Source organism: Ursus americanus, chromosome 21 (genome assembly GCF_024610735.1).
Source record: "Ursus americanus isolate L20-20 chromosome 21, mUrsAme1.1.p, whole genome shotgun sequence".
Taxonomy (NCBI): Eukaryota; Metazoa; Chordata; class Mammalia; order Carnivora; family Ursidae; genus Ursus; species Ursus americanus.
Window position 1 is genome coordinate 2,905,262 of NC_142147.1, and position 143,348 is coordinate 3,048,609.

The 143,348-nt window shown below is 52.0% G+C and overlaps 2 long non-coding RNA genes across 3 annotated transcripts; one reads left to right on the forward strand and one right to left on the reverse strand.

The window, feature by feature from the left end:
* The first annotated feature begins 938 nt into the window (after positions 1–938).
* LOC123776672 (uncharacterized) lies at positions 939–108,795 on the forward strand. The gene is made up of 3 exons (XR_006775439.2): positions 939–1,691; positions 46,094–46,671; positions 108,663–108,795. It is a non-coding gene; the product is annotated as an uncharacterized LOC123776672 (long non-coding RNA).
* On the reverse strand, positions 94,273–111,609 carry LOC148108202 (uncharacterized). Of its 2 annotated transcripts, none has more exons than XR_015727993.1 (4): positions 111,164–111,609; positions 107,104–107,189; positions 97,415–97,648; positions 94,273–95,618 (listed from the first exon to the last, which is right to left on the reverse strand). It is a non-coding gene; the product is annotated as an uncharacterized LOC148108202 (long non-coding RNA). The 2 variants fall into 2 exon arrangements; XR_015727992.1 differs by having other exon boundaries at positions 94,273–95,674.
* Positions 111,610–143,348: the final 31,739 nt, after the last annotated feature.

Below are 143,348 nucleotides of genomic sequence, written 5' to 3' on the forward strand. Positions count from 1 at the left end.
GCTCTGGAGTTTAAGAAAGAGAGAACATGTTTCAGGGCAAAAGGAGGCAAATCTGCCAGCCCCTCCCCATGCTCCTTCCACCTGTCAGGCGAGGGCAGATCCGCTTTCCCCGTCCCACCATTAACGGCGGTGGCCTCCGGCCGGGGGTGCAGCGCGTCCTTACGGCAGAGCCCGGGATCCCGCCGCATGTGGACAGGAATGTTCTGTGATTGCTACTTCTTCCTGCTCGTTGGCACCAGCCAGTAATCTTTCAGTTGTGGTCTCAAAGGCCAAACATGAACCAGGATTTTCCATTATGGTTGCAATTTTGGCTTGTAATTTTATCACTCGAACTAAATCCACTTCAGAAATGCCATAAACTAATTGTCACTGAATAAACTGAAACTTTTGAGGAGTTTATAAAAGTGATTTAATGAAAAAAAAAAAGGAAAATAAAAAACAAATGTTGCCTACAGAACTGTTGGCAAAAAGGTAAAAACTCGCTGTTTCTTTTGAAAGTGTGTCCCCAGCCCGGCCTGAGCCCTGTCTGCCGCGGCCCCAGAGCCCAGCCGAGGGGGTGCTGCTCGTGCTGGAGCCGGTGGGGAGGGGCCAGCCAGGGGCATTGGGGGTGAGGGCGTGAGCTGGGTCAGCCGAAAATCAATGGGCATGGATCAGATCAAATCATCCTCCAGCAGAATGAGTCTTGTTTCCTTGATTAAAAGTACCAATAATAACAGAGCAAATGTCGGGGTTAAGTAAATGTGAGTTAATTACTAGGCTGTGACCATTTTCACAGTTCCTGAAGCTAAACACTCTAACGCAAGCTGTCAGTTTATGTTAGGCAATCGTTTGCACGACTACCGGTTCGCTGTCTCCCTCCCTCGTATTAAGAAACAATACACAAAGGGTATAAAGTGATCAGCTCTGTTTATGCTGGGGAGGAGGGCTGTAATGTCAGCTCACAGGAGCGGGGGCCGAGGGAGAAATTGTTCCTGGCTTTTGATGGGCTTCTGCTGATTGTTTATGAATGAAAATCTTTGGAGAAACTTCTAAACGCTGACAATCTGGGAATGGTCAGACGGAGCAAAGCCCATCAAAGCATTCCCAGCACAGAGCAGGGAGAGAAGAGGGTTTCCTTGGGGGCGTGGCTGGTAGACAAGACAGGGTCTGTGGGACAGACAGGTCCTTCTTGGGTCCAGAGGATCAGGATTTGGGGTCTGTTGAACTCCTGCAAGAAGAATCCAGCTGGGACCCACGAGGTCTGATTCCAGCATTTTCCATGACTGCTGGGGTGGGCTGGTGAGGGCAGTTGTGCATTTCTGAGCTTCCTGTTGGCTGAGGAGAGTGGGGTCAGGATGGGGGTCTCCCTCCCACCATGGCCTCAGAAAAACACAAGAACCTCTTGCCCTGAACCCCAGAAATGGCAGGTCTTCTGTACAAACGAGACATGGAGGTGTCAGACGTCAGCCTGAATTCTAAGAAAGGTGGACGCTGGTGGAGAACAGCAGCAACAGCAAAAACCATGGAGAAATGTTTCCTTTAGTTAGGCCTCCGAGAATGGGAAGTAAGGAGAAGCACCCAGCTGTCCAGTAGCAGATGCACAGACAGAATGTGGCACCGACCGACGATGGAATATTACTCAGCCTTAAACAAGAAGGACATTCTGACACCTGCCACAGCTCGGACGGACCTTGAGGATGCTGCAGAGTGAGGTAAGCCCATCACAACAGGACCAACACCACGAGGTTCCACTCACACGAGGCCCCCGGAGGAGTCAGATCCACAGAGACGGGGGAGATGGCAGGGGTGGGGAGCTGGTGTTTCATGGGGCCGGCGCTCCAGTTAGGGCAGATGAGAAAGTTCTGGAAGTGGATGGTGGTGATGGTTGAATGTACTTCATGTCCCTGAACTGACACTTAAAAATGGCTAAAGTGGCAAATTTTAGGTTATATGTGCTTTACAACAATAAAAGAAAAACAGTATAAAATGGCATGAAGGTGAGATGAAGCAGTGCCTTCAGACACTGTGGGTTTGGTTGGCAAATAGCAAGCACTCGTGTATTTAAATATTCATTATCATCATTATTACCAGCACCCCATGAATTCCTGTGGGTTGCTTTATGAGGGAGAAAGAGGGGGAGGGGCTTACCTTCCGTCACTGATCTAGGGCAGGATGTGTCTCGAGTGGTTCTGAGTAGAAAGATGGCCCCTGTGATTGCCTTTACAGTGTAAGACTGAAGAACCAGGCCTTTAACATGAGCTCAGTCCCAATCCAGTCGTCGCAGCCCCTAAAGTGTTTGTAGGTACATTCTCCGCAGCCCCAGGTTGTGGCCCATGGGACCACGTGTTGCCCGTTAAAGCCCAGGACACGGAGCCTCCCCATGTGTCACCTCTCAACATTTCCAATGAGCTAGACCATCTTCTAAACACTGTGGAAGTTCCACTGTCCCCACGACGCCTTGAGGGACAAGACAGGAACCATTTTAGGGATGAGGGGCAGAGGCAGGCTGGTTCTGGCCTCACCGGGGCTGTCCCCATCTGGAACACCCCAGTCCCACAGTAGAAACCACCTACCATCCGGGTTTCTCTGTCGCCGTGGGGCACAGCCTCTTAATGGCCAGGTGTTTTTAATAAAGGGTCGCCGATTCTGGCTGGTATTGCACAAACACGGGGGAGGAGAGAAAGAATGACTTTGCTCTTTAGATGTCCGTCCCCTGAGCAGTGCTGGTGTCATGGTTGCTGGGAGAAGCCACTACAGACACCTTCTACAGGGACTCACTGCCCCCCGGAACTACACGCGCGTCCCCAGGGACCAGCTGTTGCTCACACCATCTTCCCCTCCTTCCCTTTCCTTTTGCCTGGAAGAATGTTTCGGGTGACTGCCAGGAGAGGGACCCAAGGCTGGGCACCAAGTGCAGCTTGTCCTGCTGGAGAAAGAGCACAGTGTCTTCTTTCTCTCATCAGAATGCACCCACTTTACCTAACGCCCCAAAGAGCATGCAAAGGCCAACTTCCTTCTCCAAGTTCTCAGGAGGCTCCTGAGATGCACGACCTGGGGTGCTAAAGCCCGGGCAGTCCCAGGCCCACAGGCATGAGCTGGTCACCCAGGCCCTCAGGCTGGGCTTCGGGCATCTCAAGCTCTCCTCTGGCTTGAAAACAAATCCCCGTGGCCCGGCTGTGTCTGGACTGTGATTGGAGCCCCGTCTGCGTGAACCCCTAATTGGATGTGTGGCAGTGCACGAGGGCATCTGATCTTACCATCTTCTTCTCTGGCAAGCCTGGCTCCCCCAGAATAACTCGTATCTGGAAAGAAACTAATATAGTTAAAGTCCTGACCATCCAGGGCCGTCTTGGGCGACCTCCGCTCTAATGACTTAATAGGTGTCCTTTGTTAATTACAGGGAGTATTGATCAAGCCAAAGGCATTCTGCTCAAACACAAAGGCACAGATGTATAGCAGTCCTGTAGGATGAAGTGAGTTCACAGGCACCAGGCTTTTTTTGTTTTCTCTTTCTCTATTTGGCTCTAAGATGGCTCCATTCCCCACACCCCACCCCTTCCCGGGGCAGGAAAAGTGCATGCCGCTCGCTCGCAAGTGTCTTGACTGCATTTACGTCACCTAAGAATTTTCTTTTTCTGGCTCGTTCTCTGGCATCGCCCGGCCGAGAGGCTCCAGGAAAATCGTAAACCCCGATGAATGGCACCGCGGTAACAGCCTGTCCCATTGGAACACGTTTGTGCTTTTTGTCTTGTAATGTCAAAACGAACTTGGCCGGGAAGCTGCAGCCGCCAGCTGTGTGCGGGTTTGGCTTTCTGCGATTCTGGGGGTGGGGGGGAACTGAGTGGGGCCCGGCAGTCTCCCTCCACATCCTTGAGAGAGGTACCTCACCTACCTCTTCATCTGTCACATCGGGCTGCTAAGGATCATGGCAGATCCTCGTGGAATTGCCCCAACGGCTCTGCGAATGCTTCCAGAACTCTCTTTTCCACGCTTGGGGCTGAGCATGTCACACAGGAAGTCCTGGATGAAGAGGACCTAAGCCTGGCTCTGCCACTGCATCGCTGTGTGACCTTGGGGGAGGCACTCCACCTCTCTGAGCTTCCACATCTGTGAAATAAGGGAAGACTGGACTAGCCAGGAGTTTCCAGATTTGTCTCATCCTGGGGTCTTATTTTCTATGGAGACCTTCCCAAGATGTGACCTGTGTAAACTGACTGAAAGCTGGGCTCTGTTTGGGGCGGACCAGCAGTAGCTTGGTCCCATCCGCTCAGTGCCTCCTGCCCCCTCCTCCCAGGGCTCTGAGGTCTTCTCACCAGTTAATAAATACACCATGAAACGCTCTCTGCAGGGAGTTTCACGCTGGTGATTCTGTGTTCTGTGACTCGCCAAAGCCAGGGTCAGCCTGTCTGTCTGTCTGCCTGTCTGACTGACTGTCGTCTTTCTCTTTCATTGTCTCTCTCTCTCTCTCTCATCCACACATCTATCCCTGCTTTCTCTCTGGCTTGCTCGAGCTCTCTTGGCTTTATCTTCATTTGTTCGTGAACATGAACTTGCCTGAGAATCCCCTGGGGACGTCGCTCAACCACAGATTCCAGCCTCACAGTCTCTGGTCCTGGGTCTGGGTGGGGTCTGAGTCCTGCCTCTCTAATGAGCTCTGGGTCGTGTTCCGGGACTGCACTTTGGGAGTTCCTCACTCTTCTCCTGCATCTACTGACACAGAGGGTGTCTTCATGTTTGGCTTTAGAAGCTTTTGATGAAAGCCAACGGCGTACAGAACAGACGTGGTACCATGGATTTCCTAGACGCACTGAGTCATGGTGTCCAACCTTGAAATTACTTTCCCACAGTTTGGCCCTGACAGCATGTGCATCATACAATACTTGCATTTATTATTTCTCCCCCTACAGTTGAGGGAAAGTAAAGCTCTGACTAGTTAGTAGACAAGCCAAGTGTTCACGTGCACCAGGAGCCCACCACGCCCCAGCCTGGGTAAGTATCCGGCAGGATACCCACCCAGGTCCGTGCAGGACAAGGACAGAGATGCCCACCCAAGTGTCGTTGATGTTGGTGAGAAGCAGGCATCTATTCCTGGAACAGTGGACAGTACAGCTGGGGTGCCCACCACATGGGCACGGGTTCGGGACAACAGTTTGGGTCCACCCAACACCACAGATAGATCTTAATACTGTGCTCAGGGGGGAAGGTAAAGGAGAATGATGGATTTAACACAGGACCACTGATGCCGACTGTTTGTACACAAAGCCTTGTGCAAGGACACATGGATGCAAGGACACACAGACACAAGGAACCGTTGTGTATGTGGCGAGAGGGGACTGGAGAAATAAAGCAAGGGCGAGGGCGGGGGCGTGGGGTCACTAGGACCAGGGGGAAAATGACACGCCAGCAGCTGATGGCTGTGATGAACTCAGCCGTCTGCACCTGAGTCGAACTGAAAAATCCTCAACAAAGGAATGCAGAAAAAGGGGGGAAAGCAGACATTCCCATGTTGGGTGTGGGCATCCGCAGACCCAGCAGCCTCTGCCCCTCCACCGCTCCCTTGTGTTTCTTCTCTTCCACTCGGAACCCTCTGCCTGCCCCTGCCGGTGCGTACGGGGCCCAAAGATAGAAACGAAGCCACACATCAGGGCTGGTCGTGGTTGCCCTCGTCCCTCGTGGTTCACAGTGGGTGGGACTGGGTTTCTCCGCCGTGTTTTGTGGGCGAACCCAGACCAACAGACCACCAGTCCATGGACCCACACTGTCAGAATCAGCTAAGGCTCGTGACAAAAAAAATCCCTATCTTCCCAGGACCCGTTGCAGACCCAGCTCTCGGGCTGAGGTGAAGGAATCCGGGGATTCTTTTCTGTTTGTAAGTTTTACCTAATTTTTCCGTTGTTTGGGATGAAACCGATTAGAGCACAGAGTGTCTCCCCAACCTGGTCTCCAGGTGCCTGGACTGGACTCCCGTGCGCCCCCTGGTGGCGAGGATGAAGTGCGCTCAGTGTGCCTGGGCAGGTGGCCGTCTGGTGGATGGTGGGGAAGCCGCCCGGCCTGGTGTATTGCCATGGGCACTGCCTCATCTGATCTCATGATCGTTTTCACATGGGCCTGTCCTGAGTCCAGAGGAGTGGCTTTCACGGTGGGCTTTTAGTCGCTGTGGCCAGACATCAGGGAAGTGGTTTGCCAGAGACCTTTTTCTTCCTATTACTCACATCTGCTCAAGTCTATGCACAGGTCAAGTTCCCTGACCCCTGTCGCTGCTCAGAGGCCCATGGAGAGGACATTGGTTTTTACCTACAGTTTATTAAATGGGAAAGGCATTGGCACTGTGTGTGTGAGAGAGACGGGTGAATCGCTATGACTTTGTTGTATCCAGCAAGAACCAACATGACGCAGAACTGTGCTGGGGGCTGGTGTACATCCATGTGTGAAAACATGTGGTGCCTGTGGCCCGGGAACTTGGAGTCAGTCAGGGGGAGTATGGAGTCAAAGAACCACACAAATATGTAATTGAATTTAGAAGGTCTGATGGAATTTAATCTAAGTCCCAAGCAAAAGCCAGACTGAGAGCACTCAGAAGGTGGGAATCGTGCGTGCCAAGGCCCTGTGGCAGGAAAGGACCTCTCATGTTGAGTGGGGCTGCAGAGGGAGGCAGGGTCAGAGCTGCGTGGCTCCGAGTCTGTAGGAAGGGCTGGGGTCAGGTTCTGTGAGTTTCTGTGTCATGGGAGGGTCTTCAGAAAGGGATTGACATAATTCCATTTATGTTTCTGTTTTCCCTGATATAACAAATGCACGTAATTAAGGAGGATCAAATAATCCCAAAAACTTTTTCATGGAAAACACTGACATGCTGCTTTACTCCAACTCATCCCCAGTTCCATTCCCCAGAATTAGCATTTTGGGGCATTTTTGGTTTTATGTGTTTGTCATAAGCTCAATGCTTTTATCCTGCTCGAAACAGTAGAGAACATCAGCCATCACTGAAGGAATAAGTGAGTGAATGAATTCCTACCCCAAATCCACCAGGGCAGACTCAGGAATGATATCTGAGGTTTGGAAGTATTAGAGAAGCCGGCAGCCTCCACCCCGAGCAGATCCGAGCCCAGCCTGTGGGCCCGTTAGAGAGGGCTCCTGCTGTCTAAGGAGGAGTGCTGCCTTCCCTTGGGGGCTGCATGCCAGGAGGGCCAGAGCAGCTGTGGGGGGGGCACAGTCTGAAGGACATGCTCAGCCAGATGGCCCCTACCAGGAGGGGTGATACAGGCTGGCGGGGGTGCAGACAGCGGGGAGGCAGGCTGCATGGGTGGCAAAATGGTAGGAGGACATGATTCTGAAGGCCTGGCTGTGGGGGAGACTCTGGAGGGTGGAGGGGGAATGGGAGAGCAAAAGCCAGGGCTTCATTTTCCAGGACAACCGTCAGGGAAGATTCAACCGCAGCCGTGTGCCCAGGACTTGGTTAGTGTCTCAGTGTTTGTGTGCAGCCAGGCGAGTGGCATCGTAGTACGTACAACAACAGCCAACAGTCCCTGGGCTGGCCCAGTGCCACGCCGAGAGCTTGATGTCACTGTACTGGCTTCATCCTCACCAGGAGCTTATGAAGTGGCATTGCTGTCACCACCCCCCTTGGAGGTGGGAAAATCCCAGGCACCCAGAGGAGAGAGTTTGTCCCAGCCTCACAGCCACACAGGCTCCGGGCCCAGCCTGCCAAACACGGGATGATGGACCCTCGTCAGTGAGCAAAGGGACCCCCACGCAAACATGGCTGGGGGTGGGGGCTTTGTCTCTGCCCGTGACAGACAGACAGGGGTCAGGCGTTGTTCCCGTGGCCTCAGCACATCAACCTGAGGGTGGGTTCGGTGTTTATCATTTCTTTCCCAGCCCTGTCTTCCCATGGGCTCTCTCCCCGCAATGTCAGGATGCTTCCAGAATTCCTAAAAGTTTGCAGAATTAGTTCAGGGCACTGAAGAAGAGGGGCTTCTTCAGACTGTCCAGAAAAGAGATTCAACACTGTGGCCACTTGGAGCCCCCCAGCGTGGTGAAAGTGGGCACCTGGCAGAGCCTGGAGGGTCAGCAGGAGGAGCGAAGGGCAAAACTGTCTTCTGGGGGTAGTTCAGTCAAGTGGGTGGGTGCTAATTGGCTGGCCAGCATGCCCCCTGCCCTCGGCCTATATGACCCCTAGCTTTCTGAGCCTGCTGGGCCCAGGTGGCATCTGCTCTGAAGTCTGCTTTCGTCCCACTTCCCACCCTGGGACTCCCTGGAAGGTATATAGGATTTGTGTGTAGGGATCCCCAGACGACAGCTGGCCCAGCAGGCCAGGTGCATCTCCACGGACAGGGAGAGGCACTGGAGGGATGCAGGGAGTGAGGAGATACCCAGGGAGGGTGGATGGCTCAGCTTCTGGATTCTTCTCCAGTGAATGCTTCGGAGAGCTTCCTACAGTCCATCCTTACTGAAAAAGTCTTTGCAAAGATTCAGCATTTGGCTTGTTTCAGATCAGGAGTGGGTGCAGAAACAGATAAAGTTGTAAAGAATCCTGGGGTGCTGGGCGGCATTTGCTATTCTCAGGTCCTGTGCATGAAGCTGTGTGCTGCAAAGGCCAGCCAGTGTGTGCTGGGGACCTTTTGTCTCAGCGACATTAGCAGCGGGAAACCTGACAGGAAAACACATTTCCCAGGAGAATGCCTATTCACGGTTGTCGGAAGGGGCAGGGACCGGCCCAGAGTGTGAGCTGACAGCAGAGTGGAGGGAGGGAGAGGCAGGAAGAGGATGATTCATCTATCCATCCTTCCATCCCTCCATCCACCCATCCATCCATCCAGCCTTCTATCCATCCATCCATCCATCCATCCATCCATCCACTCACCCACACCCCCACCCAACCATCCACCTATCCATCCATCTATCCATCCATCCATCCTTCCATCCATGTGTCCATCTGTCCGTCTGTTCATCCATCCACATATCCTTCTGTCCATCCATCTGTCCATCCACACATCCATCCTTCCATCCATCCACACATCTATCCATCCACCCATGCATCCATCATCCACACATCCATCCACCCATTCATCCATCCTTCCATCCATCCTTCCATCCATGAGTCCATACGTCCATCTGTCCATCCATCCACATATCCTTCTGTCCATCCATCTATCCATCCATCCACACATCCATCTGTCCATCCATCCATCCATCCATCCATCCATCCATCCATCCATCCATCCACACATCCATCCACACATCCATCCACACATCCATCCATCCATCCATCCATCCATCCATCCATCCATCCATCCACACATCCATCCATCCATCCATCCATCCATCCACCCATCCACGCATCCATCTTTCCATTCATCCATGCATCCATCTGTCCACCCATCCTTCCATGCATCCATCCATGCATCCATCCGCTCATCCACTCATCCATCCATCCGCTCATCCACTCATCCATCCATCCATCAATCCATCCATCCTTCCAGGCATCCATCCATCCATCCATGCACCCATCCATCCACATATCCATCCATCCACACATGCATCCCTCCATCCATGCATCCCTCCATCCACCCACCTACCTATCCGTCCTTCCATGCATTCATTCAACAAATACTTGTGAGCACCTACAGAGTCCCAGGCTCTGCTGTATGCGCTGGAGACGCCATTAAGAACCCTGTCTCTAGGAGGGTTGTATTCCAGTGTGGTAAGACAGACGATAAATGAACACAGGATAAAAGGTACAGCACGCACAGGCATTGGGTGCTCCGAAGTAAAATCAAGCAGCATGAACAGGGTAAGGAGTGTGTATGATTCTAGTTAAATAGGACTGTTCTGTGGGCTCTGATCAGGTGTCATTTGATCGGGAAGGGATGGTCTCTGGTGCCCGGGTCTCTGCACTCCTTGTGAAGAGCAGGTACAGAGATGGCTCCATGGGTGGGGACAGCAAGGAGGCTTGAGTGTAAGGAGAAAGTGTATGTGGGGGGACAGATGGGGCCCGGGAGGGCAAGGGCCAGCTCATGGGGCCAGACCATTTTAAGGAGTTTGGATCGTGCCGAGTGGGGTCTAAAGAATCCGGTTGTCTCTTGTGTGAGAATTCACTGGTGGTGGGCAATGTGCAAGCAGGGAGGCATGTTGAGGGCTGTTGTGATAATCCAGGTGGGGATAGCAGGGTTTGGGGCTCCGCCTGAAGGGAACCAGGGAGGATGTATGGCGCGGGTGGGGGGAGACAGGGAGCCTGAGTGGGAGGAGAGACAAGGAGGAGGGAAGAGAAGAATGACCCAAAGGTTTTTGACCAGAGCATGGAAGAAGATGTTGCCTATCAGCTACAATGGGGAAGACTTGGGAAGAAACAAGTTTAGGGGGCTTAGGGGTCGGGTGAGGGCAGTCGTGGCCTTGGGCTCTCGGGGAACACCTTTCAACCATGGGAACATGAGGGAAGGTCTGGAAGCACAGCCAGGCCTGGGCAGCAGGATTCCTCAGTGCTGTCCCCACAGGTTCCCAACCAGAGGTGCTGATTCCATGTCCCGGCCTGGCCTCCTGCTGGGGATGGGGCGTAGCACCTGGGCTACATGCCCCCCACGGGGCTTTTCCTAACCCCTGTGGCCTGGCTGCAGCTATGAGCTCCTACTGGAAGTCCAGGCCTGAGTCTCCCAGGCCCCCACACCCCATCTTCCTGCTGCATGGGCCACCCACTCCTGACCACCAGTATGAGGGTATGGAGCCCCCAAAGTGTGTGTCCTTTGGCTTCAACCAGGTAAAATTTGCATTTGCAAAAGGATAGGGAGTAGAGGGCAAAATGGACATTTAAAAAAATATATATTATATTTAAATATATTTCTACACAAATACATTTATTTCTATGTTGCACATAAATAAGTAGATATTATGTTATATACAGTATATAAATTAGATATATCAATTATATCATTATTAATTATAAATGTTACATATCCATATTTTAATGGATATAAGTATAATTTTATAGTTATATATTTAATTATTATATTTATAAGTCATAATTACAAATAGACATTGTATATATTTTATAAATATGGTTATCAATACATAATACATGTCTATGTATAATAAACTATATATTACATAAGTTATAAATAACATTTTATTCATAGTTATTTGCTGTAATTCAAATGATTCATAACAAATGTGTATAAAATATACAAATAGAGATCTATAACTTTCAGAGGAGCCCATTCTGTTCCCTCCGTAGAGAGAAAGCTGCGGGAGGGCAGATTTGTGTCTCTTACTTTGCCAGCACTTGACCCCCAGCAAGCCTCTTTTAGTAACTGTTGAATGGATAAAAGCCATTGCTTAGCAGGAGGCTGAGACCTCAGGGGCTGAATTATGTCTGAGCCCAGGCCTGCCTCCTGGTCCCTGGAGGAACCGCATCTCATTCAGTCACAATGCAAAGGTCTTTCCCAGAGTCCCTGTATGAGCTGGTGGGAAAGCACATAAAATGTCCCTCAGGAGGTTTATGAGTTCTCTTCGATTCTGGAGCAAAGCCCCTGAGATAAGAGACTATTAACATGCAAAGGACTCACTCGGGATGTCTCTCTCCCTGCAAAATGCAGCTTCAGGAGAGAAGGGGACCTCTCTGTGTCCCTCCTCCCAGACCCTCCCAGGTCCTGGTTCCCAGGGGCTCTGTGCCCGTTACTGGCAGAGTAGACCTTTACTGAACCCTGCCCTGGGCTGGGAGCCGGCCAGGGCCTGGGAATGCACACAAGAAGATAAGGCACTCCCTGTCCCTTCTTTTGGACCCAGGAGCCTGGCAGACCCACCAAGTGACACCATGTGCCTTTTGCATCTGCTTTGGGAACTGGGGAACTAAGTGTCATGATAGAAGATAACTATGGTAGGAACACTTTAAAACACCCATAAGAAAAGTACATATTGAAATGTCCAGAAAAGCGCACAGATCACAGGTATGCAGCTTGATGAATTTTCCCAAAATAAACAAAGCCCTGGGACCATCCCCTGCTGCCCCCGGAGCCCCCGAGTGCCCCTTCCTGCCGGGCCTCCCACTCTCTTGCCTCCTGATAAGGCTTATCAGGCCTGATACAGTTGGGGAGGTAGAACTACCATGAGTGATGTGAAATAACAGATTTATTACAGGGATTAGACCGAATGTGACTGTGGGAGGGGTTGGGTAGGGTTAGAGACAAGCCCTGCCCAGCCTTCCAGAAGCCTTGGTGCAGTGGACCAATGTGGCTTGTGGGAGAAATTGGGAAAGCGGGCTGGCACATGGGTCGTCAGATGGGAACCCCACACAGGAGTGAGTGGAGGGGGCTATGGAGGAGAGTTACTTCTGTGACTGGTGGTCCAGGGGTCACTGGTGGTCAGCGAGGCTGGCCGGTGGGAAGGGCAGGGAGGAAGCAGAACCGGGTATGACCGGCCAGCAGCTCTGTGCTGGTTCTCAGAGTCCTTCGAGCTGGAGTGCACACCCCACTTCCTGCCAACCCCGAACCATGCAGGGCCAAGTGGCCACAGCTCAGCCACGCGGACACAGCCTCACATCCACACTGCATGAGTGCAGATCCGTGTCACCTGTTGGAACAGGCGTCGATGCTGGCTTCTTTGGCTCCGTGTTATTTTAGCATTATGTTTGTCCTCCATGTTGCTGTGTGCAGCAAGATGTGTTCATTCTTGTGTTTGCACAATATTGTGTCACCAGCCAAAATTGTTCATTCAGCTGTTGAAAGGTATTTAGGCAGTTCTAGTCATTGGCTTTTACAAACCGTGCGGCCTGGCTGTTCCAGCGCATGTCTTGTCGTGGTGGGCGTACACACTCGTTCTCCCTGGGTCTACGCCTGGAGGCGGGCTTCCTGGCGAGGCTTGTGCCCAGCTTCAGTAAGTCCAGCCAGGTGCATTGCTTTATCGTTTGTAGACTTGCACGTCTTTGTTCAGTCTGCGTCTCGAGTTCAGATTTTGACTCTGTTACCTACAAGCCAAGCTCACTCCAGATGCCCCTGGGCACGCACAGGACGAGGAGTGAGGGACCCTGCGCTGTTCGTAAAACACATTGATTTGTTGTGAACTTGTTTATGGCCTGCCTCTCCCCCGCCCCCACCTCCCACCAGACGTGAGCCTTCCGAGACCAGAGAGTGTTAGCGGAATGAAGACCCCTCAGAGACGTTCATGCACTCGTCTCCAGAGCCTGTGAAGATGCACTCCATGCAACAGGGCGGCTAGGGTTGTGTATGGAATTAAGGATGCTTGCTATTCAGCTGACTTTATTTTTTTTTAATTTTAATTTTTTTATTATGTTATGTTAGTCACCATGTAGTACATCATGAGTTTTTAACGTAGTGTTCCATGATTCATTGTTTGCGTATAACACCCAGTGCTCCATGCAATACGTGTATTCAGCTGACTTTAAACTGGGAGATTATGCCAGATTATTTGGTGTGCCTGAGGTAACCACAGGGTCCTTCAAGTGGAAGAAGAGGACAGTTATGGCAGGACAAGGGGGCTGGACCGGCTCTCGCTGAAGGTGGTGGACAGGCCGGGAGCCAGGATGCAGTGCCTCCAGAAGCTGGAGATGGCCAGAAAACAGATTCTCTCCTAGACCCTCCTGAAGGAACCAGCCCTGGAAACACCGTGGTTTTAGCCCGGCAAGACCCAGGCCAGATTTCCAGTCTCCAGACTATAAGAGAATATGTGTATGATTTAAACCACTAAATCCATGGTATTTGTTTCAGCAGCCACAGGAAATGGATCCTGTCTTGTTCCCCCGCTCTGTCCCCAGAACCTGGCCCACAGTAGACTCGTGGTGAGTGTTTGTTGAATGAATCATCATAGGGAAGAGCGCTCTGGCTGTGTACCTACAGTGTGCCAGCTGTGTGGGGTTGCAGGTACAGCCAGGAAAAATGCAGGGTGCCCAGGTAAATTTGAATTTTAGATAAACAAAAAACCAGTTTTTTAAAAAAAGATTTTCCCGTTTTTTATTTGTGGGGGGAAGGGCAGAGGGAGAGGGGGAATATTAAGCAGGTTCTGCTTCCAGTGTGAAGCCTGACGAAGGGCTCGATCTCACGACCCTGAGATCATGACCCGACACTTAACTGACTGAGCCAGCCAGGTGCCCCAGCAAACTGTTTTTATAAAAGTATGTCCCATGCTATACCAAAAAAGACATCCATCGTTTCATTGCAATTCAAATTTACCTGGGTGTCTTGTTTATAGTCAGGAAGCCATATATGCAGTCACTTCCCAGATCGCAAGTGTGCACCCAGTTTACAGCTAGTTAGGGGCTGACACGAGGCTTGAAGGCAGACACCTTCCACCCTGCTGCTCTTTAGAGTGACAGGCGTGAGCCGAAATGGGCCCCTGCACACCACGGGCAGGACACACCCTCTCCCAGCCGGTCCCCACGCACTCTGAGGAGGCAGGTCTAAGGGATGGCTCCGCTGAGCAAAAGCAGATACCATGCAGCTTCTGTGAGTCTGTGAGTCCAGGTCCCATCTGGTCACTGAGGAGGACTGACGAGGGGCTCGCGGCCAGACAGTGGAGGCTCTGAAGACCTTGGCCGTGTGCGTCTTCCTGCCAAGCCGGCATTCCCCGAGCGGGGTCTGAGGAAACCTGCGAAGGAAGCCAGGGGCAAGGCAAGTCCTTCCTTCACGGCCCAGCCAGCGTGCTCTGGAAGGTGAAGCCTCTGGGATGCACATTGGACAGGGTTGTGCCGTTCTATTTCAGGGAGAACAGTACAAAAATAGGGTCCACGTGGAATTGTCTTTCCCCCACAGCACACTGCCCCGACACTCCGCCACCCCAGCTTGCGCGGACACACAAACACCTCCAGGAAACGCCTGGCCAAACACGCTCACGTACGCGCACCGACACCCAAAAATAACCTCGGAGGAGGGCACCCAGCATGGAGCCAGGTTTGCTGTGGCAAGGGCCTTTACATGCATTTTTTCATTGGTGGGGACTCCAGACCACGTCACATTTCTCAAAGGACCTTAAAGACGCCAGAGATCGAGGGGCCTGCCCAAGGTCCTGGAGTACAATAGCCCTTCCCCGGCGCCGCCAGCTTCAGGCCGTGCTGGCCTCCCAGACGAGGCTGGCCTGATGCTAACGAACAGTAGCGCCTCTGAGCTGGTGCGGTAATTCCCCACGGACGCCAGCTTCCGGGGGATTTCAGGTTTGTGAGCTCTACCGCAAATACGATCTTCTTGTACTTGGAGAAGTTAATTTTGAAGTGCTCCCCAAATAGCAAGGGGAAGGGCGTGCATGGTCAGGCTTCTGGGGGGACGGGAATGGTGCCCATCGAGCTGGGAAACGGGAGGGGAGCTGGATGAAAGGACGACTTCTACAGCTGGGGACAGGGCGTGGGGAGGTAGTGAGGAGTGCAGTACTGGAGGGCCGTGGGGTGTCACCACTCAGGGCAGGGGAGCGGGCGCTGGGCCGCGGGAAGCTCTCCTCCTCCATTCAGCCCTCAGCCCGGCTTCCGGGTTGCAGAGCAGGTGGAGAGGCTGGAGCGCCGACCTGCAGGGACCGATGGAGAATATCCACCACAGCAGACACCGTCAGAGACCACAGCCTGTCTGTCCCTGTCCTCAGCGGAGGGAGCCCAGCAGCTGTGCTGTGTCCAGACCCCAGTCCTGCCACAGGACAGGCCGTGGCAGGACTCCACCGTTCTTCCCTGCCTGGCGGCCAGGCTCTCAAACACCATCGTTTCATGGCTCCTACATCCTCCGATGTTTTTTTATTGTTTCTGATGCAGGGAAGTACCTGGTCTCTGTCACTTGATGTTGACCATCAGAGGAAGCTCAGCTTCTGCTGTCACTGCCACTCCCTGTGAAGGACTCCTCTCCACTCTCTTAACTGCCTTCTTGTTCACAAACCTCGTTTGCTCATGACCTTGGCTGCCACGTGTCCCAGCGTGTCCCATCACCATCTCCATGCTCAGCCTTTCAGGCCGCATGCCCACCACCACCTGATTGCCCCTCTGTGTCTCCTACATCATGGCCTCCTGAGAACATCTGATTTCACGGCCTGTGGCCAACCAGCTGTGCCAACAGAGCCTACCCACATGGCCACCTCCACTGACCCTGGGAGGCTGCTTGAGTGGGAGGAAGCATGCGGGCAAAGGGAGATCGAGCTGTGGGTGAAATTGTCACTGAATTAGATGGGACAGAAATGCAGCAGTGCTTGGATCCTGCCCTTCCAAATGACCCCCCCCACCCGCCATCGCTGCCTGTCCGGGAGACTCTTTCCAAATACAAGAGCACATGTGAGCTCAAACACAACCAAGGCCCGATGATCACCACCTCGAATCTCTAAGAAGCCAGCCTTGGGGCTCGCAGCCAGGCCCAAATCCAGGACAGGATCAGATCCCGTGCTCAGGTGCAGATAGGGATGGGGGCATGGCGCACAACCCCCCAATGAGTCGTTAACCCATTGAGAATAAAACAAGAGGAGAGCCTCTTTTCTTGAACAATGCTGGTGAGGTACAGTCAGCCGTGTATCTGCAGGTAAAGGTATGCTCCAATATTCAGTCTCAGATTTAGGCAAATCTGTCTCCCCCATCCCAGGCAGCCCTGGACCAATACGGACCTCCCCTCACAGGGACCTGTCCCTGTAACCCTTCCAGTGTGAAGGATCAGAATGGAATGCCTGCTTCCTGTGCACAGCTTCCTCCCAAGGGAAAGAGGAGGTGGAGGGGCAGGGCTACACATTTCCAGCTCCTTTCTCCAGCTTCACCCACCCTGAAAGGAAGGGCTGGCTGAGAAAGCAGAAAGGCCAGGAGTTTTACATAAACGGGCTCCTTCCATGTGGAAGGAAACATCAGGGTGAGGAGGAGTCATTCTCTTCCACACAGTAGCAGAAGTCACAACTTAAAGGCTTAAACAAGAAGAGAAATTATCTTACACAGGATCTAGTCTCGAGGTGATTGTAGGGGTGGTTAATTATCTCCTCCATTCTGCCCTTCCTTTCTGCCATCTTCAGCCTATTAGATTTGTCCTCGGCTAAGACCCTCATGGTCACAGAGAGGCTGCAGAAGCTTCAGATATTGCAGCCTCACCCAATATCAAGTAGTGGCACCATTTCCACCTGTGTCTCTCTACTGGGGAGGAGATCCTGTCCCTCTAGGCTCCCAGCTGACACCACAGCCTCCCCCCTCAAGTGGCCAGAGTTGTGTCTCATACCCATGAGGAAACCAAGCACTGACAAACTGTGGAATGAGCCTGATTGGGTTAGACCAGCGGGGTGGGAGTGAGGACGCTGGAGAGGGGTCAGATCCTGAACAAAGTCAGGGATCTGTTATCAAAACATCTGAGGGAGGAGGGCACCGAGTGTGGTCATGGGGTGGGGAAGGTAGGGCACGTTAACCAAGAAAACTCACCCCACAGGGGCTGACTTACGACCTTCTCCACCTTTAGAGACGGTCGCAAACCAAATCCTGTAAATCGGATCCTTGTCTGCTGGGGAAAACTGTGAGAAGACCCCGTGTCATAGTGTAAAACTTGATTACGAACAGTAGTAAAATACAGAAGTGCGGTTCATTGGCAAACATCACATGTGTAAACCCAGACGCTTCGGCCAAACCCGTTCTTGCTTTCACTCTATCAGGGGCACCACTCCGCACAGCCGGGCTGTTTCTGAGTGTTTCTGAGGCTTGGAGCTTCCTGAGGGCACAAGCTACCCAAGCTGTGCCCGCCCTGCAGCCCCAGCACATGGCAGGTGCTCCAGGAGTGTGTGCGCACCAGGGAAGGGACGCTGGTGGTGCCTCCGTTTCTGACCAAGCTCCCTGAAGCGGGGAAAGCATCCCTCCGGACTTTCAGGGTCTTCAGACTGGGTTTGAAACACGGCTCCTCTGTCTGGAAATCTTTGTTGCTGATTCGGTGTTCACGAAACACTCAGGAATGTCAGTTCTGAGGGCCGGGGTGGGGGCAGTTCCCATGGCGACACAGCTCTCTGTGTCGTGGGCCTTGCTCCAGGCTTGGCTGAGGCACTGAAACGCAGGTGTCGTGGTCCAGCGGGTGCGAGGTTCCCAGGGGATGAGCGGCCCACCTGGGTTTGGTCCCTATTTCGAAGTTCTCATTCACAGTTACGAGGGCTCTCAAAGCCAGTGTGGGGCATGGGGCGGTTGCAGGTTGACGCGATAAGATGGTGTTTCCCCAGAAGATGGGGTCCCTGGGATTAGATCCTGCCTGCCATGCACATGGCTGTGCGGCCCTGGCAGGGTCAGGCCCCTGGCACCTGTAGGGCTGGTGGGAGCGTTTCCAGAGATGGCTCTCGTAGAAATGTGGGCACTCAGCAAGGGCTGGGCTTGGAGATGTCTCTCCGCTCTTCTCCCAGGATGGAGCTGCCATGACCTTTGATGATAGCCATTATCTGTGAAAATCCCCCGTCTCTTTGTCTCTGCAACATGCCGTCCAGCAAAGATGTGTCATGTGTTCATTTCCATCTTCCCAACCAGCCAAAGAGAAAACAGATGGTAGGAAGGGAGCCAAATGCCGTATGATCTGTTCTTTCCCCCAAAACATTACGGCATCTTCTTTGCAGGGTGATGTAGAGAAGAGGTCTTGCGCCCTCAACATCTCAGCCACCGACTACGCCAGGAATCTGGTCACAGGGGAAACCTCTGGTCTGTTTCCATATGGCTGAGGGACTCTGCCAGGACTCCATGCCTCATGCCAAGGCCGGCCAGTCCTCCAAATCCAATTACCTGAGATCATCAGTGGCTTTGGACATGTCCCTGGGTGACTGTTCAAATAATTTGTTGCTGGAAAGCAGTCCCATCAGTGCATGGCATAGTCGACAGCTCGGGGGCCTGGATCCTTCAGCCCCACCTCAGCCTCACTTTGTCAATGGCTATCACCAGAAATATGGTAACGTAACCAACTACAATGGCCCAATGGCTGTGACACAGACAATTCTCAGGCTCTGACTCATTCGACCAACTTGGTTGACTTCTGTTGTCCGTGGCCCGGTGTCGTTAGGAGAAAGGAATTGAATGAAACACCATGAAGACTGTAGGGCTAAGCTGGGGCAGCCAGCCAAGTATCTGGGGAGCTCCTACTCCCTCCACCCTCATGCATTCAGGGTTCGTGGGTACTTTTGCTTTTGCTTCACGTGAGTTGTGATCACTGTAACCCCCGGAGCGTTGGTATGTGGTAGGAAGCCTGGGCCCCACGGTTTCATCAGGCACCTCATGTGACCCCCACGAGGGCTGTGAGAGTGGGGATGGGCATCCCCACAGACACAGAAGGAAATTGAGGAGAGGCTTTGTGTTCATGGACTCACTCACGCAGAGCCCAGCAGCTAGGAAAGGGAGGGAGCCCCCCCCCCCCGCCCTCGCCGCCCAGGGCTGCAGGTCCGGTTGGACCGTCCAACCCGATTCACTATGGTGCTGCTGCTTCGCTCTTGCTGCAGGTGTGCATCTGTCCATTCGAGATCACTGGCCTGGCCATGCCGATGACCAGAGCCTTTTCAAATCTAGGAATGAGTGTCTGTGTACGCCTTGACCCCCAAAACATGTATGTCCTGGATCCCCCCTCAAGCCGTCGGTCTTGTTGAGCAGGGGCTGAGACACACGGAAGTGGAGTCGCGCCCTGGAAGTGTTGGGCGTCGTCAGGGCCAGAGCGCCCCAGGGACTGGGAGGGGATTGCTAGGGGGCCTCCCAGGGGCGGAGGCCATGGACACACGCATGTAGGCAGCGTGCAAAACCCCTGATTGATGGATGGATGGATGGATGGATGGATTTATAAGCATTTTATTTTTAAATAATTTTGGACCTTCAGATATTTACGAAAGGAGTACAGAAAGTGCTACATATCACAGTGTGTGTTCCCTTGGGACAGGGACGCTGTCTTATGTCAGTACAGGGTAGCTCTCAAAGCGAGGAATCCACCCTGACGTGACACTGTCCTCTACTTCAGAGAGCTTGTTCAGACGTCACCAGTTGTCCCATGAATGCCATTTCAGCCAAAGAAAATAAATTACATATATATAAATACACACTTTTTCTGGGTCAAGATCTAATCCAGGATCACAGGTTACATTCTGTTGTCCTGTCTCTTTGCTCTCCTTTATTCTGAAACATTCTTCAGACTTTTCCAGTCCTTTATGAATGTGACATTTTTGAAGAGGGAAGGCCCGTTATTTTGTTGAATGACTCTCAATTTGCATTTGCCTAATATTTCCTTGTGGTTAGATTCAGTTTATGATTTTTTTGGCAGGAATACCCTGGAGGTGACGTGTCCTCGTCCGGGCCTGATGTCGGGGGCCCATGACATCATCTTTCCCATTACTGGTGACAGTAACTGATCACCTGGGTCAGGGGGAGCCTCTCCTCCATAAACTTACTGTTTCTTTTTATAAATGATCACTATCTTGTAGAAAGATACTTTGAGACCACGCAAAAACCCTTCTACTTACGTATTTCTCCTGCCAGTGTTAGATCGAGGTAATTCTTGCCTGAAATAAGAATCACAAGGGTGGCTTCCAACTGGGGGTTTACTTTTGTATCCCATGCTTCCTTCTAAATTTGTAGGGGAAGTTCTACAAGAAAGATCTTTCCCTTCCCCCCTATTCATGTAGTATATCAACATAGATTTATAAATTCTTATTTTATTCTCTGGGTTATAACCTGTTATTACCAGTACTTATTCTCTTGCTCCAGTTGTCCTAGATTTGGCCAGTGGGAGCCCCTTCTAGTAACGTTGACATGTCCCCATTATTCACGGAGCACTTCCTTGCATCTGTCACAGTGGGATGCTCTAGGCTCATCTTGAACTTTCCCTGGTCCATCTTAGAAGGAGCCCATCTCCCTTTGCAAATTTGACTCTTTTCTCCAGGTATTTCCACCCACCATAACTACTATTTAAATCATCCGATTCATACCCAGGTACTGTTAATATTTTCACGCATCTGCTTGGGTGTAAATGTAAGGCACTCTTCTTAGGAAAAGACCTTTGGGAGTGCCAAAGAATAAGGTGGGTCCAGACAGGCTTCTCGGACTCATGCAGATAATCCAGTGTGTGGTTGGCGGTCTAAGGAACATGCTAGCTACCCAGGGTTCACATTAGCCTGACCAATTATCTGCCTCCAATTTTGCCCCAAGCCTCTGCAAGTAAAGCTCAGCTGACGGACAGTCTTATTCTTGCAAGACAGTCATTTGACTCGGGGACTGGAGGATCAAAACCACCCTGCTCAAAGATGAGGCAAATGCAGCCCTAATGCACTAGGGTAAGAATGCTTAATCTCCAGGGAATGTCCCAAATCCCCAGGACATGCTTTTAATGCTTTGTTTTGCATTTGGAAGCCTTGGTGAACAAAAAGACATAGAAACCACACAAAGATGGGGTTTTGCCAGTGATCTAAGCTGTCTGCCACTAGCCCATACAGTATCTTTGTGCATATTAGGAGAAGGTGCTTTCCCCCTTGGTAAATACAACCCTGAGCCACGTTCAAGTCTTGTGGACTACCCAGTGTGGGCTACCCACTTGCCCCCTTGGTTAGGCACCTTGTGCAGTGAACAACCTGCTCAACTGTACCCAGCAACTCAGAATCAAGAGGGTCCTGGATGTTTTCTTTCTGCCACAAGGAGTTCTACCGACAGCCCACAAAGAATTCAGGGCACCTACATGGTTCAATGTTAGCATTTAGTTGTGTACAAATGTCAACTCCTCGAAATCTTTGCTTTCATGAATTACTTTCATGAATCACAAACTCAACTCTTGTTAAGGGAAAACTAGGTTAAGAGGCCTCTTGTGGGGACCTTTGCTTTTGTTTGTACTTCTGAGGTGGTGGCAGGAGAGCAGATCGCAGTCCAGTCTGCAGCCTGCCCAGCCTGGGGAGGTTATTCCCTGGGAGGTAGCATTTCTGGAGCTGCTGTCATGACCCAGTGGCCAGAGCATTGAGCAGCTGTAACATGGGGAGGCGGGGCCATGCCAGTCAAGGCCATGAGCATCTGAGGAAGTGGGAGGGCACCTTGGAGGGCAGAGCCTGCTGTGAGGAGAGTGTGGAAGGGGAGAAGCAGGGGAGCCTGGAGGCCAGGCCAGAAGGTGGCCCTCTGTCACACGCTTGTCTCCTGCTGGCATTTTCATGTCCATTTCACAGAGGAGACTCAGGAAGGAATACAGCCTCTCACGAGTGTAATCGTGGGACAAAGCTCTGCCAAATTGCAGACTTGATGTTGCTACTCCCGTGGGATGTATTCTTCACTTATGTGACACTACCTCACTTAGCTTCCACAAGATGCCTGCATTTTTGTAGGTGAGGAACATAGGTGTTAGGACTAGGAGCAGGTGCATTTAACCAAAACCCCAAAATAATGGTGGTTGTGACATATAAAGGCTTATTTTTTTCTTTAGTAAAACAAGTGTAAAAATAGGGAGTCCAGGGTCAATATAGTGGCTCCACGGTTGTCAGGATCTGATTTCTTTAATCTTTTGCTCTACCACCCTTAGACCTCATGGTTCAAGGTAGTTGCTGGAGCTCCACCCATCCTCTTGGCGCTCCAGGCGGCAGGGGGAGAAGGGAATGTTCTACGTGTCTGTTTCTTTCTCAAGGATCTTCCCCAGCTGTCCTGCCCAATGAGATTCATTCATGTTTCATTAGCCAACCCTAGCTGTAGGGGAGGCTGGCGAGTTGTAAATTCCTTCAGCGAACACATGACCTCCCTGGGATACACTGTTACCAAGTGCATTAATCCAGGTAGACAAGGTGCTGAAACAAACTCCAAATCTCAGAGACTTCATGAAGTCAGTGTTCTTTTGTGCTCTCCTCATGGTACAGCACAGATTGAGCGGTGGGTGGGGAGCTGCGGGTGTGCCCCACGGAATCAGTCCGATGCCTGGGCTTCTGTGTCGTGGCTCCCCCTCCTCTGGGTGCTTGGAGGCAGCAGGTGGGACAATGGGCATTGGGCGTAGGAAGTTTGGATGGGTCGGGCCAGAGGGTGCACGTACCACCCCCACTTACATGCCATTGGCCAGAACTCAGCCCCGTGGCCACCTAACCTTGAGGAGGCGGGGAAATGTGGTGCACAGAAGGGAGAGGGGCAGGTGGGCCTTGGCAAGTGCCTTGGCCGTTGGGCAGACAGCGAACATTCGGCCGGGCAGTGCAGAGGGAAATCCCAGGCCCGTGCAGAACTGGAATTCAAACCTGGGACCCAAGAAGGCGGAGCCGGCGTTTCCTCAGCAGCAGAGAGCCAGAGCTCAGGGCTTTGTGGGATGACCACAGTTCCAGTGTCCCCTCCCCGGAAGCACGGGGGCAGAGCCAGCCTCCTGTCAAACTTCCTCTGAAGGATACAATTAGTACAGCTCTCCAGACAGGGGCAGAAAAGTGCAGCCTCCCCCCATGACCTGAATGGATCATTTGTGGCTCGAATGACAGACAAATGCAATAATTAGGCCTATTTAGTAAAGAGGAGGTGAAAGGTCAAATAGGAGGCCAACTGTCTCCTATTACCAGCCTGGTGGTGACCACGTCGGGTGATGTTTGCACAACAAAGCAAGGCTGGCCGTCCAGGAGCCTGGTTTCCAGGAGGCCAACGCTGGGCTTGCAGGACCCAGGTTTGGACCATCCTTGTGGGACTGTATCCCTGACAAGCCCCGGGGGGTTGAGATGCCCTCACCGCCGTGATGTTGTGTCACAGTGGGGCTGGGAAACGGACTCGGGTCATCACTGGACAGGGCCACTCCTGCCCTGCACTCTGACTCCCAGCTTCTCTCTTTCTTCTTTTGCCCCCAAAATCTGATTTCACTTTATTTTAACCCAAAACAGATGATCTGCTGGCTTCTGAGCCTTTTCTTTGCTCCCTGCCTGGGAGGATTTTCTGAGGGTCTCCTGAGCTTGAGGGGTGAGAAGGGCAGGGGCAGCTGGGTGTGGGCCTGGGACCATGGACACAGGGAATGACAAGTGTGTGGCCTCCCTTCCCTCCTCCGTTCCTCCTATTGTTCCTCCTTCTCCTCTTCTCCCCTACTCCCCCTCTTTCTTCCACTCGAGAACAGTGGGGACTGGAGTCCTTTCAGATGACCAAGACAACAGTGTCCCCCAGGAGCCTCTGCCTCCTGTCTCTTCCTCCTGCACCATCCGAGATGGTGGTGAGGACTCATGTCAGACCCTCAACAAACACCTTCAGACACCCAGAAAGATGGACCAGTTCCTTTGCAACCTGTTTTGGGCATCTCCAGTCAGAGGAGAGGATTCTGGGAGGGCCACAGCGCCTCCTCCTGAGCCCCCTCCCCTCCTCCCATTCTGCCCAATGAGGCTTATAGGACTAGCAGAACAGGGCTGGACTCACGGGGCCAGGGGCCCGCCTGCACTTCTCAGAGCCCTGCAGGCAAGCTGAAGGGTGTAAATACATTTCCGAATTCTCCCTACGGTTGGGAACTTTGACAAATGAAAACCCAAACCCCATTCTCCTCCTAGGCCCTTCTGGGAGGTAGGATGATGGGTCACTCGCAGAGTCCATCATCCCGCATTTGTTTCATGTTCCTAGAGCCTCTGGGGTTGGAGGGGGGAGACATGACTCCAGGGAACATAGGTGCATGGGCATCAGAGGGAAGTCACCCAGCTCTCTGGGGCTCAGTTTCCCCATCTGTGAAATGGGGGTGAATGCAGGCCTCTTGTCTCAGGGTTGACATCAGAACTGAAGGCAGGCAGCACCCCCAGGGTTCTGGTCAGCAGGGACTCCCCATTTCCTTTTGCAAAACCTCCATAAGGCCTTCAAGGGACAAGGGTTGCTCCTTCTTCGTTTAGGGCCCCTTGTCAAACCCCTTTGCATTCCCTCCTCTTTCCTACCTGGTTATTCTTGCTTGAAAAGGTAGATTCAGCTGGGGAGGGGGCAAAGGTGAGGGGCATTGTCCTTGATGGGAAAGCGTCATCCAGCTTGGTCACTCAGGAAAAGTGGCCATCCCAACGTTCCGCTCCCCTTGGCCTGGAAGCCAGGAGGCCACCAGCACCAGGGCAAAGCCCCCGCGTCTGGCAGACCCTGCATCTGAGCTCATGGGGGCTTTGCCAGTGCTGGGGGCGGGGACTGCAGGGTGCAGGTAATTTGCTCTTAGACAGATACAGCTTCCTGGTTCTCAGAAGGATTTTTATTGTTGTTATTATTTTAAAAAGCTTCAGTCTCCTTCCTGCTTGTCACATCAGTTTTTGCAATGCCTGGTGAATTAAAGGTGCAGGGAATGGAAGCTGGAGGCCTGGGGGCGGGGCCAAGGGAGGAAGCGCACGCAGGACGCTTGTCTGGGTGTGGGGGCCCAGGCATGGACAAGGGGGGGGCATGTGAGACGCCCCCTGACGTCCAGGCGAACCCCAGCCAAGACCGGAGACCCAGACAGGTGGGGGTGAAGGAGCAGATGACCAGCACCCCCCCACCCAGGGAGGCCTGGCCTGCCGATGCGCTTTGTTAGAAGGAGAGCAGGAAGGAGGCTGCTTTGTTTGTTTGTCTGTGGAGGAGGTCCTTGTGTGCCCTCAAAGGCCCCTTGACTCCAAGGAACAAGCCAGGTCCCTCGGAAGGGATTATTTTTGTTTTATTGTACAAATTAGAGTCCAAGTGTTGAAGCCACAGACACACAGCCCTTGGAAATGAAAATGCTGGAGATGAATTTGACTAAGGGGAAAAAAGACCATGTTGTCCAAAAACATGATGGAATTCAACTCGAGAGACACCTGAGACCCTCCTCCAGTCAGCGAAGGTCCGGCCTCCCACAGAACGTGAAAGTCACCCGAAAAAACATTTCTGTCATGCAAAGGTGCAGGATTGTTTTCATGCCTGGCACCAAATTCGCTTCTTGCTTCCAGGGACTGACCTTTAATCCTCGTGTGAAACTGGCAGCTTGCATCACTTCCGAGCGCACCCAGGAATCCTCGGATTTGGGCTTCTCTGGAGTGGGGATGGGCAGCAGCTGGGTGTGGGGAGGATGTCTCCCACCGCATGTCTGCCCTGGCCACCAGGAGCCACACACGGCAGGTAGGGCATCAGCACCCCTGCCTGGGCTTGTCCCTGGCTCGCAGGGATGGTTGGTCACCTCCGCCACACACCGCCACTCGGGGCACTCTCTCGGTGTTACTTTGTGTGTTTACCATGCCCTCCCCATGACATCGGAGCTGCCGTCACCACCATTTCACAGATGAGGAAACTGAGGCACAGAGAGGCTAGGTCGCGAGGAAGCTGGGAAGCCAGGCAGCAAACCCATCATAGCCTGAGTACCTGCCGGGAGCACATAGGCTCTTCCTCCTGTGCCTCACACACATGCCTCGGGCCCTGACATTGCCAGCATCCGCGGCCTGGACCTACAGGAACGGCGGTGGTGTGCCGTCGCACCTGATGAGGAGCGCCATGAGCTGAGAGGCGCGCGCTGTCCTCCCAGTCCGTGTGTAGGGTGTGTGTGCGGGCGTGAGAGCGGCCGACTGCAGCCATACCGCAGACAGACACGGTGGCCCTGCGGAGAGGAGTGTCACTCGCAGAGAAAACCAAATAGCGGGACCAGGTGATGGAACCTGTGTTTAAGCTGAAGATGTAAAAGGACCATTTCACCACAGATGTCATGAGCCTCCATGTCGCTTCGCTCGGGAAATCACACTGTCCAGAGCGGAGTCAAAAATACGAAGACTAACCAGGCTGGCTACACAGAGGTTTTGGTACCTTGCACACCAAGTGCCGTGTTCTTATCCAAGTCTTGGGAATTGTGACGAGACAGCTGGATATTTTTGCCCCCATTCTAAAGATGAGAAAATGAGGGGGGAAGAGGACGTGCATTGAGTATTAAGGCAAGAAGCAGCGTCTTGAAGCTCTTGGTCCTTCATTCCGATCAATCCCAAGCATTTCCCCCTCTGCTAGTATCTGTTTCCCAAAGAGCGTCGTGTTTCCGGCACAAGATCCCTGAAACCAATTAAAACAACGAAGCTGGTACCTCGCTCCTAACCTACTGAAATCAGATTTACTGAAAATCTGATTTCCACTCTCCTGTAGTGGGTAAAAAAGAAAACTGTCTTTTCTGTGAGATTTTGGTTTCGATGCCTAATTAGGTTGGTTCCACCATTATTGCATTTTAAAAGTAAAACATGATTTTATAATGAACTTTGAAACCACAGAGGAGATAAGCAAAAAAGCCGCGCCAGATGCTCGCATGCCTGGGGTGGGAGGGGAGTCCGATTCGGCAGACGTGCCGGTGTCTGAAGCTGTCCCACACATCCCGTGTTGAAAGGGCTGGTCCTTCCCTGCATTCGCTGCTGTATTTGAAAGCATTAGCAGTCGGAGGGTGGGGATGGGTCAAACTCATCAGAACCTTTTCCAGAATCCAACCTTGGCTGCCTGTGTCTCATCCAACTTACAATGCACGGGGCTGGTTCTCGGCATCTGCCATCCCCACTCTCCCTCCTGGTCCTGCTTTCCACCCTGGTGCAGACAGAGATCGTCCCCAAAGACCTGAGTGTGGGTCCTCGCCAGAGGAAAGTTTTGGGCCAGCTGCTCTCTATGGCAGATATTCTGCTCTGATTTCCAGCCTGGAATGGGCAGCATCTCAACGACGGGATGCTTGGGGGTCCGGCATTTCCCGAGACCTAGGGGGCTTTTCCCCACGACTGACATGCACACCTTATCGAGCTCAGTTCTCTTTGTAAACACAGAGAAGAACTCCACCCCGAGGGCTGTGATTACAGTGGAAGGCAAGTAAGCCACAGTCAGTCAGCCCAGGTGGGGAGGGAATGGAAGGGACTGCTCCAAGGTGCCCCAAACACAGGAACGTCACCATTAAAAAAAAAAAAAAATGCTACAGCCACCATATTCCCATGCTGCTCCTTGCCCCTCCCGCTGTCCCCACATCCAGATCAGAGTTTTACAGCTGGGAGTTTAAAACCTTCAGAAAAGGAGCAACTAATGAATCATTGAACTTTACATCAAAAACTAGGGATGTACTGTATGGTGACTAACATAATATAATAAAAAAACATAAAATCAATCAATCAATCAATCAATCACAAACGGGGAGGGGGGAAGAAAAGGAGAACTTTTCAAATGAAGTACATTAAATATATCAATTTAACTTTCTGCAGATCAGTTTCACAATTATCCCATGCATGCGTTATCAAATGCAATGGCGTTCACTCACTAATGCTTTGTTTACTTGGCAAGCATTCTTGAGCACCTACTGTGTGCTGGACACTGTATTCTGTGCTGGGAGTAGAGTAGAGAATAAAACAAAGACCTCAGCCCCAGTGGGGCTTTGGTGGCAGGCAGGATTGGGGGAAGACTATAAACAAATGAATACTGGGCATGGCTCGCAGGATGGTGAAATGTGTTTTGGAGAAAAGGGAGAAGTAAGTAGAGGTGGGGGGTGGGCACTCCCAGTTTAAACAGGTCATTGTTCAGAGGTCATTGTGATTGTGTCTCTGCGCTTTGCGGCGGGGGCTACTGCACGCGCCCATTTTACAGGCGAGGAAACGGAGGCTGGGCCGTCAGCTGAACCACCACCCTAAGGTCGTCTAGACAGTGTCAGGATTCTGATTTCCATCCAGATTTGCCTGATGCCGGTGTCTGAGCTCTTAACCCTTTGTTTACTACTAGTAGGGCGTATTTTCCCCTAATGATTTAACTGGCTTTCTTGCATCATAACCAGTCCCCATCCCACACCCCAGGAGAAATTATTGTCCTTTTTATTGATGAGGGGATGGAGGCCCAGAAAGTGATTTGCCAATGTCCCTCCCCCTCACCCCCTGCCCCCGGCTCCGTCTCGCTGGGTCCACCAGTACATCTGACATCTCCTCTCTGGCCAGATCATTAAAAAGTGACAGAGTGACCGCCGACGGTCTGCAAAGTGCAACATGAAGAGGCCACAAAGCTGAGAGCGCGCGGATTTCAATGAAGATTGAGGCGTTTATCGCAGGAAACCACCTTAATTGCTGTTAACGTAAACCCTCGCATGACTGCAGCTATAGCTCTTGATTTGTGCCTCAAGACTGGGGGGCAGACACCGGGAGGGGGGTGGGGGACCAGGTCCGCCCAGGATCTTAAGGAGACAAGGAGATGGTGGTTGCCTCTTGGTGTCTGTTTCACCCGTCTGTTTGTTTTTATTTTTGTTAAAAAAAAACCCAGCATCATAGTGGGCCTGCTGTTTGACTCCCTGGAGCCCGCCTCTGATGGGCTGGCTGGCGTGGAGGGAGGGGTGGCCTCCTCCCAGAGCCTCCCCTTCCGCAAGGTTGTGCCGGTTGTGCGGTTGTGCGGGAGAAACCTGCGGTTGGCAGGGTGAGGTGCTCTTGGCTGGGGGGAGCCTGCAGCTTTGCTCAGGATGTTCCCCTTACCTATCCCAGTCTTTGCTTTGAGAAATTTCCCAGGGGGAGCTTTCTTCCTTTTATATATATTCGATGACATCCTCCCTTTTTTTTTAATTAGGAAAGGAACAGATGCTTTTTTGGACAAATTCAAACAATACAGATGAATCCAAATAGAAAGCAAGGGGTCTCTTACTTCATTCCACACTGTTGGCAGGGGGAAATGTTCTGAGTTTTCCTCTATTTGTTCAAACCCTTTTATTTTGTGTTTTCTTTACAAAAAGGATTGCTGTGTACAAATTGTACTTCAACTTGCCTTTTCACTTACTCATTTATCAGGGATAACTGTCAAAGTCAATATGAAAAATTTGCTTTTTTCCAACCAAAGTATTGGATTAAGTACATGAAACAACCAGTCACTGTCATTTCTTAAAGTTAGTCTTTTCCTTTGAGCAATAAGACTCCTGTAATTCAACCCATTCCACCTTTTCCTTTGGCTGCCAGGAAGCTCAGTAAAATTCCATTACTAGCTGAAGTCATGAATTCCCTCCTCTGTTCCCTCCTAGCATGAAGTATGTAATACTACTCCCACCTTTTACATTGTGACATCAGAATTATTTTGTACAAGTGTTTACTCTCTGCTGCAAAGTATAAGCTTCTTGTAAGCAGGACACATGTGCTTTTCATCTTTATTTTCTCCCTCCATCCAGTGCCCAACACATGCACAGTGGATTTTGTTTAATGATTAATTAATGAAGGTACCTGCAATGCCTGGTATCATCTGTTCCTCTTTCTTTTTCACTGGCTTTGTGCTGTTCAGATTTTTCAGTTATCCTGGTTTCTGTTCTGCTTTGTTTTAAAAGATGTGTTAAATTATTTTGGAAACTAGGTGTGAGATAAAAGTTATGTGTAAAAGTAGAGAGATCCATCAAAGCAATGGGACAAACTGATAAGTCAATGCCAGATTATCCCGGAAATTGCACTGGGAAATTCTCCCCATCACTGTGGCTCCTGGTGCTACGGTGGACAGTCCCTCTCCTTCTCACCAAGCTTGTCTCCATGGAGACCAATGACGCAAAGCCCAGTGATGTCCAGTGATGCCCAAAGATGCCCAGTGATGTTCAGTGCTGCTCTAAGATGCTCAGTTACACCCAGTGATGCCCAACAGTGTTCAGCAATGCCCATTGATTTCCAAGGATGCCTGTGATATCCAGTGCTTCTTAGTACTGTCCAGTCGTGCCCGACAGTGCCCAGTGGTGTGTGATGTTTCCTGTGGTGCCCAGGGATGCCCGGTTGGAAGGAAGGGCCCTCTCCATGGCCCCAGTGCCAGCACCCTGTGCACACACTTCCCCTACCACAGAGCTAGGAAGCTCCTGGTTCGGTCCCTTCCCGTGTCCCTCAGATCTTCTCCAGCAAGCGTGTCAGCCCTCCCCTCCCACGCTCGCTGTTTGGACAGTTACTGTTGCTCCAGCCACATGTGGTCAGCTCTTATGAAGCCTTTTTGACTGATCTGTCCGGCTGCCTCCTCAGTCATCCCTGTTGCAGTTCTGGGCGTCTCCCGGAGTGTGCAGCCAGGAGCCACACACAGAATCCAGGTGCCCTTTCAGCAGCCCCAGAGGAGGAGCGGTCGCAGGGGTATCAGCCCTTCCTGGGGCTTCCCGTCATGGGGCTTCCTCAGCCATGTCCACACCCACAAAGCCAAGAAGGAGGCGATATACCAAAGTAACGTTCACCCAGGTAGACAGCAGCGTGGAGGACGCCGGCCAAGAAGGAGTCATTTGTCCTCCGTGTCCGGAGAGTTCTGCTGAGTCCTCCTTATTCAGTCGATATGTGTTCGTTGTGGAAAAGTGAGACAGCACACGTATCAGAGCATCCGTGGTGCCAGCCCCAGAGACGGCCCGCGTCGGCGTAGCGCGCCCACCCAGGATGGGGCAGGGATGAGCGCGCCCTCTGGAGCCAACCTCATGTGGCTCCGCCTGTCTCTGAGAGAGTTCATCCCCTTGGTCCGCTCACGGCGCTGGTGACGGCACTACTGCTGGGAAGGTCCGTGGCTCACCGCGTGGCTATGGCCAGGTAGCTACAGCGTGCGTGCTCCTGGAGCCACAAATCGTTGGCCTCCAGGGCGTGCTCCCCACGCAGCCGCCATTCTAAAAGTCGGACTACACTGTGTATATATCTTCCAGTGTTTGGTGGGCTTTTTATGTCAGTAAAGACTTTCCCTCAAGCTGCATTTAATAGCACGTCGTATTCCAGAGGACGAAAGCATGCTATTTCGCATCGTCTGGACTGTTGGACTGCGTCCCGCTTTTTTTGGCCGTCACAGAAAGCTTTGGTGGCCATTTCCGCAGGCTTATCTGCCCACACCTTAGTTACATCCCGAGGATCTGTGCCTGGAAATATACACGCGCCAGTGAGCATACTGCTGAGCTGCCCTTCTGGAAAGTTCTCCCACTCATACCCCTGGCAGTGCAGGCGTGTGTCGGTGACAGGCTTTTCCACCTGGATTTCCCCAGGTCACAGGCACTGCTCACTCTTGGCTGCACATCAGAACCACATGGGGAGCTTTGATAAGGGAAATGTTTGCAGTAACTCCCCAGCTGACGTAAGGGAGCAGACAGGCCTGAAAACCACCTTTGAAGTAACCTGCGAGCTCACGCGTTCCCTTGTCCTTGTAGTCAGTGAGTGTTTGTGGAGCACCCAGTGTGAGCCAGATTCTCTCCTCGGTATTGGGATCGCCACAGAACAAGCCCTGTGCTCATGGGGTTTATACGCTAGACTCACACGCTGGACAGCAAGCCTGGAACTGTGCAGTCCACGGGGAAGAGAATGAGCACTCAGCTCTGCTTGGCACTTTGCACTTTATTCCCAATGCTTAGGCCACTCCGAAACCACCAGCCCACAGTAAGTGGTGGGCCACGTCCTGGAGTATCAGGCCCCTTGGAGCCATTCAGGGAAGGGCCTGCCATTGAAGGAGCAGAAACCCACCAGCTAAGGGAGCAGGGCCCAGGCTGCGTTGGGCTGGGCGGCCCGGCCTGCCGTCCCTTGCCCCTCCTTCCTGGTGGCCGTCAGAGACGAGATCAAAGACTAGGACCTTCCAGCCACAGACAACCTCCCCCCCGCACACACACACTTTGTCACTTGGCCCCTGGGAGTATTGGGGTTGGGCGGGTATCTCTGGGGAGCAGCAGAAGGTCATCTGCAGCCCTCTGCAGAGCTGCGTGGCAAGGCTGGGTTGACCTGTCCCTCCTTTCCTGCCCCTCTCCACCCCTGCAATTAATTCTGTCTGAGGCCGGTCCAGGATTGATGGCTGCCATGCTGGGATTCGCAGACCTGGCTGCTGGGGGCTTCTCCTCCCAGACTGATCCCACAGCGGAGTGACGTGCGTCTTGGCGCATCAGCCTCATCTGTTCATTGGCTGGTTTGTTCCTTCCTCCTTCCTGCATTCATACCTCCATTCATTCATTCCTTTTTCGCTGCTGCATCCCCTGGCAACAGGTCCAGCCCCTGCTGCAGGGCCCCTGGCAGAGCTGGGGCTGGAGCTCTGGCCCAGCAGGTGCTGTGCATGGGGCAGGGGCTTCATGAACACTGTTGGCTGTTGAGTGGGTTTGCTCATCTCGTCTGGGCTCTCCCCATTCACTGTACGTCACTCACGTGCCGGGGATGGGGCTCAGGCTGGGGATCGAAGGACAGCAAAGGGCTTGGTGACCTGCTGAGTGAGGGTGGGAAGGAGCAGGATCTGCATGAGGACCATGGCCATGCAGGGACCCGGGGCCTTGTTAGCATGACATGAAAATGTTGTGAGCCATCAGTATTAGCAAATGTGTAACCGTTCTCCTGGGGAGCAAACAGAGGCACGGTAGTGTTACAGTCTTCCTCAGATTTTAATGACAGTCGAAGCACTTCCACTCAGGAATTTGGAGGAGCAGAGACCATAAGCCACTCAAGTAATTTGCGCCAAGTAAAGCTTTCCCTGCAGGAGAACATTGCCCGGCTCTGAGGACAGTCAGCCTTCCTTGGAGCCTAGACAGGTGCCCAGAACTGCACGGCACATTCAGAAACGCAGAGTAGTGAGTTCACAAGGTGGTGTTCCTGCCTCAGGCTCAGGGACTCTGCCCTGGAGCTGGGCAGTATGTCCAGGGAGTCACAGACCCCTGAGGCCAGCCCTCAGGGTCGCACTCTGGGGGACAGCCTTGTTGTCAGGTCCCCAGGAGTGAGGAGGGGGAGGAGCATCTCTAGAAGTGTTAGTTCTTTCCTTTGAAGTTTGTGAGTCACCTTGCACGCAGAGCAATCAAAACAACAGGTTGAAGCAGGAGAGATGTTTTGCTAGAGAATGTTGAGTGTTAATGAAAGCACATAGGTTTATTCCTTTTTCCTTCCCGTTACTCTCCCATGACAGTGGCTTTTGTGTTTCGGGCCTGGATGGGGTTGAACAGAGCCAAGGCCAGGGCTGCCTGGATTTCCCTCATTTGCAGAAGAAATCTCATGCGTTCTCGTAGGCATCTGCAGGGGTCCAGGGCTCAATATTGGTGGCCTGGGGAGTGTGATGACGACACAGGGGTCCTGGGTCTGGGGGCGTGAGGCACTGCACCAGAGAGGGTAGGGCAGGCTTGCAGAGAGATGAGTGAGAGAGGTGTGTGGGGAGTCAGAGAACTGAAGGGAGCGAGAGAGTGGAAGAGGAATGAGAAGAAAAGAGACAAAAAAGAAACAGAGAAAGAAAGAAGTACACGTACGTGCAGACAGATGGGGACAAACAGAGCAAAAGGTAGAAGGAGAAAAAGATGGAGAGAGACGGGCAGAGAAACGGAGACACAGAGAGACGTGCAGATGGAGACAGACCCATCCTCATAGTCTCCACCCCGTGAGCACAGTCATTCCCCCTGTCTTTACCACACCCCGCCTTCACATGGGGCCTGTCCATGGGCTGAACCCTCTTTTGTTTGAATAGAAAACATAGGTGTGACCTTTAGAGATGCAGAATTTCCTTCTAAAGAAGCCCCCATGGGCAGCTGCATCCGGGAACCTCTCAGCTTGCCTGTCTGGTGCTTTACAAGCAAGGTGTGCTTTGACTTCACCTGCACAATTATCGCAGGGTCCAGGGCCTCGGCTCCCCACCCAGGGCCTTGGACGTGAGAAGAAAACCCAGTGCCCCAGCGGTCTTCAATGGGATCACCCAGGTGGACTCAGGACACAGCTACCCTGGGATCCCACATCAGGGTCTCCTAGCACAGCCCCAGAGAAGGTCTCAGGAGGTATCAGGGAGTTATCTGTATATTAGGACACTTTGGGGGTCTTTTCTGGGAGGAGACAACCATGAGACAGCCCTTCCATTGGGTCATTGTTTTCATGCAGGTAAGAGTGGAGCCAAAGGGTTTGTGGTTTTCTGTTGGTTGAATGTAAAGCCAGCATCTGTGTGAAAACCAAGTACATAGTCCTGGGCCACTCCCCGAGGCTCCCCCATGCCGTGACCTCTCCCAGGAGTACTCAGGGTTTCACCCTTGGGAATGGCGGAGGCCCGACAAGGCTTGGGAGGCTGTTCTAGCTGTTGAGCTAGAAAACATAGGTGGGTACAGACATGGGGCATTCAGCATGCAAGGGTTGGGGTGCTCAGGAGGAGGGGGAAGGAGAGAAGAGGAGGAAGAGAAAGGAGGGATGGGGGAGAGACTCTGAGAACAGGAAGAACCAAGAGGATGAAGGTGGAGGAGAGGAGAGGGGGAGGGGGTTAGTAGTGGGGGAAGTGGAGGAGGGGGGAAGGAGCTTTTCTTGGAACCCCCCAGAAGCTCACAACTAGGTGGCATCTGACCAGCTCTACAAACCCTTGGTTAAATGTGTGAAATGAAGGGCTGGGACCTGATATGACTTCCATCCCTTACAGCTCTGCTATTCTAGAATTCCGTGAAATCATTCCGTAGCGGGTCATATTCAGGACCGGCGACACCGATCGTATCGCGCCCTGTGTGCGCACCGCATTTGCGGTAAATGAATATTATTTCATTACAAGAACAAATCATTATTATTGCCAAGTAGAGGGCAAATGGGGCCAAGGATTATTAAAACCATACTTCCGACGGCTATCAGCTCCCGTACGAAGACATTGATCTCTCCTCCCGGGCAGCTAAGCCCGGAGAAATCCGCTTTTAATTACCGATCGGCATTGACTTAATGTAGCATAGCTGTCTTATCACATTTAAAGTACGTGTCTACTTAAGATATTTAATTTAAAGTGATATCCTTAATTTCCTCATGGTTTCCAAAGTTTATGTTAACTGTAACCTGCTAGTTTGCAAATGCACTCCCTCTTTGATTACAAGTCAGATCCCACACTTTTGTCTCCAGTTACTTCAGGGACGATGCCCGAACTCAGGTTGTCCATCCCTGCTCTGTCCAGTGTCCTACGTTTGTATGGCACGATGTGGTTTCGAGCACGTGACAGGTACGATGCTGGCTAGCACCGATCGAGCGCCTGCTGTGTGCCAGGCAGGGGTATGTGCGTCCTCTCATGGCGTCGACCCAACAAGCCAGCGGGCAGGGGCCATTATATGCCCGTTTACCGAGGAGGAGGCCCTGGTCACACCGCTGGTGGGCAGTAGAACCAGGAGCCTAGCCTACATCTGTCCATCTCTTCTAAACATGGTGGCCATCTGCGCAGACCTCATGCCAGGGTCCCAGCTGGGAGTGGAATGACGGGGGTCACTTGCAGAGCATGGGAGAATTACATGTGCGACCAAAACGTTACCCCAGTCCCTCACTCTGAGCCTCAGAGCACGCAGCATTCTGTCCCCACTCTGCAGATGGGCGTCCCACGCCCAGGATGAAGTCACCGTGCAAGGAGGTGATGGTCCACATGGGAATTTCTGACACCAAGACCTGAGCCTTCTCGCTGCGCCCCTCTCCTGAGGTGACGACGTGCGGCCTCCCATGGTGTCTCTGGCCGCGGGCACTTCTGTGAGGCCTGACCTGGAGGTCAGGAGGTGGCCTTGGGTGCTCACCGTGGTTGTGCAGGTCGGGAGGGGCAGGTGCAGAGTCTGGCTGCAGGTGGAAGGGCCCAGCCCCACGTGGTGCTGCTGCCCGATGCTAAGGCAGGGCCTTCTGTCTGTCTGTCTGTCTCTTGAGCAGTCCCGAGAAACCCTCGGTAGAGTTCTGTCTCTGCCTCCTGGGGTGCTTGATCTGAATAAAATCTTCCCCAAAGGCAGCATGAATCGTATGACTCTGTCACAACTAATCCAGCTCTTCCGTATCATCGTTATATTTTAGGGAAGGAGCTGCCTCTTTTGAATTCTATAAGCTTCCGTTACGAGATTAACGTAACAGAAGCTTATAGAATTTTTTTATTTTTATTTTAGAGGAGAAAATAAGTGGATATTTCCCCCTTAGAAGGGAATGACATTTTAGGCTGACAGCAGAGAGAGAACGAACGAAGACGCTGGGGCTGGACTGCCAGGTTTGAGCCCAGGTGTCCCATGACAAGCTCTGCACCTGTCCTTTGCCTGTCCCTGCATCTGCGGAGCGGGGCTGGCAGCACCCCTGCCCGGGAGGATTCCGGGAGGTGCTCTTGCGTGAGTGCTCAGTGCGCTCCCTGACATGGCGCAGTCGTCACGGGCACGTGAGGTGTACTGTTACTATTAGTTAAGTAGATACCTGCTTTACGCCAGGTACCTCGTCAGACACAAGGTTAAAAACAGGAGCCTTCGTACACTGCTGGTGAGGTTAGAATACGGAACCCTGCTTGAGCAAGCTCCTTCCAGATCGTGGACACCCCTCAGATTTGTTAGCAGTCTCGGATACACGGATACGTGTCTCTTCCCACTCTATGGACAAATAATATGAAATTATAGCCCAAATTAGTCCCAAATGTTTAGGAATGAGAATCGGTCCTATTTATTTCATCCATTCTTCCCGAAGCCTCCAGCTACCAACCACTACTATTGTGTTTGCATCTCAGGATTTTCCAAGAAAACTAACAAACAAGTGATGTCCCGAACGTCCCCGTGTGCCGTGTGGCGTCTACGCCGCAATTCCTTCTGGGGTCACAGCAGCTACAAGGCAGCGCCCCATTTTAGAGATGAAGGTGCTGAAGGTTTTAGGACTTTGGTGAACTTGCCAGGGGCACATGCCTCCCGGCTGCCCGTGGGGCCTGGTGCTGAAGTACAGCACTAGACTAGCAGGGATGAAACTGATAACCAGAGGCCGCAGGCGTCAGAGAAGAGCGCAGCGTCGTGTGGACGTTTCACGGAGGAAAAGGGACTGAGTCAGTTCTAATTCCGTCAAACACAAAACCGCCCAGAACAAATCCATGTGACTGTTTCGGTTCCCCGACTAAGGCAGCGCTCATGTTGTAACTCTTTCAAGTGCGCTAAATATACATTTGTCGCAGATTTACATAACCCTTAAGAGAATCTCAAAGTTTCACTTTTTTGTAATTCTTTGTGATGCCTGCAGTGTCTTAGGGTTCAGAGAGGATTGTAAAGTTTTCAATGTTTGCAAAGGTAAGTTTTCCCTGTTGAATGTCAACAGTGAGTGCTAAAAACAAAGCAAAGCAAAGCAAAACAACAACAACAAAATGTTTCACGGTCTTCCCAGAATTACGGATTGAAGGGATCGGGGATAATTTTGGAGCTGGGTCAGAGGGGATCCCTATTAATTAAACCCTGGGGCCCGGGAATTCCTAAGGGGCTCAGCAAGGGCTCAGGGCTGAGGGACCCCTGAAATTTTGGGTGGAGCCTGGGATGCCTGCTCCCAGACATAGGCCCCACGCTTTCTTTCATCTGTTCTCAGCCCAGCTCATGACTCACACACACAGTCCAGGGAGGGTCGAAGCTCAGCACATCCCACAGCGCGCCCACCCCAGTGTCACAAGGAAAGGGTCTGGCCACTCCCCTTCCTCTGGTCACCTAGTGGGTCGGTATTTGGAATCCACCAGGAAGTAGGTACTTGGGTTAACAAAAAATGTGTAATATTTTTGACCTAATTTCAGGAAATCACAAATAACCATTCCAGAGCAGCTATTCTATTTTTTTCCACTGGGAAAGGAAGTTTGCACACTTTAAAACATTTTTTTATCATAGAGGAATAGTAAAATAAATTATGGCACATCCATAAGTTGGCATATTGGGCAACCATTAAAATGATGTTTATAAGGGACCTTTAAAGGAATGCATTGAGATATTGGTGAGGACCGCGTGACACGGGCTTTGTGAAAGGGTGCATCGTGTAACACGCACACGCACGCAGGCACACGAGTGCGCACATTCACACGCGTGCGCATACCTGTACACCCGCACACATACACCCGTGCACACGTGTGAACACACAGGTGCACGTGTGTGCAGACACACGCGCGTACACACACACACCAGACAGACTGAGGCGGTCCGCTGTGTTGGCAGCAGGCACTTCTGAGCGGTGAGACTTCGTGTTGCTTTGATTTTCCTTTTTAAACTCTCCTAAATTTTCTCCAAGGAAGGAATATATTCACAACAGAAACCAAAGGATTATAATAAAACACTGTCTCTCTAGAACAAAGACTGTTGAATCAGGGTATGAGGAGAAAATTAGTAGTGATCATGTTGTAAGTAGGAAGGTTTCAAATTGATCTTTAAAAACTTAAAGCCAAGGCTTCAAGTTTAATTCAAACTATTGAAAACTCGCAGATCCCGTTACATATGCTTATTTCTTTCGCATTGAAGCCGCGGAGTGGAGGAGTCAGCTTCCAGCTTCGCTGTCTGCTGCAGAGTCTGTGGCCGGCGCAGTTTCGGAGAGCTACACACAGGGTTCTGAACGCTCCCCAGTGTCGCTGGTTTTCTGTTTCGCCCTCTGTGTACCTTGGTATAAAAGTCCAGGGGATCGAGCTTCAAATCCTATTTGTGGTGTGGCCCACAAAGAGCGAGGAGTATCCCCATCCAGGCTAATTACTTCTTGTTTTGTCTAAAAAGCACGAGAGCTTGGAGCTGGCCCTGGGACAGGGTTTCCAGAACGTACGAAGTATGAAATGGCAGGTCACGGCAGACCCGCCTCGAAGGCTGTTCCGGGCCAGAGGCCAGCCCCGGGCGCCCAGCGGGAAGGGGCTGACCCTGACCTCCCGGGAACGCGCTCCTTGCCCGCCCCCACCGGCAGCCCCTCGCCAGCCCCCTCCCGTCCTCGGCTTTTCCCAAACTGGCGGGTCTGGATACAGGCCCCGGGGTCAGCGCCAAGGCGGGGCGCCGCTTCGCAGAGCTCACGCAAGGGCCTCTGCCCGAGGATGGAGTAAACAGACTCTCCTTAAAGGTCACTTCTTCAGGCTCCGGCTCCGGCGGCCAGAGGAAGCTGCAATCATTTTTCAGGGCTGTAAATGCCAGAAGAAAAACTCACCGAGTCCCAGCTTCCCTCCATGCCCCTCGTCAGCCCAGCGCCTTCTCACAAGGCATTTCCTTGCCAAATAAAGATGCTTTTTTTATTCCTGAACCCTGAACAGACCTCGAGTAACCTTTGCTCAAGGGTCTTGGGATGCAAGCTTTTAAATTTAGTTTGCAAGCCGCAGTGGCCCCAGCCAGCAGGCCCCAGCCCCACAGGCACTTTTGCAGCATCCTTGCTCTCTGTGAACAAGGGACTGACTGGCAGGTCTGGGCTCTGGGTGGAGTCTTTACATCAAAAGGGGTCATGGTGCATGCTTCTGTTTTGTTTTGTTTTTATTGTTTCGTTAAGTTCTGTTTGGTTTGGTTTGCAACAAAATGAAAGATTTTATTTCTGTGACCCAGTCTTCCTCAGATGAGAAGTAGCCTGTACTTGTATGTCCTGAGGACAGAGAAGTGCTCAAGCAAGCGGAGGCTGGGAGTGGGGGGGAGGGGGTGATGTGAAATTAAGGATTAATTTCAGTGGAGCTGAGATGTCTCCTTTCCAACATATATAAAGGTGTCTTCCCTGCCGTCTAGATCCCAGACATCTGTCTCATGGGTGAACATGCCCCCCTTTAAAAAAAATGCATATGTTCTTTCTTGGTAAGGTTCAACTACTGAAGGTGTTGGACTAGTTCATACTAAAGTGTGACTGACTGATGCCAGAGCCTTCCTTTCAGAGACCTGCAGGCCAGACAGAGAATGAAGTTTAGAAGAATAATAAGAGGCCTGGCTGGGCAGCTGGGAAACAGGTGCCCGCAGTCAGAAAGGCAGGGCCCAAGAGAAGACAAATGAGGTCATCAAGGCATATATGTCTCTGTCTTGCATAAGGGCATTTCTGCCGGAAGAAAGGATAATCTCTAAAAGCAGCTTGCAGTGGAAAAAAAAATAGGGGTGAATGTTATGGACTCACTTGGGTCTGTATCAATAAATCATACTTGGACCAATGGCCTGTGGACCAATGACACCTTGAGTCCACTGGGACATCTTGGAGGCTGGGCCAGTCCTCCTGCTTCATGCTAGCCTGAGCCGCCAGCAGGGCTTCTGGCACCAGGCTCGAAGCCCGGACTTCGGCGGGTGTCTGACAGTGGCTCCTGCTTCCTCGGGCAGCTAAAGAAAATGTCTGTAGGAGAAATCTTTAAGGAATCTGCAGTTTGAGAACGTGTTAGGTCTCTAACCAGCTCCAGGTGTCCTTTCTGAGCCTTGTGTGGTGCAGTCTCCCTGTGTTTGAGCCGCAGCTCAGCTACTCACTCTGCTGCTGTCCTGCTTGTGTGACCCTGGGCGAGTTCCTTCATCTTCTGTGTGTCAGTAAGCTTGCCTGGAACAAGGATGGAATTAGTAATGTGCTCCCAGCATTGTGTGGGGCTGGAGTTACAGCTCCCGGGCAGAGCTGGGGACACAGCAGATCCCTCAGGCTGTGGCGAGCCCCCCATCTACAGGAGCACTCAAACACCAGAGGCAGGACCATCTTTTGAGAGAAACGGTTGAGCTGATTCAAGTATTCAGTGGATGGGGGTGCCTGAGTGGCTCAGTTGGTGAAGCCTCTGCCTTTGGCTCAGGTCATAATCCCGGGGTCCTGGGATGGAGTCCCACGTCAGGCTCCCTGCTCGGCGGGGAGCCCACTTCTCCCTCTGCCTGCCTCTCCCCCTGCTTGTGCTCTCTCTCTCTCTTTCCCTCTCTCTCTCCATCAAATAAATAAAATCTTTAAAGAAAAAAAAAAGTATCTGATGGATGGAGGTGTGGGGTGGGGCTGGACCCGTTTTTGGCTGACCATCTTTGCAGCCCAGAGATCCAGTGTTTAAATGGCCGTCCCAGTCCACAGGGACCTAAGTCACTGGCAAATATGTGCAAAGTACTTTTTTTAAACAAAAGAGCACCGCGGAATGCTACTTTCTACCTACAGCATAGGCAGACTGAAAGGATGAGGTGATACCAGTGTGAGGAGCAGTGGGACCCAGGTGCAGCTTGTTTGTGGCCGGAGAGGTGGTGCAAGCGGCTCTGTGGCTCCGAGGCATCTGCTCTCTGAGTGTGATCGCCTTCCCCTCCAGGCGCTTATCCTGGGACGCACCGAAGCAGAAGCACGGAGGCTCGTCGTCGTGTTTACTTACTACAAATGCAGCGGCAGGAAGGGTCCGGTCCCATTTTGTCACATGGGACACGTTGGTCTCTAGGGGTATAATTTGCATAGACAGATGTTTAAATGAATTTTGGCCAAAATATTATTTCTTGGTGATGAAGTTTGGGGTGATTATTTCTTTCTTTTTTCTATTTTGATGATTTTTTTTGAAACTTTTAGTCAGAAATTCTGTTAGCTTTAAAAGAGTATATATGTCCTAATTTTGCAAATAAAAGTGAAGCTGAGCCCTGCAGAGACTCTGAGCCATCCCATGGAGGCCTGATCCACCTAACGAGATGGCATTCCAGGACAGGGAGCTCTCAATGATGACAGAAGACAGTTGACAGACGGCAGAGCCCAGCGGCCGATCTGGGCTGATGGACTGATAACCCCTTGTGCGGCCTGGCTCGTTTCAGACCGCAGGGCTGCCTACAGACCCTGCGGGCCCCAGCCTCTCTCTGAAGTAAACAGGAAGCAGAGCCAGGCCAGGCGCTGGCGGAGGACCTGCCCTCCCGGCTGCGAGCAGAGGAGACCGGCCCGGCTCCACACACTGACATTCCCAGGAAACAGGCGGTGGGTGTGGGTGCTGGATCACTGAGGGTCATGCATCGTGAGCTGGGCTCCCGAGCTCCCTCCGAGGTGCAGGGACGGAAGGACAGAGGGAGGTGGCCTGACAAAGGGAGAGTCAGGCTGGCAGACCCACTTGACCGCAGGGTCCTCGCTCAGAAACAACAGGGTGAGCACCCTGAAAACGGCGGGTTACTCCCTCAACGTGGAGACACCGGTCATGACCGCTCACTGCCACAGCACACGACGAGGGCCACCTGCTCGCCGGGCACTAGGGGAGGCCCGGCTGGCCCTGCCAGTGTCTGCCCTCGGGGCTCAGGCTGGACGGCGGGGAAAATGCCACCCCGTTTGCTGTCCTTACTGCCTGGCGTTTAAAGCCCCAAGGAGCGTGTGGATGTGGATGCATTAAAAACGAAAATGCTGCCCCAGGGCACCGCACCACGTGGGGATTCCAGAGTTACTTTGGATTAATTAAACTAAACCCTAGGTTATTTTGAGATTTAAAAAAAAAAATCGCAGAAATTGTCAAAAAAAAAAGCTTAAAAAACTCACAGAAGGTCTCCCCTCTGTAAGGCGGATTCCATTTCATTACGTCCTGAGCTCGTCCCACGTTCCAGACTTTGTTCCTCCCAGAGGACGGCGCAGTGCACAGATCACGCAGACCCCTGACTGCCCTGGGGGAGGGGACACCGGCCGCTGCCAGGGAGGGTGTGGAAGTCTTGGCCCAAGAAGCCGTGGTGGCCATGAGTGAGCGATGGTGCGGGACGGCCGTGACGGGGTGTCATCGTTGCAGGAGGGAGTGTGGAGCAGACACTTCTGAAAACGTGCAGCGAATCACCCCGCCCGTCATCTGCGTCCACACAGCACCTGCACGCACACACAGACACCCTGTCTTGTGCCTCCTTGGAGAGGTACTGGGGATCCTTGTCTCCAAGAGGACGCTCACCCAGGCCACACGCAGACTGTTTCACAAGCCTGTGTATTTCCAAGACGAGCAGCTCGAGGGACAGAAGATACAAAAACATCCACATATTACAAAGGTACCTAAAAATAGGATTTATCAGAATAGAAGTTTGATGGGGTTTCCTTTTTCATTATTATTATTTTTGCCATGCTGGTTTTTGTGTAATAAATACTTTTAAGTGATTCTAAATCAAAGGTTTGACAATGACAATTCTCCCTATAATGACAACAATAAATGCCAATTTACTCTGAGCCAGGGGCTCTCTCAGTGCTTTGCATTAGTAACTCACTTTTTGCTACCATTGGTTATCCCCATTTTATAGATGAGGAAACCAGTGGAGGTAAACAGAGAGGTTGAGTAACTTGCCCAAGGTCACACAGCTGGCAAGAGGCAGAGCCGGGATTTGAACCCAAACCTGCAGCTCCATCGTCTGTATGTGGGATCCCTCTGCCACAAAGTCTCCATCTGGAGATGAGGGTGGAGACAATATGAGAGTCCCCAGTCCTTGCGGTCTGCTCCCTGTCAGGCTCTGCTGGGTCACCTGCATCCTCATCTCTGATCAGCTCACACATTGTAGGGCTAAGTCCTAACCCCACCCCCCTTTAACTAGTGAAGGGGACATCAAGTGACCCAACCAAAATCACCGGCCCAGTGAGAGGAGGGGCCAGGGTCACACCAGGTCTGGGTGACACAACGTCTGTGTCTTTCCATGCCTGCTCATCACCTCCATTCAATGAAACACAGAAAAACAAAATAGCATCTCTCTGTTAAATCGTTCTTTGATGTTGATTCTGTGAGTGAGTCCTTGGAGAGAATAAACTTTTGCGGAGAAAAAAAATTTACCTTAAAAAGAAAACAAAGACAACCAACTTAGCTTTTCTCCCAGAAAGAGCCAGTGTCTGAGCCCGTGCATGAAAACAATGAGGCATTAGAAGTCACTGACCACCTTTGCCCCACAGAAACGCTGGCTCTGGGGAGCTCCTCCCCTCCATGTGCACTGTGGAAAGGTGCCTGGGACCCCCAGACCCTGCATGACTATGCTGGCCTGCTGGAGCTTCACAGGCCCCGAGTACCGCCTGCCGGGCCCGCAGAGCTGTGGAGAGCCTTCTGCCCGCCACCCTGCCCTCTGATGGCTGTCCTCACAATGCAGCCAGTGAAACTGGTTTCTGCGGGGCCAGACCCCTCTCCGGAGCTCTCTCCCACTCCCTCCCCTGTCCCAATAGCCTCTGGATTGCATTAGCTTCATAAATAACAAGTCTGTTGTCAGATTTTCCCCTGGTGAGGAAAGGGCAGATGGGGAAGCTGGTGGGTCACGACCTTCATGTTTCTCAGCAGGAGTCAAAACGCCTCCCATGCTGGCCGGGAAAGGAGGGTCTGTGTTATGCTTGCATTGGGCCCTGACAGGCAAATGGCATTCCCGCGCCCGCGCTGCCGGGAACACTGGGGTCTGTCCTCCAGCCTGGTGCGCTTCGTCTGTGCAGTGGCAAACATCTGGTGGGAAGTGGAAAAGCCCTCTGCCCAGTCCCAGGCTTGGAGCACTGTGGCCTCGGGCAGCACGCCCCTGGGAAGGGGTGTTGGGGCTTCTCTGCACCCCAGTTCATCAGCAGCGAATGCCCCGTATTGGGAGGGCTCCGTAAACTGAGGTGTAGAAACCCCAGGGTGCCAGTGTCACTGACCCCTTGATCCCAAAGACACGGGGACTTTCCTTCCTGGAAGCTGGTGCTTCCTCCTCCAGCCCTGGCCCTGCCAGGGGAGACGCGCGGCACAGGTTCGAGAACGCCTGCCCGTGGAAGCGCGTGTCCAGGGCCTGTGTTTCTGGCTTCCTGTCTGAGGCCTCCTCTGCGTCCCCGGGCTCAGGGGGCAAGCTCCAACAGTCCGTAAAGTGGTTGCTTCCAGTGTCCTCACAGGTTATCTGTCCAGTGTTTACAGGATTCTGCTCTGCATTTTAGGGGTCGAGTTGGGGGGACCCAGGGGAAGGAAGGAAGGGGAAAGGGAAGGAAAGATAGAAGGCGGATTGAGTGCTCACCTATTCTGTATCAGGCACGTGCTTCCGACTTTTAAAATTCGAACTTCGCCGTCCTCCTGCTGGTATAGTTTTAGACCCATTTCATGGATGAGTGCAGGGACATTAGCTAACCTGCCTTGATCGTCAACTCACGTGGGACCAAGCCTGGATCTCAGCTCCAAAGGGAGGTTCCAGTGAGCGAGGGAGCACGTAGGCACTGGAATGAAAGCAGTAAGCATCCTCTGTTTCTGAAGGTATCCCAGCGAATCCCCACCCCTCTGGCCAGATCAGTCCACTGTTACGCTAATATTTCAGGCTCCCTGCTCTGTGGGAAGCCTTTCTTATACTTAGGACTATTCACTCATAATTTAACACCAGCAGGAAGAAGTCCCTGCCCAAGGGGGCAGGGCTTCTCCAGTGTGGGTTTATCCCCAGCAGGGGCAAAACATGAAGGTTCCCCCCTCCCCCCCGCAGGGGGCCACTGCAGCCGGCTCTCCAGCTCTCACTGGGGCTTGGCGTTGTGACTTCATGCAGTCCGGGGGGGGGGGGGGCCAGCTCTGAGAGTTCTGACATTTACCAGCCCATTTTCCGGATGAGGACACTGAGGGCTGTTGTACCAGGGAGCTGGGCCTTGAAGGATGACCCAGAGTAATGGAGAATGGATATGGATTCTCACTGGATGGTTTCTGAGATCTAAATCCAAATGGAGCCCTAGCTGAGGGCTGTTGCCCACTGGCCAGGAAGGCGCCTGCCCAGCTTCCCAGCATCTCCACCCCACCATCCTGTCTAGTTGTCCTTGGTGTTCTCCCCACTCTCTGAGAGTCTCATTTCCTTCTCTGCCTCTTGTCTGCTTCCCCCTCCAGATTACGAGGCTTCTGTCCTTGATGTTCGGCATTACGTCCTCGAGTCTGGGCCGATGACCTCTCCTAGTAATGGACTGGATCGTTAAAAATGCACCGGACCTCAAAAAAAAAAAGTGGACTGAGTGGTGGGCGGAGGCCAAGAGAGCAGCAGTGCAAAGTTCAAAGGCTCGGCTCACACCCAGTTCTCCCCAGGAGGGCCGCTCCCAGAGCCCCCGGACTGAAAACCCCCGTTATATGGGGACATGCCCAGGGCTGCCATCCGCCTCGCTCTGATCTGCGGAGCTGCAACCTTGAAGAGGGCTTCAAAGCATGTCTGCCAATAGATCAAGCCTTCTCTCAGCCATGACAGCCCCCCATCGCTCGCCTCCCCAAATAAACCCGCGTAATGAAGACAGATGGCCCCGGTCAGCCGCCGGCCGCGCGGGGCGCGGAGCAGAGCCTGCAGATGGTGCCGTGGGCGGCCCGAGGCCACACACCCCACCCCGGAGCGGTGGTCCGAGGTGTCACCGGGATGGAGACTCACCTCCTCAGCCTGCACACCCCCACCCTGGGGGCAACACCTCTGCTTGATAAGCCTGGTGAGTCTGAGTAACGGGCCCCCTTCCAAGGAGGCACATTTGAGCCAAAACCCCCGCCAGCTCCGCCTTGGCCAGCGGGCAGGGGCTTTATTCGGCTAGCTCCTCATTAGAGAGGTGTCCAGGGACTCAAGAGCCCTCTCAAGATGGCAGAACGGACCAGGGGTGGGGGGGTCAAGGCCTCACCCTGGGGTTGTCTGAAAGCAGGGCCCCAACAGGGAGGAGTAGCAGATCCCTGGAGAACATTCCTCTGCTTCCCGCTCACCTCGTGCCAGCCCACAGAAGTGGGGGGGGAGGGAGCTTTGCGGGAGGAGGAGGCTCTCCTTGAACATGCTGGAGGGGGACTAAAGCTTTAGCGAGTATCCCTCCGAGGCTCCCACTCGGGGAGTTTTCAGGACGCAGCTTTGTGTGTCCTAGCTGGCTTCTGGGTCTGAGGAGGTCACTGCCAGGTGGGAGCTGTCTCTGGGAAGGACGGCAGCTGCCTAGTAAAGGGTGGCCAGTGTTCGGAGTGCTGGCCTGGTCCATCTGCAGGCCTCAGGGGGATGTGGGCCACTTGCTGGAGGAGAATAAGAGGAACACGGTGAGGGGATCCAAGGGGTGGGTGAGCTACGGCCGTGGGAAGCAAAGGTACGCCGGCTGCCGTGAGCACCATAGCTCACAGAGGGGGAGACCGAGGCCTTCAGGCCCCCAGAGCGCATCACCCTGAGACCTTGCCCCCCGGCCTCTTCCAGCCAATGGTTTCTATCGCATGAGCTGATCTGAGGGGGCTCCAGCAGGGGCGCGTGGGAGCAGCAGGGTCAGCCACGGGGCTGCAGCATTAGGGTGTTTCTAGACTCTTCTCCAGATCTCCCGTGGCGCAGGGGAAACGCGCCGGTGAGGCGAGGCCAGCCTGTGTGTGCGTGTGGCGTAGGCAGGCCGGGCAGGCGGATGCCTGTGTGGTCCAAGGGGGCTTCGTGTGTGTGGTCCGCCACCAGCTCAACGCTGATCATCTGTCCAAAGGCTGCTAACTGCCTGCCGATGACCAGTCTGTTTACTTTAGTCCTGTCTGCGCCCACTGAACTCAGAGCGCTGTCTCCTTCCAGCTGGACCTGCTCAGGGGAGGGGGAGGGAGAAAAGAGGGACATGGTGTACGTGTGAAGCTCTACAATGGATAGGCTGTAAATGGGGTTCTGGATAAATCAAGACGTCCCCTCATGGGCCACATCCTCTCCATCCTTTCTCTGGCAACTTCCAACCTCCCCGTGAGCCTCCGGCCCCCACCGCAGGTTCACCCAGACAGACCAGGGGCATGAATCAGCCGGGCCCAGTGGGGCCCAAGTGCCATTCCTGATCCTGACCACAGAGGTAAACATATGCTTGTCGGGTCCAGGCTTGCGTGTGTAGACACGTGCACAGTGAGCTCGCTGCAGGGCCTGTGCGTGTGTGTATCTGCGTGCGTGGGCCGAAGGAAAACGGATCGGTTTGGAGATTTGGGCCCGTGTTTGCAGTGGTCTGTGGCCCCCGTGTCTACGTGTCACGCAGACATCTTTAGCATTGATCTGGGGTCTCACAGGGGAGGCGAACACACTATGCAAATGCATTTCAAATTTATGACCCACAACGGCAGCCGTGCGGGATTCATAGCTTCTGTGGATGTGTTCCAGTTATTTCCACTTTTCCCCAATTCTGCAGCTTTCGTTGATGATTTCCTCCTCTTTAATATTTATTTCTTGTAAATCATTTCTGATAGCATATGCAGTAAAGAGGAATAGAAAGGACACAGAAAGAGACACACAGAGAGAACACCTTTTTTTTCTATAAACTGAAATGAAGATTCTAGAAGGTCTAGTTTCAATGGATGTCAGGCTAGACCTTTGTGTTAAGATTGCGTGGGATAGAAGATGATCCGAAGCCATATGCAGACAGGCTCCATGCTTCAGAACATGATTTTTTGGACCCCAAGGCACCTCAGTGGTCACCCAGCTGAATCCCATGCACTGACCGCCTGTTCCTGTTACACAAACACAGAGTCGGAAATCCATCCGTGTGCCTTGGGACCAGCTGGTTGTCTGACTGGCATCACTGATGTCTGAATCAGGTCAGTCATTAAATGCATAATTCAAAGATAGAGGGGTAACTCCATTAGGGGGCTTATTGGACAAAAAAGAAGGAGGTACTTTTTTCATTGAGTTGGAATTCACATAACAGAAAACCAAGTGCTTTAAAGTGACCCATTCAGTTGCATTCAGCACGTTGACAATGCCTTGCAGCCACCAGCCCTATCTAGTTCCAAAGCATGTCCATCCCCCCGAAAGAACCCCCCCCCCCCGTCCCCATCAAACAGTTTCTCTGTCCTCCCTGCCTCCCCCTAGCCCCTGACACCCAGAATCTGCCTTCTCTCTCTACGCATTTACCTGGAAAATCAGGTCGTTCTTAGTCACCAACCATACTAAATGCAAATAGCTTAGCTTGGCTTTTGGTGGTGGTGGTACGAAGATAACAGATAGCCATATAGAAAATTTAATCATTGCCAAAAAACATAAGACGTTTTAAGAAATTGTCCCTTCCTAATTTTGCATCCTAAGTCACCACAGGCATTGTTTGGTGGCCCCCAGCCTTCCCCATCGTGCCAGGCCTCTCTTTGTATAAACACAGGCTGTGAAAAGCTAGGGGAATCACATCGGACTGCTAGTTTGGAGCTTGATTTTTCCAACCTAACAACATATGTCGCGGGCATATTTCCATGTCCACGCAGGCCACCCTTGATGGTTTTGTGTCTGCACGGGGCTCCTGCCCCAGCCAGGTAGTTGGCTTCACCTGCCCCTTGGGCTGGGTGATTAGGTGTGTGCATCTAGTCTTCATCCAAGCGCATTGACTTTCTGGGCTGTGTTAATTGACTGGGTGTGGGGACTTGCTCCCAGGCAAGAGGGATTGAGGAAGGACTGCAGAATTCTATGGAAGAATTCAGGACTTACAGACTCCGCACATGAGGCCCGGGTGACATGCAGATGCCCGGGCTCAGTGAGCCTTTGCAGATGTGGGTGAGGAGCAGATGCCAGCAGAGACCACAAACTTCTGGAAAGGGCGACCCAAGGACACAGGACAGGCCAGCAAATGCACCTGAGAAGGGAGCGCGGGGCGATGCTGGGCGGGAGAGGTGGCTTCTGGGGTGCGCGTGTGGTATGCACCAGCCGAAAAGGAAAAGGAAATCCTCTGCAAAGGGAGGGACGTGTCCATTCTCCAGAATTGTGTAATAGCTCGACATCTGCCTGGCTGACAGCAGGTGTTGCTCCTGGAGACTTCCTCTAGCCAATCATTGTGTCAGAGTTATCTCAGTCACATGCCGTCTCTTCCCTTCTTCAGGTTCCCTGAGGCCTAGTGGAGGGTCCCTCTTCCAGGAAGGCCTCTGGGGCCCTGGCTGGTCCAGGGTGGATCCCTGGCCGGTCATGTCTGCTACGTGCAGCCTTCTCCTATGCTCTGCTCCTGTCTGCCCAGCGGCACTGCTAACTCGGGGGCACACGGGTATCTTAGGACTTGGCTCCGGTACTTTGCACGTGTGAGCGCACATGCAGACGCACAAAGGATCCCGGCCTGGCAGTCTAACATTTGCTCTGCAGCCGCACATCCCTGGGAGCCGTGGCTGGCACTGGGAAGACCCCTCCCATGGAGGCTCAGAGGGGTGAGGCTGGTCTCAGGGCAGGGAGCAAGGGGAGGGGAGGGAGGTACTCACCTCGGGCACAGAATATTCAAGGGGGCCCTGAAAAACTCAGGCATCAAGAAGAAAGATCTGAATGAATGCAGAAATAAATCTCTGCAGAGTAAAAATGTCACATTTTTACACAGAGACAGGACACAGGGTCTGGATCAGGGTGAGGCAAGTGGAGAAGGCTCAGGCAAAGAAGGGTCGGATCCTATCTGTCTTTACAATTCTGATATCTTGGATTTTTGCATCAATTTTTTTTTAAACCTAGAACTACTATTTCTCTTTGTGACTGAGTTTTTGGTGCCCCCTTCGTTGTGCTACCCGTGAGAAGTTCCTGCCTCACCCTGCCGCCCCATCCTGGCCCTGCTGCCCTGTCTTGTCCAAGGTCCTCCATGGCGGAGCTGCGATTCAGACCCAGGGTTCTGGCTGCCAGAGCTTCTCGGTGAAGCTGTAAGGGCCAGCAGGACCCCAGATCTGGGGTGCCTCAGGAGAGCAGATGGGGAGAGGGATGGACTGAGCTACGGACCCACAGAAGTCACTCAGTAACTCTTTGTTTAGTACCTCCCCCCAAGGCTCAGTGAGGTGTTGGAGGTCAGGAGTCAGCCAGGCACTCACCAGTCGATGGGTCCTATTTCCACCAGCCCCACATGGTCACTCCCTGCCAGACAGTGATTCCATTGGAACTCACACATTAACACTCCTGGAACAGTTTTATGGAGAGGAGTCACGTATTTTATGGGAAATATACACTTTACTACAATGTTGATGACAAAACGTTTTCCTCTTTTTACTTAATGTAGGATTTTTTTTAAACAAAATGTTCCCAAAACCCAGATCCTCAGAATCTGGAGAAGGGAAAGTTTATAGGACATATGGGAAGGGTCAGTTATAAATTGATTTCACTGTTGACCAAACAGTTTTGCCTGTCGTCTTCTTTTTTTCTTAAATGAAATGATAACATTCTTAAACCAAGCCCCCCCCCCTGCCCCCTGCCCTCCAAGGTAGAGCTCTGTTTTGCTAAGATACAGGCGTGTGGGATCAACAGGGGCTGTCTGCAGTCCTGGCGTGGGGGGCCGTCAGCCTGCCGGCTTCAATTAAACTGGCGGACCAATTCAGTTAAAACAACAACAGTGTAATTATTTGGTAGTATAGAGTAGCTTTCTGAGCAGAATTTATCTATCATTAAGACAGATGGGGAAGGAAGTGGAAAGAGTGACAAGACTTTGGGGACCAGCTTGAGCTTCTTGGAACCTTGGCCTCCTCACCTGGAATGTGGGGACCCCATACTCTCCTTCCAGATGGGGCAGTACATGTGGTGCATTTGGCTTAGGGCCTGGTCCCAGAGGGTCTCTGTGTGCCGTGTCCCCTCCTTCCCTGCACCCCCCAGTAGAACGCATAGTGTGCCCAGAGACAGGCATCTGGGGGGGTGGGGGGAGGTTTTTGTTGGACTTTGATGTGGCTGGGGAGGTCGTGAAACATCCTTTTGAAAAAGCATTACTTAATATCACGTATTGATCATGGAGGATGTGGAAAGTCTGCTGAGCTAAGCGACTCCAGGAAATCCTCAGACCAGTGCGATGGGGTCCTGCGGAGGTAACAGACAGGATCCAGCTGGCCCTGCGGGAGGCAGGGGAGCTGCAGCCTCGGGCCTCACCGGGCAGCCTCTGCCTTCAAGGCTTGCAGACCCATGACAGCATCTCCCTGCGGGAAGAGGGCGCTTAAACCTGATTTTTCATGATCCTTAAGAAAAAGATGTATAGAAACAGTTGGCAGAATTATCCCGTGTTTATTATAGAATATCTGGAAAACACAACAGAATATCTGGGAAACACACTAAAATGCCACCACCAAGAGGTACCAACTCTTCACATTTTGGTGTTTTCGTGTGCATATTACACACACACACACACAATGAGGAGCAGTGCCTGGCATCACGTCTGCCCCCCAGAGCATGAGCTATTGCTGTTACTATGATTTCGTTCGTCCTTATAAAACACAGGATGAATGGTGCATATGCTGTTTTTGCAGATTGCTTTCTTTATTTGATTGCTGAACATTTCCCCTGCCTTCATTATTTTTCTACAATATAATTCTTTGTGCCCTTGGCGCTTTAAAACCTGGGGCTGCCGTGATTCCCCTCCAGGACGGTGGAGCTCAGAGCAGCCAGCGCCTCTGTGCGGCTCAGCCTTCGGGGGAAAGGGAAGGGGAAAGGGGAGTGATTCCCGCCCATGTCTGGGCACTACAGGGCCCCCTCCGCACCCCCACCCCCACCAGGCTTTGGGGAAGTGGTGAGGAGGAGCTATTTTGGCGAAGTCCATGTGAATCAATGCAATTTTGGAAATGTGGCTCTTGATTCTGAAGTCCTGTGTCTCGCACGGGTTCCACGGGGAGAAGGAAGGGACAAGAGCAGAGCTACTAGGATGGGGGTTTTGTGGTTCAAGCTGGGGACCAGTGGGAACATTGGGTCAGAAGTCACCTCACCTTCCCAGATGGGATTGTCAGATTGCCACGGACCCAGGCAAGCAGGGCTGAGTTTTAGGGAAGTGAGCAGCACTTCCTGCCCAGGCTCTTCCACCACCGGCCACTGAAGAGGCAGCAGACGCCTTCAGACCAAACACAGCCTCTGAGCAAAGTCATAGAAATCGAATTTCAGTCCATGGGCCATTGTGGGTCAAAATGGTGACTATCCAACAAGAGAGCTGTTCTAGAGCTCAGCACTTGCTGTGGACCCGGCGGTGGTCTGAGTGGCCTACACCAGCTCACTTAGTTTGGCCCCACCCTTCAAGGTGAGCTCATCACTGGCTCCTTACAGTGGCAGAGACTGGAAATGGGTCCTGCCAGAAGGTTCTTTATCGTCCCGGCTTAACCCTGAAGTCCAGCCCAACCCGGGTCCCGTCCTTATTTATTTTACTTGGAAAAGAATATTTGCTGTATCACTCTTTTGTCCCTCTTACTACAAAAACAGTGCATATTATCCCAGTTGCAAGCATCACAGAGAGAAATGACTTAGATTGAAGGTCCCACATCCACCCAGAGCAGAACACTGACCATGACCAGGGATATCTTTCCAAGGAGATCTCAAGTCAGAATTAGGATTTTTCTTTGCCGAAGTGGAGCATTTCTACACTGTCTGCCCTGGACCTGGCCTTTCTCACACTCACTGCAGTCTCTCTCTTGCTGGCCTGTGGTCCTCTCTGTGAACGGATTTCAGAGAACCCAGAAAAAGCAAGGGGCCACCCCAATGAGGACTGATGACATTTCAAGGACACATCGGTGCCCCCTTTCTGGTTCTGGCCCCACTGTTCTCACTGGGCTCCAGTAATGGGAGTGCCGGGGAGCCCCACCTGTGACCCAGCAGGTCCCCTGCGGATGCTCACTGTTAGTACTGATGCCTACGGTGCCTCCTTCCCTCCCTGAGGGCCCCCAGATCCAAGCGGAAGGAAAGTTCGGGATTATAGGTGGAGGGGAGCCCTCTTTGGGATAAGCTACTGCCTTTTTTCTTTCTGAAACACAAACTTCTCCAAACAATGGCCCTTTCTACATCTCCCCTCCTTTCCATTGACAGCTCTGGACAAAATGGGGTTCTCTGTTATCTTAACTCTTTCTTGTTAGGAATTTCTCTCCTCTACTTTTAAATTTTGAATATCACAGGGTCAGATCCTGATTGAGTCAAGCCTCAATCTCCCCCCCCCCCACCATGTTCTTTTTGTTCCAAAAGGAAAGCAGGCAGTGATCTTGCTGGGTCAGAGGTGGTCTAACCCACTCAGTCGCAGTGGCCCCTGGGGCTCTCCTGTCCCCATGGAGCCAGGGACGGTGCCCATCTGCCCAAGTGGCATGTCCCGAACTTCCCCTCCACCTGTGAGGCAGCCAGCTTAGGCCCAAGAGCGGGTAGTTCTGCAGGGCGGGTGAGGGGCATGGGGAGGAGGTGCAGGAGTGCTTTGGTAGGGGGGGGCGGGGGGGGGGGAGGAGCGGCTGGGCTGGCTGTGAGGAGCCTAGAGGGGAGAGGAGCACAGAAAGAGAGTGCAGGGACCCCAAGAGAAGCACAGGGGTGGGCTGGAGGGGGGCCATGGAGGGAGCAGGAGGGAAGTTTGGAGAAGCTGAGGAGAATCTCACTGGGAGTGGAGGAAGTGCTGGGAGGTGTGTCTGAGGCAAGGGCTAAGTGGGGAGGCAGGGGAGGGGGAAGGAGGCAGAAACCCACCTGGAAAACAGGAGAGGAAAAGGGGAGCAAGAGCCCTCAAGCTTAGCAGGGGAGGGAGGTGAATGTGCTTCCAACCTGCTAGGTCTGTCCCTGCAGCATCCCCTCTCCCGCCTCAGGGCCCCTGGCCCCCAAGCACAGCAGAAGGCAATGGTCCCCACCCTGTGCCCTCCCTGCTGGCTGCCTCTGGGACTGCAACCCCCCCATCCCCTGCGACATGCTCCAGTTCTCCACTGCAGGGGAGGGGCCACCCTTCCCCCCCCCACATCTCCGCCGGCCCCCCCCCCAACTCTGTCTCCACCTCCTGGGCCTGGAAGCCCCACAAAGGCTGTGGCCAGGCCACGGTGTGGAAGTGCAACCAACCATCAGGGCACCCGCCCCCACCACAAGCCACGGAGGTGCTGGGCTCAGTTTACAGGCCAGGGGCCGGAGCCCTGGAGGGAGGAAGGCTAAGGCACCACTTGCATGAGGAAGAGGCTGCACTCCCAGTCCTTGACTGCCAGGCTCCAGGGAGCCAGCTGTGGTCAGCAGGGCGGCTTACCTGTAACAGGTAAGCAGCTGTTGAAACCAAGGGCCAACTTCAGCCCCCAAATTGCTGAATCATGCAAATGAGCCCCTAGCGACCCACCAGGAGTCTGGATTGCCGCTGCCTGACTGGGGTGACCCTCAGTCCCAGGAGCTGGCCCCACGGGACTCCTGCATCAGCAGCCAGAGGTGGGTGGAGGTGCCTCGGGCTTTGTTAGCCAGCCAGGGATCACATCCCTGTCTACACAGCCTGAGAGTGCAGCTTCCCAGCTCTGGAGAGTCTGGCCCTGCAGGCTTGGGTGGAGAGCTTCATCCGTCTGTCCACACAGTTGCCAGGGGGGGGGTCCAGATTGTCCCCTGAGGGGTTTGGGGTCTTTTGCCTATCCTGTACAAAGTGCTTCGGGGACAACCAGTAATGATAATTAGAGTAGCTATCGGAAATGAAGCTACTAGGGTCTAGAGAACTGAGGACTGTCCTTGTGTTCCTGCGTTCCATCCTCACAGTGGGACTCCACCAGGTTGTCATGGCTCCAAGGCCCACCCAGGTGAGCAGGGACCCCCAGGCCTGCCTCCACCCGCCCCTCCCCCCCGTGACTCCTGCATCCCTACGCAAGGCAGCGGGTGAGCAGAACCAGCCGGCTGGGGAGGAGGAAATCCATGCACCCACGAAGGGTCGAGGGAGGCTGAGCACCCGTATTTCCACTGGGGTGGGGGAACCAGGCAAGAGCCCAAGTACAGGGCACAGGGGCTGCGGGCTCAGGGAAAGAAGCTACAAGGAGCTAAAAATGTGTCAAGTGGGGAACGGGAGGAGGAAGGGAGAGGGGGAAGGGAACAGACAAGGTGTTTGTACAGTAGGTCTGGAGGAGGCAGGAGCTGGTGACTCAAAGAACAATGCCTGGCCTCAGTCGGCAGACCCTGGCCATTGCGGCGTGTGCAACCTCAGCCACGGCTCTTGCAGCCCTGAGACCCAGCTGGGAAGAAGGCCCAGAGGTAACAGAGGGCAGCACATCCTCCAGGTCCCTGGAAGCTAAACAGTTGGGTTCCAGGGTGTGATCTGTACCCACTTAATACCAGTTCCCGGCCCCTTTCATACATCACCCCAGTCAGTCCCCATGAGGGAGCGGCCAGGGGCCTCTACATCACAAGTGGGGAAACTGAGGCCTGAAGCCGATGGGCAAGGAGCCCCCGGGCCAGGGCCTGACTCCTTCCTGGTTGTGGGTTGAAAGGAAAGATCCGGTGCCTTTCCGTGGAACACGGGCTAGCACTGCAACACAGTGATTTGTGCTGTGTTCATTCCCTTGTGTCTTATCCGACAAAGTACGGTTAGTCCCCATTTTACAGAGGGCGAAACTGAGGCTCTACCTGGAGGCTATTCCTGTGCTGGCTCTTGGAGCATCTGTCTAGGTGCTTCCTGCAAAACGTGGCTTTCTCTGTTTCTGGTCTTGCTGCATCTCCCAGCCGTGAGGTGGTGGCGGGGCACGGGCTGAGTCCCCGGTGGGCGGCTTCTGGAAAGCAGTGAGACTGGCCGGCGAAGCCCACGTCTCAGGGTTGAGGCCCATCTCCTCGGCCCTGTGCCACATCCTGGAGTCTCTGCGCCCCGGGCCTCCTGGCCTTGCCCTTAATTTCCCACAAAGCAGTGCAGCCAGACCTTTAAAACTGGGCTGCAGGGAGGGGATCCTCTTTCTCTCCTTGTAAGACACATCTCCCCTTGTGGATGGAGTAGGTAACTGTTTTTAAATAACAACTAGAGACCCTAGGAGGCCAAATTAGCTGATTTGTGTTAATTAGCTCTTGGCCAAGTCTACACACCTTGGGGTGAACCCAAGGTAAAAAGGGTTCAAGAGGATGACATCATCATCGTGCAGTTTCATAGGGCACAGAACCTGCGCTCCCACCGGTCTGCATGAACGGTGCGGCCCCCTCGCTTCTGTGAGAGGTGCAGCCGGTGCCCACAGGGAAAACTTTTTGTCCCTATGGGACAGGGAGTCTGGCATTTCAGAGGGCTCTCCTGGGACTTGCCTTACCTTGAGAGCTGCGGCTGGGAGCTTCCCCCTGGGGGGAGCGGACCAGAGGTTCCCCTGAGTAGTAGGAAGACACAGATGTAGTCCAAGCGCTCGCCTTGAAGTGCAGATGAAGTACACCACTCTTGGGAAGTGAGAATTCAGTGCTGAGATTGGGGTAATTACCATGAGCCGGGCTAACGGAGCGTCCTGGGTGAGCACCATTCGTTTCCGTCAGTCACACACTGAGCACGTGCTGTGCGGGTATTCCTGCTGTTCTGCTTCTTCTTGCTACGGAACACATTACCCAAAACTTGGTAGCTGAAACAACTGTATTATTTTGTTCAGGATTCTGTGGGTCAGGAAGGCAACAAGGGCTCAGCTGGGGGCTCTCAGTCGGGGTGTCTCACTGGTTGTGGTCAGATGCTGGCTTGGACGTTCAAGGTGGCACGCTTCTAGAGCCGCCGGTCAGTGCCAGCACAGTGGCCTCGGTCTTGGGGGTCTGATGCAGCGGCCAGCGCCCCCCAGCGCCGGTGTCCCGAGAGGACCCGGCAGGAGCTGCCTGCTGTGTCCTAACCTGGCCTTACGAGCCACACAGCAGCATTGCCACTGTCCGAAGTGATCCCACAGCCCCGATTCAAGGGGAGGGGACGTAGGCCTGAGCTCTCCCTGGGAAGAGAGTAAGGCTGCCCAGGGAAGAGCATGGGGGACAGGAGAGATGCTCGTGGCCATCTCGGGAGGATGTAATGTGTTGCTCCTTCTGTTGGAAAAGTGTGGATTTATTATAGAACGTATTTCTAAGCATCCGTGGCCCTTGGGAGCACTCGTGCCCTTCCCACGCAGCCCGGCCGGCCACGCAGCCTGGCAAGTGGAGCACCTTCGGCTTGACCTGCCCGTCTGGAGCGGCCCGCTAGGGAGGGGCAGGGGCCCTGCCACTGTCCTGTCAGTGGTCTCGGGTTTGTCACGTTGCTTCGCAGGCTGTGTCTGGAGATGAGTCTTCAGGGGCTTCTCCTGAGCTGCTTTATGGGAGGGACTTGACCTCTTCTTGGAGGGCCAGTGGGGAATCTGGTCCAGGGGCTGGGGGAGCAGAACAAACACTGGTCTCCGTTTATTTATTTACTTACTTGAATAGGGGGCACCTGAGCGTGAAACCAAACACAACCTTCCTAAAGGCCGAGTGGAGAGCAGATCATCTCCCCAGGCCCAGAGCAACGCCTGGGCTGCATTCTCCGGCGGGTCCTTCTGAACGTTGTACTGTACGATTCGGTGGGACGGGCTGGGAGGTGGGGGCAAGGTGCTCCGTCAGCTCAAGGGGATCTGGACATGAACCAGACAAGCTTCCCACCCTCTGACTGCTGACCTTCCCGTGAACACAAACCCGTTGTGCACAGGGCTCCGTGGTGCCCACGTGATTCACTCGTTCCTATTCACACGTTCATCCCTGAAACATGTATTGTGTGTCCGCCACTTCTGCAGAGACCCCCTCCAGCCCCTCCCCACGGGGCCGCACTGCCCACATAGGAGCCCGGCCTGTCACCAAACAGGCGCAGGAGGCCCGGGCGCCTCTCCTCCCCCACCGCCCCACCCCGGCTTACACCTTGCAAGGAGGCGTGGCCTTGAACAGCAGGAGCAGAGGCTGGGTGTGAGGAGAGGTACAGACTGCTAGAGCCCCGGGCTCCAGACTTTGGATTCACAAACCAGGACAAGTCTCCTTTCAAATTGACAAAGAAATCATCTGGGGGAAGCCTATCTCCAGTAGTCAGAGTTTTGCTTTACTTTCTGCCAACTGAGAACCTTAAATGTGCCATATGCTATTGCCATCACGTCACAAAGGGCAGGTTGGACGCCCAGATTAGAATGGACGGGTCTTATGGCCCCTCCTGGATCTCCTGCCATCTGCCCCCATAGCAGACACCCACCTCCCTGGACCCTTTCACCCTCCCCATGGCAGGGTGTGCCTGCCCAGCTTCCAATGGCCAACCCCCTGCTTTTCTTTGCCTGGGGTTGCCTCCCATCTTTGCTGCCTGCACAACAATCCTGAAAAGTCCTGGGAGTTTAGTCTTTCCCTCTCCCACTCTCTCTGCCCCAGAAGCTTTTGATAAATGCCCCAGCTGCCTCTGCAAGGGTAACTGAGCACCAGCTCCTAGAATCACCATTGCAGGGCTGAGCTCAGTGGCCCGTTGGTGCTAGGTGGCCTGATGACCCGCCCTCTGTGGGCTGCCCTCTGCCCCCATGTCCCTTCCCCACTCACCCGTAATGTTTCCTGGGATCATCAACCAAACAAACTTCACTTGAATCCTGTCTGTGCATCTCTTGGGCAGGATCCAAAATTAAAACAGTCCCCAGGAAATCTGGCCGCCTTTCTCAGGCACCAAGGCTCTCCCAGACCAGCCCTCCATGGAAGATGCTCCTCAGAAGTAAACAAAAGTGAAGGACCCGCAGACTCATGGCGACTTCCACAATTAGGACCGCCCCATGCGAGAGTCAGGGAATGTCCTAGAACCGGCCTCCCTGGATGTTGCCCAGCTCCAGCTCCTTGAGCTGCCGGGAGGGCTTGGTTCTCAGCAAGACGAGACCTGCTCCCCCTGCTCTCACTGACAGCCAAAGCAGGGATATTGTGAGAAGGAACTTTAGCTGGTGGTTGGAGAGGGGGTCCCGGTAGGGTAGACCCTGCATGAGAGGCAGTGGTCTGTCTCAGAGGCGCTCACTCTGCCCTGGGCAGTGATGGCAGGCCTGCCCAGCCAGACCGGTCATCGTGATGAACTCATCTAAATCTTCTGCAAATTCATGGACGAGGTTCTGAGTGTGGGCTCGCCCATCCTGACGACGGCAGAGGCAGGATTCATCATCTTGGTCTTGGCAGCCCTGAATGTCTTCAGTGGCTTGAGGGCTGTGTTGGGTAGAATTCTGTGCTCATGGTTGACTTAGGGAAAGGGAATTCACTGTATTTCATAGCTCAACAACCAGCCATAAAGATGGAAAACCAAACTCAGGGAAAAAAGAAGAAAAAAAAACCCCAGGAAAGTGCTGGAGTCTAAGAAACAGGAGCTACTTGATGGTCTCTTACAGGTCACCACTGCTGGGGGTTATCGTATTTTTTTAAACATGTGTGTATACAGCTTTTGCTATTACTTATATATGGATATGTGTTTAATCATAACAATTCTGTGAGGTCAGTAATATTATTATCCCTGCATTTTAGACAAGGAAACTGAGGCAAAGAAGAATTTTAAATGACTTGCCTGTGGTTAGTGGCAATGATAGTAAGAGACAGCAGGGTTGGAATTTAAACTCAGGTAGTTTATTTTTGGAATATTAGTGCTTTTCCCATTAGAATAAAAGTCCAAAAGATGGGGGCTCTGCCTGTTAGCTCCATGAAGGTATTCAGAAGTCTTTCTTATCCACTTGCAAGATTTTTGGTTTTGAGGTCTCATGGCCCAAAGAGGCTGCTGCAGCCCCATCCATTGCATCCACATTCCAGTCAGAAATAAAGTGGTGGTGATGGAAGAAGACAAAAGGTAGCCCTCTCAGCTGATCAACACTTCAAGATATTTTCTTGGAAGTCCTACACAGTAGCTGTTGCTTACATCCGAACAACAATAGTAGATAAGATATAGCTACATGTAATAATAATAAATAGAAACCCTTGCACCAACCTCTTTCCTTTTTCTGGGGCCAGGTAGGAAGAACCATGTGAAATTATGACAAAATCTGGCATATCCTGATCAACACTGGGGTTTCTACATTGAAACCTTCTTTGGGTAACTAGTTACCATACTGTTGGTGGGCTTGAAGTCCTGAGGGAGCTGCTGGCGACCGTCTAGTTTCTGTAGGTGGACTAAATCGGGATTCCCAATCCTCCGCGGCAAGGCTTGCTTTCAAGTTCTTATTGGTGTAATTAGATGAAGTGCTTTGCAAGGAAGACCCGCCCCTGTTTACTTTTGCACCCAGGAGACAGCAGCTGCCTCCTCTCGCCCTGGGAAGGTGTGAGAGCCCGAGACGGCCTGTGCTTTGGAGCTGCTCATACAGGCTGCCCTGTGTCATAGGCAGAACCCGGCAGGCAATCTGATCCACATTTAGGCACCAGAACATTTCAAGTAGATGTCTGGTGTTTGTTTGCTTGTTCGACTTCCTGTTGGGACAACTTCAGTCCACAGTATCCGAGGGCCCTTAGGGACTTGGGGATAGGTGGGGGCTGGCGCTGTTTGGCACCAGTTTCACCGATTTCAGGGCAGGCTTCTTGCTAGCTGTTTGCTTTGGCCCCTGCACCCAGGGGTGGGGGCTGAGGGCTTTGCTGACTATCCGCAGACAACTTTCAGGAGTGATTCTGACACTGTGTCTAGCGAGCTGCCATCCTGGGCAAGGTGGCTCACCTTTTCTGGAACTCAGTCTCCTCATCTGCAAAGTGGGGACAGTCAGGGTTGGTAAGCCAGAGGTGTTTCCAGGCATTGCGTTTGATGAGCTATGAAGCAAAAACCAAGTGCGGAACAGAGAAGCTGAGATCACTGGGGGAGCAGACAGCTTTTCCCCTCCCGCCCACCCAGATCTGTCCCTACCTGTGCATCTTTGTCTCCTCACCCCAGGCCACTTCCTCCAAGTAGCATCATCAGGAGCTGATTGAAAACGATGCCAGCCCTCTTCCCATCCACAAAGGGGGCAGCGATGCCACTGATATGTGCATGCCCCGCTGCACGCAGAGGCCGGTCACTGGTGAGACACACTTAAAGCCAGCGCCCGAGAGTCCCTGTGCAGACAGAGCTCCCGGGAGGGCATTAGATAGACTTGTCAGTGCCTCTGAACGGACTTCCCCTGGGGTTTTTAAATTTGATTTCCTTGGCTGGGAATTCAGATCTTGGCCTAACCACAACCTCATGAAATATTAAGTTTCCCCACTGGAAATCATGTGTGGGGGGCAGGGAGAGACAAAATTTTCTTCTAGGAAACTTCATGCAAGCGTGCTGTGCTGCGTGCCGGGACCCTGGCCAAGCGTGTCTCTCTGATTGTTCCTGATACTCGCATTATAGAGATGAGGAAACAGGTCACACCAGAAACCAGAGGCTCACCGGGGCCACACTGGTGCTCAGGGGTGGAGTCGTATTCTGTCTCCAAGTCCCAGAGTAGGGGACCCACCCAGAAGGACCATGCCCCGCTCTGGTTCTGGAACTCTCCCCATGAGGTCCATCCCTATCAGGGAAGTGCCTGCACCATCTTCCGTGTTCCGAGAGGACAGGCCCACACAGCCCACGCTTCCTTGGCCGGTCCCCAAAGCCCCCTGTGGTCCTGCCCTCAGCACCGCGAGCTCAGGCTGCCTGCCTTCCTTGGCAAGGCGCCACACTCCCGCATCTCTCCCTTCTGCTTTCTGCCACCGGGAAGCTCCAGGCTGTCTCTAGCGTTCTCTTCTGGTGGTAGTTGTGGGGACCGGTCGGCTTTGGTGGCCCCGCGTCGCTGCTCTTCCAGCTCGGGTTGCCACCTCTCTGGGCGTCCTTCTCAAGGTGCTTCCGTGTGGTGCTAATGTCTTCCGTCAGGTCTTCAGCTCGTAGGAACTTCCGGGCCTCGGAGTTCATCCCATCAGAGGCAGAAAGAGTTGTCCTCCGTGCTTCTGAGAGAGGTCCAGCTCATTTCTGTGGGTGACCCCCTTGATAAAGTCTTCCCGGTTACATCGTATTTGATGCCTGGATGGACTTCTTTTCCTTATGATACCAACCCTAGCCTGGGTGTGGATCCCAGTTCTGCCACCTAATACTGTGTGACCTTGGATAAGTGACTCAGCTTCTCTGGGCCTTGTTTTCCTCATCTGTAAGATGAAATCAGTAATAACACCCGCTTCATAAGGCGGCTGTGGTGACTATGTGGGTTAATGTGCTCAGACTGAGAGGGGTGCCTGGCCCACAGTGAACCCCTGGGGCTTTCCGAGGCTTCCTGCTCTGACCTCAACACATGTGCGGTGTTCCGGGGGCCCGTGTACCTCCTCGCACGTACAAGGGAGGCGGTCATGTCATAGCTTTCACAGCACTTAGGGTTCAGGTTGAGGCATATGTGGATTTAAACTCTAGAGTCCCCCTTCACAAATAGCAAATTACGCAGAAACCGGTCTTCTCGTGCTTCGTGGTCCAATGCCCTACTGTAGGGACAGCGGTGCTGAGAAAGAGCAAATCCTGTCTTTCTTCCAGCAAACTGAAATACCAGGCGTTAAAGGAAACGTGGGAGTTTTCTGGCATTCAAATACTGTTGCTCAAAATAAACCAAGGAATATGAGTACCAGGGAGCTGGGGTGGGTCGAGGTTCCAGGAGAGTCCTGGAAAGGCCGCCCGCCAGGGTCGCTGGACTCAGCTCAGCCGGTGGGACTCAGATAGCTGCTGGTTTCGACCAGGACTCTTTCCCATGATCCCACAGCTGCAGAGTAATCCCACTGGCTTTGGTCCTCCAGACACATCTCCAGGACCAAGCAGGTGCGCCCAGCATTTAGAAGGGAGCTGGTGTCCCTGGATACAGCAGAGGGGAGACACAGGAACATTTGAGCAATAGGTATGAAAATACTACCACAGGGACACGGGAAAGCAGGACCCGGGGGAGCGGCACCCGGGGGAGCATTGGCAAACATGCAGGTCATACGACAGAAGCAGAGGCGCCTCCTCATTACTGAAATGAGCACCCTGGTGTCCAGCTGTCAGGGTCCTCACGTGGTTCCCCTGAGGGTGGGTCAGAAATGGGTCATATGGCCATCGCTAAACCAGTCAATGATGGAGGGAGTGGGATTGCTATGGTTGGTTTGGGCTCATAGGAATTTACTCCTGAGCTAAGGTCAGAGTCACCTCCTTAAGGGATGGATAGTTAAGCCAAGTTGGGGTTTTCTTAGCAAGACAGAGGAGGGAGGAACCACATCGGGTCCAGATGGATGGATAGATAGATACAGATATACATACATACCTAAGTAGGTAGGGGGTGGATGGATGGATGAGTGGATGGATGGATGGATGGATAGATAGGTGGATGGATGGATAGACGGATGGATGGATACACACACACACACATATATATGTATATATGCATACGTACACATACATAGGTAGGTAGGGGATGGATGCATGCATGAATAGGTTGATGGATGGATGATAGAAGGATGGGTGGATGGATGAATGGATGGATAGGGGGATGGATGGATACATACACAGAGAGTCAAACATCTGGGTAACTCGAACCTAAATTTACTGATGTACAAGTTGTTGTTCTTGTGTCCCCTTAACATGCTCAAAGAGATTGCTTATTCTGATATTCCTTACATAATTGTGGGAACTCTTCCTCATTTTGTGTATGTAGAAATAACTTTTACATACAACACATCACCTCAGCAAAGCTTCTGAGTCTGGCCCGCCATGGGCCCTGTAGCCTCCAGGTGTCTAAGGCAATGGGTGCTCTGAGTCAACGAGGCAACCTCCCAGCCTCATAATTTAGTGCTTATCTGGAACTGATTAATCCTCACTGCAGAGGATGCCCTGTACCACACCTGATTCATCTGATGGCACTTGATCAGGTTTGCCATATGCAAATGGCCCGTGGAGCTGGGTGGGGACTCTGGGACAGCTCTGAGCAGGAGCCCGCCAGCCTAGGACTCAGTCCTATTGTCATGCTCCTGACCCTCCTGGCCCTCAGGTTCTTCATTTATAACATGAAGGTCCCTTCCAGGTGACAGCTTGTTCAACACTGGAATCTGAGGATGGAGGAGGAGCAGGAGAGGAGGCTGGAAGAGGGCAGCGTGGTACTCACCTGAATGGAGATGTTAGCTGTGGTTGCCAAGGGGTGGTAGAGTGAGGGGAGGAAGCAGCTGTCACCAAGCCCTGCCTCCGAACCCTCCTTGTACAAGAAATGTGTCTCTGGGTCTTCATAACTCGACCTACCCCAGGTTTGGGCTTCTGTCCTACTGGACCTCAGCCAGCCCCAGGGCTTCTCTGAGAGGTGTGGGGCCCCCATGGTGCTGAGGACACATGGAGGGAGACAGACCTGCCCGTGGTGTTGATGTCCTTATAGATCACCGTGGAGACCATCCTCCTTCTTGTCCCTTTGGCCCCTCGGGTGTGAGGGCTACCGGAATCTGTATAGCCATCTGTCGCCCTGCCTGCCTAGGTCATCTCACGGCCATTTCCTCTAGGGCGAGCAGGGGATAGACTCTCATTTGCATAATTAGGAAGCAGCTTCAGCTTCTATAACAGAGATCCAAGGGTCCAAGTCTGTTTCTGTCTCATGTTAGACACAGGCAACCCAACTTGGACTTAACCATAGGGCAAAAGGTATCGGAACTGGAGAGGTCAGGTCATTGGGAGGCCAGGAATCCCAGAGGTTTGTCAGTGGGTGCTGGGGATGGGTGGAAGGGGAACAATGGGAGCTTGCTAAAACAAAGGAAGAGACAGTGGAACCCATCAGGGTGGTGGTCGCCAACAGCAGCGAGGTTTCCAAGAGCCAGTCAAGACGGGAGACCAGGACCAGGAAATGACAAAGGTGAATCAGGGGCATGAACAGGCAAATATTCCTCTTTGTGCGGACTTAGTGAAGGGTCAGGGCCAGCACTCGCCACCGGCAGGGGTGCTGGGGAAACCATACTATCAGGAGATGCCCAGTTTCATCCTGAAAAATCCCCAACCTTTTGAATTAAGTTCGGGCGTGATCCTCCCTTCTGATCCCAGCTGTCTCCAGACAGAGCCCATGCTGCCTTTGAGGGGCAGGTGGGAAGATGCTAGGAGTTCCTCCCTGGCTGCACCCATCTCTGAAGCCCAGTTGCAGAAATGAACCAGGAGAGAAAAAGGGGTTGGTTTCCATATTTCTTCAGCTTTTCCTCCTTTGGCCTCTACTGTTGACAACCGGGAGGCCTTGGTTACTGGAAGAGACGTCCTTTCTGTAAACAATGCTGCTGCTCCCTGATGTCACAGCTCGGGATTTTATAACTTCCAGTTTCTGGTTCCTTCTATGGGACTTTCCAAATGCTGCCCCTTTTCCCAAATTCAATGCAGAAAGTGAATTTGAAGTAACAGGGATTTAGAATTGGGAAAAAAAAAAGCGTATAAGGATTCTCAATGATTTGAAAAATTTCGTTCCATAATAGCTCTGGTGAGGGGCCAGAAGGAAAGTGGGGGCAAGAATAGGCTGGAGAAACCATTGGGAATTCTAAAAATAATCAGTATCATTACGTGGGCCTTCCTAATGGGCTCGTGAATCCGTGCGTGTGACCCACCTACTCACAACAGTGCTGTGAGCTGGCCGCTGTGATTGTGTCTGAATCACAGAGAGGACGTGGGAAGACCTTACTAATTTTTAGTTGTCCTCACTGGTTGAGTGATTGAGGTCATACTCCATTTCTACAGAGAACTCATAGCTTTTGCATTAAAAAATTGGGCAGAAGGAGATGCGCTGTCCCTGTTGCAGTCTGTTTCTGTCATTTACCACCAGATAGCAAGTCACAGGCAGTAACCCTGATGTCGGGCTTTTCCTTCCTGTCCCACCGTCTCCAGAGACCTACACATATTCTCTCTAGGGTTTTTTGGTAAAGATTTATTTATTCATTTGAGAGAGAGAGAGAGCAGGGGCAGGGTCAGAGGGAGAGAATCCTCAAGCAGACTCCCTGCTAAGCGCAGAGCCCAATGTGGAGCTCGATCTCTTGACCCCGAGATCATGACCTGAGCTGAAACCAAGAGTTGGGCGCATAACCCACTGTGCCACCCAGGATCCCCGATCTACACCTGTTCTGTCCCACGTCCATGCCTCTCATCTTGGGTGAGGAGGTTGGGAGGCTTTCGAATACGCTGATGGATTTTCCTTGGGCCACCCGAGAGGTCATAGGTTGAGGAAGGATTCGAATGCCTTTCTGCTGAGTGTAAGTTCAGGAAGCACGATGCTGGACCAAGTGTGGAGTGCCGGGGGGAGGAAGCCTCCTGAGGAAGTGGTCAGAGCCCACGCTGTGAGTCAGCCTCCAGCGGAGGCCAGTCTTGGTGGGTATGCCCCAGAAAAACAATGCCGCACAGCACCCCGTGGACCTTGACGGACCGGGGAGGCTCAGAGGAAATGGTAGCGCGCCCTCGTCGGGAAAGCCCCAGGCAGGCTGTGAACTGGGCGCTAAGCAGTCAGCATGGGGTTGGGGGGGCAGCTTGGTGGGTAAACAGGGGAAAAGCAGGGGCTCTGAGTAGACAGACTGGGGCTCAGGTGTGCCCTTCTGGATCCCACCAGGATGGGGGAGCTCCATGCTCCAGGTCCTCCCTCTTACTACTCAAAACCCTGAACACAGCACAAGAAACCAGCACGCCAGGGCCGTGGAGAGCGGCCTGGGGAGGGCATGCTGCTTCAGGACCTCGGCACGGGAGGAGGGGTCAGCAGTGAGGTCCCCAAATACCCCAGAGCTCAAGAGAAGCCTGCAAGCCAGAACCGTCCATAGGTTAGACAAATGGTTCTCCAGGGAGAGCTTGTTTCCCTCAGAACAAGTTTCCGGGGAAAGGGCGGACAAACAGCAGAAAACCTTTATGACCGAACTGTCCTCCAGCCAACCAGGCACTGGTGGGACAGCTCCCTGTCCCCCTGTGGTTTCAGAGGCTCTGAGGGGGACCCCCACCCCCGATGAGGACACACTCCACCCCCCCCCCCCAGCAGCATTGGCACAGCCAGGCAGTCACCTAATCCCGCTCAGTAACAAAGAGCCCCAAACTGGTGCCTTAAAACAGCAGAAATGCATTCCGTCACCTTCTGGAGGCCAGAGGTCCAAAATCCCTGTCTGCAGGGCCACCACCCTCTGAAGGCTCCAGGGGAGGGACCTTCCTGTCTTTTCCAGCTCCTGGGGCTCCAGGCATCCCTCGGCTGGTGGCCTTGTCCCTCCTGTCTCTGCTTCTGTCTTTACATGACCATCTTCCCTGTGTGTGTGTGTCCGAATCCAAATCTGTCTTCCTGTAAGGACACCAGTCAGCTTGGGTCAGACCCACCCTGATTCGCACACACATATGCACACCTCACAACTCAGCCCGGAGCAGGGAGTTTGGAACTGAGAGACAGCAGCATCCTGACCTGCCGGCATCATTCTGAGAAGCAGGACACAGGCCCACTCTGCCCACACAGGTGCCTCGGACGGGGCAGACCCTGTTTCCCCACCCAGGACAAAGAGGGGAAGATGGAGTATGTGCGAGGCTCGGTGTCACATGTGTGGGATGCGAGGTAACAAGACCCACGTCCTACTCTTGAGGTCCCTGAGGAGGACGATGGCGGCCAGCAGTGATGCGAGGTGGGGAAGGGACGCCCATGAAGGCTGTGTGGGCGGCCAGGGATTCAGGGCTAAAATCCTTACTTGTTTGAGCTGGTGGGGGACAGAGCCACCCAGCTGCAGTGGGAGTGGGTCCATGGATTTATAGGATCGTGATGCCTTTCCTGAAGCTTTCTGATGGGCTGAGGGATCCCAGACGGGGCTCAGAGCTTACGTACACCAGCAAAGTGCTCTTCAAAGGGCCAGGGCTGTGGCTCCCGTGTTCATCTGACCCAGAGTAATGTAAACTGCCTTCTCCACTAGACCTGTGGTTTATTTGTACAGTTTGGGCCATTTCTGTAAATGTTTGACCCATTTGGAAATCCAATCCAAAGGGAAAGCACATGAGGGCTTTTATTTTGTGCATTGGAGTTCCTGTCAGTGGCACGGACATTTTACCTTCTGCGTTTATCGAATGTCGCGTTCCACAAACGAGGGTAAGAAAGGACCTGTTTTGTTTTGTCTTTAAAAAAAATCTCACAGTAAAGGGTGTGGTGAAGGGTGCGAAGGTGTGTGACCAAATGCTCTCCCCACCACCAGCGCCGCCAGCACAGACCACAGGGCACGGGGCGGGTGCCCAGTCAATTTTGGATGGGTGGGAAGTGCCCAAGTCCGAGTGGGGGCCCCGGGCAGATCAGCCGCAGGGACACACAGCTCTGCCTCCTTTCAAAGCACCACAGATCCCCCACGTGCTGCCAGTGACGCTTCTCTTGCCGATCGAGCGTGCTGCGGAAACACCAGCATGCTCCGAGAAGACACCGGCTTCCGAGTAAAATGCCTGACGGCCTAACCAACTTCTCTTTTTAAAAAATTAATACAGGTTTTCATAAAGCAGGACTTGCTACTGCTCATATTTGGGAGGGAGGGAAAGAGGAAGAGACGGAGAAAGGGCAGGAACACCATTGGCACCTGCATAAATTCCAAATTATTATCTTGACTTTGTGTCGTGCGATTCCTGGGACTGGAGATGCAAACAGCAGGAAACACGTCGGCTAGCACCTTGCTTAGCAGTTCAGGGGTGATTTTCCACGTCTTAACCACTGGTCCGGATGGCCTCCGTCCTAGCCCCTCACATGGTGTCTGACTGGTTACGAGGGCCCCCGTCCAGCATGGGACGCAGTCCCACGTCGAGCACGGTGTGACCCTGAATGCGAAGCAGCCATGCTGGCAGCTCCACGCGCCATGCGTGGCCTGTGGCAGGGGCCAGACCTCGAGAGTCTTGCTGGCACTTCAGACTCTGGGGGCCCCCTCTCCAGAGGGTCTGACTCCCCAAGCCTGGGCCAGGTGGGGAGTCTGCTTCTTTACCAAGGCCCCCGAGGCTGCCCTGCACTGTGACGTGTGTGGGACCTGAGGCCCTGCTGGCACTGTTCACTGCTCAGTCCCTGGTGCAGCCAATACCTGCGAAGTGACGCAGGGCTTCTGAGAGACAGACATAGTGCCATGTCTCAGTCAGGGTCCCCACAGGCAGCAGACAGACCTCTTGCATCAGGAGAATTTCAGGAGGGTGTGTTTACAAAGGGATTTTTATTAAAGTGGGGTTGGGTTGTGAGGGCCCCAGGGGGAAGGTCAGGAATGAGGGGCTAGTGACAGCAGAGCTGTCGCCATCCCTGGATCTTAGGGGACAAGGGGGAGGAGAAATGGCAGACTCAGGACAGAAATTCGTGTACAAGTGACTTCTGATTGAGGGACATGCGAGCCCTAGGTGACCTCCCAAGGGGGGATCCTCGGGGGAGCAGAGGACTCCTGACCTCCTGCGTGTCCCCTGAAGTCGAGGAGAGAGAAGCCTTGGTGTGCACAGCTTGGGTTCGTGGGGCACAGGAGCTGAAGATGGCAGGACAAGTCTGCTGGAGACACGAAGGCAACAACCTAAATCTTCCTCTCCGTGCTCCCTAAAACCTGCTGTCTCAGCTGACCACCTCCGCCACCAGCGTCTGCCCCAAACCCTCATCATCTCTTGCCTGGTTTGTTGACACAGCTTCCAGACTGGAAGCCTCGTCCCCTTCCACTCCCCCTTCCAGAGGTTGAAACCCAGAGTTCGAACACCGCCCCGATCACTCCCTCTGGGCCCCCCTGCCTGCAGGACAGAGACCCAGCTGCAGCCCCAGTGCTCTGGGCTTCTCTCAGCTTCCCACTCCCACCTCCCTAGCACCCCCCTCCTGACTTTTGCAGACACCACCCTAGGGACCAGGGGATCCCAGGACGCTCCTCGCAATTTTTTGCCTTTGCACACCTGCTGCTTCTGGCTACAGTCCTTTCCCCTGGTCTCAGAGAGTCCTTACATCTCTTCAAGATTCTGCTGTGGTGCCGTCTCCTCCAGGAAGACCCCCCTGACCTCTCAGGCTGCATCACACCTTCTTCCTCCGAGCTTCCATGGAATCCCAGTCCCTCATAGAAGTGATCCCACATAAATGGAGTTTAGGCAGGAGCCTTGTGTTTGTAGGTTCACGTGGACATTGGAGCAGGGACCTAAGGAAGAATTCTCCCCAAACGCCAGGGAGAAATGAGTCGCGGTCAAACTAAGAGCATGTGGTATGAGGTCCCGCGGTGACAGTGTTGTCATTCCCGATGATCGACCTTCCTCGCGTGCCAGCTGGGAGTGCGGTAGTCCCGTGCTGCCTGGGCTTGCTGCCCATGCAGCCATTGCAGAGGCGCTGGCCAGGCGCAGCCCTGCTGCCGGAGAATCCTTCTGGTTTCAGTAAATGCATTGCCCTTCAGGCCACTTCCCCTCTACCCCAGGGCCCTCACCAGCAGCAGAGCCCCAGCTTGGGCTTGGATTCAGTCCTGGTATGGAGCACAGCGAACTCTAGTCTGCCCAAGCTGCCAGCCAGCCCGTTCCGGGGCGTTCACCTTTCAGCTGCGTTTGCGGTCACATCACACTGTTCAGTTTCACCTAAATCAGCAGCACTCGGGGTGTCGGTCTCAGCCCTGTGGGTTTGGTGACCATCAGCCCCAATTACCCAAAATGCCATTTGCTGGGACAGTTCTGCCTTCACACAAGCCAGCAGCACAAAAAAGAATCGTTCCCAAAGTTAATTGAAACCAAACCGAGACCACACGGCTCCTTTTGGGGGAACTGACCCTGGCCCTTTGTCATCTCCAGTCCCCCCGTGGCATGGGGCTGGAGCTGATCCCACCCACTGCACATTTTGGGTTTTGTACAGCTCACCTTTGTCGGGACCCAGGTTTGAGTTCTTGGAGTACTTGGTTGAATCGACAACCCAAGTGGATATTAGCATTTAAGGGGCAAACTGGATTACTTCTCTGCCGGACTTAATGTCTGCTCTGTGGGGATATTCGCCTGCAGAGAGGCACTTATAAGCTCTAAGATTATATATAAAAAAAAATCAAATCATCATAAATGGCATGTGGAGAGAGGAGAGAGCGGAGTGACTGAGCCTGTGGGATATCAAGTTACTTCTGAGACCAGTTGATTTCTAGAACCTGTCCAACCTTCTTGCTTGTCGGTAGTGATAAAATTGATTGTGAATCGATTGGCCACAGGTTTCTCTGGCAAGACTCTGTTGGCTGTTGGTCGTTCTCTGGTGTGTCTCTGGCTGTTGTTTGAGCAAAGGCTTGGTTAATAAGAAACAAAAATTAGTAAGGAGCATAAGATTCATTCCCACAATGTCTGTGATGGTTGATACTAGTTTTATCTTAACCATTCTGGGTTCTAACATTTTTTAAAGGTGTCTTTACAAAAGTCGATTTATTTCTATTTGTTTTTTAAGCAGCTTGATTGAGGTATAAATTCAGGTATTGTGCCATGTGTACAATTCAATGAGTTTAGGTATAGGGTATTATTAACCTTTTTTTTAAAAAAATGTGGTAAAATACATATAACATAAAATTTTGAGTCTTAACCATTTTTAAGTGTACAATTCATGACTTCCTTCCCCAGCGTTGTACAACCATCCCCACTATTGACCTCCAAACACCTCACCTCACTCCCAAAAGTATCTTTTTCAAAGGAGTCTTTGTTAGCCTTCCCGCAGATTGTGAGAGTATCCAGATGAAAAGTGAAAAAATACTGTCAAGCTTCCTAAAGGTATTAACCCCAAGTGCAAACACCTGGCTCACAGGTTACTAGAAAGTTCCAGAAGGTGCTGGAACCCGAGCTCCATGAAGGAAGGGAATTTGGTGCAGTGTCTCCGACATCAAGAGCCGTGTTTGGCATATGTAGTCACTGTCATAGTCAGCGTCACTGAGGTTTGTTCTTGGAAATGTCTTCAATTTGGGGGTGTTGTGTTGGAACCCCGTGGTTGGGTGTGGGATGCTCGGCCAAGGAGGCAGGACTCAGTGGTGCTGTGGGAGGAGGTAATGGGGTCTGGATCTGCTGTGTCCTGGTGGCTCTCGGGCTCTATGCCCACCATGGTCCCCACCTCCCCACTCTCTATCCCATGCCACAACCACAGTGGCTTACATCTGTCCTAACACTTGGAATTTTTCTAGGACTTAATTTTTTAACTTTAGAAGAACTTTTATTACAATGAGAAATGCTCATACCATGTTAATAAAAATGCAAAACTATATTGCTGGCAGTTATAGTTTTGTGTTAAAAAGCATAGATATGTCAGCCAGATGGCCCCATGGGACTCAGTCATCTCATTGGGCCTCAGGCCCCCAGCCCCACGCTGTCTTCCTCACCTGCCCCCTGACTGCGCCTCTGGCTTCTCTCTTCCTCTCGACTCCAGCCATGAAGGCCTCTGCCTCCCCAAGCACCTGATGCCCACTTCCACTTGGCACCAACCATCCCCTCTTTCTGGAATGGTCTTCCCCAAACGTCCACATGGCTGGCTAATAACCTCCTTCCTCTGAGAGCTTCTCCCACCCACCCCACATCTCTCTCTCTCCTTAAAACCCAGTCTTACCACGACCTGACATGCCTGACTCACGCACCTGTTCATCTTCTGCCCCACCCACAACAGGACTGGGAATGTGTCCTGTGTGCCATCATGGCCCCAGTGTTTGGGATGTTTCGTGGCGCCTAGTAGGGGCTCAACTAATCTTTGTGGGCTGTTCCAAAGCTGCCCAACGGGCAAGCGCTGGGTGGTGGTCTGAGTCCCACCTGACAGCTTCTCATCCTGGCTGTGCCAGCTGCCTCCTGCCCTGCCTCTTGGACCCTTTCCCCATGCCTTCTGCAGGCTGGGGCCTCATGCAGGATGGACTGCTCCCTCCACATCAGAGGGCTCAGAAATAAGGCGACTCCGTGGACAGATGCTTGGGGGCATTTGTACTTTAGCAAACCAGCACGTGAAGTGACCCCCTCTGTGGGGGTCTCAGCCCTGCAGGAGCCGGCTGGGGCTGTAGTGGGGCTGCAAGCCCCTCTGCAGAGAGTGTCTCTGAAACTTCTCCCGGAGCCAGCTCTGCTTCAGGAAAGGGGCCATTCATATGTCTGCGATTCCAGCGGTGACAGCTGTCACCCAGCTCCCGTCGCTGGCTGCTCTGGTGCTTGTTCCGCCTGGAGCCTCCGGGTGATGGAGAGACTCAGCTTCCAGCCTGGCCGTGCCAGGTGGCATGGAGACCCGTTTCTTACAGGGCTGGTGCCAGCCACTTGGAAGGCGGCCTGCCTGGCACTGGAATGCAAGTGTCTGTAAAAAGGATTCCGAGGGCAGTTAGCGCGGCGTGGCTGGCTGTTCACACTGCACAGGGCGAACCCCTTGTGGGTAATGGCGTGGCGTTGGAGTCTCAAACACCATGGAAACCCCGGGCCCACTGGCCACGGCTTGCCAGGCGAAGGCATCAGGAGAAGCCGTGCTCCCGTGGCACTCATGCCGTGGGACATCGTCCCTTTCGCTAAGTGCCCTGAGACGGGGGCTGACATGTGCCACCCAGGAACCCAGAACTTCACTAGGACCAGGGGAGGTGAAAAACTCCCACTTAACTAAAGCATATTGTTCGAAAAGGGGCCAGCTGAGATTTGGGTCACAAGACGTGGGTGTGAGGCTCATGGTGAGGAGAACGTCAGCCGTCGGGGCCCTTCCCGCTCTGAGGTGTGCTCTCACGCGTATCGCATCGCACAGTGATGCAGACTATGAATCGGCCCTGCTGGCGCAGGGGTCGCATCAGATAAAAACCTGACAGTAACAACCACCGCCACTGACGTGTACCTGTCTTCCTTCTGTCTCCCAGGATCACCCACTCACACACTCGCAGACAGCCCATAGCCAGCATGCCCAGATGACACCCTCACGGCTGCTCGTCAGCCCAGCTTTGTCCCAGGGACGTGTGCTCACTCTGTGCCGGGCTCTGTGCCTGGCAGGGGGAGGCAGAGGCGGTGGGCCAGCCCCTCAGCTCCAGGAGCCTGGTGTCTCGAGGGGAAGACAGGCATAGGTCAGACAGTCCCACAAACATAAGGTCCTACCCCGTAGCAAGCACTGGGATGGGGAGTCCCACCTGTGGGGCAGTATTTGACACCACAGAGGGCTCAGGGGAGGGTGTCCGGGACAGCCCCTGAATCCAGAGTCTCCTAACTCTGGGCCTCTCCTAACTGCCCGCCACCAGGTTGGAACCTTATAAAGCCCAATAAAGCGTATTGTGAGGACAACTGGGTGCTGAGCCCCAAACCACCACCTGGACTTCATACTCGCATGATTTGAAGACTGTATCTCCCTGGGGGTTTCTCCCAACAGCTCCAGACTGTGCTGTGTGAGGTCTTGGCAGCTCTGGGGCAATGACCACCAGTGCTCAAGCCCCAGGGGAAACGCCCATGCACCTGGGCACTTGCACCCAGGACAGTGCTGGAGAAGCAAAGCCTCGTACACAGTCCAGAGACGGGCCTGTTGCTGTGAGGTGCCAGGGCCAGGGCCATGATGGGGACAGGTGAGACCTGGGGAAAGGGTGCCGCCCGGAGTCCTGCTGCTCTTCCGCCAGCACCGCTCTCTGCTGCACACACGTGTGCTGACAGCTGTGGGGCACACACACCTAGCTAAAGCTCGCCAACACACGGCTTCCCTCCGCTTAGGGGCTGCTGGCAAGGGCGGTTGGAGACAGCCCCAAATTCTAGGGAGCCGCCTGAGACGGTTTGCTGTCTGTGCAAGACACAGGAAGCCGTGCTCTGTGCTGCAGCTTGTGTGTGCAAGAGTTGTGTGCAGGTCTGAGTGTGTATGAGAGTGTGCATGAGTGTGTTGTGTGTGAGCATGAGTGCGTATCTGTGTGTGTGTGTCTAGGTGTGCGAGAGTATCACAAGTGTGTGGCTGTCTGGGTGTGTGCGAATGCGCACGGGCACGTGCAGTGGAGTCTAGAGGCCAGGGCACCTCGGATGAAGAAGGATGTAACCGTAGATCTGCTTGGCTTGCTCTGGGGCTGGCCAACCACGCCCACTATCCGGGGAATTTCTGGAAAACCTGGGAGCAATGGTAGGGCCTTTCCAGAAGGAAGCGCTTCCTGTTAGAGGGAAGAAGGCAACAAGTGTGTGGGCCATCAGGAGGAGCTGATTGCAGAGGCAAACACGGGGCTGGGCAGGCAGCGACCTGTGCACAGGACAGAACTGCTTTCTCTGTAGGTTGGCACGCTCACAGAACTCTCTTGTTTAAACGTCATCCTGATTGCTTTCTCTATTTGTCTCTACTCTGCTTCCCAGGATCCCCAGAGAGGGGTTCCAAAGAAGGAATTATCCCCACTTTTGGCTGCAGAACTAGGCTTAATGAGGTGACTTGTCCAGCGTCAGGTGCATGTGAGTGACCGAGTGGAGTCCAGTCCTGAGGACCCGTCGGTGTGAGTGGGGCCTCCTGAGCCCCGATGGTGGGCACAAGCGGCATTTCCCATCACCAGTGTTAGGTGCGCGCCAGTGCGTCAGCTCTGAAACGCTCCATCCCTCCACCTCTGCCCTCGATGTCCTTGGTGTTAACATCCTCAGGGTCGCCCCTTGCCCTGTTTGCTGGTCACTTGGTTGTATTATTTCTTTCATCGTTTACACCGAATACTTAGATGCCTGTTGGAGGGATGCTTCGGGGTGAATGTGCACCCCCACACCTCTTGGCCGCATTCCCTCCAGGCCGCTGGGAGGAAGTGTGGGCATCACGGCTGTTCCGATGCTTTGTCCACAGATCAGCAGAACTGCGTGAGCACCGGCTCTGACCTGCCCCCTTGGACGTTTGCCGTCCCAGAGACACAGCTGCACGGGAGAGGCCGTTGGCTGTTTTATTGCATCCTTTCAGTTTTACTGGGGTCCCCGTAAACCCTGCTTGTTGAGCCAGAAGGTTTATGGTTCAGGCTGTGTCCTGGGGATTGCAGATTCTGCGTGTCTGGTTTGTCATTTTGAGAAAAGCCACAAGTTTTGTTTTGTTTTGTTTTTGTTTTAAACAAAGGAATTTCAGGATTTGTGGGGAAGCTACATCCTGCAAAGAGGAAGAACATTTTCTGGGACATTTTCAAGGAAATAGAAGCTACAAAGATCGGGACCCTTCATCTGGTGTTTCTCAACCTTTAATTTTGAAGTTCTTAAATCTCTCTCTCTGTCTCCCTCTCTGTCTCCTCCCGCCCCCGCCACGGACCCGGGTAAAATAGCTAGAGGCAAAAAGAAAAGATTCAGGAAAAAAGTTATCTCTATAAAATTTCCAAAGACTTCATAGTTTTCGTAACTTAAACACAGTTAGAACTTGCTCGCCAGGGTAGACATGCACGCCTGTGCTTCAGGAGGGTTCCACGTCCCTGTTGTAAACGCATGTCTGGTTTCTCCCATAAGGAGATAAACCCTAAAGATCACTGAGATGTGTCGCGTGTGTATCAGAAGTGCGTGAATGCTGGAGCGCTGCAGCGCAGTTTCCTGCTTCTCCCTCCTCTCAAGAAAGCGAGGAGCAAGGTGGGGAAGCCTGTCCTGTCCGTGAGTGGCCTTGTAAATATTCCCACTGTGTGATCTTTGCTTTCACTGATAACTGCTACAGGTGGCATTCAATTCACAAAAACCGCTGTTCTAAAAAAGCAAACTTTTGGTAGGCAAAGCCATTCTGAAAAACTTATCTTACCGTAAATGTCGTCACTCAAGGAACATTTCATCTCACTGCACGTTTATGTATCTTACGCGTGCAAAGTCATCTCAGGTGGGAGCAGGGTCTTTGCAATGGATGGCACTCACCGAGATACGTTGTTAGGTTTGCAGTGGGTGTGGACACAGCATGAGCCAGAAGGCGGTGGAGAGTCTCCAGAGCAGCTCGGACTCAGACACGTCACAAACCAAAATGAGTGGAAAGGACTTTTGTAATAGTTCAGACCTAATCACCAACTTTAATAGGGTTAGTAGATACACCCTCATTCGGGGTCTTATGACTAAAACACCCTTCGTGCTGGCAGTGGGGAATTGGTCATTACATACAAACATGCACAGTAGGCCTCTTTCCGTCTGCACCTTGTTTGAAGCGAACGAGCAGATGTTGGGCACGTGTTCCCCCCCCCCAACAGAGTAGCAGTAATCAGTGACCCCCGGGATACAGGACGGCGGGTGGTGTCCCGGTGAGGACTGCAGATGGTTTCCCCCAGGACAGGGAGGGACCTGCTGGCTGCCGGATCCCCGTCCTGCCGCGCTGGCTGGGCCTCCTGTGCCGAAGCCACATCCCTCCCCACTGGGGGTGACCAGCACACTCAAGGACAAGGGAGAAGCGCAGTGGACTCTTTGCATGTCTCTACATCAGGGGTTACAAAATCCACAGCTGGTGGAAAACGTGTCTCGGGACTGACTTGATTTTTATGCCTTTAATTTGGATTTGTGGAGTGCTAAGTGCAATCTGAAATACTTCTGCATTGTGACAAGGAAAGCTGACAGCGATGTGGGTGTCTTCCTCCACTGTCTCACGAGTGCTCCTTCCCACCAGCTGGGGGGGGAAGAGGCAGCTCCAACTGGCTATGTGGAAGGGGTGAGCCTCCCGAGGACGCCCAGCCCCGCGCCAGGCCAAATGCCGGCACCGCCGCAGGGGTGCACCCCAAGCTGCTGGCTCCCAGGCTGGGCTGTGTCCCCACACACTACCCATCACCACAGACAAGGTGGGACAGCCCAACTTACACCTGGATATTGGCACCGTGACTAATGGCACCTTTTTGCTCTCAAAGGTGTCCTGAGATGACAAATGGTCATCTTGCACATGAACATGTGTGTAAATACACATGCCCTACCGACATGTGACATGCAGTGAGTGGTGTGTGTGGGTGGCCATACCCATGTGTGTGTTTGTTCATCATCTCGGGCAGATGAACCCAACCCTGGGGCCCCTCCCTCCACATGCACTCTCTCAAGTTAGAGTCTGCGACGTGTGTCCACGGGACACCCCGTCCCATAAGAAAGGGCCCAGCCGCCTTCCATGCTGATTGGAACTTGCTGCAATGGGCCATGGCATGTGCGTGTACCTGTGCCTGTGGTGTGTGTATGTGTGGTGTGTGCACGTGTGTGTGCCTGTGTTGTGTGTCTGGTGTGTGTTGTGTGTGCATGTGTATGTGGTGTGTGTGCATATATGTATGTGGTGTGTGTGCGTGTGTGTGTGTCTGGTCTGTGTGGATCTGGTGTGTGTCTGGTGTGTGTGTGTGTGGTGTGTCGTGTCTGTGCATGTGTATGGTCTGGTGTGTGTGTATGCATGTGTATGTGGTGTGTGCATGTATGCACATGTGCATGTGTGTGGCGTGTGTGCACACGTGTGCAGTAGTGTGCGTGTGTGTGGTGTGTGCACACACGTGTGCGGTAGTGTGTGCATGTGTGTGGTGTGTGTGCACACGTGTGCGGTAGTGTATGTGCATGTGTGGTGTGTGTACGTGTGCATGTGTGGTGTGTGTGTGTACACGTGTGCAGTAGTGTGTGTGCATGTGTGTGGTGTGTGTATGGGGCATGTGAGTGCACATGTACGGTTGTGTGTGCACGTGTTGTGTGCACACGTGTGCAGTAGTGTGTGCGTGTGTGTTGTGTGGTGTGCATGTGGTGTGTGTGCACACGTGTGCAGTAGTGTGTACGTGTGGTGTGTATGTGGCGTGTGCATGTGTGTGGTATGGTGTGTATGTGGCATGTGCACGTGTGCACACATGTGCAGTAGTGTGTGTGTGGTGGGCACCCTTTGGGAGACGTGAGGCAGCAAGGTGGGGCAGCGCAGACCAGCAGGGCAGGGAAGGAAGAAGAGACGCAGGATGCACCATGACAGGGAACTGCAAACCCTGTAGATTTCGTAGCCCAGAATTTTCTCCATTTGCAGCAAAGAGGGAAAAAAGTCAATCCCTTCCTCTGACCTCTGGGCAAGGCTTCTGGCAGTGGCACACGCGATGGGGGAGGACGGCGGGAAGTGTTTGGAGCAGGAGCGGTGCCTTCGCAGAGCTCAGCTGGCTGGGCCACCCTAGATGAGTGACTTGCTCAGTCCCAAAGTATGGAGTGAGGGTCGGGCATGCAGTGGCTGGGAACCTCTGGTTCAGCCCAGGGACGTTCTTCCTGCCATCTAAGCAGGCAGGGGTGTGGGGGGTAGAAACAGTCTCCTTGTCAGTGCATCCTGCAGGGAATGGCAGGGGCCGGGACATGGGGGGGGCATGGGCTGCCTCCAAGGGACTGTGGCCAGGTACCATCTTCGACAGCTCAGCCTGCTGTGCCCCCCTTGCCCCACCTCCCTCTAGATGTGGGTGGCCCGGGGAGAAAGGTCCACATGCAAGGATTCCCCGGCCACCCAGGGAGAGGGTCGTGCCTGCAGCAAGCCGTCTCTCTATTCCTAATGGATGCGAGGTGGCCAGGGGTCACATGAAGGGTCAAGATCTGACCAGATTTCTAGCATGGGACGGGTACTGGCCACCGCAGCTGCCACTCGCTCTTGGGAGCTGGGCTCAAGGCAGTCCCCAGCCCTGGTGACGCGATCATTACAGACAGAAGTGCATAGTACAAGAGCTAAAGCCGTCAAGGCATCTCAGCGCTGTTGGAAATGCCCCCAGGGCCTCACCAAAACCAAACTGTCCAAGCAGGCAGGCAGCCTCTCCCACCGAAGACCATAGAGCTTGGAATTGGCACCTGCTTGCCCCTCAACACCACGCATGCAGCCTCAGTGAGAGGGGAGGAAGGCACATCCTCTGGGCTCCTTCTCAGCTTGTGCTCCTGGCTCCGGCACCCCCATGAGGACCACAGCTCACAGTCATGCCTCCACCGTGGCCCTGGCCTCTGGCTTTGTGTGTTGTGGGGCTGAGGAATGACAGTGACTAAGGAAAATCTCCTTAGGAAGAAGTAAAAGAGCAGGGAGGTTGTTTAATATTTTAAAATACATGTTATGCCCTCACCCACCAGCACGTCTAAAATTAAACATTGGCAAGGAGGTGAGAAGCTGCTCATGGGAGCGTGAACTTGCCCTGTGCAAGAGGACACGAATGCTGACCCCAGGCCTGTCAGGTGGGTCAATGATTCTGCTCCTAGGGACCCATGACAGGAAGGTAAAGCATGTGTACGTCCGAGAATGTGCAGTCACGTCCTATTCCGAAGGCCCCAGACTGGAAGCCGCCTGATAGCCCCTCTGCAGGAGAAGAGACGAGTGAGCGTTGGTGGGTTTACGCCGCAGAACAGTGCGCAGAGTGAAGATGGAGCCCGGCCCTGCAGCAGGTGGAGCTCAGCGGTGTGGGGCCGAGAGGCCACGTGTGCAGAACGTGGCTGTGTGATCCCATCCAGGTGATGTTCCAAACGGGTGGAGGTGCTCCAGATGCCCGGGGCCAGCAGAGCTGCTGCCCTTGGAGAAGCGGGGCCAAAGATGCCAGGGGCTGCTGGGGCGCTGGGACCGCTTTAGGGCCTGATGCAGGTGGGGATCACATGGCTGTGTTCCCTGTGCTCTACTCATAGGACCTGACACTTTCCTGTATGTGCTTCATGCAGAACGAAGAACTCAGTAGACATTATCTAACAATGTATTTATGCACCAGATGATGGCAGGGAAGGCAGTGGGCTGGCTGTGGGGGCCTGAGGCCAGATCTCCATCTCACTTGCTCTGAGAAAGGAGGGGAACAGGAGGCCCTCACCTTTGTGAGAACACGGACCTCTCCAACACATTGTGGAGTGTGTGTGATTTCGCCCAGCAAAATGTATGTATGATGTTTTGCATGGAAATTGTGGGGTCTTGTGGACTCTCGGAAGCCCATCCAGTGACACCCAAAGAGGCCCCCAGGCCCCAGGCCGAGGGATAAGGAAGCAGGTTCCAGAGCCTGACACCCTGCATCTGGGCTCCACCACTTTCTAGTTGAGGGGTCTTGGGTGAGGGGCCTGCTGTTTGCATTTCAGTTTCCTCGTCTGTAATATGAGGATGGCGAAGCTGGCGGGGAGAATGGATGACTTGTGGAGATAAGGCATCCCTGCGCTGGGTTCAGCACGGGTGCCGCGGCAAGAACGCGGTAAATGTCAGCAGCTGCAAGGACGTGGTGGAAGCCTCTTCCAGCCCCCACATCCCAGGGTCTGTTATCCACGCAGAATTCCTCCCTGAACTCAGAACTGGGTAACACGACTCAGCCCATGTCCTCTGTGTCAAGGTCGGGTTTCCTTTGCAGAGACATGGTTTTGGCACTTGGGCTCGCTGGAAACCCAAGTCAGCTCGCACATAAGGAGATGTCACATGTGTCTGGTGACAGCGTCACAGGCCTCCTGCGTGCAGAGAAGTTTCCAGGAGGACATCCGCTCCATCCCAGAAACCACAGGAGAGCCCTGCATGGTCTCAGGCTGCCTGACATGGGTTTTATAGCAATCAACCTTCGGCCAAAAGATGGCTCGGAGCCTCCCTTGGAGTCTGCTTGCTGCTGCTGGGAAATGCCTGGATTCCCGTGGGGCTGGGAAGGATGCGCGTCCCTGGTGGCCCTGCTTCCTCCTCCCTGGCTTATCTCCTCTCATGCCAATAAAAAATAGTATTTTAGCAATAATAAAATAAGCCCACAGATTAACTGTGTTTCTCCCTCATACTAGGAAGATGTTATTCCTGATGGGGGAGCAACTTGAAGGTTGTTAAGAGGCTCCAGGCCAGATATCCAGCAGGACGGCTTTCAATGATTGTGTGTGTATGTGTGTGTTGTACATGATATGTGAGTGTGTGGTATGTGCGTGTGTGTGGTATGTATGTATGTGGTGTGTACGGTGTGTGTGATGTATGTGGTGTGTACGGGGTGTGTGATGTATGTGGTGGGTATGGTGTGTGGGGTGTGTGTGTGTTGCTCTGCCAGTCAGAGTCAGGCAGGACTCCATCTCAGGAATATCACATTCCCTGGCCCCCCAGCTACCCCTCTGCCCTGAGCCCCTCCATTCGAGAGTGAGCTGGGTCTGAGAAGGGGTCACATCCATTCCGGCTGTCCCATTGTTAAGAGGGACCAGCCCCCCTGCCCACAGGTCTTACGGTGATGATCATTTATGCTGGACATCTGTAACATAAAAAGCAGCAGGTGATCTCAGTTGAGGGCTTCCTGTGCTCAGAGTTGCACTGAACCCTCAAAGCACCTTCTGAGTCAGGGTCCATTTTTGTCCCTTTTACAGAGAAGGAAACTGAGACTTAAGGAACATAGGTCCACATTAGTGAGTCCTAGAGCTGGAATTTGAACCCAGGCAGCACCAGTAGCCCTCCCCACTGTTACGCAACATTCCCTTGATACAGATAGGAGACCCTTTTCTTCATTCTCCACTTGACAAAAGAGGCTCCTAAACTGACGAGGACATTCATAAAAAATGATATGGACCCCAGTCTAATCATGAGCAAACACCAGACAAATCCCAATAGAGGGACATTCTGTAAAATACCTGACCAATATTCCTCAAAACTGTTCAGGTCATCAGAAACAAGGAAAGTTTGAGATACTATCCCAGCCAAGAGGATCCTAAGGAGACATGATGACTAACTGTCATGTGATCCTGGATGGTATCCTGGAGCAGAAAAAGAACATTATGTGAAAACTAAGGAAATCTGATTCAAGTATGGACTTTAATAACAGTGTAATAATAACATATCAATATTGGGTCATTAGCTGTAGCAAATGCAGTATACTAATGTAAGTTGTGAACAATAGGAAAATGAGGTGTTAGTATAGGGGAACTCTGCACTATCTTCTCAGTTTTTCTGTAAATCTAAAACTAAGAAGTAGTCTATTAAAAAGAATAAGATGACTGGTAAAAAGAATAAGATGACCGATTGGCTGGAAGGATGGATGAATGGACAGGAGGATGGCAGGATGGGTGCGTGGACAGATGGATAGATAGATGGATGGATGACATGGATGGATGGATGGATGGATTGGTGGATAGATGGGTGGGTGGGTGGACGGATGGATGGGTGGATGGATGGACTGGAAGATGACAGGATGGATGGATGGATGGATGGATGGATGGATGGATGGATGGATGGATGGATGGATAGATGGGAGGATGACAGGATGGATGGATGGATGGATGGAAAAAGAAGGATGGAGGTAAAGTGATAAAGCAAGAATCATAGAATATTGACAATTCCAGAATCTCAGTGATGAATATATGGGTTTTTATGATGGGTAACTTTCCTATATGTCTGGAATTTCTTCTAATACGATGTTGAGAGGATAAAAATGATCAGAGGCTAAGGGACATATGGAAGTCTCACCATTTGGTTTCTTTATTCCTTTGCACCTTGCTCTACTCTGCTGGTGATGACGATGAGGGTGACCACCTATTAAATATTTAAATGAATATTTAATATTCATGAAAACTTCATCACTGTGCCACTGCCTGAACACAGTGCCTCTGGAATTATGCAGTGTGATCCCCTTTACTTCCAAAGTGGATCCAGATTTTGATAGGGCAGGAATCAGAGGCTAACAACGCCGGGGTAAATTGGGGATTAAAGAGTGGAGACGGGGGCTCTGGTTAATCACCATTCAGTCTTCATAGCACACAGTCAGGTCTTTGGATGGAATCAAGGTATTTTTGAGCCTGAGCTTTGTGCTAGGCACCTCCTTCTTCACTCAAGGAGGAGAAACTCACACCCAGGACTAAAGAATCTGTCAACGCTTTGGAAAAGTGTAACAAAGAGGGAAATGTGCATCGGGTGACAGGCGGACAGCACTGGGCATGTTGCTGCTGCCGGCGCGGCCCCTCCTCCGCCTGATTGAGGATGGGATGCACAAACAACCCCAAATGCTTCCAATCTGGTCCTTGAGGAGAAAGGATATTTGTGGTAACGGAGAAATTTGCCACCCAGCGCTGTTGCTTTGGTGTCATGTTTCTGTGGTCGCAAGTTATTCATCCAAAATTGGTCTCTGCTAGGAAACGAGAAAAATATTCCATACTATAAAATGAGATTTGAAGTGATCTTCCATCCAGAGGTTGACATTTGGGTGAATGAAAGAAAAAAACAACCCAAAGAATAAAAAAATGTATTGGCTTGAAGAAATCCTCCCACCTTTGAAAAGTGTTGCTCACGTTCTGACACCAGGCTTTCTTTTCCTGGAGCTGGGGTGATCTTCCAGTCATACCTTGGAAGGTCTTCAGTCTTCCCTACCGTGGATGTTGGGGCACAGTCTCAAAGGGCTAGGGCTAGGGTGCACCCAAATGTGGACCCCAATTCAGACTGCCGTAAACACACTGTGGAATCCCCATAAGATGGTAGAACTCCCAAGACTTGTCCTCCCTGACCTCCAGTTTCCATTTTGAAGAAAGATGTTTCTCGATCAACCTCTGATTCAGTCCCTGGAAAATCTAGATGCACAAAGTGACAGCCTTCTCTCTGAAAGTGCAGAACATGGGGTATCTGGCCGAGCTCCGCTGCCCACACCTGCCCCAGGCTCCCCATCTGCAGGATGGGCGGCTGGCCCAGCCATCTCCGGTGTGGGGAGCTGTAACCCCTTGGGAGCTAGTTGGCCCCAGTTGGTCCCAGCACAGATCTCCCAGAGATGCACAGACTGGGGTCCGGTCCTGGCTCTGCTGTGTGACCGGTCAGCTTGCTGGGATCTTGCTAAACGTCCACAACTTCAAGTACAGAGCAGCAACGTGACTGTGCTCACGTCGTGGGGATGCGGGATTTTGTGGGGAATGACCGAGCTGACCCGTGCCAAGTGCTTAACGTGACGCCGGACCAAAACGATTGCTCAGCAAACGTCCCCGTAATTATGAAGCAGCCACAGTTCTGGACGGGTCTGATCTCTCTTCCCAGATCCCGGGCCTTGCCTGCCTACAGCTGACACGTGAAGGAACTGTGTCCGCGGTCAGGGAGCCTGGGCTCTCAGCTTCCTGGAGGAGTGATGGGCTGATGGAGCCGCCCCATCTGACCTGGAAATGTGTTGGTTGGCCCAATGCTGCTCCAGACTTCCTGCACCTTGGGGACAGGTGGGGAGCAGGGAGGAACCACGCACACCGGTTGTCCTGATCAGGGCCTTCCCAGGCTTGGCCCATTCAACCTGTCACTTGATGTGACTTGGGAAGTGACATTAATAATTATCCATTTAGATACACTAAGATTCCACTTTATGTGTGCTCACAAGGTTACAGGCAACAGATGGATAGGTCGGCACGACTCCTCACCATTTCCTGGAATGTCAAGTATAGCCTGTCTCTGGGCTAACAAGTATTACAGTGTGGTCAGCTTTGCTTCCTGTTGTTTCTCCTGATGGCGGGCTTTGGGGGGCAAGGACAGAGATTTTGAGCCAATGGAGTAGGGACTGGAACATGCTGGGACCGGTGCCCCAGCCCCCTAAAGCCCTGCCTTGCACTGACACGTGGGATGTGGGCTGATAACCAACTGGCTCAGTTGGAGAGGATGAAGCCACTCAGCATGGATGCAGGATCTTTCTGGGAAGTGTTCGTGAGGGTAGAGAGACATGTTCTCCAGTCACTAGTCACTGATGCCCTTAGAAGGAGCTCCACCTGTCTGGGAAGACATCTCTCCACCTGCTACTTGCACTGTGCACCCTCTGCTTGGGGGACCCTGGGAACCGTGGACAGAACCAAAGGTCAGCTAGTGGTAGGGATTCCTGGAACTAGTCTACCTTGATGCCATTCACTGCTTTACCTGTCCATTCATGCACTCATTCATTCGAACAGTTCTTCACTCATTCAGCAAACATGCCATGGTATCTCCTGTAGGTCAGGCTTTGTTCTAGCATGGTGGGGACTGAAATACTTCTGCATCCCCAACGCCCAGACCAACTGGTGCCTCGCACCTCATAGGAATACATTTTTGAGAGATGGATACATAGATGCATGCTTGGATGGATGGATTGATGGATGGATGGATGGATGGATGGATGGATGGATGGATGGATGGATGGATGGATAGGTTGGTGGATACATGCATGGATGAATGGATGGATAGAAGGATGGATGAATGGATGGACAGACGGGTGGATGAGTGGGTGGGTAGATGGGTCACCTTCACCCTCCAGGAAGGTAATCTTTGCTGTGTCCACATAAAATCCAAGAAATAATCTCTGTCTTTTTCACTTTTTCTTTCTGGAAAGAAGTGGACAGACCACTCAGAGGTACAGACCCAGCCTCTCATTCCTACATACTCTTATGTCCAGTGTTGACTAGATACCGACCTATCACATGTTCAGAATGTGCTGAGTCCCCAGGGTCAAGGTTATAAAGAAATATGGTGGTAGATAGGCCTTTTCTCAGAAGGTAGTGATCCTCTGTTCTTGTGGCCCTGCCCAGGTGAGGAATCCGAGGTCAGAGAAGTTAGGGACTCAGTGGAGGTCACCCTTTCTGCTGCCTTGAGAGGCCAGTGTCTGCTCTGGCTGGGGCTCTGGGGTGCCCGTGCTGAGGAGAACAGGGTAAGGAACATGGAGTGCAGCTGTGGACAGGCTCCAACCACCTATATTCTGAGGGAGGAGGGGCGTGAGCGCTGGAGGGCCCGGGGGGGGGGGTGTCTCTGAGGGCAATGGAGCCAGCGGGCGTGGGTAGTGGGTGGGTCCCGTGGGCTCTCAAGAGCAGAGAAGCGGTGAGAGAGTGACCAGCCTTGGCCAGGCCAGCAGCCGAGCCCCCTCAGACACACCTGGCCACTGGGACCATCAGGATATGCTCTGTATTCCCTCCACATCCCCACCAACAACCTCAATGACAGTCATAATAGCGGAGAGACTTGACCCTGACTGCGTGCGGCCCCCTGAGCTGAGAGTCTGTGTCCACCGTTGTGTTTGACTCTCCTGAGGGAGAGACACCAGGGAGGGCAGCACCACCGTACACGTGAGGGACTGGAGTGTGCAGGGGTTCAAGGGTCTGCCCCGTCTCACCCACTAGAATCAGCACCCGTGACCGCTTGTCCTCTGTTCACGACCGTCTCTAGGAATGGCTCCTGTTCATTACACCGGGGCAAGAGTCCATAAGGAAGGGATCCTCAGGGGGGCTGAGAACCTTGCCCCTGCACACAGCAGCTGAGTGGTGGTCTGAGCTTCGTGCCCCGTAGTCAGATCCGCCCCTGCCCCATGCTACCTCCTGTCCTGGTAGCCCGCGTTCCTGGGCCTGACTCTAGCTCACCTCCTCTGGGCCCCAGGCCCCCATCTGTAAAAGGAGTGGGTTCATTGACAACAGTGGTTCTCAAGAGTGGCTTGGCCCCCAAGGGCACTCAGCAGTGTCTGGAGGCATTTGGGTGGAGGCGGGGGAAGCGTGAGAGGCTGCTCAGCACCCCACAAAGCACAGAACGGCCCCGCAGAGAATGACCTAGCCCCACATGTCAGCAGTGCCGAGGAGAAGCCCTGATCTAGCGGGTGTCAAGCTTCCGGAAACTAAGTCAATGCCAAAGCTCGTCAGAAGTGGAATTCTTTCTCGGGATCTCAAAAAGGAAAAAAAAAAAGTCCTTTCTCCTTTTCCCAATGCGGGCCCCAGCAAACCCACTCTCCAGGCTCGCACTGATCCTTGCAAAGCTGCAGTGAGTGCTCGAGGGTGACTCTGACCCAGACAGGAAAGCAACTAATTCCCCAATGCAGACCCCGATTTTCTGACTATTTCATATCTGCACACGATCGCGAATCTGTTCTTACTGCTGTTCGGCGTGGGGGCAGCGACTCCCTTCTTTCATTTTGTGTTTTCCCTCCCGGCTGCCCTCAGATCGAAGCTCGGTGAACTCTGGCGCGGGCTGCAAGAACGTCTTTATAAAGGGCCGCACGAGCTTTCTTACTCTATCGCAGTTCCTGAGGGTGATGTATCACGTTACTAATTCCCTTAATTGCATGTCTGGGCTAAAAACAGACTTTCTTAGTTTTCCTAAGAAGTTACATTCTTAATGACATTAAAACACTGTGGTAAATTAAGCTAAATGTTAACTGATGTACTTAAATCATGAATCAGTATATAGAGTGTTTACCTAAACTTGTTTACCCTTCTTGGTCACTCATTTTGTAGGTTTTGCCAAAACTGAGAGAGGAATCGTGGTGTCAGATTCAGGATCTGGAAATAACTCAAGAATTCTTGTTTTCTTTCGATTTTTAGCCCCAGCCTGAGTGGATGCTGCAATCATGTAGTAATCAAAGAATTAGAGAAGCAAAAGGCTGCAGGCTGATTCATTTCCCTGGATTTTTGCAGAGGATGGGAGGGCGGTGAAGCTGTAGGGAGAGATGACGTTTTTCCCCTAAGGATGAAAAACTTAAAACTTGCATTGTTTGGTTCTTTCCAATTCAATTTTGAAAAAATAAAAAGCAAAGATAGAGAGATGTGTGATTTATCGTAAGAGACAACAGCCACGGAACACCTACTAGATGCCAGAGGCCCTTCTAAACACGCTGTGTGTCAGCTCCCAGAGTCCTCTCCACAGACCCGGGAAGTGGGAAGCAGCATCCTTCCCAGATGCGGGAGTGGGGACCCAGACAAGATGGGTGCCTTCTCCAAGATGACAGGGCTAACCGGCAGAGGGACTGAGATTGGAGCCCCAGCAGGCTGACTCCTGCACCCCTAATGATGCTGCTTCCTGCCCAAGAATCTAGCTATGAGGTCCCAAAGAACACATGCTTTCAGGGAATAGAGAGAGTCCACAATGGAGACCCATCTGTAACAAGCATTATCGCTTGTAAATCCCTCTCCCCTAGATAAGCTATCATGTTGACTTGGTGATGGGTTTTTTTTTTCCTCTCTGTGGGTTCAAAGTGCTATTTTGCTTTGTCTCAATTTCTCTCTGCCTCTGTCTCTCTCTCCCAGTCAGCCACATCTTATTTGTAGATAGCTAATTTTTTAAATAAATAATGCATCGTCAAAATTATCAAACAGGACACTTCAGACCTGAACATTTGACTCTATGTACATTTGGCAAAAAACAAAACAAAACAAAACAAAACCCATAGACAAATACTGAACTCTAGTTAATTGTTACCTGTGCAAAATAATCTGGTGGGGAAGTGCACTAATATCGGCAGTTTACTTTGAAATGCATCAGAAAAGCAAGAAGGTTTGATGGAAGACAGAAGGATGGTTGGTTGGATGGATGAATGGGTGTATGGAGGAAGGATGGATGGTTGGATGGGTGGGTGGATGGATGGATGGATGGATGGTTGAATGGGTGGGTGGATGGATGGATGGATGGATGGAAGAAGGATGGATGGTTGGATGGGTGGATGGATAGATGGATGGAGGAAGGATGGATGGTTGGATGGGTGGGTGGATGGATGGATGAATGGGTGGATGGAGGAAGGACGGATGGTTGGATGGGTGGGTGGATGGATGGATGAGTAGATGGATGGATGGATGAGTGGATAGATGGATGAGTGGATGGATGGATGGACAGATGGATGGAAGGACGGGTGGGTGGATGGACGGGTGGGTGGGTGGACAGGTGGACGGGTGGGTGGGTGGACGGATGGGCGGGTGGATGGATGAGCGGATGGATGGGTGAGTGGATGGATGGGTGGGTGGGTGGATGGATAGATGGATGGATAGATGGATGGAGGAAGGATGGATGGTTGGATGGGTGGGTGGATGGATGGATGGATGGATGAATGGGTGGATGGAGGAAGGATGGATGGTTGGATGGGTGGGTGGATGGATGGATGAGTAGATGGATGGATGGATGAGTGGATAGATGGATGAGTGGATGGATGGATGAGTGGATGGATGGACAGATGGATGGATGGACGGGTGGGTGGATGGACGGGTGGGTGGGTGGACAGGTGGACGGGTGGGTGGGTGGATGGATGGACGGGTGGATGGATGAACGGATGGATGGGTGAGCAGATGGATGGGTGGATGGGTGGGTGGATGGATAGATGGATGGTAAACCAAGTACAGCAATGTGCTAAAAGTAGAGCTGAGGTTGTAAGCACGCAGATGTTCACTGTACAGTTCTTCAACCTGTCTGCATGCTTACAAATTTTCATTAAGAAGATTGAAAAAAATCGGGAATAGAGATTCTTGATAGAAATTCAAAAGCCACAAGTTAATGGTTGGTGTTCCTCCACTGCATCCTGCCCTCCGTCTCTTGGTTTCCCTGGCAGCAGCAAACCATGGCACCTGTGGTTCTCGGTACCCTTTCAGGGGCTTTCAATGCCCACCTCAGCACATATGTGCTCTCTTTCCGATGACAGAGATGATACAGTAATAATAACTAATGATCGTACAGCCCTTGCTCCATGGCAGCACTGTCCTAAATGTTTGACACATATTGATTCGTGAAATCTCCATAGCCCTGCAAGGTGGGTGCTGTCATCATCCCCACTGTACAGATGGACAAAGTGAGGCAAAGGAGGCTGAAAAACTTGCCAGACATCACCTGGCTCATCAGAAGGAGCAGAAGGTGTGCAGACTCTTCAGCACTCAAAGGCCCCCCAAGCGACATGTCCCAAGGATTGCTGCCTTTGCGAATCTGCCTTTTTTATTCTGAAGGCTACACCACTTTCTGTTTCAGGATAGATCCTAGTTTATTGCCCCCCCCCCCATGACGAGCGTCTAGGCCGTGTCTACGCTTCTGCTAGAAGTGCTGCAGGGGGTGGACACAACTGCCCCGGCTTCTGAAAGAGCGTGTGCACTCCCGCGGTGGGACAAACACTCAGGAGTGGAACTGCAGGGGCACCTGGGGGGCTCCGTCAGTTAAGTGTCTGACTCTTGATTTCAGCTCAGGTTATAATTTCAGGGTCAGGAGATCGAGTCCTGCATTGGGCTCCACGCTGGGTGTGGAGGCTGCTTAAGATTCTCTCTCTCCCTCTCCCTCTGCTCCCCACTCTCCACATGCACATGCTATCTCTCTAAAAAATTTTTTTAAAATGTGGGAACGTCTGGGTGGTTCAGTCGTTAGGCGACTGCCTTCAGTTCAGGTCATGATCCCAGGGTCTTGGGATCGAGCCCCACATCAGGATCCCTGCTCAGCGGGAAGCCTGCTTCTCCCTCTCCCACTCCCCCTGCTTGTGTTCCCTCTCTTACTGTGTCTCTCCCTGTCAAACAAATAAAATCTCTAAAATTTTTTTTTAAGTGAAATTGCAGGGTCCCAGAGAAATTGCATGCATAATTTTGTTAGTAACCATCATATGTCTTTCCAAAGGGCTTGTCCTGAATGCCACTGCCACCAGCTACACGTGAGAGCCCCTGACCGCCCCCCCCCCAGCACGCACACTGCTCATCCTGTCCATGGCACGGCGCTGCACCTGTGCGAACAGCGCCCCCCAGGGTTGTGCAGTGCATGGCATGTGTGGTCACACCTAGCAGCCTCGAGATATTGGGAAAACAATCTAATTGTGGTTAGAATTTGTTTTTCCTTCAATAAAGAGTAGAGTGTCATTTTATAGATTTAAACTCATTTCTACTGCCTTTCCTTTGACTAAAACGTTTTCCTCTCAAATTGTGGACTTAAGGTGTTGGTTGACACAGAGGTGTATTCCTCTCTCCCAGTGTTCTCATGGAAGGTAGATGGGAAAATAACATTCACTGAGAAAACATTTCTTTTACTGCTCTGAAGGAAGGAACAAACCATAAAGGAGACGGGGAGGGCGAGTGCCTGGGTGGCTCTGACTCTTAATCTTAGCTCAGGTCTTGATCTCAGGGTCATGAGTTCAAGCCCTGCCGTGGGCTCCACAGTGTGGAGCCTACTTTAAAAGAAAGAAAGAAAAGGAAAGGAAAAAGGAAAAAGGAGACCAGGAACATGGAGAAGAAAAGAAACGTGAATTGTGGGAGCCGGCGGGAACCCTGGGCCACATCACCCACTTGAATCTCATTCCGGTCAAACCCTGTTGCAACATTTTCCAAAAGGCTGAAAAAGGAAATATGCTGGGAGCAGAGGGAGGGAAACATGCAGGGAGCGTGTGCTTGATGTCGTGTGTGTGCCTACGTGTGCGTCTCAGCCGTGGACTTACAAAGACAAAGAATAAGAGAGGAAAGAAAGCAAGAAAATTAAACACAAACGTTCTGGAAGGCAGCATGCAGGGGCTCCGACAGCAATTGTAAGGGTCTTTACAGGTGTGTCCTTACATCTAGGACATTCCGATCCAGAGTGCCTCCGAGCTCCCAGAGAGGAAGCGGTGTGGTTCTCCAGTGCCCCGCATTCCCGTGCCCTGTGAGTAATTCCCTGGTATTTATGAGACGAACCCAGCTTAGCGGGCTTGCTCTGATCTAACGCACTCGGAACGTAACTTAGAAGGACAGTACTGTGTTTTCTTGTGAAACTGTTCCCTGGTCCCCCCCTGCCCTGAAAGCTCGCAGTTCTTGGGGACTCTTAGGCAGCTCCTGAGCCTGCCTGTCAGGGAGGGATGGTCCGCAGGTCTGGGGTAGGAAAGCCAGTCTCGGTTTTGGTTTGGGGCTTTTTTTTTTTTTTTAATTGTGATGAAATTGCAAACTTACATCCTGAGACTAAAATTAAATGGAGGGAAGGTCTGCCGTTGTGGGTGGTCTTCTTCGGGCGTTTGGAAGGAGGGGTCGGATGGAGCAGGAGAGTGCGTTTAGCAACATTTCCAATAGGGTAATGACAGGAATAATGATAGCTGTCCCACTTGGGAAGGGGAAATCACAAAAGCCTACACGGCGACGAAAATAAACAAGCATGCAACACTGGCCAAGGGGCCTGGGTCCGTTCTGAACTTGAAAAACATCAAAGAGAAGCCAGTTATCAGGCCAGCCAGGCTCCAGGCTCCGCTGCGTCCTGCCCAGCACTTTTATCAGCCTTGGACGAGCTCGGAGGACGGCTGCCCAGCACAGCTGTGGGGAGGACCAACAGTGGAGCGAGTCTAGAAGCATGTGCTGGGCGGCTGCAGATGGAGGGGGAGACGCTGAGATTGAGCTATGCTCAGGACCTCCTGAATCAGGAGGCCAGCAGCGCGGCTTCTCGGGGTGCAGCAGGGAGGGCTCACGGAGCCCGAATGCAGCCCCCAGAGCCGGGGTGACTCCGAGTGTGTGCCCTGCCTGGACACACAGTGCCCTCTCTAAGCCCCTCTTCCTTGTCCGCACACAGCGGGTGTAGTGAGGATGACAGGCACCCAGCGCTCAGCCAGTAAGGATGTTCTGAGTTTCTGCCATGTGCCAGGCATAGTTCTGGGCACTGGGAACAAACTAGTGAGAAAGTAAGATTTTTTTAAAGACTTTTGAAGAAATCAGGTTAAAAGCCTCCAGAGAAACCGAGGGACAGCATCCTTGTGGTGCTGGAAATGCTGCTCCATTCCACACCTGTGGTGGTGGTGTGTGACTCTGCGTGCGTGATAAAGCTGCGCACACACACACACACACACACACGGCCACAGGTGAATCCGGGACGTCAGCAAAGAGTGGGTTGTGTCAGCGTGAATACCCTGCTTGTAGCATCATACTACAGTTTTGTAAAATGTGACCCCTGGGGGAGCTCCCTGGACTATTTCCTGCAGCTCCGTGTGGCTGTACAATGATCTCAGTATGAATTCTAGTGAAAACAAGACAAAGTCCCTGGCCTCCTGGGGTGCGCATTCTGGTGGGGAGCTTCTCCTCTGAGAAGTAAGGTGGAGTGGAGTCCCGCCTCCTGTTGGCGTTAGGTACGTAATTACTAATAGTAGTAATAGCCTGGTTAGGGACACCGGATCAGTCAGGGTCCTTCTGGGTTGGAAATAAACTGCGCTCAAACTGGGTGTTAAATTGAAGGGATTTTAATAAAGGCAGCATTCGCAAGGTACGCACAAGTGGGGGACTGCAGGGATGAGGGGACAGAGAGGGGACACCTAGGTAGGGTGTCCACATTGAGAGGACCCCAGTAGGAGCTATGACCGTAGGTAGGGGATGCGGTCGACCAGGTGTCCCAGCGGAGAGGGAGTGGAGAACACCTGGCCTCCCTCCCCTCACTGTCTTAGGATCCACCGAGCCCCCACTGCCAGCTCCAACTAAAAGCAGTGGCCGGGGTGGGGCGACAGAGTCCATGCAGGTCAGCCAGCAGTGCCAGAGAGGGCAGAGAAGGCAGGAGTGAATCTGGAGGGGCACACAGATGATAATCCACAGAGAAACCGTCCATCAGGATGATCTAACTTAAGACCAAGAGACTGGCGTCAGCATTGACTTGCCCATCACGTCCTGGGGCACCCATTAGGGGGAGCAGCTGGACAGGTGAGAAGGCAAGGGCTTGGGTAGCTCACAGTGGAGGCAAGGGTCTCCAGGTGACTCAGAGGATTGGGCCCCTCCCAGGCATCACCTGGCTGCAGGCAGCTGAGGCCCCATGACATGGGAGCCAGGGGGACAAAGGACTCACGACAATGACAGGGAGCACAGGGCGAGGGAGCAGGAACCCTCCCTGCGCTCCCCAGAGCTTCCTAAACCACAGGCTGGGCTTGCAGTGGACTCAACTTCCTCGTACCCCAGGGGCCAGCTCCGCAGTGGTATCTGGGGCCCTGCAGGCTGCTGAGGACCAGAGCACTGCTTCTCTCTCCCTGGTTCCCGGAGGCTGCTGCTGTCCGTTTTCAGCGCTGGGGCCACCGCTGTGAGCAGCGCGCGTGCACACACACGTGCACACACCAGCCTCACTATGCATACCGTGGGCGGGGGAAAGCCCGGGGAGAGGCCTGCACGAAACAAAGCAGAGAGGAAGCTGGATGGCGCGGTCGTTTCCTGGGGCTGCCCTCAGTTGCTACAAACCAGGTGATGAGAACCACAGACACATAGCCTCTTCCGGTGGAGGCCAGCAGCCCAAAATCAAGGTGTCACAGCCTCCAAAGGCTGAAGGGTCCTTCCTTTCCAGGTCCTGGGGCCCCAGGCGTCCCTCGGCTTGTGACCCTCGACCTCTGCCTCCTCTCTCGTTTAAGGTACCAGTTGTTGGATTCAGGGTGATCTCCTCTGATGATGATTCGAAACCTAATGACATCTGCAAAGACCGCGTTTCCAAAGAAGGTCTCATCCAGTTTGCAGGGGTTGGGATGTGGACATACTTCCGGGGCCACCACGGATGGCGACAGGGAATGGGGAGCCGGGTGGAGCAGGGGAGGGAGAGGGACAGCCTGGGCAGGGAGAGGCGAGGGGAAGGAGTCAGCAAGGTGCACAGCCATCAGCCCGTCTGAAAGAGCAAATGGCTAGGCTCAGACCCCAGGTGAAGTCCCGCCCTCGCCTCCCACTCCCCGTGCTAGCTGCGCACCGCGGCTGGTTTTGATTTTCTGCCCTGTGTTTCCTGGTGGGTTTGATGACCTCGTGTTCTATAACCTGGGTGGTTACAAGCAGCCGTCTGTATTTTACAACATCCAGAAAGCCCATGCCGGCTTCAGGTACTGAGTCAGCAGCCTGAGTCTGTGGGAGGAAGAACTCCTTGGGGCTGGGGAAGCGAGCCCCTCACTCAGCAATGACCAATTTCAAGATGGTGACAGCTGGGCGTTAAACCCAGCGGGCCCTTCTGACGGGGACTCACTCTGAGTGGCAGAGGGTTAGGGCAGAGCTTCTCAATGCGGCTGCTCCTGAGAATCACCAGAGGTGATACAGAAACAAAAACAAAACCCAGACGGATGCCCGGGCCCCACCCAGGCCAGTGCAGTCAGAGTCCGGGTGGAACCCCGTCGTCTTCCTTAAAGGGAACCCATCCTCTCCCACGAGGACCTGCGTCTCCCCAGCTGGTGTGGCCACGCAGTGCTCACAGGCCACTGGGGGCCGCACCTGGGTGCCACGGCAGCCATCTGAGAAATGGGGAGAGCCAGGGATGGGGGCTGATGGGCAGGCAACGGGGTTGCCACGGTTAACGGCAGTGAAGTTCTCGGGCCGGCTCCTGGGGGGCCCTGTCAGTGTTGGCTGCCCTAAGTAGGCACCTGGGCCAGCACTGCTCTCGCAGCACAGGTGTCCTGAAAGTGCTTGTGAACGCGTGGTGCCTGGGGGCAAGAATCAGAGGGAAGCAGGGGTCTGAGGTGTGTGGCATCCCCGGGTTGTTTCCTGGCTCCTCATTTGGGTTTCCTGCTAAGAGCAAGGTCCAGCTTGAGCCTTGGCCTAAATTAAACAGCCCCCTCTCTGACCCCCACCCCCACGAAAATACACTCCCACAGCTTACACACACACACACGTGCATGTGTGTGCTTATTTTCTTTGCTGTTCACACTTCTCCTTTTACAGTTCCTCCAATCCTGATCCTAAGACTCCCCTGATTTTGCTCAGAGCCCAAAGCACAGCACTGAAGGCACACACATGGTCTTCCTGCAGTGGGTCAGTGGGTGGGTGGAGGGGCAGTCTAACGCTGGGTGTCCACCATGCTGGGGCCCATAGGGAGGCACAGAAAAGTCAGAGATATGGGTGGAGTCCGCCCTTCAAGGAACAGGCAATATGATGTAGAGGAAGGAGTCATGGTCTACATGAAGTCGAGGAAGGAGCCATTGTCTACATGAGGTCGAGGAAGGAGCCTGCGGTCTATGTGGGGTAGAGGAAGGAGCCTGCGGTCTACGTGGAGTAGAGGAAGGAGCCATGGTCTGTATGGGGTAAAGGAGCCTGTGGTCTACGTGGGGTAGAGGAAGGAGCCTGCGGTCTACATGTTGTGGAGGAAGGAACCATGGTCTGTATGGGGTGAAGGAGCCTGTGGTCTACGTGGGGTAGAGGAAGGAGCCTGCGGTCTACGTGGGGTAGAGGAAGGAGCCTGCGGTCTACATGTTGTGGAGGAAGGAACCATGGTCTGTGTGGGGTGAAGGAGCCTGTGGTCTACGTGGGGTAGAGGAAGGAGCCATGGTCTGTCTAGCAAAGAAGGGGCACGTGGTCTAGAGGTGGACTGTCTGGCTTCAAAACCCACCACCATTGTTCACCAGGAGCATGAACCCAGGCCATTACTTACCTCCTGCTTCCCCATCTGTAACCCGGGAACAAGAAGAGTGCCTCACTATGGCTGTTGGGAGGGTAGGACGAATGCACACATGAGCTAGTTAGTTCCATGCTTATGAAAGAGCCCAGCACAAAGCAAGCCCCACGTGCGTTTCCCGTCCTCGTTATTCACAAGCCGCTTCAACCCAAAGGCTGAGTGTTCCCGGGCTTCCGGCCGCTTGCCGCCGCTGAGCTTCAGTGTTTTCATCTATAAAATAAAGATGAACACAGTACTAGGCATTTAGTAGATGTGCAGCAGAACTTCTCCCCTTTCCTGAAGTTGCTTAGAGTCTAACGGGAACAGGATGCCCGGGGGGGACCTCACAAGTTGAGGTGAGTCTAAATGAGGATTGGATAGGGATTTCAGACCCTCAGTGTTGTGGAATCTCAGAGAAATCAGAGCCCCTTCGCACCCCAACTACGGTCAGTGATGCCTCAGCCTCCTTCCCTTTGCCTGCCCCCAAAGCTGGGTAATTACTACCATTCCAGTACATGACTTCCATTTTTGAAAAGTTGTAATTCCTCCACTAACACATACTTGCTGTGGGACAATTAGAACATACAGATGAACAGAAAGAAGGAGACAGAGAAACCACCATACCCCCCAGCCAGAGATAACCAGTTAACATTCGGGTGAGCACCCATCCAGATTGTCTTACTTAAAACACAGAAATGGGATCGCCCTGTCTTCTAATCCCCTCCAATCTGGCTTCCTCCCCACCCCGTCACTGACCCACCCTCATCAGGGTCACTGGTTACCTCAGTGTGACCTAATTCTGTGGCCACTTGGCTGATGTCACCGCCGCTCTTTCATAATGACACCGCCGTGAGCATCCTTCTTGCTGAAATGTGTCCCAATTCTCATTTATATATAGATTTTTAAATCAACCCCTTCCCCAAATGTGTAGGACCCCAAAGCTATGGAAATAGCAAAACCGGCCTGATCCCCGCCTTTAGCACCCTCTCCCACCTCAGGAAGCCAGTGCATGGGGTCCACTAAGCTGGCCATCTGGCAGCCATAACCGCGAGTCCGGGCCCCGGGTGGGGCTCCGCTCAGCAGGGAAGGCGGATGGTCTAGACCAGTGCTGCCCAGTGCGTGAGCCCCTAGCTGTGCATGGCTACTGGGCAGGGGCAGCATGGCTGGTCCGAACTGAGATGAGCTGCCATATTTTGAAAACTTAGTAGACAGGAGAGACTATGGACTCTGGGAAACAAACTGAAGGTGTCAGAGGGGAGGGGGGTAGGGGACTGGGATAGACCGGTGATGGGTATTAAGGAGGGCATGTATTGCATGGAGCACTGGGTGTTATACGCAAGTAATGAATCATGGAACTTTACATCAAAATCTAGGGATGTACTGTATGGTGACTAACATAATATAATTAAAAATTATTATAAAAAAAGAAAACTTAGTAGAAAGGAATTTTAGATATCTCTGTTTTTACATTAATTGTGGGGTAATATTTTGGATATACTTGGTTAAAATATTTTAAGAACAACTCCACCTGTTTCTTTTTTACATCTTTTTAGCATAGTTACTAGAAAATTTTAAATTATGTGTGTGGTTTAAGTTATATTTGTATTGGGCAACGCTGGCCAAAACATCCCCCTTTTTCACACCCACGGCATTATTCATGCCTGTCAGGAGCATTTCCTTGCTTCCCGGGACCTCACCACCCCAACAGGTGAAAATTGCTCATCTTCGTTTTGCAGATGCAAACATACCCCTTGAAGAGGGGGAGACTTGCCTGAGATCACAGCATGCTGAAAAGAGTACACTCTAGAGCCCGACCTCTGTCCAGAGTCAGGGCATGTCCCTGTCCTCCTTGGAGGCCTCCCTGCCTGGACTCCCATTCCGGGGCTCCCCGCCTTCCAGATCTGGGCCTGCGAGGCTTGGCGCCATGCTCAGCCTTGCTCCTTGCAGGAGTCTAGACTTCCAGGGGACTCTGGTTCTGATCCTGTAAGCCTGAGGGAGCCCAGATAACTGGGGAAAGAAAGCAGGGCCTTCCCTGCCCTCCTCCTGCTGGGCAGCCCTGCCTTCCCCCTGCCCTGCAGCCCTGCCCTCCTCCTGCCTCCCCCTGCCCTGCAACCTTGCTCTCCCCCTGCCTTCCCCTGCCCTGCAACTTTGTTCTACCTCTGCCTCCCCTTTTCCTGCAGCCTTCACCCTGCAGCCTTGCTCTCCTCCTGCTTTCCCCACCCTGCAGCCTTGCTGTCCCCCTGCCCTTCAGTCTTGCCCTCCCCCTGCCCTGCAACCCTGCCCTTTCCCTGCCTCCCCCTGCCCTACAATCTTGCCCTCCCTCCTGCCCTCTCCCTGCAGCCCTGCAGTTCTCCCCTCCCTTCCACTACCCAAGAAGAGCAGGGTTCTATGGAGTGGAGGGAAGGCTGCCACACTGTCCTGCTGGGTCCTGTTTCCATTAGCATGACTGTTGACAGGAACATGTCACAGCAGAAGACAGATACTGGCTTTGTCCCCCGAGTCCTCAGACCTTGGTACCAGAGGTGGCCCCGAAAGTCCTTTTCTCTGTAAATCACTGCATTTATTTAGTCCTTGAAGGGCTGTCCACAGAGCCTGCCAGGCCACAGAGGTGGTGCGTCCAGTCCCTCCTGACAGCCACCACTTCAGTGCGGGGCTGCCCCTGGACACCCTCTCTCTACCACAGGACACCAGAACCCGCCCCTCCAGGAATTTCTTCACAGATGAGAAGCATTTGCCAGTCTTTGTTAGTTGTGATTCGAATCGTCCCGTTTTGCACTATTTATAGCAACATAGTTGGTGAAGCCAACACAGGCTTGGGGGTCCCCACAGTAGCCTCTGACAGCACCCCATGTGCCTTCTGGCTGGGGCCTCACAGCCTGTGTTTATGGGGCATCCCTGCACACCCAGCACTGGGGTCAGAGCAGCCCCTCAACCAGCTCCAGCTGCTCCATTTTCTAAAGGAAGAAACTAAGGGCAGAGAGGTGGAGAGGTAGCCAGGAAATGGTGGCATCGGAACGTGAAGGGGGACCACAGTCCATCAAGGGTCTCAAATAGACCACAGGCCGGGTGACCGTGCAGGAGGCCCCGCCATTGCTGGGATTGTTGTGTAGATGGGCAAGGCAGGATGGCGCCTCTGGGGGGACACTGGGAGAGTCAGCCCGCGCTGGGGGGTCGGGACCCTCCTGCTCTGCTGGTGGGAACCACAACGCGGCACCTGCCGGGGAGAACCGGCCAGCAGCTCCTCAGAAGGTTAAACCTAGAGTCACCACGAGACCCGGCAGTCCCACTTCTGGGCTTAAACCCAAAAGGTTGAGAACAGGCACCAAAGCAGAATCTTGTACACGAATGTCTCTAGCCACACTATTCACAACAGCCAAAGCTGCAAAGGTCCAAGTGTCTGTCACCAAGTGACCGAAGAGATACAACGTGGCCCATCCACATGGCAGGACGTTGCTGGGCCCTGAAAGGGCATGTGGACACGCGCACAGCGGGCAGCACCTGGGCCGGGCCAGGCAGAGGGACAGCAGCAAGCACACAGGATTGCATAGTGTAGGATTCCACTGACATGAAATGTCCAGAATAGGCACATTATAAATGAGCCAGAGAGCAGACGAGTGGTCGCCGGGCTGGCGTAAGGGGAATGGGGAGTGCTGACAGCTGGGTTGGGTTTCTCTGGGGATGATGAAGGTGTTCGGGAACTAGCTAGAGGTGCTGGTTGCACAGCACGGTGAATGTGCTCAGTGCCACGGGTTTGCACCCTATCCGTGGCTCATTTTACGCATGCCGATTTCTCCTCCATATAAAGAATGTCAAGCCGAAACAGATGGAAGAGAAGACAACCAGGGCCCTGGGTGAGGTAACCAGCCCTGGGATTGTGGCAGGAGGGCTCAGCACCGTCCGCCAGACACTCCAGTGTTGTTTTCGGTTTTTACATACAGCACAGAGCCCTTGTCCCTTCTTCTGGTTACTCCATGTCATCAGGGCGGAGGAATCCGCAGTGACAGGCAGCGAGGTCAGGCCATGGGGTGCAGGCGGGGAAGCCACCACCGGCCTCACAAAAGGCCAGCCCGCTGAAGCCAAGAGTCCCGCCCCCAGCCCCCACCGCAGGCTGATTCTCCAGGCTCCAGAAGGTTCTCAACTGTGACCATTTGCTCTTTAAAAGGGCAGGCTCCTTATCTCAAGCTTCCTTCAGCCACCGGGGGAGAGTTCGCAAACCATTTTCCCCCACGACAATCTCATGAGAAGGCTCTGTGCCCCTTCCTCCAGCTCTGGGTTCCCGGGTAGGCCTCTCCAGCAAATTCCCTGTAGGCAGCCAAGATTGATAGCTGCCCCGAGAGGTGGCCCCCGCCCCCACGCCTGAGCTCTGCAAAGGGACCTGGATGCTTTCACGGACAGAGAGCTTCTCCCTTTCCATAACACCCAGCGGGTGCTCTCCGGCGTGTTCCAGCCTCTGCGTTGAGAGCTGCCTTCTGAGACCGGTTGCAGATGGTGTTAGGAAGTGAAGTCGGTTATATCAGAACCACTGGTGACTCCACATCCTTGCTCCTTAAATTAGCAAAACAAAACAAAACAAAAATAGTGGAAGGTCTTAATGCCCGGTGTTGACAAAGGCGTAACAGACATTTGTGTGCACAGCTGATGGACGGGTAAATGCATTTACAGCCTTTTCACGCGGCGAATTGTCAGTGTATACACGGGGGCTTAGAAGGGTCCGCACCCCCTAAGCCGTAACTCTTCCACCGGGAACTCACTCAAGGAAAGAAGCAGGCAGGCCCACTCGATTCACCTGCGAGGAACCACATCCACATGTTGTTGTGTGAAGGGGCGTCTCCAGGAGCAGCCCAGGTGCCGGTCAGGAGGGGACGGGCTGGGGCCCCGTGGAGGCGCTGGCCTCGCGTCCGCACTGCGTCCTGTGCTGCTCTTCCCTTCACTGGCAGAGGCATGTTCCTCATCAGCCGCCACAGGATTCAATTGTTTTAACTTAAAATATACAGGTTCCCAAATAATATTTAACGAAATGGAAATATTTCATGATAAAATGGTAATGAGAGGGGCGCCTGGGTGGTTCAGTTGGTTAAGCATCTGCTCAGGTCATGATCCCAGGGTCCTGGGATCGAGCTGCCTCTGGCTCCTTGCTCAGCAGGGAGCCTGCTTCCCCTGATCTCTCTGCCGCTGCCCTGCTTGTGCTCTTTCACTCTCTCTCTGTCAAATAAATACATAAAATCTTTTTTTAAAAATGGTAACGAGAAAAACAAGATCTAAAATTATGTAATAATTCTAACCATGTTTTATATATATGTATGTAGAGAAAGAGAAAATGTAACAAAATGCTTAAAGCAGCTAATCCCCAAACGGCAGGGTTACAGATAATCGATAAATTATTTCTTAAATGTTTCCATTTTTTAATAAACTTCCATAAGAATGTTTTGTTTTATAATACACATGAGAGACTTACTTTACAATAGAAAGAAACACGCTGGTTTTCAAACCCCTGCCCGTTGCGAGCTACAGAGGCAGCGTGCGCGGTGCTGCGTCACACTGTTGCCGCAGGAGCTCCGACATGACATCGGGGGGAGGCAGGCGTGGGTTGTGGAGAGCCCTCGGGTTTGGGAGAGCCCTCGGGTTTGGGAGGTCCCGACTGGGTTGCAGACCTGGTGCTAGGCAGGGTCCCCCCACCCCCCTGCCCGTGAAGTGGAGGAAATGCCCACCGTCCCCCAAATCCCAGCAGGGCTCTGGGGCCCAGGGCCCAGGACAATGGAGGGTGTTAAGCTGTTTATTATTCCAAGCTAGCAGAATTAGCAGGCTTCACACAGGTACTTAAGACGCACATGCCGCCCTCCAGAACGCCCACCTCCGTCAAGTGCTGCAAACCTCTGATTAGCGATGCTCTAACTGCTGAAAGATCACAGGCCCTTTCCAGGGCCTGACAAACCCCAGAGGCCCCGGAGGACAGCAGCGAGACTTCCAGGATGGTCAGCAACACAGGCTGGGGATACAGGGGGACTTTCCTGCGTGTGGGAGGACACACAGCTCGACCTCCCGTGCCGAGACCCCGCCGGACAGTGAGGGCCGGACCCGTGACACGCCTGACGTGGCTGGGTCCTCACCACACCCTGCAGGTCGGAAGCGGCCAGCCCATTTTACAGATTTTTATTAAGGGAGCTCAGAAAGATTATCTGGCTCTGTGAGAAAACGTTGTTCATTCAGCCATTGTTAAAAAATGTGTACTAAAGCCGCATGTGCCAGGCACTGTTCCTGATGCGGGGGCAACGATAGTGAACCAGTCGACAGGCCTCTGACCTCATGGAACTTGCCTCTCCGGGGAGAGCGTAAACATCAGATACGTAAATGTCAGGTCATGTTGAGTAAAAGGAAGGGAGGGTGAGGGGTACCGCGCTGCGGGGACGGCATCTGAGCGGTTGCCTAGCTCTCCCTGGGAACCCTGCTGCCATTTGGCCTGCATGATGCCGTAGGGTGTGCTGATGTCATATCCCGGTTGTGACATCATGCTGCAGCCATGCAGGATGTCACCACCGGAGGAAACCAGGTGGAAGGTACAGGAATCTTCCCAAATTATTCCTTACCAGTGTGTGTGCATCTACGGTCATCTCCAAATAAAACGTTTCTTAAGAAACAAAAAATTATCAACCCTCCAAATAATAATAATAATAGCTCCCATCTGTCAGGTGTGTGAACAGACTGCAGAGGCTGACCGCCCTTCCGCCAGACCTCCTGGGTTCAAATGCCAGCTCCACTCTGTGCCTTAGTATTTGCATCTGAAAAATGCGTCCAGGGTGGGCCCTACCTCCTCCAGCAGGTGTCCCACTTGTGCTGTTTGTTTCTTATTGTTATGACTCTGTGGAAGGTTCTGGAAGGCTCTGGGCTGGCCTTTCAGGAGCGTGGGTCATCGCCTTACATAATCCTCACGGCCATACTTCAGAGGCATAACTAGACCCCATTTACAGCCTGGGCGGCGGGGCCGGTGGGGCTCAGAGGGCAAGAGGGAGGCTCCTGGGCCCACGGAGAGGGGGCCCAACCCCTGGGCTCAGAGGCTGTGGGAGTTTGGCCAGGGTTGGGGGGGAGGAGGCCTGGCTCTGCAGAAACCACAGCCCCCGTGGAGCAGCACTGCAGCACCCTGCCCTCTGAGCACCGCTGTGCTTTAGAGATGCCCGCATCTTGCCGGAGTGAGGGGCGCCGCGCCACTCACGCTCGCGGAGGGGCTGGAGCTGGGTCAGAGTGGCAGAAGGCCGGCTGCACCAGCCAGCGCTCCTCCTTGCTTCCAAGCCTGCCCCACTTTCTTTCTGTCTCAAGTCCTGAGGTTTGTCTCAGCGAAGAGAGGTTTGGTATTTCCAGAAAGGGTTCTTCTCTTCCCTGAGAACAAACAGACCCCAGCTCGTCACCACCCCAACGGGAGAAGAGATGGAGGAGGAAAGTGGCCGGGCGCTCCTGCCTGTGGCGGGTGGGGGCTCTGGGCGGGCGGCACATCTGCGGGACCACCCCAGCTGGGCCCGCCTTTGTGGGGCAGCAGACGGAGGCCCTCAGAAGCAAGATCGCCCCACGGAGAGCAGCAGAGCTGGCTGGACTGCTGTTTTGACACCGTGCAAGAGGTTGTCCAAGAAAACAGTGACACCTTCCAGCTCCCCAATGCCAGCCTCTCCTCCCAGGACTGCCGACAGGGGAGCCGAGCCCCTGGGTTCCCACCCCAGCTCTGGCACGTACTATCTGTGTGCTGCTGGGAAGTCACCCGCACCTCACTTATCCCATCTGCAAAATCGGCACAAAAGGAACACCTGCCCCACAGGTCGTTGCCAGAGCAACGTGAATGAGGCATGAGAGGCTCCCCAAACAGTGCCTGGATTTCTAGATGCTATCCATACGTTAGCTCTTCTTAACAAGGCTTGCACCTTACAGGAAAGCCGGGAGGCCGACCGGACGTCAGAATTACTTAGGACAAATAACCGACATGTCGGCTCCTATTCATCAAGATTTGCATTTTTTTTTTCACAAAATGTTAAATTTCTATGGTTTTTGTTTTGTCTTATGCTACATTTACCGAGGAAGAGAAAAAGCCCCATGGCGACACGAGGGAGCTCTATGGAAGTCCCATCCCGGGCTCAGAATCTCCTTGGTCTCCCAGTGTGGACGGTGAAGCCCCAGGCTGGGAGTGGGGACCCCTCACTTCCCCACAGACCCACCCAGAAGGGGGCAGAGCAGAAGCAGGCATCCGGGAAATGATCCCCTGCTGCTCCTGTCTGTGCTTCACCCAAGTGCACAGCCCGGAGTGCTCCGGGGATCCGTCCGGTGCGGCAGCCCCTGGGCCGGGGCCGGCCCCCACCCACACAGGGCATCTCCGGTGTGCGAATTCTAAACAGCAAGGCCTCCGCTGTCTTCAGTGAGGCAGGGAAGCTCACGTAAGATGTCTGCAGCTACAAGTTTAGGGTCAGAGCAGTGGGTCTTAGTTCCTTACTGTCCACGGAACTACGTGGGAGCTGATAAAAAGTACTGACATCTCCCCAATCTTCGGGGTGGCATCAGGCATCTGCACTGTCAAAGCTTTCTAGGGGACCCTACGGGACAGTCACCAGGTGGGGGGTTGGGAGGCTTAGGGTGGGAGCAGCAGAGACAAGCTCCAGCCGGCTGACCGAGAGAGGCCAAATGGTGAAGAGGAGGGTGATGCGGGGTCCATCCTGCCTTCCCTCACCAGCCCCTCCCCCAGCTTCTCCTCTGGGCTCCAGCCTGGCTGATAGCAGAGCCTCCCCTTCTCACCACTCATCCCTATCCCTAGTGTTCTTCTCTCCTCCGCCCGGCCCACCTGTCACCCTTTCCCGCGGTTCTCTTCCCCGTGTCTCAGGCAGGACAACACCCAGTCTTCTAGGTCCTGCCTCTCGGGCTCTTCGGGCTTCCTGCTCTGATGCTTGAGGGGTGGGGGGCTGCGGCAGCCACGCTGGGAAGGAAAGCTGGCTCCCGAGTCGTTCTCGTGGACCAACCAGATCGGCAAGTGAGGCTTTTCCAGAGCAGCATTGCTCCAACTCTGGCCTTAGTTCCCTGGGCCACTGCCCGTCCATCCGGAGTTCAGACCACACTCTGAGCACCTCCCTGCCAACGCATTTCCAGCTGTCCTGTCCCCTCTGCCTGACAAGGGTCCAGAAAGCTCAGCACAAAAGTTGCTGTTGGGCTGCCTGCCGTCCTGCTGCGAGGCTCCATGGCCATCACCAGGGCCACTGTCTCCCCGGACGGCATGCACAGGGGTGTCTGCTAAGAAGGGGGCAGCGACACCTGTCCAGAAATGAAGGACTGCACCCAGGGCCGCCACGCCGCACGCGCTGTCTCAGCAGGGCTTTCGTTCCCTGCCCGTACTGTTGCCCAGGGTGGCTGCCCAGGAAGGAATCAGGCCTTGCGTCTGAGCTGAAAAGCTAACTGCTCATCTGTCTACGTTGGGGAAGGGAATAAAATTTCCCGAGCAAGGGCCCCAGGAGAGATTAGGCTTCACGAAGGGAATCTGCAGGGTCTCGCATTGCCCCAGAGGATGTGTAACTACATTTCAGGCAGAAAAATCAGACAGTGGCTGTGGGTCGTGGGTCCCCTGTCCGATCGCTGTGTCAAGTCAGTTGGTCATGAAAACAGTTAAGTGAATCAAAAGATCAGTTTTAGGGTGAGGGAAGAAAGGCATGTGATAACTCACCCACCCCAGCACACACGTACACCGTGGCACGGGAGGGACTCGACCAGCTCTCCTAGGTCCGGCTGCAAGCTGCTTCCCGGACGCTCGTTCCTGTGGGCCAGGAGAGGTTAATGAGCGAGAGGGTGGTCGGGAAGACGTGCAAAGAACCTCTGTGCTGGGACCAGCCCCTCACTGTTTACAGGAGAAAAAGCAGCCCAGAAATAAAGACGCACCCGTGGCCTCACAGACAATGGGAACAGATGCCCCTTCTCCCCCTCCCGACCCTCTGCAGAGACCCCAGGCCCAGCTCTGAGTCGGCATGCCCACGCGGATGCGCGGCAGCAGGCACACACGCGTCTCTAATGAGCGAGCAAATGTGGGGAAGGGGTGGGGTTTTATATCACCAGTGATTTTTTTTTTCATTTGAATGTAGACATCTGGCATCCTATAAATAAAATAGAAAATGTAAATATTGTAAAACCCATTAGAGAGTGGTTTTAGGTTTGGTGAGAGCACGGGTCAGCTGCAGCCCCAGTTCACTGTGCTGGGAAACCATCACCCCCACACGCGGGCCTTCTCAGCCTGCCGCCCGTCACCCTTGTCACCCTTGTCACCAGGTGGCCGGGCTGCACTCTGCCTGATGAAGAAAGGTGGAAACGGGGGCCAGTTGTCTCATATTGATTATGTCCCATTAACAGTGTTCGAGAGCTACCTAAAATCTTTTCTGCTTTCATTTTATTCCATGGGGGGAAGCGCTTTGTGAAGGAGTAGCACGTCTCTGTGGTAAGAACACAGATCCCATGCACACCAGTTAAGCCTCGAGACGTGGCCCCAGCCAGATCTCCAGGACCACGTTTAAAACGCTCCTCAAAAGACATTTTCTGTTTGAGACATATTAAAGAAGCTTTATTTAATAATGCTCGATTTGACTTATCCCGTTTAAATATTTGCTCTGATCAGCAACCATTTGATCCCGGTTTCGTTGCTGGCTGCAGACTAATTTCTCCGGGTTATTTTTCTTTGGTGCAGGGTTGATCCCGGAGGCAGAGTAGCTGCTCTCGGGTTCCCTCCTTTCCTCTAATCCGCGCTGTGGGTAGAAAGGAATAGCGCCATAAAAAGCCTGAACTGGAGGCCACTTTTATAACGTTTATATTGCTCGTCCTCCCATCTGTCTGGTTGAAGGCAGAAAATGTCATTTAAAAGACTTCTCCTGATCAGATAATTAAAAGGAGAGATTTCTCCTTTTTAAGGAGAACATCAGATTATAAAGAAATTTCCAAGGAGGCGATCTTTTCGAGGTGTATTCTGCCCTCTGCCTTCCCCCATTCAGGGACGTTTATAACAATCGCTCACACCAAATGCATGGTCACGCATTAGGAGTGGAAGATCCTAGGACAGCATGGAGAAGAGGAGTCATTTAATATCTTAATTCACTATGTTTTCAAGGACAGAATGACACTTTGATTTCTACTGACTTTGGGGACACTCCATATAGATCTTTTTGGTTATCGTTACAGCTATTGTGAAGATTTTACTCTCAAAGTTTAAAAAAATAAAGCCTTTTCTTTTCTTTCTTCTTTTTAGGTTTTATCTTTGCATGCTGCCTTTGAAAACAGCAGCCTTGAAGCCAGCGGCCCTGGTCCCCTCTCCAGGTCTCCCGAAGCCGTTCATTACGACACAGACCCCTGACAGCTACTCCGGATCCCAGCCCAGGGTGAGCCGGACCACGGTGAGGGCAGTGCGTTCTCTGAGTGGCCTCTTGGAGGGGGCTCTTCTCCCAGCCAGGGAGGGGTCTTTCTCTGCGAGAGGGGTGTTTACGATGGCGGGCCAGCGCCTGGTTTATGGACCCCGGCCGGGTGGGAGGGTGCCGCCCCGCCAGCCTGCAGCCTGCGCCGGCCTGAAGTGTTTACCGCGGGCGTGATTTACACCGTCCAGGTGTTCATTTGGGAAACATCTCGGCTCCGAGCTGACACGGCGATTGCCCTGGATTTGCAGACTTAGGCATTTTTTCTGTTCCTAACAGTCCAGGACCCAGAGATGGTTAAAAAAAAAAAAAAAAAAAGTACTGGCCCAAAGTGGTTCGTGTCCTGTGATTGGCACACTGGAGGGCTGAGGAAGCACTAGCCCCATGCAGGAAATTCACCGGTACCGAGTCTGCCCCCTCATCAGACTAATTCCTTCTGTCGGCTTGTTCTTCAGCCTTTCAGTAGCTGCAGACATGCTACATCTAGGCTTCCCCGCTGCTCCTTTAGTGCCCTGGTGCTTTCCAGAGTGCCCCCGAGGCAGGGCTTTCCTTGGGTGCGACTCGGGGTCCTCAGGTACGGCAGACACATCCTGGAGAGGGAGCCTGGGGCTGGTGGGGATTTGTTCTGCGTGGACCCGCCTCAGCTGGGGTGCTTGCACTCGGACGGACCCCCTCGACGGAGGCTGCTTCCACAATAGACCGCCTGCCTTCCTCCTCGCTCACTTTCAGTGCAGGCAGCATTGTCACTCTTTTTCACTGGGTTTGTGTGCGGAGTTCCTAACACCTGTCCTGGGGCAGCCTTGTGTCCTCTGAACGCTGAATTGAAACATGCCCCAAGGAATCAAAATGGTTTTTCCATTTGCCAAAAAACATATATTTTAAATTGTGCTTAATCATATCCATCCCATCCCCTTTTAAAGGAGCTTGGACATTTATTATATACCCATTTTTACACTTATACTAATCTTTTCTCCAGCCACTTCTGGTAACTCCAATGAACAAGAAAACAACTATACTTTTGCCTCATATAGAATATCATAGCTCTATCTATATCTGTATGTATATATATCTATATCGGGGTGAGAGTAAGTGAAGATACCAGTAAGGGAATTGAGAATGATTCTTTGTCTATGTTTTCATTTTTGCAAATACTTTTTTTACCGATCCAGAGAATACTGGGCTGCTTGTAGGAGTTCATTTCAATTTCGCTCTTTCTCTCTCTTTGACAAAATGTCTCCAAAAACCATTGTTTGCCTCCTTTCACAATCTGCAGGCATAAAGCATTTGGTCAAACACAGGCGGGTAAAGAGTAGGGGCCATCAGACCCAGGTTTAGCAAATGATATAATTCCTTCTGAGTCCTACGTTTAAAACAGTCTTTTCAGCCAGTGCTTTGAATACTGACAAATTCACTAAAAAAGCATTCAGACCTCCCGTTTGTATTCCTTTCTCCCGGATTGTGAATACATAAACCTCCCACCATAGAAAAATATCATTGATTTGCCACACTAAACAGGGACATGTTTTCACCAGCAGTGCGACCGTTTGAAATTATCAGCCCTGGGGCAAGAAAAAAATTCCAGCAATAAAACAAAAACCTTTATTTCTAAACATCAGGCTGAAGTCCTTTTAAGTGATCATGGACTCCCGGGGAAAATGGTTTTTCTCTGTTACTGTTCACAGCCTAGTATCGAGAAGCACCATGGAAAATACCCTGCTGATTCAAAGAAAAAGATCTGACGTTTAGAAGAACTACTTTTGCCGTTGGTATAGACTCCCTGACTGTGTGCATTTGTAAACTCTTTGCTGAATCTAAGTAGGGTGCCTCCGCAGACACATGAAAGTGCATGTGACCACGGTCTGTTCTAAAGAACGGCCTGAGAAGGCTGAATTTTCAAACGCACGACACAGCACCAATGCCACGGTGAGCACAATTTCACTAACCTGCCGGATTCATTTATTTTAACCTCTGCTGGAACGGCCCCAGAAAAGCAGGTGACTATTGAAAGATTTTGTTTTTCATTCTAAATAACAAGAGGGATAAAATGAATGTCATTCTATGGGGTCTGAACATTAAAATGTAAGAGGGAGTTCGCCAGGATCTGGTAAATGGCTAAACAGATTAGTAGCCTTACTTTTTAACATATAAACATCTGAAACCCGTTTCCTGTTTAAGAAGAAGAAGAAGAAAAAAAAAGTCTAGGTGGATGACCTCGGGCACTTTTTTTGATTAACAAATGTGAATTGTACATCATGGTGGAAAAAAAAATGGCGCACGCTTGGTGGTCTTTCTACAGTCTGTATATGGGAGAGAGAGAAAAAAATACAAAAATAAACGTTACCTTCTCACTTCCAGGGTGGGCAATGCCATTTCTACAGCGGCGTCCAGGGCTCTGGCAAATGTTAAGGCTGTCACCGCGGACAGAATCCCCATGGTCTGTGTGCCTCGATAGGGTCCGAAGAAAAACATTCCCTGCATTCCTGCCGGCTGGCCCTATCTCCAGGCCCTGGGCTCGGCCCTACAGACCCGTGTCACCCCGTCAAGCGGCGTAGGACACGGCTAATCTAAACCCACGCCTTCCCCAGCCGGCCCGGCAGCCGGGCGAAACCCGGGCCAGTTTGCTGCCTACACCCCACACACAGAGTTGGGGCTCTGCCTTAAGGATGAAGCACCAGCTGCACCTTGTTCAGCCGAGAAGGGCTTAGAGGTGCTGGCACGTTCTGACAAGATAGATTTTATAGGGTTTGTGCTAAAATTTGATATTGGAAGTTGGGATTCCAATCCCGTGTCTCGAATGATAACAATAACAGCTGGGACCTTTAAGAAATGTGTGTATTCCTTCTATTTAAGAATTACATAATGAAAGCAATTTATGTCAAACACCTTATAAGGGAAAGATTTAGCCCGAATGTCAATATAACATATAATACTTTGTATATTAAGATAGGGGAAAAAATCCATATCAGCGCCAAATATTATTCTTGGTTTGGACTATCGGATATGTGGGGCCTGTAAAAATTTAAAGTAAGCATCTCCTTGCTTTAATTTACAAATTCATGGAGTGGTGCTTTTTTTTGAGGGGGGTGGATATTATTTCTATTTTTAAAAAGCCAAGTGCTGATGAATCATGATTTGTTTTTTCACGTCCTTCTGGTGAAAAGACACAAAAGAAGTGCACGACTTGATGTTGTTTGATTTGATTTTTACGACCTGCATTCTCGTGATGGGAGCGCTCGCCGGCCCCTAGGCTCTGACGCCTCCCTTGTTGCCCGAGAGCAGCGGAGGCTTTGGGGAGTCCCTGGTGGCCAGAACTTCTGCAATTCTGATGAGCAAACGGGGCAGTCGCTCAGAAGGAAAATCTCTCTGGGTGAAGGAGCCAGACGTGGCAGCTCAAGGCAGCCTCTGCCGGTGGACCTCAGAGGGGCTCCGGAGGGCTTCCCGCTTCCCAGCGACAGCCACCAATTGCCCAAGTTTTCTGAGGGGAGTGATTCCACTGCCAAACCGACAGGATTCCTGCAGATGCCGGACGCTCGGCAATGACCACGTGGCCCTGCCAGGCGGGCTTGTTAGGAAAGCCCAGCTTCCTCCTTATCTTGTCCGCTCAGACAAAGAGCAGAACCTAAGCGAGAGGAGAAGAGAACCCCAATTAGCAAAGCCCAGAGACGCCCCCCCCCGCCCTGCACCCACTTGTGGGGGTTCAGCTCCGCCCTCGCTCCTCTCTGGCTTATCGGCCCTGTGACCGGGTTAATGAGAAGAGCCCAGCTGGGTGGTGGCAGGAACGGTCATCTGGACAGAGGCCATGGGGACAAACACAAACCATGGCTCCTCGGGCTCTGCTGGAACCCGTGGACACCGACTAAAACTCGGCAAAACGCACTTCATTTCTCCTGTTCTCAGGTCGCAGCCTGAATGGAAGCGCTCCTGAGCAGACCAGACTTTGAACAGTGACTTCTGAAGCCTGTCCCCTCCCTCCTCCGTCAGAAAGTAGCTGCAAGCTCCGGGCAACCAGCTTGCTTTCGTGCTTCCTTCCCCCCCAGACCCTCTGGGTGCCCTCCCTCGTCTTACCACCAGCACCACACAGAAGCCGGCGGGCATGTGCAGCAGGCGGACTGGGGCGCCGGCCCTGGCTGACCACCGGAGAGAACCAGGCGCTGGGGAGGGCCTGGCAAGGGCATCCCAGCACAGCGTGCGTGCTCGAATACAAACGCGCTGTGCAGAGTTTCGGGAGACGTGGGCGATTTGCAACAGCAGCTTAACCCAGATCGTCTCCCCTCTCCTCAGTGACGTCCCTGTTCACGATCATTGCCCCCAACACAAGGAAACAGCAGGCAGGGAAGAGGTGGCCGCGGTCACAGGGGAGGCTGCTCCGTCCCCAGCGATAACCACGCGGCTAACGGCCGGCCTCGTGGAGGCGATGCTGGACGCCAAGTGCCTTGCGCTGCTGCAGCCCCTCACAGGAAAGGCTCATCTGACCCCCAAGATGACCCAGGATGCAGATTCTCCTTGCCTTTATTTTGTGGAGGCAGAGAGAGGTCAGCCTCTGAAGACCAGATGGAGGGACAGCAGCAGAGTCACAGGGTCAGGAGCCAAAGCCATGCCGTTTTCCAGCAGAGCCGGGATGTAGCCTCCGTGCTGTGACATCAGGGGTAAAGCCCAGCTCACATCGCCCGGGGTCGAGCCCTGGCCCGCCTCCTGGGAACGTCACTTGACCCTCTCGAGCCTCCAAATGCTCACCTGCAAAGTGGGGTCGTACTGGTCCCACCTCACAGAGTTGCTCAGGATTGCATAAAATAGGGCCGGAAAAGCTCTCCTCACATCTACGGTGGTCAGCCCACGACCAAGCCGCCTCTCCACTCACAGAGGGGGTCGCAGAACGCAAGAATCGCTTCGGGAGTCCACCTGGGAACTGGGCCACGGTCTCAAACATGGGATAGCAAAGCTGCTGGGGGTGTAGAGTGTGGAAGCCCCAGCTGGCGGCGACGGCTTCAGTGCCCGCAGGGAGGGTGGGCACAGCGCCCCAGGCCCCAGCCCTCACAGGGAGGGACCGCGCGGAGGCCCCAGGCCTGGCCTTGGTGGTCACATGACATGTCATCACAAGACGGCCCAGGAGCCCCGGCAGGCTTGCCGCCCACCCACCAGCCTTTTGGCCACCCTGGCCGCCCTCTGGTTTCTGTCGCATCTGTTTGGACGGCAGACCCCCGCGGGAGCCCTCCTTCTCCACTCGCTTCAAAGTCCACCGGCCCTCACCCTTCAAACAGCGTGTTGATGGTTGCACAGGGAGCCCAGGAACAATAAACAGCCCCGCATCCTGAAGCCCGTTGGCTCCAGGCCTCGGGGACCTTCCCACCCGCAGAGGCCAGGCAGCATGCCTGCTGGGGGCCTGGGCGTCGGGCAGATCAGGTTCAAATCCCACTTCTGCCCCATGAGCTGTGTTTGCTCAAGCAAGTAGCTTGCCCCCTCTGGATCCCAGTTTCCCCAGCCAGAAAAGGGCAGCAGAGATGGGCAAAGAGCTGGTTGGCACGAAGTATCAATTATTATAGTGCTATTTAATTCAGACTAAGGAAAACACCTGAATGTGTGGAGAGCAGGAGTCCGTTCCTAAAAAAACACGATGCTGCCCCATCACCGGAAGGTCTCACGGGAAGGTCACCAGGGGTCTGGCAAGGCAGTGCCTGGGGAGCTCTGCCTCAGGAGACCTGGGTTTGCTGCCACGTACCTGCGACGTGGCCCTGGGCATACTGCTTCTCATGTCTGGATTCATTTCCCCCTCGTACACGACGATCCCCACGTTTTCTGCCTACCTTCTTCCTCTAACTACCAAATAAAACCTCCCACCGCTGAAACGTTACCTCAGCGCAAACACGTGTTCTCAGCCACACTGGACACTTAGAGCACCCACACCCACAACTAAAACGATGCTGAAGTTTTGCAAATATAAAAAACCTGAAAGTGGTGGGATCATGGGTGATTCTCTCTAACACCTCTTTTTTTTTTTTTTACTTTTTTTAAGTTAAGTTTTTAATTTTAAATCCAGTATAGTTAACATGCAGTGTGATATCAGCGTCAGGTGTGCAACATAGTTGTGCGACTCATAGGTGTGTGACTCAGCACCTGCATCCATCCCCCACTGCTCCTCACGATGCGTGCGCTCCTTCACCCCCATCACCTGTCCCCCCCCAACCCCCACCTCCTCCCCTCTGGGGACCAGCAGCATGTTCCTCAGAGTTAAGAGTCTGCTTTTTGGTTTCTTTTTTCTTCTCTGTCCATTTGTTTTGTTTCTTAAAATCCACACGTGAGTGAGATCATATGGTCTTTGTCACTCTCTGACTTACTTCACTTAGCATCACGCTCTCTAGCTCCACCCACGTCGTTGCAGGTGGCAAGCTCTCGTTCTTCCTTATGGCTGAGTAATATTCCGTTGTGTATATATAATACCACCTCTTCTTTATCCATTCATCTGTCAGTGGATGCTTGGGCTGCTTGTGGATAATGTTGCCATAAACACAGGTGTGCATGTATTCCTTTGAATTCGTGTTTTTATATTTTTTGGATAAATACCCGGTAGCAAGATTGCTGAATCATAGGGTAGCTCTACTTTTAATTTTCTGAGGAGCCTCTGTACTGTTTTCCACAGTTTGCGTTCCCCCCAGTTTGCGTTCCTGCCAGCAGCACTTGAGGGTTCCCCTTTCTCCTCATCCTCGCCAACACCTGCTGTTTTCTGTGCTGTTGATTTTAGCCATTCTGACAGCTGTGAGGTGGTGTCTCATCGTGGTTTTGATCTGCATTTCCCTGATGACGAGTGATGTGCAGCGTCTTTTCATGTGCCTGTTGGCCATCTGGATGTCTTCGTTGGAGAAATGTCTGGTCATGTCTCCTGCCCACCCCCCTCCATGGGGAAGGGAGGATGGGCAGAGGGAGAGGGAGAGAGAATCTCAGGCAGACTCTGCAATGAGCACTGAGCGTGGAGCCCAACACGGGGCTTGATCCTGCAACCCTGAGATCATGACCTGAGCTGAAGCCAAGGGTCAGATGCTTAACCGATTGAGCCATCCAGGTACCCCTCTTCTGCCCATTTTAATTTGATTATTTGGAATTTTGGTGTTGAGTTGTATCAGTTCTTTATAGATTTTGGATATTAGCCCTTTTATCAAATATGTCATTTGCATATATGTTCTCCCATTCCATAAGTTGCCTTTTAGTTCTCTTCTTCCCTTCGCTGTGCAAAAGCTTTTTATCTTTATGTGTTCTGTAACATATCTTTGATTAAAGTCTTGTATCATCTTTTCCGAACCCCTTCTATGAATTTCTCCTGATAGGCATGTAGTGGTGATGACAGGTGTAGCTGTACCCCATTCCCCCGCACAGCCCTGCAGCCTGACATGTACCTCATCCTGTGTAGAGAGTGTTCTAACGGGGGGCCACATCCCTCCCTTTTTTGAGTATTTACATGATTTCATGTTTACGTTACGTGTTTATCACTGCAACTGGAGTATTTTACCCGGAAAGCTTTTTACCATATTTCAGCTTATTTGGGGGTAAGGTGGGATAGATAGATTTCCGGTAGTAATAAAACAGAGTCAAAGGCAACCAGCCTTTGATGACCTTTGATACATTTTAATGGCACTAAGGAGCCCCCCCAAGGGAAGCACCTATGCCCAAGCAGTACCGCATTGGTCAAAGCTTGGTTGAAATGGCCTGATGGTCTTTGCCTTTGAATTGAAAGAACCTGCATGAACTCAGACTTTTACTGAGAAGCAGACATGGTGAGGAAGATATTTTTTTTTCATTGTCACAAATTTTTTGAGGGAGAATAGCTTTATAGATGAGATTAGCATTAAGAGAATTATTTACAGAGACTGTGGAGAAACCATTTCTGCTGATGAAGATGAAGACATATCTAAAAGGAATAGAGAAAAATGAAAAACCTAAATTGCCATGGCAATAGAAGAACAGTCTCTGAAAGGTATCATGTCTTAAAACCTACACCCATAAGTGGTGGAGAGAGGTGGGTGGAGCCAAACCACAGGATGTCAGGGCTGCAAGGCACCTAAGAATTTGTCTTGTCCAAGGCCCTTCTATGCAACATGCACACTGTTCCCTGGGGTCTGGCTGAAGTGCAGGTTCAGGATCAGCACGTCTGGGTGGGGCTGAGATTGTCCATCCTTAAGCAGCACCCAGGGATGCCCAAAGTCACTGATCTCTGAACCACTGAATGGCCATTGATCTGGAGCAAGAGTTCGCAACTTGGACTAGACTTTAGAATCACCAGGGGAGATTTTTAAAAACTCCAATGCCTAGGCTGCACTCCAGACTAAACCGGAACCCTCGTGCTTGGGGCCCTGGCATGAGGATGTTTTCAAAGCTCCCAGGTTCTCTGATGTGCAGTTGATGTAGATGCTTCCTTCATCTGGGCTGGGTAGGAGGACCGGAAGACTGATCCCCACTGTTTGGGGTCTTGGAAATTCACAGGAAGGGTGCAGGCTATGGTGGATTGCCCAAACGGCAGGGGTAACAGATCCCAGCAAATCAGGGCATCCAAAGCAAGAAGAGCATTGAGGAATCTGATGTTTTTCCGAACACACTGAGGGTAGAAGTCCGAACAAAGGCCATCCCCAGGGGAAAGTACAGGCTGAGAAGGGGCAGTACTGACGGGGGAACCCCAGGACTGGGGATATTAAATATCCCTCCTGAGGTGAACACATACGTAAAACTTGCCAAGCTATAAATGTAAGATTTCTGCACTCCATATACTTTCTGGATATAAGTTAAACTTGAAGATAAAAAGGTTAAAAGCCAAGAAAGATAAAACTATATAACACGTGAGATGGCTGAAAAAGCACAGAAGCCCGGAAACAGAAAGAACCTCTGCAGAGTAACAAGAAAATGACAAGCCAATAAAAGGGAAAATGGGGAAATGTATGACTAAAAAATTGGAAAAAATCAGAGGAGCCGTTAACAAAAGATGAACCAATGAAGCAAATCACATTAAATGTGCTTACTGTAAAATATAATCACAACCATCAGCTCTTTGCTGGATTTTCTTACTTTTTTTCATGGTTTAGTATTGCTTTTATGTTGAATTTCATACAGGTGTAGGGGCAGCCTCATAATCTTTTCAGGGGTTATCTCTTAATCTGCAGGGAGCTGGATTAAATGTCGACATTGATCAGCTGATATCTGAGGAGCGGAGCCCTTGCTCGGAGTCAGGGGTCGGCACGGAGCCCCCTTCTCCCTTTCCTACCCTGAGCCCCAGTGTCTGGAACCCAACCACGGTGGTACCCTGCAGGACGGCAGCCACTGGGGCCACTGCTCTAACTCTGGGAACAGTGGCTGTGCCTCACCACCCTATGTCATACCAATGCTATTTCCTTTTATTATAAATAGGAATTTCACTCAAAGGGGTACAGCCTAATACCCCTCGGCTGCTTTGTACTTTAATCAGAGCTTTCCTGCCGAAAATGTTTATCTTCCAGCAAAGAGGTGCTAATTTTATCTTGCAAAAGTGGATATCTGCTTACGTCCCTTCTACCTTAGAGAAAGATAACCAAAAGCGCATTATGTCATCTAAATACAGCATCCTTGGAGATCAAAAGGCATAATGTATACATCTGCCAAAGTTGATGGAGCGGCCATTGGTGGGCTCTTCCGCCCCGGTTGTATGCGCTTCATTGATAGGCACACTGTGCATTTCTATGAAAGAAACTCCCAAGCGCTGTGTTTGTGCCAGTTGATTTCAGTGATATTGGGAGGTTTTGATATGAGAATCCAAAATAGATGTGCCCTTCTCACCCCTCTGTGTAAGCCCTCACCACAGGAAATGGCACAGGTTCAAATTTTCGTAATGGAAGCACCGTGGGACTAGATAAGGCGTATGTCCCTTATAGTGACGTTTCAATGTTTAAAATACAGTCAAAATGATCCATAGCCAGACTCCACCTGAGCGTATTTGTCTCTCGAGGCGAGTCATGCCTCTGGTTCTAGTTCAGTGTTCCTCACTTTCTGGATCCCATTTTATTGTAAGCGTGCACATGCCAACACACACACACACACACACACACACTTAAAATAAGTGTCCACAAAGTAGGCATACTCTCACAATAAGCACTGGACCCTGATGTTTTGTCTATTCCCATCTCGCGGGACATCTCATCCTTCGCTTCTGAAAACGTGGTCCCCAGACCACCAGCAGCAGCAGCAGCAGCAGCACGAACCAAGGGCACACCCGGGCCTGCACACTGGTGGTCTGCAGTGTCGTCAGTAGGATGAGCTCCAGGTCAGTGCACACAGACGACCGAGGAGCACTGATCCCATCTGTTTCCATTTTGAAGCTTTGTATCTTTTTGTAATTGGCTTGCTACTCTCCAAATGGACTAACCACTCATCTGCCATGAGCCAGGCTTGACTAACCAACTGTGGGACACTGGAACCAGGATTCTTAGGGCTTCAGGTGGCTCCGTTGGGAGAAGAAATTGATGTCTGCCTACAACTCTGCCCTTGGGAGATGCCCCAGATAGGTCTTCAGTATGCTTAGAAAGATGAAGGCATATGGTTACCACTTGACGTAATAGTGCTACATAACAACCAACCACAAAACCTCAATGTCCTAGGGACAGTGAATGTATATTGCTCATGTAGCTGGGGTGAGCTGGGGGTCAGCTCTACTGCTCTGGGCTGGGTTTGCTCACATTTCTGGGATTGGTAGGCTGTGGCTGATCTGGGCTGGCCACAGCCAGGACAGATGGGAAGTCAGCTCAACAGCATTGTTTCCCATGTCTGGCTGGCCCGCTCAGGGACGTCCTCATGGCATGGCAAAAGGTGCAGGAGAGCGCATCCCAGAGCCGGAGCCCGTACTGAGCTCCTACCTTCCCCAGGTTGGCTGATGCCCTGCTGGCCAGAGCAAGTCATGTGGATGAGGCCTGAGTCCGAGGGTGGAGCATGCCACGCAGCCCTCAGTGGGAGAGCCCTTCCCAGTCACACCCTAAGGCACTGATATAGGGAGGAGTGAACGACTGGGGCCACCATCTAGCACCTTAGGCATGTGACCCTCTCAGAGACTCAGTTGTCTCCCATGTAGTTGGAAGACCGTTCTCTGCTTCACGGTCCTGGTGAGAGGCTTGGATTAGGCAGTATAGCTAGAGTAGACAGTGTAGTCCTGCACGAAGGACGTGGCAGCCCTTCCTTTAATGACAGTAATAAGCGATGATGATGATGGCAGGTCTCATATTCCAGCCCCAGGGGCCTGACTCTCCCTATTCTTCGTCTCTGCAGAGGAACAGATAAATCTATGTTCTGTATTTGGGGGTGGAGGGAGTTGGTGTGTGTGTGTGTGTGTGTGTGTGTGTGTGTAGCCAGATGACCCAACTCCTGCTTTAGTGAAGCTCATAATGAGTTTGAGGCTCGAGCAAACCCTGATTGCATTATGCAGACACGTTTTCCCAGTAATAACCACATTCAGAGCTCTTGCCCAACACCCAGCTATGATACTGCAGCCGCCCTGGAAAGATCTCAACTCTCGCTACACCTCCCACGAAGATTAAAATGCAGCCGTTATTTTAAGAGCCCGGTAGACATTTCCATTAGCCTGAGGGTAACATGAATACACATTTTTCTGCTTTGGGACAGATTTTTTGAAATCAATCTTATTGAGGCAAAATTTATTTACAATAAAATGCATCCATGTCAAGTTTTGACGAATGTATACACAATGCAGCCATAACCCCAGTGAAGATATAGTTTATTTCGTTCATTTTTATCACCACAAAAATTCCCATTGCCCCTCCCAGTCAGTCCTCGTCCTCCAGGCAGCCGCTCATCTGATGTCTGAAGCTATGGATTAGTTCAGCCTGCTCCAGAGCTTCCCGTCAATGGAGTTGTGCCATATGTACTCCTCTGTGTCTCACGTCCTCCACACGGAATAATATTTTACACTTCATCCTTGTTGTTTCGTGTATCAGAAACTTGCTCCTTTTTATTGCTGAGTATTGCTCCATCGTATGGATTTACCACAGTTTTTCCATTAACCTGCTGATGGACTTTAGGGTTTTATGAAGCTTTCAGTAAAACTGCTCTGATCATTTGCATACTAGTCCTTTTGTGAGCATGTGTTTTAATTTCTCTCACTTTCTTAGAAATCGCCAAGTTGCCTTTCCAAGTGGCTGTCCATTTTCTACACCCACCAACAATACACGAGAGTTCCAGTTGCCCCTTATCCTCACCAACACTTGGTAGTGTTAGTCTTTTTAATTTTAGCCATTCTGGTGGGCATGTAATTTTGCCACACTACAGTTTTAATTTGTGTTTTTCCTAACAACTGAGGAATGTTGAGCATCTTGTGTGTCCTTTAGACATTCTCCATCTTTGTGAAGGGTCTTGGTCATTTGTAAAATTGGGTCGATTGTAAAAGTTCTTATGCATTCTGGATACAAACCAATATCTAAGTATATGTATTGTAACTATTTTCTTCCTTCCTGATGCTTGCTTTTTCATTTTTAATAGTATTTTTATAATAATTTTTTATTATGTTATGTGAGTCACCATACAGTATATCCTTAGTTTTTGATGTAATGTTCCATGATTCATTACTTGCGTATAACACCCAGTGCACCATGAAATACGTGCCCTCCTTAATACCCATCACCGGCCTATCCCAATCCCCCACCCCTCACCCCTCTGAAGCCCTCAGTTTGTTTCCCAGAGTCCACAGTCTCTCATGGTTCATTCCCCCTTCTGTTTACCCCCATTCATTCTTCCCTTCTTTCTCCTACCAATCTTCCTATTTCTTATGTTCCATAAATGAGTGAAACCATATGATAATTGTGTTTCTCTGCTTGACTTATTTCACTTAGCATAATCTCCTCCAGTCCCATCCATGTTGCTGTAAATGTTGTGTAATCGTTCTTTCTGATGGCTGAGTAATATTCTATGGTATATGTGGACCACATCTAATAGTATTTTTTTATTTTTAATTTCAATTTATCAATTTTTTATTAGTTTCTTTTCTCTCATGTTTAAGAAATCTTTGCCTGTCCCAAGTTTATGAAGGTTAGAAGCTTCATAGTTTTAGCTCTTGTGTTTTAGATCTTTTTTAAATTGATGTTTGTATATGCTGTGAGGTAGGGATTGGGGTTCTTTTTTTTTTTTCCCCCATTTGACTGTCCAGTTGCTCTTCACCAGGTTGAGGAAGTTCCCTCCTGAGTCTTGAGTTGTGTTAAATGCTGACACAATTGGCTGAGTCTTGAATTGTGTCAAATGCTTTTTCTGCACCATATCACACACTGAAATACTAACAGACATGAACTGCAGAAATAGGTAATAATCATCAGGACTACATAATTGGGAATGGAAAGAGGACTCATTCCTTTGGGTGGCTTTATTGCCCTAACAGCTAAACATATGTGACAGAGAGTGTCAGTTGGTGGCCCAGCAGCAGTCATTTGCAAATCTCTTTTCCTTATCTCCCCAGGCAACCGCTTCTTCAGCCTCTCTTATAGCTAGCAGTGAACAGATGACCCGGTTTGACCAATGAGCCATAAAAGAAAGTATATTATAAGACTCCTGGAAAAGAGTTTTTCTGCCTGAGAAAGGGTGTGAGGTTTCTTCTCCATCTACCTCCCTTTGGAAGCAATCATACAATGATATGATGCCTAAATAAATATTTGCCACCTGTGACTATGCTAGAAGGTCAGGAGAACTTCAGAGATGCTACCCAGAGTCCTGACATCACTAGGAAATTCATTCCACCATAGGGTGGAGAACCCCAGACTTCTTATTTCGGGAGATTGTTTATTTCTTTATTAGGTGTGCTGTATCAGCTGGATTTTAATATTTATAAACCATATAGGCTTCTTTCCCAACCCCTAAGCCCCAGTCCAGTCCAGAATGAACCTTCTCTAGAGCTAATTGGCTAAGCATTTTTGTTACCAGTTCTTTCCAAATGTGAAAATCAGAGAAGAGACTGATTCTACAAGGTACAAGCAGGGGATGGGGCCTGCAGAGCATAGTGGAAAGACTACTTAGCCAGGAAGCTGTAAGCTTGAGTTCCCATGCTGCCAGCCTCCCCAGCATTTCTAGGCTTCCTTCATTTTCTTACTGTCCCATGCTCCTCTTGTTAGAGACTGCCCTCTGCCTGAAATGCTCCCTTCTACCTCCCCCCTTTCCTTTGTCTGGCTGGTACTACTCCTTCTTCTAGTCTCAGCTTAAGGATTACTTCCTTAGTACTTCCAGATCCCCCAGAATCCTTTGTCCTAGAATCCTGAATTTTTCCTCATAACAATGATCCCAGTTGAAATTAAGTACATGATTTGCTGTAACCCATCTGTTCCACTGGAACATAAACTCCCTGAGGATGTGGATCTGATCTGCTTGTTGGTGCCCTAGTATGGCCCCTAGCACATCAGAAATCTTAAGCATGTATCTTTGATTGGTTGAATGATGGATGGATGGATGGATGGATGGATGGATGGATGGATGGATGGACGGACGGATAGGTGGATGGGTAGGTGGGTGAGTAGATGGGTGGATGGATGTAGGGTGGGGTGGATGGGTGGATGAAAGGAAGAATAATAGATGGATGGAAGGATGCATGGATGGATGGGTGGATGGATGGATGGGTGAATAGATACAGGGATAGACGGATGGATTGAAATGCATTACCACCAACTTGCTGCATGACCTTAGGCAAGTCACTTCCCTTCTAGGCTGTAGTTTTCTCATCTGTCATATAAGGAGCTGGAACTCAGTGGATTCTAACAGTCCATCTACTGCCAACTCTTCGTCAAATTCAATCCAGATGCTCGGATGTGGCTTTGTTTTTAAAATTGGCCCTCCCCTCATCTATCCATTTACTTTCCACCACTGCTGGTGACCCTGCAATTGTTCCAGAAGCTCATTCCAAAGAAGCATCCCATGGAGGACAGCTGGAGCTGGTTGTCTTGACTACCCCAAGATGCCGGGTGCAGTGGTTTACAGACATGGGAAGGCTGCACTGTCTGGTGGTTTCTCATGATGCCAAGTCCCTGGTCCCCTTGTTCTGTGATGGGAAGACAGAATTTTTGGTGGGTTGGTAGTAATTGTCAGATGAAGCCATACCTATTTGCCTGCATTCCAGCACATCTGTTCATCATCACTCACATGGTGGATCAGAAGAGCCCTCTTTGCAGATTAAAGATCTCAACCAGTGCAATTTCCTGCAATGCCTGTAATGGGCCTTTACATAGCGGATGCTGTGGGGGTTTAGTCCTGGGCACCTGGCTGCACACGGAAGGCTGTTCAAGAATCCGTAGTATGCACATTGTGCATTAAGCCCGCAGCACGCCCACTCGTCATAACCCCCAGTGGGAGCAAAAGCTAAGACAAGTTCTGTCACATTTACTTTTTCCTTTTAGTCCACGTCCTCAGGGGAGAGTCACTGGCTCTTCTGCCACCCCCTCCAACAGCAAGAATCATGACAAGAGGTGACCAATTACTGAGCCTGCTGTATCAGGAGCAGTACTGGGGACATTTCATACTTTCCCTCCATACCTCACAATTCTTGACCATGTATTCTCATATCCATTTGATAGATGGAGAAGCTGAGGCTCAGAGGCATGCTCAGACTTGCCCAAGGGCACACAGGCCAAAGTGGTGGTGCTGAGAGTCAAACCCAGATCTGAGCATCCAAGCAGAGCCTGTGTTCTACCACCTGCCCAATGATAACCTGTGGCAGGGGCTGGACAAGGCGTCAGAACATGGGATCAGAACCAACCAAGCTGGCCACTCAGCGGCTTCCCTTGCCCAGGGGTGAGGCAGGGACAAGCAGTGAGACACACATGGGGACCTCCTCTGGGTTCACAGCCATCCACTCCAGCAATCCTCAACTTGAAGCCCGTGCCCTTCCCTGAGATTGCTGTATAGCTCTCTGAAACAGGGATGAAGCAATTCTTTAATAAATGGAAAGAGGATGTGTAGTAGAAAGAGATTGGGGAGGGCAAGAAATGGGATGCTCAGAGCAGCCGTAACATCTCAGGGTGGAAGCTAAGAAAACATCCAAGATGCCACCTCAGAGCATTGATGTTGCTTGGACTGCTGCCTCCAACCTTATTGGCCTGTGAGGAAAATAACGTCCCGTGTTTACTAGTAGTTTACTGTTAGTCTTAAGTGACTTGCTTGCAGCTGACAGCAGTCCTGACACACAATTTAAGCACCAAATCACCTGTAACACACCCAGTCCCTTCAATGGCTGTTGGTGGAGGGAGGGAGGGAGATCTAGCTCCTCGGCTCACATTCAGAGCCCCCAGTACCCAAACCTCTGAACTTCGCCCCCAAATCATCTTAGGCAAGCCAGCTGATATCCTTTGCTTCTCTCCTACAAAACTTCACCGCAAATTCCAACCCGTGCATTGTCAAGGGACCCTTATCCAGTGGGAATAATAGCCACTGCTGTTCTCTAGCTGCATTCCCAAATTAAAAACAACCAAAAAAAAAAAAAAAATCGGAGAGAGTTAACCTCCCCACATTCCCAGCTCAATAAATACAATCAAATGATGGGAGTTGAAAATCAAACAGCCAAGCATTCCATCTGAATCGGGAATCTACAGCCCAGATCCTCCTGGGTAAAGCATGCCCCATCACCACATCATTACCCAACCCTGCCATTAGGGAAGGCAAACCCGTACTTACAATCACAGTGAACGTAATGTGTAACCAGGAGGCAGCTCGCTTCCAGGAAAGGCAGCAGAGCCTGCCCCATCCCCCAGCTGGCCCCGCAGGCTCCTTCATCACCAGCTCTTGGTTCTGTGCTCAGTAGAGGTCCCCATGACATCAGAACCCTAATGTCTCTCTGTCCCTCCTGTGTTGTTCTCCTGTTTCCTGCCATGAGAGAAGCTGTCGTTCTCTGGACATTGTCCTCTTCTCTGATGCTAACGTTTGCCTTTCTGGATAAGGCTTACTCTGCCTTCAGTGCAACTGCAAGTCAAGATCTCAGGGCCAAAGATTTTATATTTCACCGTGAAAATGCACCTTGTTGGACACAGTAAGGGCAAAGAGGAAAGAAGCATCTTCTGTTTGGCTTAAAGGAGTACGAATTAGTGCAGCCAGCCCGGAGGGATGGTTGGCAGCGTGTAGCCAGGTCCTCCACTCTGTGTGTGCCCATTGGTCCACCTCCAGTGATGCCGTCTAAGGAAAACTTGGAGATCACACATAAGTGTATGTATATGGATGCAACATGAAGCATTGTTTTTATAGCAAAGGACTGGGAACAACCTAGATGTTCAATAATATGGAACTGATAAATCGGCAAAAAAAAAAAAAAAGTGTGCCTCCCTTAAGAAGCATCTTTGTGAAGAACAGTTAATGCTGAGAAAAATTAATAATAATTCATATACATGAGTCAAACATGCTGCTTGAGACAACAATAGAATGAGACACGTAGCTGGATACTACTCACATCCTCTGAGTATCCACGCAGGAAGAACGAGGTGTGTATTTTGTAAGAACGCACTGGGTCACTAACCCTCTGTAGCGCACATACGGGGTGGTGTTCTAAGTCCGCTAATACCCACAGACTTCTAAGCGCCTGTGCACGCATCCTTCCACTCGATTATCACGGCAACCCTCGAAGATAGGGACCGTTTTTATACCCTGACTCCCCAAGCCACACAGCTAATCACTATCAGATCTGGGACTCAAAACCAGGAAGTCCAGCTTTTCGATTCTATGCTGCAACAAAAATGTTTGCATTGAATCCACCAGAATGATGGTCAGCAGAAAACGGAAAGGGAATGGAAGACAAGAGGAAACAAGCAAACAAATAAGACAGGGTCTTGCGTGGTCCCATAACGCAACCCTCTCCACATGAGGTCCAAGGCAGGGAGGGAAGAAGGAAGACGTCCGTAGGTACAGGTCTCGGTGCAGGCACAGGCGTAGGCGTGCGTAGGCAGGTGTAAGTACCATACAGACGGAGACATCATACCGCTGTACAGGTACAGGTGTGTACGTACATCTGCAGACTTCCTGCTTCCTAGGAAGATACGCCGTCCTTGAGATCCCACATCCCCCACCCACCGCTTCCTTACCCTGGTCACAGCTGACTTACTCAGGGCTTAGCACTTAACCCATAGGAAAAATAATTCATAAGCTGGCCAGAAATCTCTAACCTCAAAAATGTTCACAAAGGTCATTTGCTTTACTCAGGCTCCAGAGAATTTGAACTTAAAAACGTGGAAGGATGTGCCAGTGAAGGTGGTGCCGGGACGGAGGGAGGGCCGTGTGGCAGGGCCGCCGTGGGGTGGCCGGGGGGACGAGGTGTGTGCCTTCCATGGCTGCTGTGAGGTGGGCGGGCTGGGTGCAAAGAACAGGGTCATGGGTCGGTGCAGGAGATAGAATAACAAACCCCCCAGGGCCTGGTTTTCCCCCGGAAGGTGGCCGGGACGTCTCACTGCTCGGCAGCAGGCTTCCCAGAGGAGCGTTACGAGTGTGAAAGCAGCAGCTACAGATAGATGTCTTAAGACCTGGCCTCCAAAATCACACAGGGCACATGTCCCCCGTTCTGTGCGCCCATTTCCCCGTGGGACCCTCAAGCATTTGGAACTCCAGACGTCAGGGCACTGTCGTCACTGAGCTCCCACGTCCTGCGGCTTCTGCTCCTGCTTGACAGACACCCTGCTGTTATAGGAGGCCTCAAGCAGGGGTTACCTGGACCGACCGCCCCCACTGTGAGCAGGGACAGAGCTGTCCCAAGGCTTTGTCAGCTGTGCCTTCGGTGTGCCTCTCACCGCCCTCCCGCCACCACCATTGGCACACCGCCTAAATGGTTAATTACACGCACTTTGTACTCTTGAGAGGCCAACTCCATATGCCTATTTCTCTCCTTTTCCTCCTACTGGGGGGGAAAAACTAAGCTTGACCTTGAAAGCACAAAACGCTTGCCCAGTATTAACAGTTTGTCTTCATCTACCAGTTCGCAACTGGGATGGCGTTCCCAAGGGAACATGGAGCTCAGTGCACGAAGCGGTTAAGCTAGACTGCAAGCCTGGGAGCCGGGGGCCGGGCCTCCTCATTGCTCCGCGGATCTGTGTGGTCTGGGGGCCACTCAGTTGTGACCTCGATGCCTCTGTTTCCCAGCAGAAGTATAAATATCAGTGTCCTTTCCTGCTTGAGGTTTTTCTCCCCCCAGAAACTCAAATGTTGGACTAAAAATATTTGGCCAAATGTGAAAATGAAACTGTTGAAAGTCCCATGCATATAGGATAACTGGATTATCTTTTCCTGTGTGTGTGTGTGTGTGTGTGTGTGTGTGTGCGCGTGCGTGTGCGTGCTGTGGAGTCCAAGAAACAGTGACTAATCGCTGAAGATCAGGGTTCTAATCCAGCCTGCAGATGAACTACTACGTGGCTTTACGCAAGCCACTTGACCTCCCCAGGCCCTGATTTTCCATGTGTACGAAGAAGAATGCTGGCCTAGATTAGTGGTCCTCAACCTTGGTGGTACATTGGAGTCATCTGGGAAGATTTTTTTTGAATGCTGATGCCTACACGCCACCGTGGACCCATTAAATCTGAATTTCTGGGTAGAGGGCCTGGGCCTTGGAATTTTTTTAAATTCCTTAAATGATTCCCAGTGTGCCGCCAGGATTGAGAGCCTCTGAACTGGGTTCATGGTTTTAAAACTATTTTTAATCAGAGAGTCATTTATTTAAACAAACACACTAGCGGCCCTGTGTGTAGAACAGATCACACACAGTTGTTTTGTGTGAAGCCGGAGCAGGGCCCAAAGTTCTGCCCGTTCGGTCTCTCCTCCCTCTACCTTCCAGCCCTGGAACCAGCCCAAGCGAGCCCTTGCAGCCCTGAAGGCCCTTCCAGGTCCTGGAACCTGAGTGTTCTGCTGAGCACAGCTTAAAAACTGCTGGAGATGAGACAATTTCCAAGATTGTTTCAAGATCTCAACTTCTGAAATCATGTGAGAATAGTCAACATCTGGAGCGTTATCAGGATCATAAATATCCTCACAAATCTATCTGCTCGATGAAACCCAGTTTCCGCCCTATATCGTGTCTGGTTATAGAACCAGGAGCCAACCCGGCCTCAGTAGGGAAACTGGTGTTGACTTCCCTGGGTGCTCTTGCCGGCCGTGGGGCCACCCAGGGTCCATTCCTCTCAGAGACCAAGGGGAAGGAGTCAGCCATGCTTTAGTCCACATGACAGTAGACAAGGAACGGGGTCATCGGAAATGCCCCTGGAACCGTGCAGCTGGGGCGTGGAGGGAAATTTATTTGTGTTGCACAGGAATTACAGGCAGTCCATTTTCTAGACTCAATGGGGAGCTCGTGTCAGAAGTCAGACCCCAATCAAGAAGTCCCTGTTCTAGCCCTGAGGTATTTAAAACGAACTTCCCTTTGTTGTGCAAGGTCAGAAACACAAAGGTGCCAAATACAGCCCTGCGGGAACAGGAACAGAGTCCGCAGAAGAGGGTCATGAGGCATGCAGAGGAGCGATAGCATGGAGCCATGGCAGCATGGACAACAAGAAGTGTCAGCGTCACCATCAGAGCCCAGGGCCAGAATCAGGGAGGGGGTATTGAGGCGCTTGCTCCACCTGCACCATTTAAGGGGCCACCAAAGAACTCAGTACTCAAATAAAAAATATTTTAATGTCAGATTTCAAAAAGTTAAAAGTAATGCAAACAATTACATTTTAAATAGAAGATCAATATTCTTGATTTTTCTCATTGCCACAGGCTCCAATATGACTCAGGTTAGTAAAGACATTATCCTTTGGATGGAAACAAAGAAAGCCTCATTTGGCCTATTTCTAATGATGATTTCAGGAGAGAAAACCAAAACTATGTCATCACCATCACCATCATTACCATCACCATCATCAGCATCATCAGCATCACCATCATCACCACCATCATCACCACCACCATCTCACTGTCACCATCATCACTATCACCACCATCATCCCCATCATCACCATCATCATCACCATCATCACCACCATCATCACCATCACCATCTCACTGTCACCATCATCACTATCACCACCATCATCCCCATCATCACCATCATCACCACCATCATCATCACCATCATCACCATCATTATTACCATCATTACCATCACCATCACCACCATCATCACCACCATCATCACCATCACCACCATCATCACCATCATCATTATTACCATCATTACCATCACTGTCACCACCATCATCATCATTGTCACTATCACCATCACCACCACCATCACCCTTACCACTGTCATCCAGTAGTTATGATTACTGAAGGCTCATCATGGTCTAGACACCAGTTTTCTCTGCATTTACTTTTCACAACCATTCTGAGAAGAAGAAATTACCATTTGATGAAGAAATGAAGGCCTCAATGAATAGGAATTTATCCAAGTGTGAAAGCAGGAACTGTGGGGCCCCCATAAAACTGTCTGCAGAACCTAATGGAAGAAGAGGCCTGCAGGCAAGAACACAGTCATCCTGACTGAGGTTTTCCCCAGTTTCCTGACCAGAAGTAAGTAGACACTAATATCACCAAGGCTTACTGGGTGGCATTGATAGTGGCCATGCTTAATTGTGCTTATAGATAACTTTATAAGAAATAGGATACACATTTATACTCTGTTATGCACTTGGGCAATTCGCTTTTGCTTTGCAAGTCAGTTGGCTCAGCTCTGAAACAGGAGAAGGGCCTGACTGATGTCCAAGCATCTGAGAACACTGGAGTCTGTTCCGCAGCTGCCCATCTCTTCTATGACTGCTCCCAGCATTGTGGGCTTGTTCTGTCCCTTTGACTGTGAGGTGCAGCTGGGTATTACCTGGACCTTTCCCTGGGAAGGGAAGTAATTGCCCCAAGGCTGAGGAAGAAACCGCCTCAGTTTCTCCTTTAGGCTTTTATAACTTATCAGGCAACCTTTCTAAAGCTTCATGATAGAAGAGTCCTCTCGCCTTGACCAGCCTGGACTCTGATGGGCGTATTAGGCAGGCAGCTGCCTTGCTGAATATTGATTCAAGAAGACAAGTTTCTGACTCAAGCCCTGACGACACATTTGTTTTGAGTACAGCTGTAAAGCAGCACACCCCACATCCCCTCCTGTTCATTCCTCTAGCAGAGACCCAATGACATGGAAGGTGCAGGAATGACAAAGAGACAGAGAAACAGAGGACTATGCTTAGCCAGAGGGCCCCTCATTCTCAAGAAGAGAAAGGGGTGAAGACAAAGAGCAGGAGTCGCCTGAGGCAGGGAGAGTGGGATCCTACCCAAACCCACTTTATTTTATTGTTTGAGGAATTTCCAGGAATCTGGTTAACAGGCCTGACACCTAGGGCTTGAATATATACAAAAGCCAATGGTCTTAAAATGAACAGAAACCATGAAAGCCACTTAGCTCAGAGCCTAGGACTTGGGTAGCTGAGTTCTGTGCTTATGGAGAATGTTTTAGGCATAAATATCAACCTGGACAGTGTAGCATGGACATGATGGGGCAGTGTAGACAACAGTTCTCCCCTTCCTGCTGGGCACAAGGCTAGGCTACATTTTCTAGAATCCCTTGCATTTAGATGTGGTTGATGGCATATGAGCAGAAGTGATGTGTTCTCCTTCCACACTTGGCTTATCAACACCTCCATGAGCTACCCTTCTGTCCAGGGACCCGGAATGCACAGCCACAGATGCATTCAGCCCAGTCCCTGAACATTGGCATGGGGGAAAGCACCTGCAGATGTAGTGAGGAAGAAACAGACCATATTGGGTGAAGGCCTTGGGATGTTGAGGTCATGAGTTATGGCACTTGATTGGCTCTGACTAGTATAGGCAGTAAGGGCATTGATTTGAAGAGATCCGGTTGTTGAAGCAACCAAACGTCAGGAAGGCCAGAATGAGGGCATCTGAGGACCTGTGCCATGGGAGGTCATGGATTCCCTCTTTGGAATGTTCCATCAATGTGACTCTGCTCAGTTCTTTGAGGTTCTGCTTCTCTCAGTTCAGAGTTTTAAATTCCCAGCCAGAGTCAGCTGACCTCCTCTGAACAGCCAGTTATGGGGCTTACAGGTCCAACAGGCCTGCTGGGGCCCAGACCTGGGTACCTGGGGCTTTTCTTCCAGAAGGAGGATTGGAAACCATCAGCCACCCTAAGAGGTGTCTGTCCCCCACAGCTTCAGCTGGGGATGAACAATGTTCAACTGAATCTTTTTCTTCCCCCCAAACATATTCTTCCTTCTGTGCTCTTTTTCTGTCTCCTGAGATTTTATCACCACCTAACCTACCAACGATGCAGAATGCTTGGAGCCCACCTCAGCTCTCTCCCTCAATCGCTGCAGCCAACTGGTCACCAAGAACAACTACCCAAACACCTGCCTGATTCATTGCATCTCCAAGATCCCTGTCACTCAGCAATGCTCTCTTAACTGGTCTTCTTCTTCCCTCCCTCCTTGAACCCATCTTCAACCATGATCAAGAGCAGGAGGTGTATTTGTGTAGCCCCTACGACACCAGGAACCGCTCCTGCTCCCATCAGGATGGGATAGCAAACAATCAGAACAGATGCCGGCCATAAGCCATAAGGATAGGCTTACTGGGATTCCCAGTCCTGATAATGCTACTTAAAAATGTCCTCCAGATACCTACCAAAGCTGACTACCTGACTATCATAGGGCCCAAGACTTCCACTCCTAGGTACATACCCAAAGAAATGAAAGCAGATGTTCACCAAAAGACATATACAAGAATGTTCATGGCATCTTTGTTCACGAGAGCCCAAACTGGAAACCTCCACCAACGGCTGAATGAATAGATACACCGTCACATGTCATATAATAGAATACTGGCTGGGAAGAGGAGGAACGAAGCACTAGTACTTACAGTGACTTGGCTGAATGTTGAGTGAACAGGAATAGATACTGTATGATTCAGTGCATATAGTTCAAGAACAGCCAAGATGAATCTAGGATTTTGATGGAAGTCAGAGTAGTGGTTGCCTCTGGGGAGTTGAGATTAGCTGAAGAGGGGCCCTAGGGAGCCTCTCTCTGGGTGCTAGAAATATTCTGTGCCTTGACCTGGGTGTATGCATGTTTCAGAATTCATTGAGCTGTACCATTCAGAACCGGTCACTTCATTACATGCATGTAAACTGCAGTTAAAAATGATAAATAACGCGTCTTCCCCGTTCTACCAGCATCAGGGGCTCCCGTTGCCTCCAGGAGAAGGGCTACTTTCTTTGGCAAGGCACAAAGGCTCTTCACGACTTCACCTCTTCTTGGCCATGGTCAGCACCCACTTTCCATCAGTGTTCCAGACGAGCTGTGCTCATCGGTGCCTCTGTGTGCTTCACGGGCTGTTCCTTCTGCCTGGAATCCATCTCCTCCCTGTCTGCACGGCAGATTCTTCATCATTCTCAGGGCTTACTTTGACCATCACGTCCTCCTTGAAGCACACCCTGATCCCGTGGGAGGAGAAGACGCGCCTCCCCGTCTGCGCCCGCTGTGCCCCTCTGCGTCTTCGTGCACTTGGATTCATTTCCTACGGCCGCCCTAATAAATTACCACACACAGGGTGGCTTAAAACAAAGTAAGTTTACTCCCTCATGGTTAGAGAGGCCAGAAGTTTGAAATCAAAGTGTCAGTAGGGCTGTGCTCTCCCTGAAGGCTCAGGGGAATCATTGGTTCTGGGCCTTTCCCTCTTAGCTTCTGATATTTGTGACAATCCTTGGCTTGTGTGTGCATCATTCCTATCTCTGCCGCCTCATCCCATGGCCTTGTCCCCCGTGTCGATCTCTGTGTCCTTGTCTGTCTCTTACAAAGATGCTTTCATGGCATCAGGGCCCACCCCCCTCCAGCATGCTCTCATCTCCATCATCACCTTAAACACATTTGCAAAGACGCTATTTCCAAAGGAGTCACATTTGGAGGTTCTGGATGGACATGAGTTGGTGGGGAGATTATTCAACCCACCGCACCCCCTTCCTATCGCAGTTCCCACTTGTGATTATGCGCATGTCTGTGTCAGGAGACGGTCACCTCCCTGAGAGTGAGGCCATCTTCATTCTGGACCATCAGCTTCGTGCATGGAGCTCCTTGGGCAAAAGCTCCAAGCAAATGTCCATTAAGTAAGTGATGAACGAACTATTAGAACGTGCTTCTCTGTGTTTTAAGCCCTTCTAACTCTAGCTTCGCTGGACTCGATATACTGCCCATTTGCTTGAATGAGTTCTCCCATCTGAAGGAGTCTGCCAGGAACCAAGAGCAAAGAGAGAAAACTAGGTGGCTTTAATTGCCCTCTGGCTTCCTTTTGTTCCAGAAACTCTCAAAGCCAACAGCCAAATGATTTAGTAAGTCTCAGAAACTCCAAGGCTCTGCCATGGAGGAGTTTGATGGGAAAGATCAGATCTGCGCCGTTGGTGTGGGCGGAGGGCTGTGAACATTTTCCAGGAAGCAGATGGAGGGCAGAAGTTGGGGGACTTTTTATGAGTGTTTGCTCCAGCTGTTGGTTGGCAATTTGGTTCCTGGAGCAGCTGGAACCAGGCCGCTCCGCCTCCGAATTCAAACCTGCTTGGCCATCACCAAGAAATGGCACGACCTGTAAATTGGGTAATCCCTGCCCGCTGTCCCCAGGACCACTGGCAAGCCCATGAGGGTGAATACCCGGGCTCACTGACCTGTGGAGCCACCTGCATTCCTGAGGACCCCGAGGGCCACGGGTTCTTTCCAGGGGTCTGCGAGAGATGCCTAATATGGGGTCACCAGCTAGGCCTCTCTGTCCCACTCTGGCCCGTCACTAGGCCCATCTCCTGACACTCCCAAAGCTGAGCAGCCCTGAGAGGAGCAGCCTTCCAAGTCTGCACTATGCTGTCCTCTGTGCAGAAACGGAGAGGCTTCTTCCTCTGGCCACCTGTGTCCTTCAGGGACCCAGGTTCCATCTGTCTTGTTAGGACCCCCGAGTATGGTCCCTGCCTCCTGGTTGCTGGATAAAGAGAGGAAGTATTAGGAAGGCAGTTGCCTTAGAAGAAATGTAGACGCTGTGTGGTCGTTTCCACTCGTGCCCTGAAGGTGCACACGTGGTCACGTGGCCACATCTAGCTTCAAGGGCGGCTGCGGATGGGTGGCCGGGGGCCTGATTAAAACCCAGGGGCTTTCCTGAAACTAAGGGAACATTGTGTCAACTACGCTTCACTCAAAGAAATACACTAGGGCTTTATTAATAAAGGAAGAGAGGAAGACAGATAGCGGTGGGGGGGTGGCAATTAACATCGTCTGCAGCAGAGCTGTCTGCCCAGCAGGGGCCTCGTGGAGAGTGCACACAGGGCAGCCGTGGTGTGCTCGAGGACTGACGGTGGTCACCGCACGCTGCGGTCTTCAACTCACTTCTCTCTGGTTCTGGGAAATGGAGAAGACCTCGGCGTGCTGTGCCCTTTTGGGGGTCACCAAAAAATGCCTGAATTACGTTGGAGCAGGTGATCTTATACGCTGTTGGAGGATTACAGTTTGCAACAAACTAGACAATTTGGAGAGCCCTATCAAAATTTTAAATGTAGAAATTATTTTATCTAGCAATTATATTTCTAAGAATGTCTTCTACGGCTGTAGTCACATGAGTCAAAACGTATGTTAAAAATGCTCACTGCAGCATCATTTGTTACAATAAGACTGAAAAATAGCCCATGCGTCCATCAGTAAGGGGCGGGTTTAATTATGCCACGTCCATGTGGTAAAATGCTTTGCAGCCATCAGAAACAGTGAAGCATATCTGTGTACCGACTAGAACAATCTTCAAGATATATTTTTAATTTTTATATATATTTATTTAATACATATTTGTATATTACTACACATATTTAATATGCATGCACGTAACATTTATTTACATATATATTTAATACACAAATATGTATGATATGTATTTATTTATATATCAATATATATTAATACATTGTATTTAATATATATTCTATATTTAATATATACCATATGTATATAGTACATATACATATATATTTATATATGAATTTATCACGTATATATATATATACCTATATTATTATTACATATACATATGTATGTAATGTATATTTTATATACATTCTCTACATTAAAAAGCCAGGTAGAGAGGAGAGTAAATAGTGTATTTCTGTGTGTGTGGTGGGGTGTCGGGGGAGAGGCAAGCATATAGGATGCGTGCTTGCGTGTGCGTGGCCCGTCGTAACTTCACACAAGGCGGTGGAGGTGCTGATGAGCTCCAGGTGGAGGTACGGAGTCTGGAGAGAAGGAAGAATTTCTGCTATCTCCTCCTCTTCGTACATGCTGATCTTTGTAACCTTGTGCACCAATCACCTCTTCTAATTTAAAAAGCCAGGCAGATGAATAGGTCGGTAGTGGGGTTTAAAAATTCTCGAGGGCCTTGTTTCGGTGGCCCCCTCCCCGCTGGGGTGACCTGAACCATTACCTGCAGGTTCCCCAGCAGAGCTCAGTCCTCGGCCCGGCCAGGGGCCCCACTGCTGGGACGGATGCTCAGCTCTGGAAACTGTCGCAGCGACTCTACTGTTTATGAAACCAGAATGCGGCAGCCGCGCGACGGAAACTTCCCAGATCCCTGGGCAGGCTTCTGTCCCAGTAGTGGTTTCACTGGTACGCGGCTGTACCTGCATGTCCACAGGCCTCATTAGAGCTGCTGTGTCCAGAAAACAGATATTCCAAAGACTTTTTAGGACACAAAACACTCTCCACACAGTGATTCCACACATTACACACCAGCAGCATCAACAACAAAAACAAATGAGAAAACAAAGTGACAGAAATAAAACCCTAAAGCTGGAGTGTTTGGAATAATATGGGCCAAGGTGCCCATGTGGCTTATTTTTAAACCATAGTTGGTGTTTTCTTTCTTCTTTTTGATGATCTGTAGTTTTTCATTTTTCCGGAGTGAACAGAGAGCAAGGAAAGGTAGCATGAAAAGCAGGGAAATATACTTTTCCCCAGCTGTGTCGAGATACAACTCACAGCACCCACAACTCACACTGCTGAAGTGTGCAGCTCAGTGATTTTCAGTCTCCTCCGTGACACATGCAGCCATCACCACACTCGGTTGTGGAGCATTCTCTTTACTCCAGAAGGAAGTCTCGCATGCTCGCGGTCCCTACCCATTTCCCTGCGGCCCTGGGCAACCACGAGTCTGCTTCCCGCATCTGGGCATCTGCCTCTTGTGGACATTTCATGTCGAGGGAGTCACACTCCATGGTCCTTTGTGCCTGGTTTCCTTCACTTAGCAAAATGCTTTCAAGGTCCTTGCTGTCACGTGTGTCTGTGCCTTGTTCCTTTTTACCCACCATATAATACTCCACTGAGTGAACCATTCCACTAACTCTTTTAAATCTCAGAATTTGCACAGCAGCCGTGAAAATAGCAACCATAATGTATTTGCCCGACACCTCTCGCTTCCCTAGATTCTCAGTCTGCTTCTCTGGCTCACCAGCCAGGACCTCCCCACCAGTTCTCCCCTCAGTACGAGCTTTCCAGATGTGGCGCCTTTGGCTGTGGCTGCAAGTCCAGGCAATTTGAGGGACCAGATGGGAAAGGAATTCCATGGTTGGGGGGGCAATATTAATAATAATGATCAGACATTTGGGGTCTTGCTCTCCATCGAACCTGCCCCCCTATACTGTAGCCATCAGCCTTTGGGAGGGAAACAGGATGAGGAACAGAACGTGGGGGTCAGAGAAACAGCTGCAGCCAAGAGAAGGCAAGGTGGTCAGGCGAGGGTGACACATGGGCAGATGCATGCCATCTCCTTCGAGAAGCCTTTCCTGGCTGTCCTTGCCCATAGTGATCTAGAAAAAGGGAGGGAGGAGAGTAACTGAGGCTCAAATATTGACTGAGTCATCTTCGTGCCTTGGACAATTTACTTCCCTTCTCTGTACCCTGGTTTCCCTATTTGTTATCCATGTCACATTTTCCAGAGATGACCACAGCCGTTTCCATCCATCATGCACACCTCTGGTGGGGAAGCTGGGGTCCATGTACCCTCCCTCTGCGTCTGGGCGGGCTTGCGACTCACTGATAGCCATGGCAACACAGCGGAGTCTAGTCAGAATGGGCACCGCCGCTTCCACCTCTCTGGAACGCTCGTGCATGGGGCACTGGACCACCATGCTGTGAGGAAGCCCAAGCCCTGTGAGGAGTATTTGAGACTCAGGGTCGTTCCAGCCCCAGCGGAGACTTCAGATGATTCAACTTACCACACCCTTCCCAGCCCCAGAGTCTTCCCAGCTGAAGCCCCAGCTACCGCAGAGCACAGACAAGTCATCTCTGCTGTGCTGTGTCCAAATCCCTGACCTGCAGAGGCCGTGAGCCTGGTGAATGCATTGCTTTAGGCCTCGGGGTGAGGAGGGGTTGCTCAACGTACTAGCAACTGCAGGAGGACGGCCAAGGGCCAAACCACAAACTTCGGTAGAAGAGCCTGATGAAGGAGGAGTCACCCCGTCTCAGCCTGCCGTCCCCTTCTCCTTCAAGCTCCTGCGCTGTCTGTTCTTGAGTAACAGCCCGGAGCTCAAGACTCACGAACATTAGTGACAATTCCATCAAAACATCGTGTCCTCAGCTGGATTACGGGCATCTGAAAGGCAAGAAGCATGGCTGGCTGGTCTCCCTAGAACGGATCTGGCACACTGGGTCACACCTAGAAGGCAGAGACCTGACCGGACTCATCTCTGTAACCCCAATGCCCTGCACATAGTAGGTGTTTAATTAATTCTAGTCTGAGACTTGGACATAAACCATGATCATTTCTCTTAAGAGGTTTGAACTTTTTCCCTCTTCGTTGGGTTTTTTTTCTAAAATTCTTTACTTTTTAAAGGATAATGTGGTAATACAAGCCAACCCTGGGCTATCTGTTTAATCTTCTTTCCCCTAAATATTAGCTCAGTGGGAAAAGGAGCCTAACCTCTCTGTATATTTTTCTCTGTGTATACTTTTGGCCAGAAGGCTGGAAAACCCAGGACTAAAGCAAGATGCTTTGAGATTCTGGGAAAAGATGGAGAGAAACCTCCTGCCAAGGAAGGAAGAGGGGTGTCGGGGCGGGGGAGGGGGGCAAGGACAGATGTGTCACATCTCCTCTAGAAGGGCTCTGTCTGAGGGTTTGCCTGTCTTACGCGTGAGTGATTCCCAGTGACAAGCGCGTGCACCTCCACGACCCGGAGGGGAGGACGGTTTGCAGCTGGGGCCGCTGCTCGGACCGACCTGAGCCAGGCTGGGGGCACAGACCCCTTTGCTCTGAATCCCTTCTCCAAAGACACGTGGAGCTGAACTGTGTTGATGGCTGTGCGACCCAGCCAGTTTACTAAAGGCCAGTGAACGTTACACTCAAACTGGGCGGACTTCATGGTATACAAATTTTACTTCAATAAGGCTGTTTTAAAAAATTATGTCATTGGAAGAATTACATAAACAGATATGCACATACATATATGTACATATGGATACATATAAACACGTGTGTTGTACACACGCGTACATATCTGTGTATACATATACACACCCGTGTGCATTGTGTGTGCACGTATGTGTACATATCTGCAGACACACATCTATATACACATGTTGTGTACACATATGCATGCACATGTGTACGTGTATAATTTAATGTGCGAAGAAGCAAGGCCCTTTCTAATGGGAAGAGTCCCAGACTGAGACGCAGGAGGCCTGATCTAGCCCCCACTCCACCACTCACGTGCAGAGTGGCCCTGCGCAGGACCCTGGCTCTCTTTGGACCATGTCTGTCAGTCTCTCTCTTCTCTCTAGAACTGTTTCTCGCCTGGCAGCCAGAGTGACCCTTTGAGAACGTCTGTGCTCTGGTCAGAACCCTCCAACAGTTTCCCATGTCTGTCAAAGTAGAAGCTGCAGTTCTTTTGATGATCTCCTTGGGTCCTTACAAGGCCCTAGAGTAGCCCCACCCAGTAGACAGAATGTTCTAGATCTGTGCCATTCACTGTGGTAGCCACCAACAACGGGTGCCTGTTGAGCGACTTGAAATGCATCTCCTGTGGCCAAGGAGTCAATTTTACTGTAATTAGTGTAAACATAAATGTAAGGAGCCACACATGAGAGAGTGACTGTCATCCCCCGACTCCTCCCCAACCTGAATCACCTCAACCTCATCCCCCGACTTTCCCCTCATTCTCTCTGTTTCAGCCACATTGGACTCCTCACTGCTCTGCCACCTCTTCTTCCCCAGGGCCTTTGCACCAGCAGTTCCCTCTGTGCCGCTTCCTTATTAATTATGTTTCCTGCTCACTGTCTGGAAGGTTGGCCCTGCGAAAACAGGGAGCCCTGCCCGTTCTGTACGTTCGTGCTTCTCAAACTTGTAGAATCGTGCTTGGCACATAGCAGATGCTCAACAAATATTTGTAGAATAAAAGAACTGAACAAAGACTCCTGCTCTAGAGTCTGGAGAAGGATGGTCTGGTCTTTGGTGTGCCACATGCAGCCTGCCCTGGGTCTTTCTAACTCACAGGATTCCAGATGCCCTGACCCTTCCGTGTCCGAGCAGATGGAAGGCTTTGGTCTGAGTTAGCAAGCCACCCGTTCCCAGGCATCCCGGCTTTACATGGCTCACGAGGACGCTTGCGTGGTTAACCCCCCCGTAATAGGCTGGCAGGTGGGAGGGGCTCAGCCTGGAGAGTCCCCACCAACCCCCACAAACCCCCTCTCCCCAGCCTTTCCCGGACGCCGCTGCCTTCTGCGTCAAGTGGAGAGCTAGGAATGGGGAACTCGTGTTACTGTACAATCTATCAGCTCATGCTGCTCCCCCACCCGCCTTCCTCACATCTGGGAGGGAAGGCTGGCTTCTTAGTGAGAAGCCAAGGGTTTGGATTCCCACAAACACACGCAGCAAAGGGAGAGAAGAAATCGTGTCTCCTCCCAGACCGACCCCCATCGCACAAACTTCCTGGTCTACAGGTTGGGTCTAGCTTCTCCCCTGAAGTAATTCACCCTTGGAAACTCTCTAGGAATCTGGACGCTCCCAAAATATGGACGCCTCCTAGACTTCGTCCCCTCTAGAAATTTTGTTTGGCCTTCCTTTGTTCCAGAGCACTTTGTCCCTGTAACAATACCCAGATCTCCCAACATACTGGGAAGGCTGTTTGCAAGCCTGGCTGATAGATCCCCTCACCCGAGCTCCCTGCAGCCCGAGGTCGGTTTACAAAGGCAAGGCTGCTCTGCGCGCTCACTCCGGCAATCTTTCCTCTCGTAGCCAAACTAAACCTTTAAATGGTGGAGAGGCATTTAGATTTCTCTTCTGCCCAGCTGACAGTAGGTTTACAGTTTATAATCTGGCCTTTGTAAAAGCATTTGTCAGCCTGGATATTTCAGTTTAAGCTCGACCACCCATGCAGAGGGACAGGCAGGAAGCGGCCCTTCATTTGCACCAACAGTCAACTTGGAGGTTGGCTGCAGAATCACAGAATTCAGTCGCAAAGGGGGACTTTTTTGGCATTATCTACTTCGCATCTCCCGGCGAAAGCAGCCCTTGTTTATAAGAAGCAATTCCTGAATGCTAAATTTGGAAATTCTACGTATTCCTCTAATCCACTGGCCCCGAGCAGGACTGGGCCTCCTCTAAGAAGATTCTCCACTTCCCCAGAGTCCCTCAGGTCTCCAGCTGAACCTCCCAGCGCAGGGAAGGCCTGAGTGCCGCGGGCCGGGCAGCCAGGGGCCCACTCAACCTAAGCACTTCTGTCAGCCAAGGAGGCTCTCCCTGGTCAGCGGCGGGTTTATTTTTAAGTGCTTGTGTACCAGTGTATACAACACGGCTCCCTCCAGGCCGGCCCAGCCCGGACTTTGGCAGCATCTCTGGGCTCTGGCCCGTGGGAGTGGATACAGGAGGCGGGGAGGCCAGTACAAAGGCAGCATTAATTGATATGGAATCTCAGTAGCTTGAGCTGGCATGATAGTGGGGAAGGAATGTAATATAATAAGTAACACTCACGTTTTATCTGCATTGCTTGAAGACATTTTCAAGGGAGGAAATAACACCGTTTCGGGCGACAGATGAAGGAGACAGAGTCAGTGATGGTTCATTTACAGAGCTCGCTCCCCCTCCCACACCTTCCACCTGAGCCAGAACGCTGGAATTCAGCTTTGAGCTCTCCTGCCGCCTCCCCTCCCGCTGCCAGGCCTTTCTGCATCAGAGCTCACACCTCTGTGGTCTAAGCTGTGTACACATGACTTCCTTCAGGAGATCCAGGGTGAGCTGGCTGCTGGGGACACAAATGCGTAAAACCAGGGCACTTCCCCGCTGTGTCTTCACGTCTCTTCTTGCCTTGCATCTGGGGTGACTTTTCTTGCCACCCACAAGCTAGGCGCGCCCCGGGCTCCTGGACCTACTCAGAGACAGAAGGAAGAGTTTGGTCACATGTTTGGAGCATAGACTACATGCCAGCGACTTACTCCTGTGGAGTCACTTTATCCAGGGTCAGGTTGGGTGTCTCTCAAGCAGAGCCTGAAGCAAGGATTCACATGCAGTAGATGATCCAGGAGGCAATCCCGAGAATATCAGTCGGGGAGTGAGGATGCGACGCAGGAGAGGGAAGGAGGCCACCATGCACCTTGTCAAACAAGTTACCCCCTAGGGGGCCCTGCAGAGTAATCGCTCTGGGGAGCTCCTTGGAGCAGTGTGGAACATGCGCCCCAGAGCTTCCCATTCTGAGGGGACTGGGGCCGGGGGGTTGCCCATCAACTCACCGGCTCCCATCATCGTTGGCTGAGGGATGCTCCCACATGGCCTATTGTACACACCGGCAGGACCAGCTCTGAGAGCTGGACAAAGCCCTCGGGCAAAGAAACACAGTGCAGGCAGTTGAAACACAGGCATTTGCTTGAATAGTGAGGGTGAGGGGTATGGATGGTCACAGAGAACCTAAGGTCACTGAAGTAGAAGGAATAGAGACAGACCCGCATCTAGGTGGCCTTACACGTTCTTAACCCTCACCCCACTGCCTCACTTATCAAACACGAAACCTGGTTTGTTTGGCATAGAGCCCTCTCTCCAAACCACGCTTTGGTTTCTGTTCATGCATTATCAATTCAAATGAATGTCCATGAAAGCTTCCTGGTTTCTTACAAGACACACATATTTTGTTTGGAGAGCTTTCTCAAATGCTACATTGCAAATACTCCAACCCCAAAGGCTAATGTTACCCTTAAAGTGGCTATAACCAAATTCCGTTGGGAATATCCAAGCTATACCCAATTTCACTAGAAGTTTATGCCAAAACATATTTTACCCTCTAAAAATTAAGACTTCAGTGTAAAAGAGAACTGTGGAGACTAGTTTTTACTGAATGACTCTATGGATACTGGGTTGGGCTAAACACTTACTCATGGAGAAGTGCATGGAGTAGCTCCAGATCCCCTAAAATATTGATAAGGCAGTTTCTTCTCTAAGAGTAGACAACCTGAACTAGAATTAAGGGAGAATCAACCAATGTCAGCAATAAAGATATTACAAATCTAGGAGTGAGGGGTGGATACAAAAATGGTTCAAACTCATTT